This window comes from Pipra filicauda, unplaced genomic scaffold (assembly GCF_003945595.2).
Source record: "Pipra filicauda isolate LSUMZ 115617 unplaced genomic scaffold, ASM394559v2 scaffold9_size5747161_pilon, whole genome shotgun sequence".
Taxonomy (NCBI): Eukaryota; Metazoa; Chordata; class Aves; order Passeriformes; family Pipridae; genus Pipra; species Pipra filicauda.
The window spans coordinates 1,554,625-1,692,175 of NW_024105198.1; the positions used below are offsets into that span (position 1 = coordinate 1,554,625).

At 52.2% G+C, this 137,551-nt stretch overlaps 6 protein-coding genes and 4 long non-coding RNA genes across 13 annotated transcripts; 8 read left to right on the forward strand and 2 right to left on the reverse strand.

Moving 5' to 3' along the window:
• Positions 1–610: 610 nt before the first annotated feature.
• Positions 611–5,287, reverse strand: CLDN2 (claudin 2). The gene is made up of 2 exons (XM_027725407.2): positions 4,571–5,287; positions 611–1,927 (listed from the first exon to the last, which is right to left on the reverse strand). Exon 2 carries the CDS (start codon positions 1,758–1,760, stop codon positions 1,071–1,073), a length of 690 nt encoding a protein of 229 aa, XP_027581208.1. The 5' UTR covers positions 1,761–1,927; positions 4,571–5,287; the 3' UTR covers positions 611–1,070.
• Positions 4,559–5,968, forward strand: RIPPLY1 (ripply transcriptional repressor 1). The gene is made up of 4 exons (XM_027725467.2): positions 4,559–4,704; positions 4,967–5,042; positions 5,564–5,634; positions 5,707–5,968. The coding sequence occupies exons 1-4, from the start codon at positions 4,559–4,561 to the stop codon at positions 5,927–5,929; spliced, it is 516 nt and encodes a 171-aa protein (XP_027581268.1). The 3' UTR covers positions 5,930–5,968.
• Positions 5,969–6,134: 166 nt separating this feature from the next.
• On the forward strand, positions 6,135–16,130 carry PRRG3 (proline rich and Gla domain 3). Of its 3 annotated transcripts, XM_039378124.1 has the most exons (5): positions 6,148–6,313; positions 9,318–9,359; positions 9,954–10,127; positions 13,191–13,351; positions 13,869–16,130. In XM_039378124.1, exons 2-5 carry the CDS (start codon positions 9,353–9,355, stop codon positions 14,406–14,408), a joined length of 882 nt encoding a protein of 293 aa, XP_039234058.1. In that variant the 5' UTR covers positions 6,148–6,313; positions 9,318–9,352; the 3' UTR covers positions 14,409–16,130. The 3 variants fall into 3 exon arrangements, 2 of the variants coding, with proteins under 2 accessions (XP_039234058.1, XP_027581182.1); XR_003541543.2 differs by lacking the exons at positions 13,191–13,351; positions 13,869–16,130 and adding an exon at positions 11,041–11,526 and having other exon boundaries at positions 6,135–6,313; XM_027725381.2 differs by lacking the exon at positions 9,954–10,127 and having other exon boundaries at positions 6,151–6,313.
• Positions 16,131–17,414: 1,284 nt separating this feature from the next.
• On the forward strand, positions 17,415–27,903 carry FATE1 (fetal and adult testis expressed 1). 2 transcript variants are annotated; one of them, XM_027725362.2, is made up of 7 exons: positions 17,415–17,460; positions 20,121–20,348; positions 20,876–21,042; positions 21,795–21,883; positions 22,750–22,911; positions 25,235–25,313; positions 25,749–27,903. In XM_027725362.2, exons 2-7 carry the CDS (start codon positions 20,153–20,155, stop codon positions 25,878–25,880), a joined length of 825 nt encoding a protein of 274 aa, XP_027581163.1. In that variant the 5' UTR covers positions 17,415–17,460; positions 20,121–20,152; the 3' UTR covers positions 25,881–27,903. The 2 variants fall into 2 exon arrangements, with proteins under 2 accessions (XP_027581163.1, XP_027581171.1); XM_027725370.2 differs by lacking the exon at positions 22,750–22,911.
• Positions 27,904–29,965: 2,062 nt separating this feature from the next.
• On the forward strand, positions 29,966–37,911 carry CNGA2 (cyclic nucleotide gated channel subunit alpha 2). The gene is made up of 6 exons (XM_027724826.2): positions 29,966–30,170; positions 30,371–30,481; positions 31,010–31,180; positions 33,485–33,592; positions 34,019–34,125; positions 34,824–37,911. Exons 1-6 carry the CDS (start codon positions 29,968–29,970, stop codon positions 36,245–36,247), a joined length of 2,124 nt encoding a protein of 707 aa, XP_027580627.2. The 5' UTR covers positions 29,966–29,967; the 3' UTR covers positions 36,248–37,911.
• Positions 37,912–39,692: 1,781 nt separating this feature from the next.
• LOC120322531 lies at positions 39,693–73,153 on the forward strand. Its single transcript, XR_005562297.1, has 8 exons — positions 39,693–40,417; positions 60,514–60,678; positions 62,831–63,046; positions 68,167–68,353; positions 69,271–69,408; positions 69,887–70,031; positions 70,449–70,619; positions 72,384–73,153. It is a non-coding gene; the product is annotated as an uncharacterized LOC120322531 (long non-coding RNA).
• A 5-nt stretch (positions 73,154–73,158) lies between these two features.
• LOC120322535 lies at positions 73,159–78,210 on the forward strand. The gene is made up of 2 exons (XR_005562301.1): positions 73,159–75,244; positions 77,518–78,210. It is a non-coding gene; the product is annotated as an uncharacterized LOC120322535 (long non-coding RNA).
• A 1,639-nt stretch (positions 78,211–79,849) lies between these two features.
• LOC120322533 lies at positions 79,850–88,520 on the forward strand. The gene is made up of 3 exons (XR_005562299.1): positions 79,850–79,879; positions 80,080–80,317; positions 85,429–88,520. It is a non-coding gene; the product is annotated as an uncharacterized LOC120322533 (long non-coding RNA).
• A 9,229-nt stretch (positions 88,521–97,749) lies between these two features.
• GABRE (gamma-aminobutyric acid type A receptor subunit epsilon) lies at positions 97,750–133,689 on the reverse strand. The gene is made up of 9 exons (XM_027725180.2): positions 133,608–133,689; positions 128,138–128,286; positions 127,869–127,936; positions 109,458–109,678; positions 108,787–108,869; positions 107,049–107,186; positions 105,442–105,594; positions 102,166–102,368; positions 97,750–101,031 (listed from the first exon to the last, which is right to left on the reverse strand). Exons 1-9 carry the CDS (start codon positions 133,661–133,663, stop codon positions 100,738–100,740), a joined length of 1,365 nt encoding a protein of 454 aa, XP_027580981.1. The 5' UTR covers positions 133,664–133,689; the 3' UTR covers positions 97,750–100,737.
• LOC120322532 lies at positions 132,996–137,127 on the forward strand. Its single transcript, XR_005562298.1, has 2 exons — positions 132,996–133,382; positions 134,509–137,127. It is a non-coding gene; the product is annotated as an uncharacterized LOC120322532 (long non-coding RNA).
• Positions 137,128–137,551: the final 424 nt, after the last annotated feature.

Genomic DNA, 137,551 nt, shown 5'->3' on the forward strand with positions numbered 1-137,551 from the left:
TTTCCCTCCAAAAACAGCCCCTGGAAGGACCTCAGGGCTCAGGACCTGCCTGTGAGACCCCTCTGCAGCTATGTTGGGGCGCTCAGCCTCCACTATGGCCAGCAGCTGCTTCTGGTGCTTGGGACCATGACTACCTGGGTGCCAGTTCTCATCTCCATCCTGGGATGGAGATGTGGGAATGCCAGGGGTCTCTCCACCTCCTGTGGACTTCGATGTGCCACATGTTTCCAGGGGCAGGGAATCCCACTCTGGGCACCCCAGTCCCAGTGACACCTGGGAGCAGAGGAGTGGGGGGAAGGTGTTGCCTGCCATTAGCCCTTAGGAAGCTCTGCTTGCCCCTGCTGTCACCCTCACAGCAGTGGCACATGGCAAACTGTCAGCACAGTGCCCAGGGACAAACTGTGCAGGGGAGTGACCCTCCTCTCTCCCAACAGTGCTCCCACTTGCCTGGGTTCCTGGGGAGCAAATCCATGAGGTGTGGGGCGGGGGGAGGCAGGCCAGAGCAAGGGCCAGAAGCTCCAGGCAGGCAAGCATAGCCCCCACAGTCCACCCTGCTGGGGGAGCTGCCAGGGCCCCTCCATGCCAGAGGAAAGCTCAGATACAGTCTGGCTAGAAAGACAAATTTATTGCGACATCTGTTTGCAACCAGCACTCAACCCCCCCAGCAGCGACTCCGTGATGCCCTTGACCCTGCTGTGATGTCTCCGTGGCCAGGGGGCTGGTCCCTGGGGCCACAAGCCCACCCCTCCCATACAGATAGGTTCATTGGGGCTGCAGGCTGGGGTCCTGCTGTGCCAGGGGCTGCCTGCGGGCTGGCAGCATGGAGCAGGAAACAGAAGCCGGATTCAGGGTCCTTCAAAAACATAAGCCACCAGCTGGGATCTCCAAGCAGTCACAAGGCTCTCAGGATCCCCAGGGAGAGAGCAGGGTTGACCCCCCCACCCAGCACGTGAGAGGGCTGAGCACAGGTGATGCCGCCGTGTCCTCTCCTCTTACCGCTCTCCCTTGGTGCCAGCCCAGGCGCTCTGGGGAGCCGGGAGAGGTGCCAGCCTGGTTCCCACCTGCGGCCACTACACATATCCCGTCAGGTTGTAGGAGTTGACCTCACTCTTGGGCTTCTGCACCTGGCTGACAGAGGGCTGGGGGCTCTTGCTCACCAGCAGCTGGGGCTGGTAGGTGTAGGTGGCTGCTGGGTCCCGGGCAGGGCAGGAGGTGCAGAGGATGAAGCCACCGACGAGGGAGAGGAGGGAGGAGATGATGCCCAGGTAAAGAGCCTCCCCGAGCTCGAACTTCATGCTGTCGGGGAGCACGGGGTTGCGGAAATCCCGCAGCACCACGTGGATGTTCCACACCAGCGGGATGAAGCAGAGCAGCCCCCCGAGGATGAAGACTGCGCCGCCCGCCACTGCCACCCGGTCCTTGCCCGGCGAGCCCTGGTTGAAGACAGTGCACCTCATGCCCACGATGGCGAGGAGGCAGGCGAGGGAGGACACGGCACAGGAGCTCACCATCAGGGCTTGAGCCGCCTGGATGTCGGCAGGCAGGTTGAGCAGGGAGCTGTAGATGTCACACTGGGTGATGCCCGTGCTGTACGTGGCGCACTCCATCCACAGCCCCTTGGTGAAGCTCACGGCTGTCACGATGCTGGAGCCGATGTAGGAGCTGGTCTTCCAGCTGGGCAGCAGCGTGGCCGTCAGCGTGCCGATGTAGCCCAGGAAGGCCACGGTGTAGCCCAGCAGCTGCAGCCCCATGGACACCATGGTGGGGGCCGGCTGTCACCTACCCAGGGCTCGCGGCTTCTCGCCCAGTTCCCTCCTGTGTGCTCACGTTCCCATGGCCCTGCGAGGAGCTCCGCTCGCAGCGCTGCAGCTCCACCCCGCTCCCGGGGCTGCTGGTTTTGTGCAGGGTGGGAGCTGCGGGGAGTTACCTGCAGGAGTGGAAAGCAATCCCTCACAGATTAACGATTGACCCAAGCCCGTGGAGGAGCGCCAAGCGCCCTTTCACCTCCGCTATCTCCCCAGCCAGGCTTCAGAGGCAGAGCAGTGCTGCCCAGGAAGGACGCCAAAGCCCTCCCCTGCACTGACGCCACGGGCAGGGATGGAGAGCCAGCTGCTGGTGGGGGGAAAGTGCCCACGCTCTTCCTGGAGGTCCTTTGTCTCCTGTGATGTCCCAAGACGAGGAAGCCAAACACTGTTATTTGGGACCTCAGGTGGTGACCCTGAGGCTTTCCCAGCAGAGGAAGAGGGATGACACCTCCTCCCCATCTGCAGGGGCTTACCCAAGGCATCTGCAGTCACCCACAACCCACCCCAAGCTGCTGAGGCTCCACTGGGACAATGGGATGTGCCCATCTGAGGTTGAACCATGGATATCAGCCCTTCCACGCTGCTGGGGACAACGATGGAGAGGGATGCATATGACAGTGACACCTGCATCCCCGGGACAGCCTGGAGGTCCACGGAAGGCAGAATCACATCATGGCAAAGAAGGCTTTGGGGATGCTTCTAGGAAGCACCCCAGCTGAGCAGGGTGACCTGTCCCATGGAGGGGTGAGCACAATGGGGTGCAGCTCACGCTGGTTTTTTTCTGCCTGTGCCACCTCCTGACCACAGCCCTGCACGTGGGTGTGGGGGTTGGTGGAGGTGGTGGAGCGAGTTGGTTTGTTTTCCCTCTGCTTTGTTTCAAAATTCCTCCTCCTTCGGTGCCTTGCGAAACCAGACTGAGCCCACACTGCCCTGGCACCACCGCGGCCAGTGGCCTCCGTGTCACCCCGGGAACGCTCCTGGCTGAGCGTGCTGCCACCCCCCAGGGCCTCCGCTCTGCTCCCCGTCCCCCCGCTGCCACCCCAAATGCTTGGCACCAAAGTCTCCCAACTTTCTGCCTCCTCTCCTGTGCACTAACCAAGCCCTCCTGTGCCGTCCCAGGGGTGTTGCTGCAAAAGAAATGCCTGGGGTGCCCAGGGTGATGGCAAAAAGGCCCGGGAGGGCTGTGCCGGGGCTCTGCGGTACTTACGGAGGAGCTGGAGGAGCAGTGCGGGACCGAGGGCGGCTGCAGCCGGGGGTCACCCAGGACTGGAGGCGGCTGGTCGGGGCAGGGTGAGCAGCCAGGGGGATCAGGGGCTGCGAGTTGTTTAGCTACAGCTTTGCAAAATCCACCTGCAAATCTCCGCCTGGATCAGAGGCTTATTGCAGATCGGAATTAAACCCCTTTGGCGTCGGGAAGGATTGGGGAGCTGGGATGCCTTGTTTTGCTTGTTGTTTATGAATTATCAGGGTAGGTTTTGAGTAACTGGCTCGGGACTGACGCTTGCTGTCACGCTTCTGGCCAGCCTTAGTGGCTGGCAGGTGACTGTGTGCCACCATCTGTGTGCCCGCTCTGGGCAGGGCTGCCTGTGTGGGGTTGGAGGGGCAGTGAAACACAGCAGGTTCAACTCCACATGCCTCAGAGTAAACCTGGGCTGTTGGTTCACTCTGCCTGGCCCTGCTTGTCCTCCGCGGGGTTTGTTGTTGTAAGACTACTGGCCCAAATGAGGAGCAAATGGAGAAGGTAATGAGGGCTGTGCTGGCCCCGTGCCCCCTCCTGCTCACCGGCTGCCACAGATGGAGAGGGGCAGGGAGGGCCCCTGGTGACAAATTGTGCTCAGAGCCGAGCAGGGTCCGGCCGGCGTTTGGACAGGGGTGTTTGGATGCTGATAGCAGAGCTACAGTGGGGACCATTTGCTATTTTCTTTCCTTGTCCCAAACTGAAACATTCCCGGGAGCAGGAGGTGACCTGTCTGTCAGTGGCACTTTGCCTCGAGCGCTTGGGCAGGAGCAGTGGGCAGGGAGGGGATGGGGGGCAGTGCTGAGGGGCATCAGCCTTGCACCCTCGTATCAAGAAGTTTTTCTGTACCTCCCAGTGTGGTCTCAAAATGCCAAAGGAGAGGGCAGGAAGAACAGGCTAGTGTGTGCTTTCCCCAGCGTGGGGAAATGGGACCTGGCAGCTCCTTGGGACAATGGGCCATGGATGCCTGAGCAAGATCACTGCCCTGCCTCTGCCTGGGGTCCAGCCCTGCCACCTGTCTTCCCTCCCTGTCCTCCCTTGATTATCCCATCACTCGCCTCCTGGCTGCTCTGTGCTTGCCTCCAATGCAGCCCATCCCACTGTCCTCATCTTGCCTGTTTTACTGTCCCCATCACAAGCCCCCCACATTGTCCCCATGGCATGCCCACCGTGCAGTCCCATCTCATGCCCATCATGCTGCCCCAACGCTCTCCATCCCTTCCCCCTCCCTTATGTAAAGGGCTACAAAGAACTCTTAATCATCCTTGTTAATTGTCTCTGCTCTCCCTTGTTCCCCCCCTGGGGATTTTCTCACGAATGGTGTCTAACTTTTCCCTTGTGTGTTTTGCTTTTCCACCAGAGATCGCAGCCCCTCCGCCCCCAGCCCCCCCCTCCGCCCTCTGTTTACACAACTGGGACAAATTTCACACCGCAGGGACTGCTGTCCCCACACCCCCAAGTCCTTTGCTCCCCTGCCCCAAAGAATTTGTGAGTCACCGCCGACGCAGGGCTATAAATGTGTCCTCACCGAGGGTCTGTAGCGTCAGAAGGGACAGTGTCTCCTGCCACCATGCAAGCTGCTGCCTGTTGCCTCCCTCCCCACGGGCTCCGGGTGCCTGTGGCCACTGCTTGCCCAGCTCTGGGGCTGGAGCAAGGGGGAAGGTACTGCGCTGCCCGAGGGGAGGGGGGAGGCCGGGTGTGCATGGAGGGTGGGATGGGGAAGGCTCCAGCTGGATTTGGGTGAAGGCTGCGCTGGTGGGGACCCCTCTGATCTCAGCGGCCACGGGTGGGACAGAGGGTGCTGGCACCCGGGCAGGGGCTGTTCGGGTGGGTGAGAGACTCTGGGGTCGTGGTGGGAGGGGCAAGGCAAAGGGGAGCGGGCCAGGGTGGGCGGCTGTCGCGCTGAACCTGCTGTCTCACCCAGACCCCTTCCTCTCTGGAGACCGTGGCTGCCCCGAGCCCAGGAGGGACCCGGGAGGCGGCGGGAGCAGACGGACCCTGTGAGTTTGTCACTTCCCTACTGTGTCTGTCCCCGTGTCCCACAGGTTGGGGTCCCTGTTAGGCAGAAAACCAGCCTCTCTCCCCGGAGTCTTTTCCCCCAGAGTCCCTCGCCGCCGGCACTGTTGCACTGTGGTGGTACCGTGCCCACCTCCCCTGGTGCATCACCCCGGTGCCCCACGCCGGGGCAGGGACAGGCTGATCCCCCGGGGGGCCACGGCCAGCACAACCCCCCCAGCAGCCTGAAAGGGCCGGCTGTTTGCAGCCCGGGCGGGCATTCCTCAGGGGGTTAGCGGGATGCCTGGGCACGAGCTCCTGAGCACGGGGGGGAGATTACCCTGGCACAAAGCCTGCCTCGGGGCGGGGGGAGGGAGATGCCAGCTTCCTTTGCGGGGATGTGAGCGCCCCAACTCAGGGGGGATCTGCCGGGTCTGCGGGGGGGGAGAGCGCAGCCCCTGGTGCCAGCTGGGTAAGGGGGGAGCAGGAGCCACTGGACAGGGACCACCCGGCTGTGTCTCCTCAGGCTCAGACTCGGGACGCAGTGAGGGATGGCGGCCCCGACAAAGCGCTGTCTTTCTTCCGGCACCCGGTCAGGTAGGAGCCCCGGCACGGTGCCCCGGGGGACGTGGGGCCGGCGGCGGGCTCACCCCGGCTCTTCCCGCACAGGCTCCTCTGGCCCAAGTCCAAGGCCTTTGACCACCTGTACGGCGTCGGGGAGAAGCTGCTGGAGAACTTCCCGGTGCAGGCCACCCTCTGCTTTTATGAGGACTCGGGCAGCGAGGAGGAGGAGGAGGAGGAAGAAGAAGAGGAGGAGGAGGAGGAGGCAGGGGATGTGACAGCGGGTCTCTTGCCGCAGGCTGGTAGCGCCGGCCCCGGCAAGCCGCTGTGAGACGGCAGACAGGGGCAGGCGGACCCTGCTGCGAGCGGAGCGGGCACAGACCCCGCCCGGGGCTCTCCGCCCGCCCCCGGGGCCGCGCCCCGGGCTGTGCGGGGACGGCGCCACCGCGCGGGACTACAACTCCCAGCGGCCACCGCGACACCGCCCGGCAGCCGCAGCGCGCCCTCATTGGCTGTCGGTACGAGCCGGGCCGGGGCAGGAGCGCGTAGCCCCGCCCACTGCCCGCCTCGCACTCCTATTGCAGGAGGGAGGCGGGGCGCGCGCGCCGCGGAGCGGCGCGATTGGCTGAGGGGCGTGTCGGGGGCGGGGCCTCATCTCCCCTCCGTGCCCGCCGGCGGGAGGGAGCGGCTGCGGCGCGCGCGGGGCCGCCATGAGGTACCGGCGGGGTTGGGGGCGGCGGGCACCGGGCGGGACCACCGGGGATGGGGCTGGCGAGGGGTCTCTGGGCTCTCAGGGAAGAGCAGAGTGGCAGAGCCGCGGGGAGACGTGTCGGTGGGGCGGGGGGGGGAGTGTGGTGTGGCAGGGGCTCGCCCGGGGCTGGGAAGCCCCCGGGCAGGTGAGCTGGGGGTCCCTGTTGTGGGGTGACAGGTGAGCTGGGGGTACCCGCCGTGGGGCGGCTCTGGGAGCCGAGGGCGGTGGGAGTAATTTGGAGCTGGGTTTGGGCACGGAGGGGCCGGGGCGGAGGCTGCCGGGGCAGCCGGCGCGGGGAGCGCGGTGGGGTCTGGAGGCTGTTTTGGGAGGACGAGGCTTCCCGTGGGGATCCCACGGTCCCTGTCCGGTGTAGCCTCTTCTCACGGTGGATCCTGGCACGGAAAACCCCCAGTGCTGGATCCAGCTGAGCCGCTGGTACCGCGGCTACGTGATGCCGGCAGAGTCAGCATCCTCCCTGCGCGGCGCGGCGCGGCATGGGGGGCTGTGGGTCCCCCTGCCCTGGACCTGTGCCCCCCCAGCCTGTCGAGGAGATGCCATCCCCCAGTGTGGACCCCCCAGGCCCCCTCGGGGGTCGGCACCACGCGTTGCACCGTGTTTTCCCGGCACGATTTCCTCCTCTGGCGTCGGTGACGGGAGCGGGGGCGGAGATGGGGGAGCCTGGGGGAGACACAAATGTGCGACTGCAGCATCCTCACTCCCATGGCTGCATCCCTCGCGCCTCCTCACGGTTGCCTTGGCAACCTCCTATCGATGGGGTATTTATAGAGGATGGGAAGCCGGAGGGGGGGACCGGGAATGGGTGGGCGTCTGCTGGGTCAGCCTCCAGCTTCAGGCTTCTCTCAGCCTGCGTGGCTGTGTGGGGGCGGGAGGGATGCTGCTCCCCTTGGCGTCAGCGTGTGTGGTGCTCCAGCTTTTCCTGCTCGCAGGAACCGGGGGAGGTGGTTGAGGAATTTGCACGTGGAAATAAAAATAAGTGTCTGGGATGTGTGCCCTTCTCACCGGCATCGCTCGTGCTTCTGGGCTTGTGTGGACCTGCCTTATTGTTTGCACTTGGAATAAACCACCCCTGAGCTCTGACGCTGGGAGCGTTGACACAGATGCTTGGAAAAAAATGAAAGACTGTAAATTAAATGAAACGACGTTGAATTTGTTGCCTGATGAATGATGTGGGTTATGGAGCTGGGGATCCCGACAGATCCGGTCTTGAATATCCTCATTTCTGTGTCTCTGTCCTCCTGTCCATCAAAGAGGGGGAATGCCCATGACAGCGAGTGCTTGTGTGGGAACTGTGGCATGTTCTCTGCGCTGTCCCTTCTTTTATCCTGGGGGTTTGGGTCTCTTTTTAAAAAGTGATGACAATAAAAGCGGGTCAGGTGGTCCCTGCTTAGAGCTGACGCATCCTGCCGGGGAATGCATGAATCCAGGGGTCTGTGGGGGAATCCATGGATCTGGAGAGCAGTGGGAGAATACATGAATCTGGAGGCCTCTCACATCCTCCAGGAGGGCTCACAGTAGCAGGGCTGGGCTGGGGGGCATAGGAGGCAGCAGACCCCTCCTGTGCAGTCCTGATGCTCTCCTGCTTTCTCTCATTCTTGCTTCAACTCCAGACTGAGGTTTGCAATCTGAGCTTTGCAAACTGTTGGGAGGAAGCTGCTTTCTCCCTCTGGAGACAGGTCCAGGCTTGCTTGCCCTCTTGCCACTTATGGTGTAGGAACCTTGGAAACCACGGGAAACCTGATGTTGGCAGAGAGAGGTGCTCCATTTACTGGAAGGTGGCTGTTGTGACGTGTGGTGCTGCCTGCTGTGATGGTGTGTGGCACCAGCCCTTCTGTGTGTCTGGGTGCCTGACTTTTATGTGGGAGGAGAGCTGTGTTTCCAGCCCTGCTGACCCCGTGGATGGCTCTGTGCTGTCCCTGGCCTCGCTCCTGCTGAGCGGACCCAAGGGCTTTTGGAATAACTGAGTATCTGAAGTCCTGGACCTGAGACCAGCATGTGGTTTAGTTCCTGCTGTTTCTAACTGTGTTTGCTCCTTCATCCACAATAGATCACTGTAGGAGCTGTCTCCTGACAGAGTGGTGGCTTTGCCACAGCAAGATGTCACATGAAGTGAGGCTTAGCCCAGGGTTGTCTGATCCATGGGGAATTGAGCACAGGGAGAAGGCAAAGCATGAAAAACAAGTAGATGACACTCCTCCTGCAGGCAGAGAGGAGTATCCTCTCCTTCTGCAGGGCTTTGCTTCACTCTTGTGGGGTTTTGTTTACTATAGTTTTGCTCTTTAAGCAAAAAAGGTGCTTTTCCAGCTGGAGAGCTGCTGTCCTGGGCATGCAGGGAGCTCTGTCACTCTTTCTGTTGCCCTTACAGAGGCCAAACAGCCTTTAGGAGATGCATGTCCTTTTCTTTCCTGCTGTGTAGTCAGCTTGATGGCAGTGGAGCAAACTGTGTGGCCCTATTTATTGCAGATTGTGGGTAGGAGTTGCAGGAGTGAGAACTGGCACGGCTGTGACATTGCTCTAAAACAGGATGACTGCTTTACCTGTATCCATCAATCTCTTGTAGAAGGGAAGAGCACCAGGCTGTTCCCAACAGCTTCTGACACGGCAGGTCATCGTGTCTGCTGATGAGAAATGTGGTCTCTCCTTCATCCAGTTCTTCCCTTCCTACTTTGCACTGAGCTGCTTGGGCAGGGCCAGTGGGCTGGGCCCTGGTCCTCCCTGGGCTCCCAGCACTCCAGGAGCTGAGGGTCCCTGAGCCCCTCCAGCCATGCAATGAGTGGGGAAGCAGCTGGAGTCCTTGGCTCTCTGCAGGGGCACTGCTTAGCTGGGATCTGTCCTGGGTCCACCAGTCAGCACCCTGCTTTCTGCATGAATCTGACTCTGGGTGATGGAGGTCTTGGGCTTTAGGGGGTGATTTAATCTGTCAGTGACTGTCCCGTTTTCTTCCCTGCAGGTAGGCAGGAGCCCCCCGTGGCCGAGTGAGGCAGCATGGCAAGTAAGTGCTCCCCAGGCAAGATGGAGAGGTGGCAGTGGTGCTGGAGAGGAGAAGGGGGATGTTTGGCAGCCATCTCTCAGGGAAGGGGGTGCCTGTGCTTTTTGGGGGGTGTTATCCTCTATGGGGAGCTGATGCCATCAGCTGTTACCCCTGGATGAGGTCTGAGGTCTGGCCTGACTTGTGCTTCTCTCTCTCCTCTGCAAGGTGGGAGTCAAGAGGAGGTGCTGAAGGTCTGACCTCTCTGGGACTACCCAGAGGCCACAGCATTTCTTTCTGTGTGTGGTGCTTGCTGTGCAGGACGGGCCTCCCCGAGGCTCTGTGGGCTGACCGGCCCCTCCGCAGGGGCTGCCGGCCTGCTCTGGCACCTCCCAACTCCCTGCTCTGCTCTGCCACCCCTCCAGTGCCCACCCAGGGGGCCACACTGCCCTGGGGCCTGTGTGCTGGTGGCACTGGGGCTCTGTGTTCCTGTGGACGTGGCACCCCCAGAGGAGTGCCTGGACAGCGGGTCTGAGGCTGGCGAGGGTGCAGGGTGGAGGATGGCGTGTGGGCTGTTCAGAGCCGGGCTCAACCCTCCCTCCTCGCTCTCCTGGGCAGCCTGTGCAGAGGCTGCGTGCAGCGTGTGCTGGGAGCTCAAGGAGCATGGCAGTAGTGAGTGGAGAGACACAGAGATCTGTCTGGGATCTCAGGATTTGCTCGGAGTGTCGCCGGAGCCAGCGGTGAAGGTGGAGGCAGTGTCCGTGCTGAGGAGGAGGACCCCAGGGATGACAGGTATGCTTTCTTTCATTATGTGTGCTGTGCTGGGTGGGGGAGGGAGCAGAGATCTTCAGGCAGTGTTTTTAAAAGGCTGCTTTAATCTCCAGTTAATGAGGAGGGTGCCCAGCTGGGTCCCTGCCTTCCTGCACTGCTGCCTTTTCTCCCTCCCAGAGCTCAGGGGCTGGCTCACCAGCATTTCTTGGTTGTGGAAGGTGTCCCCTGTGGTGGCAGTGTCCCCTGCCAAGTCAGCCCTTCACGGTGACCCTGACGTGCAGGAGGGGGATGTGGTGATGAGCCTGTTCCCCATCACATGCTGTGCAGCAGCGAGCAGCCCCGTCTGTCCCTCTGCAGGCACAGCTGCGTGTCCTTCTCCAGAGAAACAGCCCTGGGGGTTCCCCCAAGCTGGGCAGCCGAGACGTGGGCTGGTGTCCACCAGGGGCCATCAGCAGCCCAGGAAAACCAGCAGGGATGAGGTGAACCCAGCCCTCAGTCCTGCTTCCCCCGCCTAAAACTCTGATCTTTCCTGAGCACCGGTTCTCCAGCTGGTGTGGGGAGACTTGGAGAGGCACAGGGGGTCAGTGCTGAGGGTGCTGGGCCTTGGGAAGTCCCCTCAGCCCTGGGGCTTAGGGACAGGACCTGCTCTGCTGTCTGCTCTTCATGTCAGTTGGGGATCCAGGTTGGGGATGAGAGGCTCTTGTTTCCTGAAGGCCTGTGTGATTTTCCTGCTCTGGTCCCCAGGCACGTGGGAGCTCTTTGCACTTTCCATGTAGCAGAGGAGAGGGAGCAGTGACTTAGTTTCTGCTCTCCTGCCATTTGTAGGAAATCGCATGTGGGGAGAGACACACCCCTCTGTCACAGCATGCTTAGAGTTGGGACACTGCTCGTGATACCTGCCTGCCTGTGTGTCTGTTTTTATTTCCCACCATAGTGGCCAGTTCAGCACAGCAAAGCAGGGAAGGGGTCAAGTGACCGGTGTCTGCAGGGATGGAAAGCCCTGACAGTGAGATCTGCAGCCAAGCTTGTTGCTCCAACGTGTGCTGAGGAAGTTGGAAAGAGTCTCAGGCTCAAGTGCTGAGGAGGGGAGAGTTCACACCGCAGCCTGATCAAGGTGGGAGGCAAAGGAGGTGAGGCCAGACTTCTCCAGCAAAGGATGGGACATTTGCAGAATGGGTGCTGTTTCTGTAAAATTTCATCTTCTTCTGGAAAGGCTCAAGAGGAGGTCGGCCTGACAGCCTGCTCTCTCTCCAGCCAGGATAACCCTCCTCAACTGTGAAAGCCAAGGCAAGCTGATCCCTGCCTGCCCTTCTGTGAGATGCCTTCTGTGCCTCTTGAAAATGCTTTTTCGGTTATCCTTGTAAAAAAACAAAAAAAAACCAAAAAAAAGGTTTGCATAATAAAGTCGATTCTGAGGGAAGATCTGTGACTCACATCATTCATGCTGCTCTTCATTCACACCTCAGTGGTTCAGCCTTCTGCAAACTCTCTCACTGAAGCAAGGCATTAATAAATCACGAGGGGAAAATGCACCTACACGGCACAAAAGGAGCACAGTGCCTCCAAGCCCAGGATGGTGTAGCACAGCAGTAGTTGCCTCTCACACCATGATCTCATCCCTGTTGATATTTACAAATACTCTCACAAACACCTTGCTGTATTGTTTTAGGAGCAGGATATGTGGAAGGTAAAGCAGAAGGAAAACTGCCTTTCTCCCTGGCAAAAGGCTCCTAAGGAAAGAAGTTGGTAGCTTTCCACTGACTGTTGTGTTTGATCTTCACTGAGATCCTTGTTGAAGGAGTATTTCTGTGTTAGCACCAAGCTGGTCACGTGGGAGACTCCGTGTGTCCCCCTGCCTCCTTTTCCTGCATCTTTGATGCTGCTGCTCTGTGAATTGGTTCACCTTGTTGATCCAATGGAAGACTAAGCCTGAGGGTGAAGGAGGTAAATATGTTCCTGTGGATCAGCCAGCTGAACCAATTCATCTTTCTCAAGGGAAGCAGCATGATTTTGTGGCGTGGTGGGAAGAGATGGGGTCAGCCTACAGCTGAGTGTGTTGAGCTGCATTGTGGAAACACTCACTCCTGAAATGTGTGCATGGGATGTTTGGATCCTGGGAGGATCATGTTTTGTGTGAAGTTTCTGCTTTCTGGGCAACAGCTTGTTTGCCTCCTGTGCTGCTGCAGGTCCTGGTAGGTGCCTGCCTGCTGTGCCCCATGGGGGTCTCCTTCCTGCAGAATATGTGGGGAGAGGCTTTGATGTCTCTCTCGCAGGCAGGAAGGTGCTCTTCCTGCTCACTCTGGCTTCCTGACTGCATGCTCTGTGGGAACACCTGAGGAATCTCCCAGGCTTTGGGAGCAGAGGAAGGTTTGTGAGGCCTCTGCACCAAAACACAGCAGGGATGAGAATGTGATGAGAGGAGAGGTTGTTCAGGCCCCCCTCAGTACCTGAGTCATGACCCCCTGTACTGTCCCCGTATGTTGGGGATGTTTGCTCTTGTTGGCCTGGGAGAAGACACAGTGGTTTCTCTAGGACCTGAGCAGAGTCCTTGAAGCCACCTGAGCCTGCATGACCCCTCAGCAGCTGACAGCAGGGCCAGCAGCTCCCAGCAGGCTGTCGTGCAGTGAACTGTGTGCTGTGAGTCCCTCTCGTGCCAGAGCCCTGGCTCTCCATCCCAGCCCTGCAGGGTCTCCCTTGCCTGGTGGGATCTCCTTTGCAGCAAAGAGGCAGAAAGGTGAAGTTCATCACGGGCAGGAGGTTGACAACAAGTATTTTTGGAACCTTCTGTCGCTTCTTCAGTTACCCTGTGTGGCTGCAGCTGCTGCTTCCAAAGTCTCCAGCACCTCAGCCCCGATGGAAGGGCTCCTGGTGCCATACATCTCTGGGCAGACCCCAAGAGCCCTGTGCCCCTCTGGGTGTGCTGTCCCACAGTGGGCACTCTGCTGTGCCACCTCATTTGTAGCCCTGGGCTTTTGGTGTTGGGAATGCCTGTAGCACCAGGAAGCCAGGTGGGAAAGCCTGGCTGGGCAGAGGCCAGGTATGGGGTTGTCCCTGCTCAGCACATCTCTGCCTTGTGTGTTGCAGTGTTCTTGGGGGCCAGGAATGCCCACTCGGTCCTGAAACGCTTTCCCAGAGCCAATGGCTTCCTGGAGGAGATCCGTCAGGGCACCATCGAGCGGGAGTGCATCGAGGAGGTCTGCAGCTATGAGGAGGTCAAGGAGGTGTTTGAGAACAAGGAGAAGACGGTGAGTTTGTCCTGCCCTGCTCCCCAGTGGATGTGTGAGGGTTCACACTTCAGCAAGCTGGAGACAGAGAGGGAAAGCACAGGGGGAACAGCCTCTCCTGTTTCTTTTGTCCTCTTCTGTCTGCAGGCAGCATGCTGTGGCCTCACTTTCCAGCATGGCTTTCCCTTCTAGGCCACTGCCTTGGTTGTGCCAGGACACCCCGCCCACAGCTGCAGGTCAAGCTGGCACTCCCATGGCACCTGGGAAATCTGTGCTGTTGTCCCTGACTCTCCAGCCTGGGGTTGGTGTGAGCTAAATTTCTCCCTGCTTGGTGTGGGGGCTGTTGGCCACTGTTGAGGGATGTTCCCATGACCATCTTTGTTGGTTCCTACAGCACCTCAGGCGAAAGTGGTGGGGGACATCCGAAAAGCTGCCCCTTTTGTGGGCCCGGGGAAGGCAGTGATTACTGCTGGTGGTGGTCAGGGGGTGCTTCTCCCACCTGCAGCACATGATGGTTGTTTCTCTGCTCCCGCCACAGATGGAGTTTTGGAAGGGCTACACCAACTCCGTCTACTCTGTCAAGGACCCTGGGCACAGCACGGAGCGCTCTGACGCCATGTATGTGGTGGTGCCCCTGCTGGGAGTGGCCCTTCTGATAGTCATCGCCCTCTTCATCATCTGGAGGTGCCAGCTTCAAAAGGCCACCCGCCACCGCCCTTCCTACGCCCAGAACCGGTACCTGGCCAGCCGGACGGGACGCAGCCTGCCCAGGGTCATGGTGTACCGGGAGCGCTCCCAGAGCCAGGGGGAAACCCAGTACCAGCGGGAAGCCAGCAACCGGGGGGCTGGAGACGGCAGAGCTGGGGGCACCCCCCCCCAGCAAGACAACACCCTCTGCCTGCCAGAGCACTCGGTCTCCATCCTCTCCAGACTGTCCAGTGCCACCCCCCCGCCTTCCTACGAGGAGGTGACGGGCCACCCGGAGAGCAGCAGTGGGGAGGAGACCAGCGTCTCCTACAATGACCCGCCGCCCAAGTACGAAGAGATCGTGGCCACTGCCCCTGCCACGGGCAAATAGCGGGTCTGCCTCCCTCCTGCCTCTTCACACACTCACACCCACCCACCCGCCCTCCCTTCGCCGTGCCTGGGACCCCTCCCGGTGTCCGTCGGGCCCCCGCCTCACCTGTACAAGCTGGTGCCATCACACAATAGCCTTACCCTCCTAACCAAAAATAGCTGTCCCCAGGTGGGGTGAGGCCGGGCTGTGGGGGTGGCTCTGGAGCCAGCCAGCCATCTCCTGCCCCTCACTCCCCACTCACGTAAGTGCTGTAGCAGCCAGAGCCGAGCAGCAGCTTGTTCCTGGCTCAACGCGGGGGTCTCCCCATGGTGCATTTGATTCCTTCACTTCCCCCTCGAGTAGACATAACATTTCCCATGATTAGAACAGCCTCGCTGCCTCCCTGGGCTGCTGCCCAGCCTTGCCCCATGTCCCCACTGGGCCCTGTTCTGCTCAGGGCTCTGATTAGGAGTTGGGGATGCAGGATTGGTGTGGCAAACCTCTGTCCATCCTCACAGTTGGTGTCCACGCTCTCTGTTTGGGGAGATGGTTCTTCCCCTGTGTGGATTTGTTGCCAAGTGGGAGTGGGGAGCCCAGTCCATACTCTGGTGCCTGTAGCAATATTTGCTGTCTGGAGATCAGGGAGGAGCAGTAAGGAAGGTGTTCTCCTAGATCCCTTTGAAAAGGGGGAAAGGCTCACGGTGGTCTTGTACCTGAGGTAAGTGGCTTTGGAGCAGCAGAGTCTTTTCCTGATGCTCTCTGCTTTCCCCCTCTGGGTTGCTGGGCAGCTGGAGGTCTGGCTGTGGCAGAGCTGGCCAAGAGGGTCATCTCTGATCCCAAGCCAAACATGGTCCCATGGCTTTAAGTGGCGAGGATGCTCCTTTCTCCTGGAGCGTGGCCTGCCTGGTGTCTTCCCCAGAGGTGGGATTCTGGCACAGGGAGCCTGCGGACAGGCCAAACCTCCCCTCTCCCTACCCCAATCCGCCCTGTCTGACCCCTCTCTTTGGGGTTCTTTCTCCTTCAGATCAGGTAAAGGGGAATGTGAGTACCCACTCTCCTGGCTCCTCTGGTGGGCAGAGTGCTCGGTGGCCGGGGCTGTGGATGGGGGGCTTGCTGACAGGGATGGGAGCCATGAGACCATGCCTCAACCTGGCCATGCCAGGTGGGAGCAGGGCCAAGCCCTGCCTGGGTGATTGTGGAGCCAGGGCAAGGCAGAGCCGGGTGCTTTGCTGTGGGACCAGAGTATCCCTTTTTGCTGGGCAGCTGCCTTTGGGGTCCAAACAACGGGGCTGTCCTTTCCCAGTCATGTCTGATGGATTAAAATGGGGGTTGTGCTCACCAACTCCCCAGAAACTTCCAGCACTGCCACCACTCGGTGTTCACCCCAGCACCAGTCTCTCCACCAGCACCAAAAGGCTATTGTCCATCCATTGCAGGTGGCCTGCATACTGCTCGGTCCCAGTGATGCTCTCGCAGCAGGTGCCCTCAGCCCAGAGCTGAGACTTGCCCAGCATGGCTTTCCTGGGGCAGGACATGCTGGCACCTTGTCTGTCCCCTCCCCAGCCTTAGCAAATCAAGGTTATGGGGAGACCAGAGCCTGGAAAAGACCGGAGGGAGACAGCAGGGCTCTCTGCATCCTCTGTCTTTGATGCTCAGTCATTATCCCTGCAGTTTGTACTCTGTAAAACTTGGTATATTTCTGTGCAAAAAAAAAAAGGTATTTATTAAAAAACCCTCACTGTATAACGGCACAGGGTGGCTTTTTCCCACAGAGGGTGTCGTGGTTTATACCCAACTGCCAACTCAACCCCACACATCCACACAGTCCCCCCTCGGTGGGATGGGGGAGAGAATCAGAACAGTAAAAGTGAGAAAACTCGTGGGTTGGGATAAAGACGATTTCATGAGTAAAGCTCTGCATGCAAGGAAGGCAGAAGAAGGAATTCATTCACCACTTCCCATGGGCAGGCAGGTGCTCGGCCATTCCAGGACATCAGGGCTCTGTCACACATAGCAGTGACTTGGGAAGACAAAATGCCATCACTCCAAACATCCCCCCTTCCTTCTCCCCCAGCACAGGGGGAATGTCTCACTGGGCACAGCTGGATTTCCATCCTGGGGGGTGCTGGGGCTCAGCTCTGTAAGGCAGCCATGGCAGCTGTGGGACGATGGATGACACCAATACCCTCCACTACGGCACAGGACAGTCCCCAGGGAGGATGGGAGGGTCTCTGGAGAAGGAATGTGTGCTGCTGTGGGGCTGGGAATGAATCCCATGCATCCAGCCAGAGCCTTGGACTTCCCTGGGCATGTGTGCGCTTCTGAGTGAGAGCTGGAGGGTGTCCTATGAGCCCCGACCAGTGGGCAGGTTAGGTGCAGAGGGTTTTCCTAAGGTCTTTGAGGGGACTGAGGTGCACAGGTTGTCCTGCTGTTCCTTTCTGTGCTCCTAAACCCCTTAGATAATCCCCTTTAAATAGCAAGACTAGGGCAGCGGGGGATTTATTTTAAGTCCTTTCAAACCTAGATTTTACGGTCAGGTCTTGGACCCTGTCCCCATTCAGAAGTGTTTAAAACTGTCTTTAATCCCAAACGGATCATTTTATCGCCGCGGAGAGGCCGAGATTAGCTCCGGCACAGCTCGGCACAGCCCGGGCTCCGGGCCGGGGGCTGCGGGCCGGGCACGTCGCGGGGGTCGCGTGTGGGTGAGGACGGGGACGTGGTGAAGGTCCTGGGTTTGCTTCTGCCCCCGGCAAGAGCAATTCCACCCCTCCAGCACACGGCTGAGCTGTCCTGGGGACAGGGGGGCACAGGGAGGGTCCGGGGGGGGGGACACACACCAGGATGAGGCGCAGCCCGTTAATTATTGGCTGCAGCTTTAAGCGCGGAGGGGCGGGAGGGCTGTCGGGGCCGGGCTGGTTGGGGAGGGCTAATTACCGGGGGGGCCGGGCTGATTACCGGAGAGGGCTGGTCTAGTTACCGGGGGGGCCGGGTTGCCTCTGCTGGTACCGCCCCGTCCCGGCAGCGGGCGCGGCTGTTTACAGGTCCGACAAGTTGCGTTGGTCTGCGAAAAAAAGTAAGTTTCCCCCCCCGCACCGCAGTGCGCCCCTTGTCCCCCCGCAAAGCCGGTGGGTGCCGCGGCCGGGGCCGGGGCTCTGCGGGCAGCCCCGGACAGCGGGAGCCGCTGGAGCGTCCCCCGCGGCCGGGATGTCCCCCCAGGAGGACGTGGGATCCCCCCCGCGCCCGCCCCGGCCGGGTCCCCTCCCGCGTGTCCCGAGCTCCTTGCCCCGCGCGGGGGTCAGAGCCCGCGGTCCCCGGAGCCCGTGCCGGGGGGCAGCGGGCTCACCCCGAGCCGGGTGACGAACCCTTTCCTCTCCCGCTGAGCCTCTCTCTGCCCCGGTGAGCCGCTCCCCGTGCCGAAGGGCAGAGCTGAGAGCAAGCCACTGCTCCCTCCAGCGCCCCATCCCGAGAGGTGGAGGGGGGCGCTGGACCAGGCTGGTACCCCGCCTGCCTTGTTTGGGGTGTCCTGGGCTGGGGAGGGACAGAGAGAGGGAGGTTGTAGAGTTTCCTTCCCCGAGGCAGGTTTTCCTGGCTTGCAGGACTTAAACCTACTCGGGCTTAGTGAGCCGGAAATCCCTGTCACTGCAAATCCAAGGAGAAGTGCCAAAGCAGAGGCTGAGCCTGTGCCGGTGAGCGGGGGGTGTGCTTGGCAAGAGCTAGAAAAAGCCCTGAAGAAAGTTAAAGGAGGAAATCCAGCCACTTAAGCATTTTGTTCTTATGGGTTTTGACAGCTATTTTTTTTCCCCTTTTCTTAATAGCTTAGTCTCTCAGAGCCTGCTTCTCACCACCTCCCATCCCTTTGCTCCTTGGGAGCTGCAGTGGTTTCACAGGTGATTAGAAAATGAACCCATCTGCCCTCTCCAGATTTACTGTTATTAATATATGCTGGTTTCCCGGAGAACAGCCTGAGAGAGCAACACAGGGTGTTCACCAAAAATGTGAAGGAGAAGCTCACAGAAGGAAGGCTGTGTACCATGGGCTGGGTGTCTGATGCAGGTTTCCCTTGTGGGACTGACACCCCTTTGGGACCAGCCCAGGAACTGCTGTCCTGTTCTCAAGTGGGGGGTTCCTGCAAAAATCCACTTTCTTTAAGGTTTTGGGAAGAAGCAGGGTGTGTGTGTGTCACCCACCCATGGCAGTGTTGGTGCTGGGGAAGGTGTGGGACAGCCAGGGGCTGCTCGGCCCCCCACACCGTGTCTCCAGCAGTGCCTCTGGAGCAGACCCAGTGCAGGGACAGGGATGAAGTGTCAGCATGGCTGGAAGCAGGAAATCGTTGCTACTGATGCTGGGCAAATGCCTGTTTGTAGTTAAAAGGTTTTTAATGACATAGGAGGAGAGAGCATCACAAGGCAGGTGATCACTGGAAATGCTGGTTATTGCAGGTGTGGAGCTGGTTCTGCCACCCTCCTCTACCTTGCTCTCATCCAGCTTCACCCTGTTTGGCTTTGGAGAGGGAAACCTCTCCTTCCTCCAGCTATTTGGGCTGTGCTGGAGCAGGCACAGGATGGAGATTTTGACCCAGAAACAAAGGGGGACCCTTTGGGGCATGGTGAGCTCAAAGGGTGATAGCAAGGAAGTGCAGGGGTGCTGAGCATGCATGTGGCACCTCTGGAACACCAGGGCAGCACTGGGGTCAGGCTGGAGCCTGTGAGCCTCACCAACCCTTGCTTGGGGTTTTCTCCTTGGCTGCAGCTTTTTGGGAAAGAATGAAGAGAGCCTATACTGGGAGCCAGGAGGGTGTTTTTTGGGGCTCCTCTCCCAAAAGTGTACATTGATTGCCCTCACTTGCATCAGTCAGGGAAAGTGTTGGGACGTTGTGGCCCCAGAGCACTTCCCAAAGCCCTGGGACTTGGCAAAGGGGAAACTGAGGCACGGAGTATTTGTGTGTCCTGAGCAGCTGCAAAGCTGCTCTGGCCCTGCTATCAGCTGCTCCCAGGTGCAGTGAAAACTGGGGACTGTGTCCCTCCTCACTGCTGGTCCCCTTCTGGAAGGGAGCTGAGCAGGGGGACTCTGCTCCAGGCTGGGGAAGGTGATGTGTATTTTCCCTTCCCCTCTGGGAGGATGGTTCAGCATTTGGCAGCTGAGCTCAGAGTAAATTCCATCCTGTTCAGCTGGTTGGGGCACCTGAGGAGATGGGTGCTGGACTGTGGGGGGAATGGGGATGCTGCAGTGAAAGTGTGTGCAGAGAGTTTAGTGCTCAGTTTTTCCTGTGGTAACCTGGAAGCTCATCACCAAAATGTATGTTTTGCTTTTAGAAAACCTCATTTTTCCTCAAAGGTATGTGAACAGGAAAATGTGATCCAGCCCTCCAAAAAATCTTTACTTCTGGATGGAAAATATTTTTTTCACTGTTTTTGAGGGTGTGCTGAGCTGCTTTCCTCGCACACATGTGCAGAGCACTTTCCTTGCTGTCAGTTGAGAGCAGTAAGTACTAAGTTCATACTTGGCTCCCAGGACACCTGCAGTGGCCCTGCAGCCTTGTCCCCACCAGCTGGGCTTTTTTGGGACACCCCCTTCTCCCAGACAGCTCCTACAGTGCCTGTCTTCTGGGTTGTTTCTGCCTGTATTTTGGCTGTCTTATAGCACATGCGTTGTCCTTGTGCAGGTGCCAGTTTGGAAGAGCTGCCACTGTTGTCACTTTTGCTCAGCTTTCTTTCCCTCTGTGTGAAACCCCAGGGTGCTGGAGGCATCAGAGGAGATCAGCAAAGATGTGGCCACTGTGGGGACTGGACCTGAACCGAGTCCGCTGCGACCTGCACTTCACAGAAGCCATCAATCAAAGGATGCAGGTTCCCAACAGGCTGAAGGTAGCAGAGAGCTGCAGCCCTGTGGAAAAGGAGCGAGTGACAGAGGATGTCCCTCCTTCCTTTCGGATGCACATCCCTGATAGGATTTCTCTTGCAGGTAAAGTCCTGGACTGTCTGGTTTTTGGGGTGGCTGAAGGTTGGATGGGGCACTACAACATCCTAGGGAGTAGGATCCCTTTATAAAGACCCCAGTCATTTGCTTTGCAAGAGGAGAGAACAGGGGCACAAAATGCAGTCAGCTTTCTTCTGGAAGGTAGGACAGAGTGGTGGAAAGGTGCTTGGGAAGAGGTGGACAAAGATGACCAACAGAAGGCAGGAGCGGTCTTAGTTCCAAAAGGTGAGGAGCAAAATGTGGAGGCATCTCCCTGTTGGCCTCTGGTAGGCTCTCTGCTTTGGGGTGCAGGACATTTGACCCTGTCTTTGAAAACCAGCACTGAACCCTTGCTGTCCTGAAGCAGGGGATGTGCCTCCCTGGGCTGTGCTGCTGCTCAGAGCTGCAGGATGAGGTTTTTGAATGTCTGATACTACACATAGGCTTGGCTCTCCTACATGGGTGGATTTCTCTTCCCTCCTCTCCTGGGGCCATTCAGGTTCGCTTAACTCTTCTCTCTCTCCTTTCTGTAGAAATATCAGATGCCAGTTTGAGGCCGGTCCCGCTGAGCCAGCAGAGGAAGGTCCCCTCTGTTGTGGTGCACATGTCCCCGGACCCCTGTGGGCAGCCCACCCCCCTGGGGGAGCTCCCTTTCCTGCACACACCCAGCAGGTCGAGCGCCCAGAGACGCAAACGATCGGTACTGTACTGGCAGGGGCCGGGGCTGCCTCTGGTGGGGAACGGGAGCAATCCCAGCTTGGGGTTTTTCCAGAGCTCTGTTATCACCCCGAGCCAGAATTCATCTTGCCTCCTCCCAGGAGGGTGTAGGGATGGTGGGATCCCTCTCTGTCCCATAACCAGGACACACCTGCGTGCTGGGATGTTGATCCAGCCGAATCTCCTGCTGCATTTTGTGAGCAGGAGGTGGGCTGAGGTAGGTGCAGTTCCCCCACAACCTTCTTCTGCTATTCTTGAAGTCCCTTTCCAATCTCTTTTTCTCCTCAATGAAGTACAAGGTGGAGCTGGTTTATCATTGCAGTGTAAAGGGTTCTGGGGTCAGAGCTGAAAGCAGATTTTACCCTTCGGGGAAACTAATTCAGAGAGAGGTCCCTGGCATGGGCAGGCAGAAGCTTGGTTTGGCTTCTGGAGCTGTTGCTCTGCCTTCTCAAGGGCTTTCACCTCCCTGAAATTCAGGAACTGTTCCTGGATGTGTTATGTGCAGGATTTTTGGTCTGGTTGGAGTCCAGATCAGCAGGCTCCTTGCTGGTGAGCCTCTCTCTGCTCTGCAGGTGAGGTGAGCATGTCTCCTCACCTGCCCCAGCATCAGTTCAGCAGGCTGGGGCACATGTAGTGCTCCCAGCACTGAGTACCCTCCCTGTGCAGCCAGGCAGGGCACTGGGGACTGCCCTGTGCAGGTCTCTGTGCCAATGTGGTTGTGTTTGGTTCCAACAGGGCCACCACAGCAGCAGGTCCCGGCGGGACAGGATCTCGGGTGACTGTGCCCAGCTGGCCCTGCACAGCCCAGGACAGCACCATGAGTTGTGAGTATGAGCCAGAGCCATCCAGGGTGGGTGGGGATCATCATCTCCTGCCACTGTGCTGCTTTGGAGCTCTCTAGTGTTGGTGTCCTTGGGGGGGGAGGATCCAGATCAGAGCAAGGCAATGCCTGGCAAGTCCTGCTCTTACATGAGAGGAACGTGGCCTCTGGTGTCAGAGATGTGTGCCAGGCAGTGTTGGTCTCCAGGGTGATGAGCTTTCTGCTGAGATGCACATGGGACAGCATGTCCCCTCTCACAGCAGGCTGGCAGTGCTGTTGGTCCTGGCCATGGGGCCAAGAGGACCTTGCTGTCCACTCTGCCTTGTCGTGGTCTCTCTGGCTCTGCCTGTCTTCCTCTGGGTGCCTTGCAGTGTGCTCTCTTGCTCTAGCACCAGCATGGCATTGTGCTGGGGGCAGGAGACCACTGGAAATGGGGCACCAGGGCTTAACCAGGTTTCTGCAGGGGTTGATGAAACTTGCAGAGGGTGGGCTAGGAGCAAACTTGCTTGTGAGTAGTAACATAGTGATAGTGATCCTCTGCTCATGGCCTTGGGCTCCAGAATCTCTCCAGTGGAGGAGCTGTCTTTAAGTTAATCCCAGAGCAGAGCCACCTTTCCCCCTAGAAGCTCAGGGTCGTCCTGGTGGCATGAGAGCTGCCTACAGCATGGCACACAGCTGTGGCTGGCTTTGGAGGAATCAGGTGGCTGCAGGAGAGGGTTCTCCCACCTGGTGACATCGGGGTCTGGGTGCCCATGGCATTGCCAGAGGTGCCTGGAGCTGCTGAAGGGATGAAGGGCAGTACCTGATGCCAGGCTGTGCCCTGTTGCACGAGGCCAGGGAGTAACAGGAGTGATTCTGTGTGCACCCCAGGCCGGACACGGGCCCCCTGCCCGCTCGCAGTGCCCCACTCCCCCTCCTCGCAGGGGCGGGCAGGATCTACTCCATGCAGAACATCTTCCAGACCATGTACCTCCTGGGCCAGGTGCTCTTCCACCGTGTCCAGGACTCTCTGCAAGGCCCAGTGCCATCCAGGTGACTTTGGTGTGTCCTGAGCCAGCTCCCTGTCCTTCTGCAAGGCCTGGCCTCTGCCTTGCTGAGACGTGAGCCAGGCACGAGCTCCGTGAGCTGTGGGCTGCACGGGGCAGGATGGTCCCGCATGGCTGCCTTGGGCTCTGCTTCTTGCCTGTCCTGTCTGCCAGCTCTGGGTGCACCCCACTAACCCAGCCAGGCTCGTGTCTCCTGCTGAGCTTAACACCAGTCCCCCGGGTGCCCTGAGCGATCTAACACCGCCTGTGACATTGCTGGGAGTTCTCTTCACTGCTAAGCAAGTACTCATTTTTCTGTGTGCCTTGATAGCTTGATGGAGAGAAATGTGTGAAGGGAATCCAAGTCCAGAACAGCCTGACCCAGGCTCTGTCCCTGAGAGATTCTCTCCTGCAGAGTCCCAGCACCCTTGACTGTATCTTGGTCACTCTTAATTAGCCTTTCCACGAACTGGCAGCACTAAGTCACTCATCCCACAGCCAGTGCCCCTGGCCAGGGGGTGCTGTGCCTTTGTGCTCACTGAAGCAGGTGTGCAGTGACCTCAATCCATCCAGATGTGCTGGAGTAACGATCTCCACCACCCTTATCTGTGCCAGTGCAGTAAATTTAACATGTTTGAAGACGTCCTTGCAGCCTTAAGGTGTCCCCACTGCTCTAAGACTGCTGAGCACCTGGGGAAACATCTAAGTACTTCTAATTCTCCTTGAGTAAAGCCTCCAGGCAGAAAGGGAGGAGAGTGAGCATCCATCATTGCATCCATCATCAGTGGCACATCCTGCCTTCCCTCCCCAGCCGGCCTCTGCTTGCCAGTGGTACAAAGTGATGTCCTTGCTTTTAAACACAGTAGGCTGAGGCTGCCTTCAAACTGTTTAATTTCTTAATGAAGTCTGGGCACGCCAGCAGATCTGGTTAGTGGCTACATAAAGCCTTATCCCTCCTCCCATCAGCAGTGGAGGACATTTATGCCTGGGTGACTCCCAGGCCTCTCCCCAGGTCTCGGTCTCCCTTTGAAACCAGCCACCTTCAAACACCTCTTCTTGGTACTTTGCATCCCTTCAGGTGCAGGTAAGATCCCTCTGATACATCAACTTTGTACTTCTGTGCAAAAATAAAAATAAAGAAAAAAAAGACTGTGCTGACTTGTTTGTCCTCAAATTTTAGTAAAGAAAAGTCTGGTCTCAAACAGAGACTGGAATATTTGCCTGCCAGTGACCTCTTGAAGGGTATGAGTCATCAGAAGGTAATTTCTAGTTTCTATTATAAAGGTTGTTCACCTGTATCAACTGGGATTTTGAGTCAAAAGCTGCAGGATGTGTCCTTTTTCCACGGTTCTGTGCTGGGGGAAATTGTATTTGCTTTCTGTTGTGACTGGCATTTTACACTGCAGCTGCATTATATGGAGGTATTATCTCACAAATGTATTTTCAGTCAGAGATTCAAACAGGAATAAACACCCTCTCCTCCCCAGGGTCTCCAAGGAGCAGGGTTAGATGCTTGTTAAGCCCTGTGGGATCAGTGAGTGCCTGTGTTTTGCTGGTGCACGGGGGAGTTTTGGTTATAGAACAGCTGATTTTGGGCTAGCCTGTGGTGACAGGGACGACAGACTGAACATGGCAATTTTGATTTTTCTCACTGTTGGATCTACTTTGGTTTGTGGCTCGGTGTTGTAGACCCTGCAGTGAGGCTGTATCCCCAGGGAATCCCAGTACAGCAGCTAATCCCAGAGGCAGCCCCTGTGTTTTCAGGAGTGGAAGAAAGTGGTGAATGTTTGGGTTGCTTGTTTACGTTTCAAGTTGCAGGTGAAGTTTGCTATAAGAGCAAGAAGTGATAGTTCCCTCCACCTGTGGGATCCTCACCTGCTGCTGTAAATGAGATCATCCCTCCATTTTGGCCCTGTCACACATATTTACCTGTCTGGCTCTAAAGATGGCTCTAAGATCCAACCCTCAGTGAATTCCTGGGACTGTAGAGAATGGATGCTTGGTAGATAAGTTTTCTTTCTGTTGGACTTCTACAGAAATACAAGCATGTGTGTTCCCTGTTACCTGTCATGGCATGTACTGTGTGTTTTCTTGTGATCCCTTTGGGTGCATGGTGGAGGGGTATAAATATGCATGGTGGGGGTTAAGAAGAGATGAGTAGATGCTGTGCAGGTGCTGTTTCCTTTCTCCTGGTGCTGCATCCAGGCAGCACAACCTGGGCACACACACTCTGCCTGCATGACCCAGCTCCCTGTGGCAGTGCTTGTGGTGGGACAGCTGCACCCCTTGAGCAGTGCTGATCCACCTCCATCTCTGTTTTCCTTTCCCAGCTCCCAGGAGGCTGGTCCAGCCACAGAGAGCACCTTGGAGGAGGTCGGGGTGTCTGAGGTGGCAGCGATGAGAAAGCAGGTGAGACTGGGGGGGGAAGGGCTGCAGATGTTTCCTGGGAAAGCCATGGGTCTGTTGCTCAGTCCTGATGGGCTGGTCTGTCATGCTGGTCCTACCTAATGGAGAAGCAGGAGAGGACTTGCACATGTGTTGACCCATTGAGCTCCTACCCCCAGGGGCTGTAGGGCTGCAGGAGACAAACAGACCCCTCTGTCTGCAGGTAGGGAGAGGGGCTCACTTTTCTGATGGGAAGGACCTTTTCCTGAAGCATCTGCTGCAGACCTGAGGCACTGGTACCAATTCTCCCCCACAAAGATAGCTCTCTCTTTAGAAAAGGAGGACCTGAAGAAGTCAGCAGCTCCCATCCCTCCATCCTGTGCTGTCCCATGCCTCTGGGGTGCAGCCAGTGTGCTGTGCTTTGCTGCAGGGCTGACTGGCCCCACTGCTTCCTTGCAGCTGGCGAGGATCTCGGGGAGGCTCCGTGTGCTGGAGGAGCAGTGCCATGCCTGGCAACAGAAGGAGGCCCTGGTCTACTCTGTGATGATCTCTGCCTGCCTCATCAACACGTGGCTCTGGCTGAGAAGATGACTGCCCATGCCTGACCTCCCTGCTCCCCCGGGCAGGGAGAGGATCCTTTCTTGTGTACTTGCCAGCAGTAAAACTACGTGTTTGTCCTTAACTTGACCTGCTTTTTGCACTGTGGGCCCTTGAGGATCTGTGTCCTTTAGGCCTTGATGACAATGAAGGTGCCATCCCTCTCTAGCACCAGAGGTGGGTGAGGGAGATGCTGAAGCTGGACCTCGTGCTCCAGCAAGTGGAGATGGTGCTGGGGCCGTGGGGCCCAGGGATTATGGCCCAGCAGGTGCAGTCCCAGGCTCTGTGTACATTAGCAGCCACCCTGTGTGTTCAGTGGGGTCAGTGCCTGTGTAGGAAGCTGCTGTGAAAAGCTGAGGCCTTCTAAAGAAATCGGTGGATGACACAGGAGGTGTCTGTTCTGTGCAAAGCAAGGGGAGACCCTCTGGCCCTTGGGCTGTCTACCAGGGGAGTCACAAACCCAAGGTGTTGGTGTTGTGGGCATGGGGTCCTGTTACAGTTGTAGCATGTGGTTCTACAGCCCAGTCCCCTCGCCACACCACGTCTTGGATAACTCGGCTCTGACCCCATAAATGTTCTCAGCCAACTGCTGTGGTCTGCTCCTCATATTCTGTAGAGTGATCGAGTGTTTATAAACTGCTTTTGGAGTTTCTTTTCCTCACAAAACTGCTGTTTGGTGGCGGTAGCACTGCCAGGTCTCCTGTGCCACAGCCCCTGCTCTGGGAGGGATGGAGGTGGAGGAGCCAGGAGCTCACATCCCTGCAGCTGCTGCTGTGCCACCACCCCTGTCAGCTCCCATCTTGCTGGAGGCAGCTCAGCAGTGGGTTTGCAGATGTTCAAATCCAGTGTGACTATGAGAGCATTGCTGACATCTGGGCTTACCCAGGAGCTTGGCTCTTTCCCAAAGAGATTTACATGGGAAAATCCCCGTGATGACTCTATGGATTATAAGACCTTGTACCAGCAGTGATAGCCCCAGACAGGTCATGGAAAATCACCCATTAGCAGCAGGAGGTATTTTTTGGGTTTCCAGTGCTGAGGGGAGGACCTCTCCCGGGTCTGCTGCCAAGCTGCAGCTTCAGTGATGGTACAAGAACTCAGGTGAAGGAAATTCCTGACCCGGATGCTCTTTAGCTACAAACGAGCCCAGTTCAACAGCTTTGCTGTTTCTTTCCTTCTGTGGAGTTCAGTAACACTTGGATCTGAGGTGACTTTGAGACGCTTCTGGTTGCTCATCCAGCACATCTGCTGGAGTTGTGCCCGCAGGCTCTGGGGACAGGTTTTAGCAAGGCTTAACAGGACCTGTCTGTGCCACCTATAAGTAATTACAGCTGGATCCACAGGTCATCCAGATGTCCCAATAGCTTATTTACAGACATGGATGCTTGGCTGTTTTCTGCTTGAAACTGCATCAAGCATCTGTGACTGTAAATCTGGCAGCTGGACACTGACTAATAAATAACTGTCCCACGAGTAATTGCAGGTCTGAACCTGTGGCTGATTGCTGAGCAGAGTGCTGGGATTTATTGCAGAGGAGAGCCAGGATGGTGTGGTGGGCTTGGCATGTGGGGGTATGTAAGGGACAGGAGCACTGGTGGCTCAGGGATGTGGTCAGGGTCACCAGAGGACCTTACACAACAGGTATATTATTTAAGGGGCTACTTCTGTGTGAATCATGGCAGGAAATATGGTAATTTTTTGGTCTGGTTTCTCTTCTTTGAGAGGTGCAAACGTGTTTGGAAGAAGCTTGAGTTTGTTTTTTTTTTTTTTAAGCTGTATTTTGGGGTGAGAAGGACTGACCCTTTGTGAAGGCACACCTTCAAAGGATGGCTTGAAGGTGTTTGGAGGAGAGGTGGTCAAACTATATGTGTTCTCAAGGGCTAATTATTGACAGGGTGTGGAGAGATACAATATGACTTTTATGTAAGGCATAAATTCTGCTGTAAATCTGGAAACACTGATCACAAAATGCATGTTTTAATAAACTGTGTGTTCTGGATGTGTTTCTTTTACCAGCCATGGAGTCTGATTCTGGTATTCCCTTGGCAGCAGGACTGTGACCTGGTGCTGGATTTCTCAGCCCCAGCTGCCCTGACTAAGGGGAGGGATCTGGAGAAGAGCCTCTGGTTAGTGCTGTCCCTGTTGGGATGTGAGGCTTTTGTTTCCTTTCTTTCTTCCTTGCCTTCTCCTCCTGGCTGTGTCCCAGGGCAGCTCACGTGGCAGGGCTGGGTGTCTCCAAGGGTCAGAGCCACAACGATGTGCACAGCAAATAAAGTGCAAGATGATGCTCGAGGGAGCTGCGAGGGAGCAGCTCCTGGAAGTTCCCATGTTCCTTTCGAAGGCAGCTGCAGGCAGGGAGCAAAAGGAGAGTTGGAGGGTGGGCACGTGTTGCTGCCAATGCTCTTGGTGAGCACTGTCTCCAGTGCTGGGGTCTGTGATGTGGGGACAAGAGCAGGGGGGCATGGCCCTTGCTGCTGGGTGCTCACCCAGGAACCTCCCAGTGCTGCCAGCAGCCCCAGCCAAGGCTGAGAAGTTGTTTCTGCCTTTGGACTCCCTACTGTCTGGGTGTTCAGCGAGATCAGAACCAGTGGAATTTAAGGCTTTGAAAGGAAAAGGTAAAGCTCTGATAGCAAAGGGAGAAGTGACTCCCAGTGCTGGTGCTTTCAGGTCAGCCCTGCACAAGGTGCAGGACTCCCATGTGCAGGTCAGGGATGGATCCAGCCTTGGCCACTGCAAGTGATTAGATCCTGGAGGAATGGGGTAAAAATTAGCCCCTTCCTTTTTGCCTTGGGGATGCAAAGTTTTTGCTAACTGGTTATTAGAATGGCTTTTTGAGCAAAATAATGGGGCAGAAATTGGTGAAAGATGTGTTTCGTGATCACCTTCAAACTCTGCAGCTCCCTTTGACAGGACTCCAGAGCAGCACTTTTGGTCTCCTGCTCCCTGAGCACGAGAAGAGGTAAGTGCATGTGAGGGTGTTAAAATGTGGCTGCTTCTGCCCATTTTCCATCAAAGCAGTAGCTGTGGCACAGCCTCCAAAGCAGGGAAATCGCCACCGTCTTTGTTTTTCCCTGGGGCAGAGGGCTGGGAGGGGAGCAGGAGCAGACAGGCTGCCCGGGAAGCATCCCAGGTGCCATCCCCTCCTGTGGCAGGACCTGAGCCCGTCTGGGCTCTGCCGGCTGTGCCTGTCCCGGGGTGGGCAGTGACCCTTCACCAAGGTTTGCTGGGGACTCGGGGGTCACTGGGCTGCTCAGGATGGCTGCGACCTCCAGCCGGGCTCTGCCCTGGGAGTTGTCTGGAGTCCCTCCGGCCACCGAGGAGGTGACGGGTGCGGGGAGAGGGGAACACGCGGGTAGGCGAACGGAGCATCTCCAAGCAGCACATTCCTCTCCTCCCCCTTCGTCCCCAGACACAAAGCTGCTGTTAACTCCCCTGAAGCGCTCAGGGGACGGGTGTGCTGGAGCGATGGGAGCCGCGCGTGTGCGCACCTTCCCCGTGCACAGCCGGGGCCGCGCTGCCACCGCCGGGGTGCTGCCCAGCCACCTCTCCTGCCTCTCTGCCTGGGCAGGAGCGCGGGCAGCTCCGCCTACCCTGGCTTGGCTTTGCAGCCCAACGCGTGTTTTAAAAGCCTGATCGCTGCCGAGGCAGCCCGGGACGCTCCCGGGGAGGGATGCTCCCCTGCCACCCCTGCTAGCCCGGCGGAGGCAGCAGCGCAGTGTTGAAGGCTTCTGGGGACGCCAGGACAGTAAGTGGAGAGTGGTGGCCTCGCGGCAGTGGCACTGCTGCCCCAGGGAGGCGAGGAACGGGAGGGGTAGGGAAGGAGAGGCAAAGAAAGGGAGGGGGAGTCAAGGAAGGGAAGGGAACGAAAGGCACAGGAGTGGTGGGGTAGGCGAAAAAGGGAGGGGAAGGCAGGGCAAGGCAAGGGAAGGGAGGAGGAGGCAGGGAAAACAAGGCAAGGAAAGGGATGGATAGGCAAGTCAAGGGAAGAGGTAATAAAGGCAAGGCAAGTAAAGGAAAGGCATGGGGAGGGGTAGGCAAGGCAAGGGAGAGGAGGGAATGCAAGGCAAGGGCAGACTAGGGAATGCAAGGGCTCAAACCACATGATGTGTCCTGCATGTCTCGTGTCTGTTTTCTGCTTTTTGCAGGTCTCCGTGGTATCTCCACAGTGGTGATGACAGCGAAGAGCAATGGCCTGCAGAGCTCAGCAGCCAACCCCCACCCTGGCCCACCCACCCAAACCCGAGCGGAGGGGGACATGGAGGGGACAGGGCCCAGCACCAGGAGGTCAGGCTGGTCCCTGCTGTGGTGGAGGGAGGCAGTGGTGGGACAGGGGACGGGGAGGCCAGCTTGGCATGTCTGCTGAGACCTGGCACGGGCAGGGCTGCGATGCCCGACCCCTGCTGCCAACTCCCTCCATTTCCCCTGGCTGTGGCAGGTGCCATGATGGCACAGTGTGGTTGTGACACTCCTTTTCCCCACTGCAGGACCTGCTCAACCCAGGATGACACCTCCTCAGAGCTGTGGAGAGGAGCTCCCCTGGATGGGGAGGAGCAGACAGCTGCCTCTGCTTTCCGAGGCCAGGGAGCCTTGGCCAGGTACCTGTGTGTGCCACTGGCCTGGGGTGAGCCTGAGCCTCTCGTGCCTGGCTTTCCCACTGGGGCCTTGCAGGGCATTGGGATTCCCTCCTGCTGCATGGCATTCATGGGATGCAGGGACCAGCATCTGTGAATGCTGCTCCTTGTGCCCCACTGGCCATGGAGAGGGTTGTGGCATGGGATGGCTTCACCCCCACTGGGGCCCTGGGAGGGCTCAGGGGCTCCTTTCCCTTGCAGGCAGCCCCCCTCTGCCCCAGTGACCCACAGATTCCTCAAATTCTTGTGGAAATGGCATCAGGATTGGGGGAGAAGCTGTGGAACTCTACAGGGGTGGTCCCTCTTGCTTGTATATTTATGGTCCCACATCATCAATACTAGAGGGAAAAAGAAGTTTCTGGACTTGAGAGAGAGCTGTGAGAGTTTTGTTCTCAGCTGTAGCCCCCCCTGATGGGGGGCCTTGATGGCTCTCAAGCTTTTGCTTTCTCCTTGCTCTGTAGACAACTGACTCTGCCTCTCTCCCCTGCCCAGGATAACCCGGCTGGTGCTGGTGCTGAGGGACTGGGCCAACAGGAGCTTGCACGAGGAGCAGCAGAGGCCAGACCCCTTCCTGGAGCGCTTCCAAGGCCCCGAGCTCCCGACAGTGGCTGCGGGCACTGGTGATGAACCAGAGGATGAGGAGACTGAGAAGTTAAACTACAAGTAGGGTCCCTTTCCTGTGGTCCCAGCCCTCCTCGGCTGGAGCAGCTGTCCGTGGTGCTCAGGGGCTCCCAGTGGTGGTGGCTGATGGAGGTGGATGGGGATGGGAAAGGGGGAGGTGGGAGGCAGGGGTGGAAAGGATCCTTCCTGCCGTTTCCAGCCCCTGTCTTGGCAACCAGCCTGGCTTTGCTGGGTTCTTTTGCTGGTACACAGGACCTGGTGGTCTGTCCCTGTGGGAAAGACTTGGCGTGTGGGGTCTTCTGTCCTCTGGTCCATGCCCTGGTAGGAAACACACCTGGCATGGCTTGTGACAGGTAGCAGACCTCCCCAGTTGCAGAGCAGTTCCACACTAGGGTTATGTTGGGACACTTGTGCCCATGAGGAGCTGGACACCAGCCCAGGGGTGCGGGGTCTCCACCCTGCAACCACAGCAATCCCACCCAGGAGCCACAGACACGTGGGATTTGCCGGTCTCATCCATCATCTGCAGGATGAAAGGAGATGAAGGGAATGTGTTTGCTGCCCAGGCCTTCCCCCACAAAGAACAGCTTTGTGAAAAGGCTCTTTCAAATCCAGCCCTTTCATCTCCTCAGCTCATACTCCTGGTGAAAAGCAATAACCTGGCTTTTCTTCTGCTGACTAATTAGAGGGCAAAGCTCACGGACTACTCTGGACCCTACCATTATACATGGTAATTAAACCACCAAGAAATAATTGTTTTCTGCAGGAGAAAAATATCTGAGCCTTGTATCTGGGTCTTTACTAGTAATGGGAGAAAAAAACATTCTGCCCTGTGAGGTTGAGGGGAGTTTGTTAATAACCAGGAGGAGCTGAAGTGTGAAAGGGCTGCTCAGTGCCAGTGAGCCCTGGGGATGAGATGGGAACTTCTGCAGTTTTCTAGGTCTTCAGCTCCAGAAGTAAGAAAAGCCCCAGATGTGGTAACCCCAAGATGTGAGCTGCTGTTCATGGCTGTAGCAGGCTCCATGGCTGCAGGCCTGAGTGCAAACCCTTTGGGAAGAGGCATATGATTATTCCCTCTTCCTGGGCTAACCCTGAGCCCTGATTTTCCAGCCCTGGCTCCACTGTCAGCATAATGTCAGTGACTTTGACCACCTCTCATGGGCAGCACTGGTGATTTAAAGCTGAGATTGCATCAGCACTGTTATTGAGGTTATTAGTGCTTGTGGGTGCTACAACTGGCCAGGCTGCAGGTGAGTCTGTGCTTCCCCTGTGGCAGTGCTGTATGTCCTAGGGAGCAGAGTCCCTTTCTCAATACCCCAAATATTTAAGTCACACTTTCTTGGCAAAAAAAAAAAAAAAAGCACTTTTAATGGGGAGGCTGGACCACCTGCTTGACTGTGGCTGTATGGAGGCTGAATGTGAAGGATCACTGCTGGTCCCCACGCTCCAGGCACTGTGGGTGCTGCTGCCTGTGCTGCTGGGGAAGGAGACTTCAAGGCAGAGGTTTTGCCTTTGAAGCTGTCAGAAGCCATGGGGTGGGCACGGGGAATCTGTTGGCAAGTGGGCTGTTTCTTTTCTATCACTGGAGGGAGTTTTGCGTGTTCAAAAGCTGGAAGGGAGGGAAGGAGGGAGGGGGACAGGGTGTTCTGCCCTGCCAGGCTGCAGCAGCTAAGCCTATCAGCCCAGCCACAGAGTTTCTCTTCCCTGGCTTCTCCAGTGAGATCTGGCAACTGGAGCACACACATCTTATCTCCAAGTCTCAAGATGAGCAGGATCAAACACTTGGGAGCAGTTCAAAGGCTGGAGCCAGGGCTGTGCAGACTGCAGGCACGGTGGTGGCAGCCTCACCATGCCAAGGCCCAGGGCTGCTGCTCTGGGCCTTGGGCATCCCCTCCTGGTGCTGCCACTGATCTGCAGCACACTTTCCTTCCTGCTGTAATTAATCTTCTTTTAAGATCTGTCTGGCACCAGTTCATACCTCATCTGGGAGAGGCAATGTCATGTCACAAGAAGTTTTCTGATCACCCTCTCCCGTACATCTGTTCCTGGCTCTGCCACTGGGGTGCTGTGTCATGTAGGATGCCTGTTTTGCCTTACAGTTTCCTCTTCTGGTACATTATTGAGTCCAGATTTAGGGATAAAGGAGCTTAAACAGTGCTGGACATTTTTGTTCAGCACTGCTGGGATTGGTTTTAGCTCATAGACTGGCATTCAAGCTGCAGCAATATTTGAGCCAGTGCAGTGCAAAGAATGAAGGATGTGGCTCAGATGGTTCCTTCCAATGCTGTTTTCTATCTTTAGCCTTTTATTCATACATTGCCAGCTCTGGCCTCTCTCTGCTTCCAGGAGGAAATGGCAGTTCTTTGTGGTGGACCCTGCTGGGGACTGGTATTACCGTTGGCTGGCTGTGATTGCAGTTCCTGTCCTCTATAACTGGTGCTTGCTCATAGCCAGGTGAGCTGGGGGTCCCTGCCTTCCCTAAGCCTCCTGTTCCACCTGGTTGTAGTGGCTCAACCAGGATCAGACAACTGACACTGGTGGTGCTGGGGCTGGTGGGAACCTGAAGGAAAGGGACCCTCCCCTATCACTGTGAGTTGTGCGGTGCAAAGGCAGAGCCTCCATCCTCTGGCCCTGGTTGGAAAGGACCACGATTTCAGGGTAAAGCTACAACTTGCATTTGGGAGGTGGTTTCAAGACATTGCTTTACCTACATCATGGGAGGGCAGTTTTTTCAGAGAAGGGAGTTTTAATTTCTAGAAGAGGAGTGGCCAGTGGCCAAGCTCTGTTGTGGAGTTAGAACCAGCCTATATTCAGCTGTAATAATTAGAGATAATATGGAGATTTTTTGGTCTGGCACCCTGTTTTATGACCTTCTTCCAGGGCTTGCTTCACTGACCTGCAAGAAACCTATGTTGTCCTCTGGCTGGTGTTAGATTACATCTCAGATGCTCTCTACATTGGGGACACAGTGATCCGCCTGCGCACAGGTAAGCACAGGTAACTCACAGCATCCTGGATTGTGAGTGCTTTGCTTTAATCCCATACAAGTGGAGATGGGCTGCAAGGGAGAGGCCTAACCTACAGTTCTGTTAGAGGGAGGGTTTTGTCTACCTTGGCACTCACTAGTACGAAGCAGTCTCCAGAGAAAGAATCTAATTAAAAGATCTGAGAAATGGAGTAAGTTTCAGAATGAAGGATTAATCATCCCAGCTTTCAGCTTCACCTTTGAATAATTGTACAAAATTACCTGCATTACTATTAGTATTCAGGCATAGTTGGAAGGTCTGTATCTCTGATTTTGCATCAGTTCAGCTAATGAATTATCTACGTGGAAAAATGGTAGAATTTAATGTTCTCGGAATGTGGCTGTTGGCTGTACGTTTTCTGTCGGAACTGCAATAATTCATGATCTGGAGGATGGAAATCTTTGTGTCCCCATTTCTTCATGGCAACAGACTGAATCCCTGAGTGATATCTTTAGGTGGCTTTTGACAGATGAAGGGCTTTGGTGATAACAAAAGCTTGTAAACTGAGTAGAGCAGGTGGAACTGGTAATATTTGGATGACCCTGTGTATTCATGCACACAAGTGCATGACATACCATAAACTGTTGCTCAAGTGCTTACAAAACAGGCAGAAGAGTCAAACATAAGCCAAGATCATCATATCATTTGCTTCTCTTTAGGGTTTTTGGAACAGGGCCTCCTGATTAAGGACCTGAAGAAGCTACGGGATAACTACATCCACACCCTACAGTTCAAGCTGGATGTTGTCTCTGTCCTGCCCACAGACCTGGCATACTTTGCAGTGGGATTGCACTGCCCTGAATTACGTTTCAACAGGTTGCTGCACTTCTCCCGTATGTTTGAGTTCTTTGATAGGACTGAGACCAGAACCAGCCACCCCAACATCTTCCGCATCAGCAACTTGGTTCTTTACGTCCTGGTCATCATCCACTGGAATGCATGCATTTATTATGCCATCTCCAAGGCCATAGGCTTTGGAGAGGACACCTGGGTCTATCCCAATGTCACAGACCCCGAATATGGGCATCTGACCCGGGGGTATGTCTACTGTCTTTACTGGTCTACGTTGACTTTGACCACCATTGGAGAGACCCCTCCCCCTGTGCGGGATGAAGAATATCTCTTTGTGATCTTCGACTTCCTCATCGGGGTCCTCATCTTTGCCACCATTGTGGGGAATGTGGGATCCATGATATCCAACATGAATGCCACCAGGGCAGAGTTCCAGGCAAAAATTGACTCCATCAAGCACTACATGCAGTTCCGCAAGGTGAGCAAAGATTTGGAAACCAAAGTCATCAAGTGGTTTGACTACCTGTGGACCAACCAGAAGGCAGTGGACGAACGGGAGGTCCTCAAGAACCTCCCTGATAAGTTAAGGGCAGAGATTGCCATCAACGTTCACCTGGAGACACTGAAGAAGGTGAGGATTTTCCAGGACTGTGAGGCAGGACTGCTGGTGGAGCTGGTGCTGAAGCTTCACCCTCAGGTGTTTAGCCCAGGGGATTACGTTTGCCGGAAAGGGGACATTGGGAAAGAGATGTACATCATCAAGGAGGGGAAACTGGCTGTGGTGGCGGATGATGGAACCACACAGTATGCTCTGCTCACTGCAGGAGGCTGCTTTGGTGAGATCAGCATCCTCAACATCAAAGGGAGCAAAATGGGCAACAGGCGCACGGCCAACATCCGTAGCCTGGGCTACTCTGATCTCTTCTGCCTGTCAAAGGAAGATCTTATGGAAGCAGTCACAGAGTATCCTGATGCCAGAAAGATTTTGGAGGAGCGTGGCCGGGAGATACTGATCAAGGAAGGGCTGCTGGATGAGTCAGCTGCAGAGGAAAGCACAGAAGGGAAGAGCATGGAGGAGAAGCTGGACAGGGTGGCCGCGAACCTGGACACACTGCACACCCGCTTTGGCCGGCTCCTGGCAGAGTACAGTGATGCCCAGATGAAGCTCAAGCAGCGCATCACTGCTCTGGAGTCCAAGATGAGGCAGCAGGAACTGGAGGACTTCTTCTCCGACAGCTCAGACAGTCTGCTTGAGGACGAGGAGAAAGCTTCACCTGGTGGGATGCACTGAGGGGGAGCAGAGGTGAACTGGATGATGACTGCCTTGCACTGAGACAGTTTTTGCTGTTTCACAAGGCAGATCCTGTGGCTGCCTTGCCAAGGACTTCTCTCAAGTCCTTAGTGTTGCTGCTGCCACTGCCTTAATGGCACCTGACATGGCTCCAAGTCAAGGGATTGTTGTTGCTCCTCCTCCATCCTGTCCCTTTTCTCGTTGCCTTGATCTGAGACCTTGGACTTGGGTCACTAAAAAGAGGAGAATGGTTAATGCCACAGATGACACTTCCTTCCAACTCCTCCAAAAGGTCTGTGCCCACCAACCCTCCTTCCTTCTGTTTGCCTTAAGAGAAAGTGGGACATGAACCTGGCATGGAGAGACCAAAACAAAGCCAGATATTTACAAATGCTTTTTGTGTTCAGCCTTTATAACTCACTTTTGTTAATTAGTCCCCACAGAGTGTCTGTGAATGCTCAGTCTGCACCGAGAGACTCCTTATCTTCAAGATACCAAAACTCAGCTGAGACAGGCCAAACTGTACCTCCTATGTCTGCAAAAGGAGAGGATTTCTGGGTCACTGTCACTGCCCAGATCATCAGCACCCATGCTGAGGCTGGAAACTGAGCTGGCAGGGCCTGCAACTGCTGCCTCCTGATGCCTCTCTTTTCCCTTCTTCTCTATTTGGTGCAGGTGGTTTGGTACCCAGAGCACTGCACCTTCCTGAGGATGCTGTTGCCAAGCCCTCCCACTGCAGAGCCAGTGGGATTCCCATTTGGGCTGTGGATGTCTTGGATGACAAGTGCAATACCGAGGTACAGGGCTGGTTGTGCTACGTGCAGGAGGAAGACACAGACTGTCTTTCTCCTCTATCTGATGACAGCCAGATGTGCCAGAAAGAGTTTGACTGAAATGACATGTTTTTAAGGAACAGAGCCATGGTGGGAGCCAACTGTGCCCATATTTGCTTTGCTGTGGGTAGCTCAGAGAGAGCGCAGAACACATTTATTTTCTTAGGCAGGAGGTTTTCTTGTACTCAGTGGGAGTTTTGGGGCTTTGCACGCCAGTTGCCTCCTGGAGGAGAAATGAGTGGCAGAGCCACGGGGACACGTGTGAGGGTGGAAACGTGGCACCACTGTGTGTGCCAGCAAAGCCCTGCTGCAGCCCTGTGGGCTCCACGGTGTGAGCAGCTTGAGGGGTGCAGTGCAGGAACAGCCCCAAAAATCTGCAAGCAGCAGCAACTTCAGCACAAGCAGCAGTGCCATCCGTGCCTCAGGGTACCGGGCAGGTGCTGGAACTGGAGGATGCAACCTCTTTTCTTGCTTCTGACCCATGTGTTGGCATGTAGGGCACCCATGTGGCATCTGTGGGGTGGGCTAGGGCTGGTTTCCAACAGAACGTTTGGTGGAGAAGGAAATTCATGTGCTGGGTCAAATCGAGCTGAGAGTTTGGCTAAAATAACGGGATGACGCATAGGGAAGCATCAACTCAGAAAGGTTGATAGTGGAAAACAGGTTATTTCCTTTGTCCTTTCTTTTGCCTCTAATGTGAGACTGCCTCTCTTCATTTCATATGAACATTTTCCTTTTAAAAACAATGGCCTTGCTTTTTTGGGATTGGTGGGGTAGGAACGGTTACATTATCAAAATTAGAATGTGGGCTACGATAAGAAGGTATTTTTTATCATCTCTAAATTAAATTGTAGATTTTCTGTGGTTTTTTTTTTTTCTTTACATTTATTACCAAGATGCTTTTCATTGAACTCGAGGTGGTTTCAGTCCTGCTTTTCCGTACAACGGCACGAGCTCTGGCTCCCCGCTTCCCCCTTTCCTGTGAGTTGTCGCCCCTGAGTTTGCCGCTGGCTCTTTGCGGAGCCCCCCAGGACCCCCCGCTCCCCCCGCACCCCCGGCCCAGCGCTGCGGGGCGCAGGGGCGGCAGCGGCCGGCAGAGAGCGCTGCGGGCCGCGGAACCGCCGCGTTCGTGCGGGACCCTCGGGATGTGCGGGATCCTCCGGGTGGAATCCCCTGTGCGGGGTCCTCCGGGTGTGCGGGGTCCTCCGGGTGTGCGGGGTCCTCCGGGTGTGCGGGGTCCTCCGGGTGTGCGGGACCCTCCGACTGGGACCCTCTGGGTGGGATCTCCTGTGCGGGACCTTCGGTGTGTGCGGGACCTTCGGTGTGTGCGGGACCTTCGGTGTGTGCGGGACCTTCGGTGTGTGCGGGGTCCTCCGGGTGTGTGGGACCCTCCGGGTGCGGGATCATCCGAGTGGAATGCCCTGTGCGGGATCCTCGGGGTGTGCGGGACCCTCCAGGTCTGCAAGACCCTCCGGGTGGGATCCCCTGTGCGGGACCCTCGGGGTATGCGGGACCCTCCGGGTGTGGGGGCTCCCTCCGGACAAGACCCCCTGTGCGGAATCCTCCCTGCGAGTGGGGGGGACCCTCTGGCTGTGCGGGAGCCCCTGTGCGGGATTCTCTGGCCGTGCGGGAGCCGGCGTGCGAGGGATCCTCTCTCTGTGCAGGACCTTCCGGGCAGGCGAAGGACCCTCTGTGCAGGACTTTCTCTGCTGGACCCTCCGGGTGGGCAGCGGGATCCTCTGGGCGGGCAGAGGGACTCTCCGGGCGGGACCCTCCGTGCAGGACCCTCTGTGAGGACGGGGGGACCTTTCAGAGTGCGGGCGGCAGAGTCGCAGCCTTCGGCGACACGACCCCAAGTATTTCCCGAAGCTTCTTCCACCCGGACCCGCGCCCCGCTCCGTGGGCTTTGCCTCATTTGCGGGGCGGAGCGGGGCTGGCCGGGGGTCAGCAGATCCTCTGCTCCTTCCTCGGGGTCGGGAGCTGCCGGCAGCTTAGGACTGTCTGGCTTATTCCTGCAGACGGGGAGAAAAAGGAAGCAAACGCCCTCCCTCCCCCTCGGTTTTAATCCGAGATAATAATGCACTCGGGAAATTTTAAGCCTTCAGACAAATGACCCCAGGGGATGGCTTTGTGAATTCAGAGCAGATCCCGCTTGTTTCCTCAAGGCGGCAAGCCAGGAAATCATGGATTGATGAACCGCTTGACGGGCCTGCTAATGAAATTAGCAGCAGCTCCATGATTTTTTCAGTGAGCGGGACAGGCAGATGTTGAAGGGAAGCACACAGTGGCACAGCTGCACTTGCAGGCTGCCTGAATTCCTGGCAGAGCGGACATGGGGCTCAGCAGACACAGCTTTGGCTGCTGCCCGTTTCACAGGTGGTTTTACCTTTCCCTGCATTGCTAAGGCTCTTCTGGAGGTGGGGAGCAGAGGGTTGCCGAAGGCTGCTCCTTAGGGCTGGCATCCAGAAGGAAAACCCAAGGGTACCCACTGTAAGGGTCTGCTCAGTGCCCTGCAGTGACTTGCCCATGCACCACAATGCACCGAGCTATTTGGCCATATATTATTAATTGTTTCTTTCTTTTAGATCTCTCCCATTGCCAAAAATAATCCCCTGGACAACAGAAGCTTTCTCAGCTGTGGGTTGTGGATGGGAGAGGTCAAATATGGAGCAAATATATTGAAATTCGGAGAGGTCATACCAGGGGGAAATGTGTGTGCTTCACCAGGCAGCCCCCCATGCAGTGCCATTGAAGCAGGGAAGCCCCCTGACTTTTGCAGAGATGTTTTCTGCTACCAGAGGGTGCGTCTTCAGGCCTCACCTGCTTCTACCAGAGCTGCGGGAAAAGAGCTGGGATGCTCAGGCGAATCAACCATAAATGTGTTGTGTGATGCTGGGCTTCTCTCCCCTCTGAGCGTCATTTCTAGGAATGAAATAGTCATCCCTGGATGATACCCAGAAAAAGCTCTCTCATCGACCTCTGGGAAGTGCAAGTACCCATTTCACAGCTGGGGAAAATGGAGACAACTCAGCAGGACACAACAGTGATGACTCCTGCCTCCCAGAAGCCTGCTTTTTGTTTCTCTTAAGATGTTCATGAACAGGCCATTTGGAGCAAGCCCCAAAATAACCTCTTCTTAGGCTGTGGACAGCAGGGCTGGACACTGCAGCACAGGAGACCACCTGGCTTTGCCCATTCTCCAGAGGGAAGTTAGGTCAGCAGGCTGCAAGCAAGGTTTGTGTGAGTTTGGACCAGAGGATTTTGGGGTTTCAGAGCAGCTTTGAGCCCATGGTCTGGCGTGAAGCCTGAAGTCCTGCAGCACAGCAGGCTCAGCCAGGTGAGATCTGCTGTGGGGTGTGCAGTGCTGGGGGAAAGGTGTGAAGCACAGGGGCTATGGGGATGGTTGGCTCATGGCTCACCAGGAGCCCAGGTGCCTGTGGTTCTGGCGTGTGCCGTGGCAGGATCAGCAGCACAGCTGCTCTTGGTGCTGCTGCTCTTCCCCACAGCGCTGTGCCTCTGTGACAGTTGCACTGCACTGCTGAGGTGGGGTCTGGCTGTCCAGTCCTGCTCTGTCTTGTGTCTCTCCTATGCACTAGCTGGACCAGAGTCTCTTGAAAATCAGGGAAGTTTGGAAGCAGCTCCAAGCTCTCTAGCATGGGCCTCTGAGAACTCCCTAGATGGCTTTTCCTCCCCCATCTCCTGCCTCCTCTGCACCCAGGGGAGCCAAGGACTGCGAGTGGTGCTGGTGCTGCCATCCCAGGAGTGAGGCACTGCATGCAGAGGGCTGCTGCAAGCGAGATTCCACCCGTTCTCCAGGGGCTGGGATGTGGAGGTGGTGTAGAAGGTCACCAGCCTCCCATGCAGCTGTTTCCTGGAGGGGGAATGGCTTGCTCATGCTCATTTGGATTCAATAGCTCTGAAATCAAAGCACTGCCTGCTTCTCCTGCAGGTATGAGTGGGGTTCCAAAGCAAAGGTTCTGTGCTCAGCTTGTCCTCCTGGTCCACGGGTGATGCTGGATGTGCCGTGTCCTGGGGCTGCTCCTGGGAAGTGGCTGGAGAGGGCAGCCCCTACCCACCCACACAGGAGCTGCTGCCAAAGGGGGTGTGGTGGTGCTGGGCAATGTGTGTTTTCTTTGCAGCCCCTGACGACCATCTGAGGACCTTTCTGAGGTGTGGTCTGCCCTTTGGAGGGGAAGGTTGGTGCTGAGCACCCAGCACACCACACAGGCCGGTGGGTGTTGAGTCCCAGTTTTTTCTTGTGGAGCCAAAGTCCTCTATCTCCCTGTCTTCATGTGGACTCTCGGTGTGGTGTGGGGGCCGTATCACCATCCCCATGAGCATGTTTCCCAGCCATGAGGAGCAGAACCTAAGTGGATGAATGGACCCCTCTTGTAGGTGGCAGGAGGCTGCAGACCTGCACATCATGCAGGTCCAGGCCAGCCTGTCTGTGAGCTCCCATGGTGTTTGACTCGCTCTCCTTCTTTTCTGGTGCTGCCTTCTCTTTGGTTAAACAGGCAGAAGTACCCAATCCGAAGTACTTGGATTCCTGAATCCAAGTGTATGTTGCCATGACAGCAGCTCAGGGTGATGGTGAGCAGGAGGTGAAGCCATCTCAACCATCTTCCTTGGAGGGCTGGATGGAAGATCCTGGGTGCCTTCCCAACACCCTTTCTCCCCCTGACCCACTGCTTTGGGGCTTCTGAGGGTGAAGGTTTCCTTGTCCCATCGTGGGGCTCTCCCTGGTGCCTTCCTCAGCCCAGAACTGCAGGTGGTCTCCCAAGAGAAATTCCCCAGGCTGGTGGTCTATGGGGGAAAGGCTCAAGCTGAGATGGTGTTCAGTAACTCAGCTGGAGCAAGGTGGGGTTTGGGAGAGCCCAGCAGACTCTTCCCATTGCTGGGAGAGCACAGTTCAGACAAGCTGTGCCTGGGCAGTGCAGGGGGTGGGAGCCAGGCAGCTTTGGCAGGGTTGCAGGTCTTGGAGCAAGGATCCAGGCTTGGGGTAGGTGACAGGACTGGTTGCCTGTGAGCTTGCCACCTCTTATGGGGGCACCCACCTTGGCTGGTTCCTCCCTGCAGTCGGTTTAGGATGAGAACTTGCAGAGCCAGGGGCTGCAAGGAGGGATGTTTGTAGACTGCAGGTCTTTTTCCCTCTCCTTCTTCTGTGACTTCAGTCATCCTTGCACCCTCCCTGCCCCAAGTGACACATTTCTGCTGGAACTGTTCCTAAAATTGCCTTTTAGTCTCGGCCACATGTCACATTATATCTTCTGGACTAGAGAGTGGAGGGGAAATACAGTAGAGGATTTAGGTTTATCCCTCTCGGAGCCAGATAAAGTCTGTTACAGAGAGTGAATCCCTCTGCCTGCCTGCCTGGATGGATTACCTGCAGTTGCAGCAGGACCTTTGATCCCCTCCAGTGCTGTGATCCCCGTGTGTGATGTGGGATGGTGGCAGGGGGGTGCTGGTGAAGTGGCCACTGGCCCTCTCCATGCCTGGCTGTGCTTTAGGAAGAACTGCCCGCTTGGCAAGGCAGTATGGCCTGAAGAGCTTGGGCAGAACAGGCTTCTCGCTGGGGACAACAGGATAGGCTGGCAGAAGTGAGAAAAAGGAGCCCAAGTGTGTGCCTGAATTCCCCCTTGGAGCTCAGGGGAAGCCAGGATAACACACCAGGCAATGGGGGAAGATCTCCCCATGAGGTGGGTGCAAACCTTGCTGAGGAATCTAACAGGGCAGTTTTGAAGGGAGGAAATTTTGAAGGTACTCTGGCACTTCTCTGTGAAGGTTTTGGAGCATATTCAGAGGAAAAGGAATTTCCTGCAGGTTCTTCCTTGCTTCTGAGTCCTGAGAAGGGGATGCTGCACTTGGGTACCCCGTTTCGTTTGTACTCTGGGTCGTGGTGTCGTTTGCTTGGTGTGTGAGGTCAGAGGGATGGGGAACAAGCCTTCAGGCACAGTTTCTGGCCCTTTTCTGATCCCTTGAGGACAGCTGTTGGTAGCTATACAAGACAGAGGGCTGGGGAGATGGTGGCATGGGGAGTGCAGAGCAAGAGAGTGGCAGTTTCTCCCCTCATGGGTGGCTGTGGGTGCTCCTGAGCCTATTCACAGCTCTGTCTCTGACAGAGCACTCTCTACATGCTCTTCACTTGGCTTGTCTCTTGAGACAAAGTTTTTTTTACCCTTGTTGAGAAGTGAGGATACAGCTGCCACCTTCCCCTCCAGACAGACCCACACTGGCCAGGCAGAGGCAACTCCAGCTCCTTTCTTGTCATGAGCATCTTCCTCACCTATATAGAATCACAGAATGGCCTGGGTTGGAAGGGACCTTAAAGATTATTTAGTTCTACCCCCCTGCCATGTACAGGGATGTCTTTCACTAGACCAGGTTGCTCAGAGCTCCATCCTGCCTGGCTTTGAACTCTTCCAGGGATGGGGCATCCACAACTCTTCTGGTGCCAGGGCCTCACCACCCTTGCAGGAAGAATATCTTCCTAATATCAAACCTAAACCTAGTCTTTCAGTTTGAGTACATTCCCATGAACTGTGGGTTTCTGCTGAGAGAAACCTGGCCATGGCAGAGCCCTGAGGCCCTGCTGGTGTCCTCCATCTCCCCCGCTCCCATCCCCACGGACAGGCAGCGACAGGCGCCGGCTTTGGTTTTAAAACCCGTCTCGTAGCAGGGAGGCTCCAGTGGTGTGTGCAGAGTGGATGAGCTGGAAGTTGTCTGGATTTGCTGGCCCCGGGCACCCTCTGAGTCCTGTGTGTACCTGAGTCACAAAGACAACATCTTCTGTGTGTTTGCGTGTGGCTTCGCAGACGTGAAGGTCAGAGGGCTCTGCGAGCGGTGACCTTTGAGTGTGCTGTGCCATCGCTGCACAAACACATCCCCAATGTGCTTTTCCCCCTTTTCAGGATTTTTGTCTGCCTACTACCAGCTAGGCTTAGAAATAAAAGGGCCATGTCAAACGAGGGTTCACATGGAGCTGATGTGATGGGAATCTTGGAGATTTTTCTGGTAAAGAAAAGAACTGGTGTCTTGTGGACAGTGTGTAGTACAAGCAGGGTTGTCAGAGCAGCTGTTATTTGCTGCAGACACCTGTCTGCAGCACTGCAGTCTTACTGTCCCCTGTTCTTCTTCCAGGCTCCTCATCCCTCTTTCCCCCTGTGACTCAGTCCGGACAGTCTTGAATGCCACAGGAATCAATACTTTTAATTAGCTGCCATTTCTCATTTCTGCTTTATTGCTTGGGTAAGCAAATTAAAAGCGAGCCTGTTGTGGGGAAATGTTACCCTGGGTGGGCTGTAAGGACAGGCTGTTTCTTGCCCCTGGGAGGACTGAGATGCTGCCAGGCACAGGGATGGAGCCGGAGAGGAGTTGCAGGGGGAGCATGCAAAGGAGATGGAGAACAGCTTGGTTTATTTGGGGTGCTGGGGGAAGCTGAGCAAAGAGGGGGATGAGGGATCTGGGGCTAGCCAGCTCTCTGCCACGTGGCCAAACTTCTCTGTATCCCTCCACTTGGTTTTCATGGTGGGCAAAGCCTCTGGACTGAGAAGGTGCAGCGTGCACAGGCACACGGAGGGGTTTTGCCAGGGCTGAGCAGCCCCACTGGGGCAGAATTTGGGGGGCTGTCAGGCCCAGGCAAGTCTTAAGAATGGTGCCTGTTATATCTGCCCCCAGAAGCATCCTGGGGAAGGCTGCAGGAGGTGAAGCAGAGAGGGACAGACCCTCTGGCTTGAGGTTGGTGTGGGGCTGAGCTCTTGCTTGCGGGCAGATATCCTGGGCACTTTCTCAGCCCCACAACATCCTTCCAGCCTTGATCAGATCCAGCTTAGTGCTGTGGGCAGATGCAGGTGGGAAGCCCCAGCAGCCACAAGGGGATGTCCTTTGCCCTGAGAAGGGATCCTGTTGATCCCCACGCACAGGAGCAAAGGGCTTCCTGCTGCTACAGGGGCTCAGCACGCTGTAATACCCTCAGGTCTTATATGAACTGGTAACGTGCTGCTGTCTGCATGGGCATGGATGTGCTTTCCCACGGGCAGACTGGTCCTTCACAGAGGTTCAAAGCCTCTCTTTGCTGCCTTTGACCTGGGCTGCTCTTGGGGATGTGGCTCAGCTACCTGATGAGAGGCAGTCCCTGCTGTCCCCTCAGCTGCCTCTGCAGTGGTATCAGCAGCAGACTGAGAGCAGAGCTCTGTGCTTTTCCACTCTGCCTTGGCGTGCCAAGGCCTTGGATGCAAGGCAGAGATGGGCTGCTGAAGGGGCTTTCAGAGCTCACACAGCCACAGTGGGTGGCTGTGCAGGGTGGAGGAAGTGAGTTGGTCTGTGCCCTGACCCATGAATGTTGCTTGGCAGGGAAAAGAGCTGAGAGGTGCTACCTCTGACCAGGTCTCTGTGAAAGGGATGATGTTGACCTATCAAGGCATGGCAGTTCCCTGTATCCCATCCACTCTAGGAGGCAGGGCAGGACAGAGATGTGTTAGCTGAGCTGGAGGGTGTTATCTGCCAAAAGCCAAATACACCTTTCTTATGCCAAGCCTCAAAATGTACTGTTTGCCTAGTTTAAAATTTTAACAATATAACCAAAAATGCAATGAACAGTTGTTTTTATTACCAGTCCAGTTAAAATGCTGCTAACACTGACAGCCTATCGATTGTGCAATCAATACCTAACAAATGCCATCAGCACTGCTGCAGTTAAAGCTGCTCTGCAAGTCAGAGCCTGTATTCCCCCTGGTGTTGGGCTCCCCTGGCTCCCTTGGGGTACAGGCAGTGTGGGCAAGGAGCCATCACCCTCCTCAGCTCTTTGCCAGGAGCACTGAGCCCCTCACCATGGGGGATTCCTCCTCTTGGAGTCCACTTTGGGCTGTTTTCACGTGTTTTCCAACAGGCTCTTTCTTCACTCGTCTGTGAGGTCACATTGCATCTGACTTGACTAAACCTGTTAACCTTGCACATCCACGTGACAGCTCCTTGTCTGATGCTTCTGTTACCCCTGAGGGGGGTTTTGCTCAGCTCCCAAGTTTGCATTGCCATCCATGAGATGTGTGTGTGTGTGGGGGTCCCACATCACCTGTGCCCACAGCTTCAGAGCTCGGGCTCATAGTGCTGCCCCTGCAGCTTATTTTGAGGCCTCTGGTGGTTCACCCTACTTCAGCTTTTACATCATTTATCTGTACCACAGCTACGAACAACTACGTGGTGCTGTACTGCACAGTGAGCCTTCTCTGCTCCCTGGCACTCCCTTCTCCCTCCTACCTGGTCTTTAATCCATAGGTGGGATTCCCAGGTGGTGTCCTGAGCAGGTCTCCCTGGGCCACCCCTTGCATCCTTAATGAACTCATAACTCTGGCAGACATGGCTCGTGCCTGCCTTCCAGCTCCCTCCATGGAAGGGAAGTGTAAATTATTATTTTTAATATCATGTGCTGATACAAGCTCTTCTTACAAGACTCTTCCAGGGAGTCTTATTCCCATTCAACCCCCTGTGATCCCTGCATATCTCACCATTATCTGGACACTCCTGAATTTGGGGCTGTATCCTGCTACCTGGATAATGTCTGCTTTGAGATTTCCTGCACCTCCCTGGCAGTAACATGGATTGGTGAGACCTCTCCTATGCCAAGTTCTACCCTGTACTGGTGCTCCCTGGTTTCTGATGGTGTGCTGGCCTCGGAGGGAAAACTCTGTTAGGAAAGTAGAAAATGTTGAACGTAAAACCTTGAGGCAAAATGTGGTCTGACAGGTCCCTTGGCTTGTCAGAGCCTCTGACTGATGGGCGCCAGTGGGCTGCTGTCTTTAAGAATGACCTTTAGTGAAAGACAAACTGAGAGAAAATGTCTCATAAAAAAAAAACAACAACCAAACCAGCAGTTTATGGAAATCTTTCTACTGCAGAGCAATGGCAAAGGTTCCCTGTAAGTTGGCCTTGGCTTGATTGCTTTCTGTCAGACATGATGGGTGTAGCTTGTGCTTTCTGGGAGAACTCAGACTGATGGACCTGTTTGCAGGGAGCAGTTGGCTGTTATGCCTTTTCCATTCTCCAGCCTCAGTTGCAGCTGGAATGCAGGGCAGGGGGGTGTAGTGTCAGCTGGAGGGCCCTGAGCTAATCTTAGCATCTCTGAAGGTCCTGATGGAGCAAATCTCAATGCCTGAGGCCTCCCATCCCCACAGTACTTCACTGCCTGCTTAAACCCATGCCCTTCCTTCCCAGCTTGTTCTCTCTTTTTTGGAGTGGCTCTGCTTCATGCTGCAGATCTTCAAAGAGCCAATGAATTGTATTGATGTTGCTAATGTTCTCTGTAAATTCAGAGAAATTAACAGATGAATATTTGATGAGCCTAATTAAGGCTGATTAGCTTCTCTCCCTAACCCTCCCCTCCCCTCTCCTCCCTTCCCTTCCCCTCCTCTTCCTTCTGCAATGTGGATGAGCATTTGGGTCCCTAAAAACATCCTGTCCCCAAAGGATGTCCCCATGTCTTCTGGTGGTCATGAACCAGCCATGGCCCAGGTTGGAACATCTTTTCAACCAAACAAGCCAGCCTGAGAAGTCCATGAAACCAGGCAGAGAAATGGAGAATTTCTGTCCCTGAGCTGCTGTGGGCCATGAGGTTTAGCCTCAAGATTTCTACTGCACAAGTCCTTTGTGACTCAGGACACATCTGCAGTACTTTGTCCTCCTGGATACCATCCTACAGGACAGTGTTCAGTGGAAACCCCTAAATTTTCCTGGAGATAATTGCCATGGCATTTGTCTGCCCCCACTCCACAGAGGGGTGTCAGGTTCAGCAGTTCCCTTGGCCATATTTTCATGGAGCTGCATGTTCCCCCTTCAGCCTTTATCTGTGCTCCTGGGAGCAGTCATGTTGCACTCCTTGGTGGATTCAGGATTTGGGGATTCCCTGGGATTTTCTGAGGTCTCAGTTTCACTCAGAACAAGTGCTGGACTTTCTTCTGGCTTTCCAGGTGAGTCAACACTCTGCAAATGTACCTGCTTAGCTTTGCCTGGAGGGCAGGCTGCTTTACAGTTATGAACCATCCTTAGGAAAGCTGTTATAGACACAAGGGGCACTTGCTGAGGATCCAGACCTACCTTCTGCCCAGGGTCTGGGTTTCCACCCTCACCTTGCTCACCACATGAAGCTGTGGTGACTGCTGATGAGTCTGAGCCTGTGTTAATGCTCCCAGCCCCATTCCTCAGCAGAGGGTAAGAGATTCCAGCTGCCAACCTTCGTGACAGATGGATGTCCCAGTGGTTTTGTGTGTCACTCTCGATATGCTCTGTGCACAGTAGACGTGGGCTTGGTGATGTCCAGAGAAGGGGCCTCCAGCGTTCTTGGTCCCACAGAAGATCAGGAGAATCTGGGCCAGGTGCTCTGTGAGGGTTTCAGCTCTGCCCAGCCCTGGGGAGGAGTGTTGGGGAGGCAATCTGGGCATCCGTCAGCTCAAACCCTGTGAGAGTGGCTGTCTGCTGCGTAGGGAGGGGCTTTATTTCCCTGCTCTGAGACAGAAAATCCTTCTCCTTCACCTTGTTCTGCCTGCCACAGCATGGCACACATTAAGGATAATGAGTTAACGAGCCGGAGTAAGTGACAGGGCTTTGTTCTTGGCCTCTCCTTTTCCCAGTTCACCTTTAGAGACATGAAAGGTGAAAACGAAACAAGAGCAGCTCTGAGGGCACACCTTCATCCTCCCTCTTTTCTCGATCTTTTTTTTTTTTCCTCTCCCTTCATCTGCCTTTCCCTGTTCCTTGCTCTGCCCTGATCCAGCAGCCGGCGTGGCGAGCTGACGCCGCTGACACAGATGCCCTTATCTCCAAGGGTACGGCTGGTGTTTGGGATTCAGAGGCAGCATTAGGATCGAGGTTCTGACTAATCTCCTCCGATAAGGTGTGTCACAGCAGGAGTTGCGGGGCAGAAGGTCCGGCATCACAGCTCCGGTGGCTGCTGCCCGATTTTTATTTAACTCCCTCCCAGGCGCGGTCGAGGGGATGCTCCAGCCCTGCCAAAGGGGGTTTCTTCCTGGCAGAAAGCAGCTCTGCCTGCCAGGCTTCTCATCTCCCAGCCCCTGCCCAGCAGCTGTGCAGTGCCCTGCCTGGTGTCCCTCCTCACCAGGGGAGGGGAAATGTGGGAAAAGGGGCTGACATGAGCTGCACATTGTGAAACAGGACAGGTGTACTGCAGTAAATGGAGTGGCGGGCAGAAATAAGCACAAAAGAGTTAGATGGATAGATAGGAATGAGGGATCAATAAACCAAGACTAAAGATAGCAAGGGAGATGCACTGAGGGCTGTTGACAGAGAAATAGATGTTGCAGCCAGAAAGATCCTCGAATAAGAGAAACGTCAAATGAGAGAGATGAAGCTTAGGGAAGGGTCATTTTAAGTGCACTTCACTGCTGGGCCAGGATTAGCCCAGACAATACCTGTTTAATGCTTCTTTTTCACTCTCCTTTTTTTAAACCCTCTGAGTGGTGGGATGGGAGCACCTCCACGAGCCCCAGTCACAACTACTGGGTTCAGACCTCCATGTTAGAGTCAGATCATTGCATGTTTCGAAATAATCCTTTGTCAGGCACCAGCTTAGCCAGGGAAAGGCTGCTTGGAGAAATGTCACGGAGCCAGGCTGCACGACTGCTGCTCTCCAGGCCTCCTGATCAAATCTGTGTGCTCTATACCCATGGTCCACATTTAAATCAAACTTAGCTGTTATTGAGACCAGATTTTCTCTCTTTATTTTTTGGTATCTGCCAAACAGAAGGAGTGGCAGTTTTGGAAAAGGAAGAAGGTGTAGAACGAGCAGCATTGGGGTGCTGAGGTACAGGGTGTCCTGGAGGACACAGCCTGACAGAGGGATGTTAATGGGAGGGAATTTTGGGTAAGGAGTAACAGCTTCCAGGTGTCGATCCCTGGCATGTTGATTTGTTGCACTGAGCCTGGATTTGGCTGTTTTGTTTTGTTTTTTCACCTGTTTAATGACCAGTGAGCTTGTTACAGAGTTCCTGAGGCATTCTGTAATACCTTTCCTTAAGGAATTCTGTTCCTCAGGTTCCCAGCACAGCTCTCTGCCTAAAAGTCTTCTGAGTCTGAGAAAGCCTCATACTCTGAAATTGCTTTACTTCTTAGGGGCTGGTCTGAGAAAGTAGCATAAGAGTTCAGCAGCTTCATAGCAGCTGTTAATTTCCTCTTGTTTTATTAATTAGGCAGGCTACTCCCCCTCTCCCTCCTTCTCTCTGGGCATTTAATTAAACCCTGTAAAACTACTGAAGGCAATGGAAGTCTACCCCTTCTCTTTATGGTCCTGGGAGGCCCAGGAAGTGTGGGTATCCCCCTCCAGGGGCTGGGTTGGGGGCATCTTCTCTGGCTCTGCAGGCTCCTTTCTCAGTCATCTTCTCCACAACAGAAGACTCGGAGTCTCCAGTCCTGGAGCCTCCCTGCTGGACAAGTGACTGGACATGGGTGGGGACAAGTGACAGTGTGCTGTGCTCTGCACGGGTAGGATTCACTCCATCTCCCTATAGGAGGCTGGGAGGGTGAGAAATGAAGTGACTAGCACTCGTGCTGCTCCAGGAGCACCCGAGTTCCCTGTGACAAGGGATGGGGGAATGGGATACCAAAATCCTCTACCACGTCACAGGAGTGTTTACAGAGATGCCTGGGGGAGATAAAGGGAGGTGGCTGTGTGTCCTTCACTGCCAGGGCTTGGAAAGTCTGGGGAAGCCTGCGGTTCCTGCTGCCCACTGCAGGCTTGGGCACCTTCCCAGAACATGCCAGTGTCTCATGGTCACTGTTGCTGGAGTCCTGCACCCCAGCTGGTACCTCTGCAAACCCGACAGGGCTGAAAAGCAAGGAGGGTTTGGGGATGTTCATCCGCTCCAAACCTGACCTGAAAACAGAGAGGGCCAGACATGAACCCAGAGCCTGAGGGGACTGATTTATCCGGGGATGGCTCACATACCACCTCCAGGAATGTGTCTCTGTCCGGTGGGAAGAGCAGGGGCTGTGAGAGAGGAGTGAGCCTGTGCTGATGGGAGCTGCCTCCCTCCCCAGCCATCTCCAGTTTACCTCGGCACAGCCCTTCCCGAGGGAAGTGTCCGTGCTCCGAGCGCTTTGTTCAACAGCCTGGCGGTGATCAGTGTGATGGAGCCATTTATCAGCCCCAATGCATATTTAATGCCGAGGTGGTGAGCAGAGGTGGGGTGGTGTTTGCAGACAGCCGAGCTGGGGAGCTCTGCCATGGCCGTTAACGGTCCTGCATTAATTATGACAGAATAAATAATTCACAGGGCTAATAACAAAGGCTTGTTTTTAACTGTTATGGAAATCTCAGCTTGCTCCTGGGAGAGGGGAGCTGGGAAAGCAATGTCTGGCTCTGCTTCTGAGCCAAGAGGACAGCAGAGCACAGGGGATGTGCTGAGGATGCTGTGCTGGCTGGTGGCATTTGGGGGGATCTGTACCCCTTGCTGTCCCATCCACAACCCAGGGACACCATGGCTTTTCCCAGCAGCTGTCAGTGTGTAGGGAAAGCCTCGGGGAGGTGAGGGCAAGGAGGCATCAGCTTCTCCTGTGGGCCCAGGCACTTGTTTTCCTGCTGCTCCTGTGGGGGAGCAGGATGGCAGCTTCTTCCCCAGCACTCCCTGCACACCCCGCTCAGACCCTGCACTGCACGTCTCTGCCTCTCAGAGATGCTCCTCCACAACCCTGCTCCTGCCCTCCCATCCAGCCCCTTCTCCCACTTGGTGCCAAAAATTGTCTAATTCTGCCTCTCTGTTTTAACCTCGACAGGCAGGAAGCGTGTGGACGGACCATGAAATCTGCAAGGGCATCACTCCTACATGAATATTCCTCTGGGAGAGGCAGTTCCTGCTTAGCACCTACCTGGCAGCTTTGGAGTTTGTCCCACCTAGATCTCTTCTGTCTTTCCTTCAGGCCGTTCATTCCTCCCTTCCTTCTCCCTGTAACTTGCTCTTTTACTTCCTCAGACATTAATATGGATGTTTTCTTGTGCTGCTACTGTCCTTCAGCTTAAATAGCTTTTTCCCCCCTCCCTGGTGTTTGGCCTCCAGATGTATTTATAGAGAAAAAAAATCACATCACTGCCAGTTTGCTTTATCAAGGCTGAGCAAGCTCTGCTCCTCTACACTGCTTTTATACCATGTGTCCTCCATTCACCAGCTCACTCAGGTGTCCTTCTCTACTCTTTTTAACCTTCTTGAGTGTGGATAGCCTTCTGATGAATGACTCTGGGCAAATAATTTCACTTTTCCTGCCTTGGCTTCCCTAACTATAGAGAGGAGACGATGACCCCATCCTGTGGCATGGGGTGAGTTAGGTGGTATAGGAGCTTTCCCCTTCCCAACCTGGGTCCTTTAGGGGGGCTCATTTCAATACCCTGTGAATTTACATCTCAACAGAAACAGAAGAGATATGGGACGTCAGTCCTGTCCCAGACCACTGCAGGCAGCTCAGAATAGCTGAGTAATCCAAATGAGCATCCAGAGTGGGCTGAATGGTGATAACTCACCCACACATCACCAAACATATCCTGACAGGAACCTAAAACCAAGGGGCAAAGTCATGACAGAAATGTTTTCCAGGGAAACTTGTGTGATGCCACCATCTGTTGATGCTGAAGAATTTTCTTGAGGGTCTAACCAGTGCCCTCTTGACTGCTGGGAATGGGATTGTAACATCTTCCCTTTGCCTTTCTCTTTCAAGGCAGTTGTCACATTAACCTCAGAGGTTAAACACACAATGTATTTTACCCCTTATTCCTTTGTGCCTGTGCTGTTGATCCTCCTTTCTTTCTACTCCTGCTTTGCAGTCTCTTCTGCTGGGGTGGCACAATGAAGAGAGTGCAACTATAAAAAGATAAATAAACAAACTCCCTTGGACTGTCCCATCCAAGACAGGAGACATTTCAGTGGAGTCCAGGACAACCTCAAGCACTGACTGTTGACACAGGAGAATGCAGCAGATTTCACCTACAAAGTGGCTGTTTCAAGAGAGGAGGGCAGCACAGCTCAGAAGTGCTTATGTCTGGAGAGTGGCTGTTTACACAGGGGAATAGCGTGCTCACCTTGCTGTTAGAGCACAAAACAAATGTTTGCCCAGGTAAGTGCAGATCCCAAGCTCAGGTTTTGCCTTGGGTGTGTAGCTTTGGGGCACACACACAGGGAGGCACTGTCTGAGCGAGCCTGGCAGGTTAAAATTGTCCTGCTCTGGATGTCTGGAGGCAAACCAGCAGCTCCTCGAGCCGCTCCCGGTCTCTCCCTGCTGACAGAGTGGGGTGAAGGACTGGGTCTGGTCAGCTGCAGTCACAACCAAAGCAGGGCTGAGGCTGACAGGACTCAAATCTCATTTCTCAAGATTAAAAACCATAAAGTGTACCCTGGCGAATAATTTCTTTTAACACCTTTATTAGACAAATTCTCTTTCCTTCTCTTATACTCGTTCCAAGAGGACACGGGTAAGAAAGTCGCTGACTGATTTTCTCTCCTCTCCATTTTAATCAAATGAATACATTTTCACACCACCAGATTCCTACCTCATTTTCCCAAGTCCTTGGAGGAAGTTTTGGGGCTGGCACCCGGGGTAAATCACAGTGCTCACCTTGCACCTGCGGGAGGTGGCAGCTCAGTCCTCTTTGTACTCAACAATGGTAAGACAAGGCCACAGGTGCTCTGATTGTTAAAGAAGATACACCCCCTTCTTCCCTCTGTGCTCATACATCACCGTGCAGATCCTGCACTGGCCATGGCAGAGAACAGCTCAGATGGGCTGAGGAAAAGAGGAGGAGACTGGAAAATGGGGAGGCTTGTGGCTCGTGGTGGGCTGGCAGATGTGTGGGGCAAGGACAGGACCCACAATAGTGTGGATGCATCCCAGGGAGATGCTCTACTGATGATGAAAGGGCTCATGTTGGGAGTGCTGTGACAGGGTGGACAGATTCCCCATTGCATTGCAGCCTTTGTTCGAATTTCAGAGCGAGCATTAGTTTTTAGAGAATAGATGTTAGGAAAAAATACTTTACTGTGATGGTGATGAGGCACTAGAACAGGTTGCCCAGTGAAATTGTGGATGCCCTATCCCTGGAAGTGTTCAAGGCCAGGTTGGATGAGGTTTGGTGCAACCTGATCCATGGAAGGTGTCCCTGCCCATGGCAGGGGGGTTGGAACGAAATGATCTTTAAGGTCCTTTCCAACCCAAGCCATTGTGTGATTCATTCTACGATTTTAGGCTGTTAACAGGAAAGGAATCAGACTCAGCTCTTTTCTATCACGGGAGATAACAGGAACAAAAGGCACCAAACAGCTCCATGAGAGCTGGGTGGTGCTGCAAGGCAACCTGGCATCAAATTGGTCCTAAACGTGGTAATCGCTTTCAGCAGCTGAGAGCCCCTCTTCACTCTGTCAGAAGCCTCTCTCCTTCAAGGCACTGCCTGGGAGGCATGTGGGTGTTTGCAGGGAGAGGAGCAGTGCAGAGCTGGGGGGTTCTGCCCCAGCCACCAGGTCAGTGTGTGTGGGCTTTTGTTGTGGCACACCTCGGTTCCCGTGGGGATCAGCCAGACGGCTGTGAGGAGGGCTGCTGTTGTGGTTTCCGTGCTGGAGCTTGTGGGCTGGAGAAGAGGAGGCAAACCAAAATATTTATACCATAAAATGTGCACTTTTTTTCGAGCTGAAGCTTGGGCAGCATCCCAGCCCCTCCATATGGACTTGTAGACATTGCTCACCTGATTTCTTTCGCTCTCGGGGAGAGCATGTTACGGCTGCTCGGTTGCAGAGGGGGAGGCAGGCAGCTCCCATGGCATCCATCTGCAGATCTGGAGGCTGCAGTGACTGTGGCTGCTCCTCCCCTGTCCCCTGGTGCCCCAGTGTCCCTGCCTGGAGCCAGGGGCTTCCTTCCTTGCTGTTGGTGCTGTTGGGCAGTGAGCCACCTCCCCAGGCTCGGGGAGAGGCTCCTGGGTTTGCTGTTTCTGGCTGAGTTCATGCTCCCCAAGTCCTTGCCATGAAAGCCCTACCCACTGGGCATGTCTGCTGGTCCACCAGCAGTGCAAGGACCTGAGGGCTGGTGGGATGGAGGGGAGGACACGTGCAGGGTGCAGGTAAAGCAGTGTGTGTGTGCACCCCTGCTCAGCAGGACCTGTGTCATGCAGACAGATGAGTAGCTCAGAGAGTTGGCAGGGGTTCTGTACACCTTGTGCTGGGCGAGGAAAGGACCTTCTCAGGATCTGACCCTCTCCAGCCCCGGGATGTTGCCGTGGGACTCTGTCCTCTTTTCCGTGGCTGGGACAAGGGGCAGTGCAGCAGCTGGGCTGGAAATGCAGTGTCCTTTATCAAAGCTGTGGGAGCAAGGATGTGTGGGTCTGCTGGTGTGTTCCACTGGACAGGACCAGCGTGATGCCCTTGGTGTCTGAGCCTTTCGGTGCATCCTGCATTTGGGCTGCAGCAGGCTGGTGGCATCCTGACCCTCCGTGGGCTTTGGGAGAGATGCTGAGCCCCTCTGAAGTGCCTCCTGTGTTATTTAACCTCCCTCCCTCTGCAACTGGCTCAGAGCTACCCTCTGTGGTGGCAATGGCTCAGCCCTGACCAGCCCTGGGAGCCCGGGCAGGAGGCAGTCCCTGTCCCAGGGAGCAGCAACCAGCGTGGGGGGGCTCATTTTGTGATTATGCTGTGGAACGGTGGCGTTACATCTTCCAGCCTGTCCCCTGGAGATGGTTCTTCTCATCCTCTCTCTGACAAAATTTAAGATGGTCACGGATAACTGGCTTTCATTATCGCTGGGCTCATAAATCCTCCTGTTATCCTCTTTTGGGCAGGTTCCTGCCCTCACCCACACGGTAGCCCCTCTCTGGCTCCAGCATGGGGTAACCTCCCCCTGCCCCCCTTGTTCTGTGGTCCCTGCACATTCCTGCTTCCCCCCATTTCCAAGTGCCATTAACTGTTGTGCACTTGCTATCTCGTCCCTCCCACCCATTTCTCCCACAACAGGGTCAAACTCTCCAGGGCTGGCTGGGTAATTTTCCCTGTTGTTGCTCATATGGTTTTCCATTGCTCTTCCACCCTTCTGTCTAACATCCAACACCAAAGAATTCCCTGGTCTCACAGTTCCCATCCTTCTGGGGCTGTTTAGCCAGGCAGGGCATGATTCAGCCCTTCATCACGCCTTGAGGTTTTCGATGACATCTGTTACTTCATTTTAATTCCCAACTCACTTTTGACATGTTTTTGGCTCTGGCTGCCCAGTGGTATTGATTAGACTTTTTATGGAGGGAGTGCTCTTTCTGTCTTTAGTTCTCATGCAAGACACCTTTCTGTGGTGCAAGGGCTGTACAATTAAAACAAAGAGAGAAAGAAAGAAGGAAGGAAGGAAAGAAAGGAAGGAAGAAAGAAAGAAAGAATGAAAGAAAGAAAAAAAAAAAGAAAGAAAGAAAGAAAGAGAAGTCTCTCCACATAGACCAGACCTTATGTCCTGCTCCTCTAATTGCCTGTGAGCAGAGATAGCAAATAAAAATTCTTCAAGGCTTCTTATTTCATTTTTAAGAGCATTGCTTTTTGCAGACCTCTGGCCCCAAACACAGGCTGATAAAGGTTTCTTTTGGGTATATAGGGAAGACCATAATGGTTTCATCATCCCTTGAGAGCATGGTAACCCCAGTCCTTTCTTTTCTCTAGGAAGGGGAGTAGTACAGATTAGTGATGGGAGTTTTACTGCCACAGGGACTGGCTGTGTGCAAAGAATGTTACAGATTTGTGCAGGGGAAGACTCCAATTTCAGCTTCTAGACCTTGGGATTTAAAGGTGACAGTAAAACCCCTGCAGCCCTTCCAACAGCCAGCTTTGGCAAAGCAGCTCTGATCATGGGGCTGATGCACCTCAGCTACTGCTTGGCCTTGTGAGGAGGATGGGAGGGTGCTGGGGGGGGCTTCCCTCTTGGGACACTCTGGAGAACATGTAGGGTGGTGGGACCCCTCACCTCTGATGTTTGTGGAGCTTCTCCCCAGCAGAGCCCCTGGGTCACCAGTTTGCAGCCAGTTTTACTGGTTAGCTCTGGTGGTGGGATGGGGACGTGCAGGGCTGCCTGGCCGTGGCTGACCCTGTGGGTGCTCCTCCAGCCAAGGATCTGCCAGATTTAAAAGAGGGAGTGAAGGAGACACTGAAGGGGTCAAATTGAAAGACAGCACAGTAGAAAAAGCCAGAAAATACCCACAGCTTCATGGTGGCATCCAGGACTCTATTGGCACTGGCTGGTAGCTACAGATCATAGCAAGGCCCCAGAGCTCGGGGGTCACCGGGGTGAAACAGCCCTAAATCAAGGAGAGACCAGTGGGGGAAATGCAGAGAGCTATGTCCAATACTTTGGGATACTGCCCTGGGAGCAAGACCAGCCCTGGCAGAAAATGTGGGGCCACTGGTGTCCAAAATGCAGCTGACGATGGGAGCCAAAGAAGGGAAGAGCTGCTGAGCATCAGATTCGGTGCAACCAGCTGAGGAAATCCCAGGAGGTGTTGTGGGGCATCCCCCTACCTGGCCTTGATGGGAAACACAGAGTCTCATCCACTTGGCCCACGGCCACTCCTGCCAAAATATTTGCGTTTGGGGATGGACACCCGCCAGCCAAATTCGAGTTGGCCTGAAAAGCTCTCTGTAGTGGCCAAACAGCCCCAGGAGATGGAGCTGAGCCTGCTCACCATCTGTCTGAGGTGGTGGCAGGGCTGTGACGCCGGAGCCGAGGGGAGCTGAGCGCTGTGCCTGCGCTGGGGCGGCCGGGGCTGAGTCCCCCGGGGCTGTGTCCCACCCCAGCCGGCTGTGCCAGCCCTCGGGGCAGCAGGAGGGAGGGCCCATCCCACCGCCTGCAGCACAGGCAGAGGCACCATCTGGCACTGCTGCTGCCCTCGGCCACCGCCAGCCAAGCAGGGGGTTGGTTGGGATGCCAGGCTGAAAACGAAGAGGAGTCCTGCACTCCGTGGGTGCCAGTTTGGAAGAAAAGCACTGATCCTGGGCCAGTTTTCTGGTCCATTTGGTTTCTCTGTGGCTTGATGGGGACATTAAATGGCAGGCATCACATGCCAAGCTTGGGTATCTCATCCCTGTGTGGAGAGGCCAGTGACGAGCGGTTCTCAGGCACGAACACCATTAGCAGAGCTGGCTGTAGTTGTAGAGAGGAGTCTCCCTGCAGTGAAAACCAGTGTTCCCCACAGGAGCTCACTGTCCAGTCCTTCACCAGTCCTGGCCTGGGTTGTTTGGGCTTGAGACAGAAGATTTGATTTGTGGACTGCAGCAGTTGCTTCTGCAGACAGATTCTGCCTTGCCAAGCTCCAGCTGGGCAATCCCCTCCGGCTGCACACCCTCAGGGTGATGGTGAGTATCCCAGGGACAGCAGAGAAAGGACTGCAAGTCTCTGGTCTGCCCAAGTCCAGCCCCAGGATCTCTCTGCTCCCAGCAAATGAACTTTAAACAAGGTATGTTTTCCTACTTGCCTATTCATTGTCTGGATTTCAAGTAAGATCACTTCAGGTTTTAAGCAGAGTTTCCTAAGTTAGTCTCACAAACAAAATCGTCACAGAAAGCCTTGTTTCTGCGAGGCTGTACCTAACATCTGTTAGAAGGTGAGTGGCAGCAGCTGTCACTGAATAATCGTTCTCATTAACTCATCTTTGTACCTTTCTTTTGCCTGATGAAACCCTCTCTCCAAAACACAGCCTTGAGGGCTGCTCAAAAACAAAGCAGTCAAACAAAGAGAGACAGAACCAGGGAGGCTGGAAACTCATCCACCTCCTCATCCCATAGAGACAATTTAGAGGGAGAACATGCCTCAGTTCCTGATCCTTGCTGGGTCCAAGAGGACAGACTGTGCCAGCTGCACAAGCTCCTGGGGCAGGGCTGAGGTCACCGTTTTTCCCATCCCTTCATCCTTCCACCTCCTGCTGGTGAGTCCAGCAGAGATCTCATTACCACTGCCCCTGTGCTGGCCTGCTTCCAGCACCTGCTGAAAAACTGCCCATGTCACCAGGGGCTGCTTTTTAAAGACAACTCTTGTAAATCAGTTCATTTATGCTGTTTTTTGATGTTTTTTGCAACCCCATAACCCAAAGGCACTGGAAGGGCACTCCTAGACTCTGATCCCAGCTGTGGGTCAGCAGGTCAGGGTTGTAGCCTGTTCTATGATATTGGTGTCAGTGACCTAAATGATGTGGGATCCCAAGGCCCACTGACTCCTTCTGCAGACTACAGAGACCAGTTGCTTGGCCATACTTAGAGATGCCACCAAGTGAGTAACCATGAAAAAATAACTTCAAGTCAAGGGTTTCAAGCTCAAACCTCAAAGCTAGCTCCTGAATCCAGGTTTTGGTATACCCAGTGTGGCACTGGGGTCTCTCAGGCATCTGGAACTCACACAGACCGGCTGGGACCTCTCCCTGCCCCTGTGTTTCGGCTTCTTAACAGCCTTTCTTTGCCTCCTGCCATCCCAAAACCCTGCCCTGAGCTGCTCCAGCATTCTAAGGAGGGAATTGCACGTAGTCTGCTTCCATCTCTGTTTGCAAACAGAAAAATACCCCAAGAATCAGATGCGGGGGAGACCAGGGCAGGAAGGAGCATCCCTTCCTCTGAGGAAGGCTCCAGGGGCTGTGAGCAGGAGGTAACAGAGAGGCACCGGGGTGGGCAGGGAAGGTGAGGCACTGGGTATTTCTGGCTGTGAGCCAGTGATGCAAAGCTCAGGGTTGAAGGAGATAAGATCATATGAGAGTGATGGAGTGAGCAAAGGGATGTATGTGGGCGTCACAGGGATCCCCGTGAGATCTGTGACAGCAGCTGTGAGGTGTCCCTGGCTGTGCCCCTCTGCCAGTCCTCAGCCTTTCAGAGGAGCAGGACCCCTGGGAGCCCCTCATGCGATGAGGAGCTCTCTGCCTCCTCCTGCTCTTCCCACATCATATCTCTGGGATACTGACCAGTTGTGACTTTTATTTGACCAATGGCCTCCTGCTGACAAGGAGCATACGGCCGGGGAGGGAGCAGAGGGAGAAGCCATAGATTATTCTTAATTGACTAGAACAGACGAGGCTGACCTTCAGAGAACAAAGCCATGAATCTTCACACAATGGAGTGAGTGCCACGTGGATTTACTGTCCTCTGGCTTTAAAGCTCCACCAACCCTCTCCTGCTCATGCAAGACAAGCAGAAGGGCCAGGAGGATCTACTGGGCAAAGCCCTGATTTGCAGGGTTCTCCCAGCCACAAGTCATGAGCTTACATGACCTTTCAGGTGTGTTTTCCCTTGCAAGCTGTTCACAGCTACTGGACAAGAGGGGGAGCAGACAGATAGACATGGAGCAGCAACAGATGGAGGGACACAGCCTTCACCAGTGTTTTCTGTAACCTTCTCTGGAGAGAGGAAATCTCTGTAAGACCAGGAGCATCATTAAAGAGCTCTGTTATTTTTCTAGGTATTTGTGCCTTTATAATTCAGCTTCAGCGAAGACAATATACCTTCCAAAAATGCATGACAAGCTGAACGGGAAGATCTGTGAAGCCTTGAGTTGTTTAGGGGAAAGCACCCTACAAACCTTGCAGTGCCATCGCTGAGGCTGCAGGGACCAGCTGAGCTGAAGGTAAGTGCCACCTCCAGAGTGACCTGAAGGATCCTAAATCTCTTGCTGGCTTTGAAACGGGGTACTGTCCCTTCCAGGACAGAGGGAAGTGGCAAAACTTCTGCCTTTCCCTTTGCTCAATCAAACCTCACCTTCAATGTGGCTGAGAGTGAAGGGCAAAGCTGTTTGTTGCTGTGGCTCCAGGGCTTGAACTGTAATGAAGAGGGATGAGAACTCAGATGTGCTGGTAGGGTCTTTCTGTGTGGTTTCTACTTCTGCAGTGCCAGTAGTCACCAAGCATGCACTGCTGATTTGGGAGGATTCCTACCAGATGCTTGGTCACTCTGAATCAGCAGGGCTGTGTTGATGTGTACCAACTGCAGCCTGGCCCCTCCTGCAGAATCTTGAATGTGCCCAGTACCAGCTAAGAACCAAGAGAAGAAGATACAAGTAAAAAAACAGAAGGAAAAAAACCCCAACAAACAAAAAAGCTTTCCTGTCTGAGAGCAGCTCTGTGAATATCAGCCAGTTTCTTTGTGGGCAAAGCCAGAAGCACAGTCAGGGTTTGTTTGACTAGCTCAGCATTTCCAGGGAAGAGTCACGGTGTTTGCACCTCTTAGGACCTGGGAAAGGCATGTCTGGGCCCTGGACATCTCACAGGGCTGACAGGGCCTGGACAGAAAGTGGAAAGGGGGGACAGTGTGTTGACAAGGGACAAACAAGTATCCTGGCTGCAGTTTGAGCATGATAGTCTCTCCAGGAGCTGTGTGTGCATGTGGCTTCCTCACTCCTGTACTGCTGTGTCTTGATGTTCATCTTTCCTCTCTGCTGCTCCTCGGAGGAGGGACAGATTCCATGGAATCAGAGAGAGAACCTCTGGCTGTGCTGCTTGGTTTGTCAGTGCCCTGACAAAACGCATCTCCTGAGGAGGGAAGGCAAAGTTTCCAGAGCACTGCTGGCTTTGCTCGTAGGCAGGGCAAGCTTCTGCCTGGCAGCTCCATCATTTGCCATTTGCAGAGGATTGGGGAGGGAGAGAAGATGGGGAGTGACAGGTTGCCCCTCTGGGTGGTGAGTATCTGCACGGAGAAGGCACCAGGAGAGAGCCAAGGAAACCTTGGGGCCATCTGCGATGATGGAGAGTCTTCTTATGGCAGGAGGTCCCTCCCAGCTCTCTCAGCCCGACCTTGGGCTGCTCCACAAGTTGCCTCAAGACATGTGTGGAAATGTTCGGGGGTGATTTTAGTGGCCACTGAAGCTGTGCTTCAGCTGATGTGCCCTGATGTCCCCTGTGGACTGCCTGCTCACTCCCACATTTCCAACGAGCCCATTTCCACCGCAGCTCAGCGGTGCCCAAAGCTACCCCATTCACAAGCTGCACAGCCCTTTTCCATCATCTTTACTACAGCAGGCTCCTCTCTGGGCTGCCTTCCCACCCTTACAAGGCCCTTCCTGAGCAGATCCTTCTCCCTCACTCAGCATCCATCACGGACCTTCCCACCCTGACCTGGGCTGATGTGATTCCGTGGGACTGTGGCTCCAACCTCCAGTACCCCAACACCTCTCCCTCCCTGAGCAAAGGGGCTCATCCAGATGATGGGTGTCTCTGAAGCATCTGATCATGTGAACAGAGGAATGTCGAGTGCCATTCCCCTCAGTGGGGCAGGGTGGGCTTTGATCCTGACTAATTTGGCTACACAATCCCACTGAGTGTGTGCAGGTTTAATCTCTTGCACTACATTAGGATGGAGTAAAGGGGGAGAAAAGTGCAGCTGTTATGGTGTTACACAGCCTCTCCCTGGCTAGATGACACGGTCCCTGCATTATCAGGCATCCGGTGTAACAGCTGGCAGAGGACACTGTCCAAGTTGTCTGGAACAGCAGAGATCAGAGAAAGTGATTTTGCAGGAAGGTGAGTGAAAGGATCAGCCCTTCTAGGGATGAACTCTGGATCCCAGGGTTCCAGCTCCATATGGATATAGGCACTTGAATTGCTGGGACTGCCCATATGGGTACCTTTATATCATACTTTTGTAATCTTTTCATTCTGATCCTGCAACAGCTGGTGCTCAGAGGGACTGCTGGCCCCAGGCAGGCAGGGATGCAGAGGCTTCTGGCATCTGGGTGCAGGATTCAGGCTCAGGAACTAACTGGCTCTTTTCTCCTGCTGTCACAGGTCCTGCTTATGCTGCCAGGCACAGCTCTGCTTTTGCAAACTGATTTAATGCCACTGTACCTGGAGCTCATGCAAAGCACGGCTCTGGAGGAAAAAAAAAGGCACCTGCAGATCACCTCAGTGGTGTTGGATTCCCAGGATGGGCAGCTCCAGGGATCACAGCAGAGGTGGGAGCGGGCTTGGAGCCGTCTGGTGGAGCTGCTCTGCGTCAGACAGGTAGAGAGCAGCTCTGTGGTGTTTGCTTTTTATGTGTGTCTTGGGGATCTGACACCACCCACACACGCTCAGCTACAGCCTGCAAGGGGGACGAGCGAAAGACACCTTCTCCAAAGGCACTGGAGCAGTGGTGGGAGCAGTGCTTGGGAGCATCGTGAGGATGGGTGGGAACCAAGAGTGGCAGCTGCTGGGAGCTCTCCCAGGGAGTGGAGTGATGGGATCCATCTGAGAAACGTGAACCCTGCTGCTCTGTTTGGACATCATTCCGGATCTTGCCGATCCTCAAATCCTGGGCTTAATCTTCCATGGCAGCACACTCCTGAAATCCAACTCTGTGTCACCAGGCCCCCTGTCCCATCATTCCTGCTGTGCTGCACATTGAATTGTGCACAGAGGATGATCAGAAGCCCCTTAATGAGAAGGGAGAGTGTCATATTAAAAAGGCGTGTCCGAGAGAAACAAGTCTTGGATCCTTCTGCGAATTATTCCCCTTCCAGGGGTTTCAGCAGCAACTGCTGCTTACAGATTTTTTTCCCAGGCTTTCCACAGGTTTATACAAACTTCATATTAAAAATATGAATTGGGGACTCCTGGGTTAAATCCTTCAAGTGGTTGTTATTTTACTTCTTCCACTTGGGATTTTTAGAAGAATGCAGTACTTAGCACACATTTAAATTACAGCAAAATGCAGGAAACATTACAATCTTTTCTACCTCTACTTCATTAACCTCTTTGCTCTCTGAAGGACTGGCAGCCTCACAAGAGAGCAGATTTTCCCAGTACAGGGTATTGTTGTCATGCCTGTCAGGAAGTCCCACCAAAATTCAGAGACTGCCTGTCTCTACTTTTAATGTCCTAAACATTTATACACTATTATTATTATTGTTATTATTAGTGGGCCTGGCCACCTTTTCATTCATTTCTTCCACTTTTAGTTGATACTTTGCACTTAAGACAACCAACCACAGCTGCTGTTCCCTGATGAATTTGGGAGGATCAAGCTTTGTAGCAGAGTTAAAAGGGAAATACTTGATAAACCAAGCTATTCTGGGAGCAGCAGAATGCGTGCAGCCCACTGACTCCCACGCCCCTCGTGCCATGGGGCTTCTCCAGGGTATACAAGGGGTTTATACCCAGGCTCTGAGGTTGCTCTGAGGTGGAAAAGTGCAGAGTTTGGTCTCTCCTACTTCTGCCCACTGCTCTGTGTTCATCACACACATGTGGGATGGCTCTGCTGCCACCTCTCCCAGGGGTTCACCCACACACAGCTTGGCATGTACTCTCCGAGACAGAGGAGAGGATGGAGGAGCAGAGGGAGGTGAGAGGAGGGGAGGTTGAGAAGTTTTCCCATTTGGAAAATGATTTTAAAGCTAAAAAATGGAAAACTAAAATCCCTGCACTGGGAAACCCCTTGGAGGATATCAGAAAATGAGGCTGAGTGGTTTCTTTGGATCCTGTGGAATTTAACACAGATTTGTCATCTAGCTGTCAAACCCACTAGAAATGTCTCACTCTCTATTAATAGTTTCATAGATTTTAGACATTTTTCAGCTCAAAAGACCATTCTGTTCGTCTCTTCTTGCATAAAGTGGTTTATTCCTGTATTAAGCCCATCCAGCCTGGCCAAACAGAAGGTTATCTTTCCAAAGGATCTCCACTGAGATTTAAACACTTCCAGACAGAGAGAATCCATCATGTACTTGGTGAATTCTTGCAGAGGCTAATTGCTCTCACAATTAACTGTGTCTTTCTGAGCACACCAAGCCTTCCAGCCGCTGCCTGTGATCCTGCAAGCAGGGATTCAGTCAGGTTAAAGAGATCTTAATCAAGAGGTTCCCCATCTAGGGACTTGTTCACTTTGGCAGCTTTTAGTCTGTGGTCTGCTGACCCGTGGGACTCTTCTCAAAGGGTAACAACAAGGAACCTGGGAACAGCTGGCACGTCAGGAAGCTTCAATCAATTGTACACGGGTCACCACCAGCAAAATAGCAAAGGTCCTCTGAAGAGAAAGAGCAGAAACTGTTGATTTGTGGGTCTTTGGAGAATTAGAATCGGGATGCAGTTGTTGCAGTGTCTGCACAACATGTGTGGCAAGGTGTGGGAGCAGTGGAGAGCTGCTGGTGGAGGGGGCACGGTGCTGGAGTGTTCCTCCTTGCTGTTTTCCAGAGACTCAGATGCAGAGCGTTGTGCCAAAGCTCATAACTAAGGAGGGGGCACGGTGCTGGAGTGTTCCTCCTTGCTGTTTTCCAGAGACTCAGATGCAGAGCGTTGTGCCAAAGCTCATAACTAAGAGCCAATAAACCCTTCCCCTTGCTGCCATGGCTTCTCTGTGGGGCTTGTTACAGCTGCATCCCAAGAAGCTGATTTAGAAGCGTTATTGGGACTGGGACGTTTTTATGAGGTGCTGCTTTCATGCTCCACTGCTTGGAAAGCCCAAGCTGCCTTAATTAAAGACCTGGAGGGATACAGCTACAGCTCCTGGGCTAACCAGGGATACTCTGCAGCACCCGTGACCTGGCTCCCAAAGGGAGATGAATGCTGGTCCAGGACCCACTGTGTGCCCAGCCCTGCCCTGAGGGGCCCAAGGACTTGCAGAGGGGAAGAAGAACACATTTGTAGTGCAGGAATATTTTTCAGGCCTCATCTTCTCAAAGCCCCTGGAGCATTGTGCTGGTTCTCCCTGGGGATAATCTGTCATGAGACAAATCTCCCTCCTGCACTGGCCTGTACTGCACAGCAATTGTCCTTGGAGACTAAGTAGTTTGGAAGTATAACTCCAACAGAAGTGAGACCCAGCAGTAAATGAATGCAGCTATGGGCTGGAGTGGAACTGCTCAGCCTTTTGATTTGATGTAGCAGCTATATTTTCTCCAAATTAAAACATATTCCACTGTCTGCTGTACCTCTATCTGTTCTGCCAGTGGAACGCTCTGATTCATAAAAATCTGGGCATGGTCTGTGCTTAACACATAATAACTAAATCTGTTAATTTAGTTAAATTTCTTGAGACAAGCAGTCTGGGCAGACATGTTCAATGAACAGCTGATGACAGAAATTTGTATTTTTCAAAAAGAGCAGCAAACTTAATCTGTCCTTTCTGATGGAGAACTTCACAAATTGCACAATCTCCAAATGCTCTTTAATTATTAACCCTAATTACTGGAGCTAGTTACATACAAATTTGCATTTGCAACTGGGAGAGCAGGAAATCCAGATATTTAAATAAGTATATAGATCTGTCAATTTTATTAGCCCTTCTCCCTGCCAAAAAGAATCTGTGTGATCTGAAAGGCAGGAACTCTAAGAGGCCTCACATATGTGATGTACCCTGGTTTCTAACTACCAAGCAGGCATGAGCTGCAGAGCTTGAACTCAGTAATGAAGCATCTTCTTTTAGTTTATTAAGAGCAGGTTAGAGGTGATGTGATAATGGTCTGGAAGTTCCTACGTCCAGGAGCAGCTTCTGAGAGGCTCTTTAATCTCTCAGACAAGAGCATTGCGAGACTGAGGAGTCAGCCAGGAAAAAGGTTACAGGTATGGCATGCAATATGAGTTTAATTATCCAGAGGAACAGTTCCCCAAGGGTGATGTGTGCTGCTTTCAACCAGGATTATTTTGGAAAAGTGACGCAGAACCAGCGTTGGGATCCTGCAGGATCCTGCCCCGGGAAGCAGCTCCCTCTGCTTGCCCCCAGAGAGCCATCAGGGCAGAGCAGCACCATTTATCTGGGAGCTCATCTCAATTCCCAGGCTTCCAGGTGGGATTGGCACGTTGCATATTTGCCCCAGGGTTTTGGACAATGGCTTTATTTTCAGCTCGGCCGGCTTGATGTGTGGTTCACAACAGTTCCTGGGAATTTATGATAGCCTGGGAAGAGCTGGTGAGTCAGGAGGCAGCCAGTCATTAATTCCCAGTAATGCCTCAGACTGAGTTCATTACCGTTATCAGAAGATGAAATGATGTGAAAAGTAGATTTATTTATTTTTCTGAGGCTGATGCAGTTTGCTCTTGGAAGACACTGTGCTCTGGGGAGAAGCAGTGCCAGTGCATTGGCAAGCGAGGAGCCCGAATCCTCTTGCAGCAGTTTGTTCAACGCAGAAATGTTTGCTGTGTGTTTGAAACAAGAGGTTGTATCAAGGTCACTCCACCGAGATTCAGCTTTGCAATCTCTGTGAAAGGAGAGCTCTTGCTCTCTCTGTCCTCGGAGATCTTTTTTTTACTCCCCTCCACACGAAAAGGGCAGGTCTCACAAGCTCTTGCAGGAAGAATAAAAGGTTTTCAGAATGGGCGCTCTTTACAAAGTGTCCTGCTAAAAAAGACTGCTCTCAATCAGAAACTGTATCTGTCCCAGAAACTACCTCTGTCTTTCTCACACCCTCCCTCTGGGTCCAGCCCTCTGCTTCTCTGCCAGCAGGGCAGTTTGGTGGTTGCAGGTCTGTGTCTGTTCTTCCTACACCAGACCCTCAGGGGGGGCTGAGGAGGAAATGGAGAACTACCCATTTGAAAAGCATTTAACAGCTAACATTAAACTTAATCTGGCAGTTGCCAGGAACCTCCAGGAGCTGTCCTCACTGAGTGCTTCCCTTCTCTTTTTTAAGTCACATGGATGGGGAGACCAGCATCATGTCCCAGTGTCCTCCCAACCCATGCAGGACTGGCAACACCATTTAATTCCTCTGCTGTATGTGCTGTCCCACTGGGCTCAGGAGGTCAATCTTGGGTTGAATTTCATTCCATTCCAGAAACCTAATGCAGGCAGAGTGTGTCATGGCCACCCTCCTGTTCCCAGTTAGTGCTCTGTTGATGCCACAAACAGGGAAGCAGCCCAGGATGGACTGAGCCCTGGAGGGCAGTGGTGTCTTTCTCACAGGGATGGGGAACCTGGATTAATTCAAACCCTGCCAGCACTGAAGGAGACACAAAAGCACCCATCCAGGCTGGAGGCTGAGCAAATAGAGACACTGATTGCTGGAAAGTTTTATGAGGATAATAAACAACATCATAATAAATGGCCATGAATATTTCATGGCGGGTGTAGTGCTGATATGATGTACCATAGAGGAGTGCTGGGGTTTTTCAACATTCGGATGCAAATGGGGAATGTGTTCTATATTTTGCAGGTTTCTCCCCAGACGCGCTATGTTTTCCAAAAATCAGATTGACTGGGAGCGTTTGATATGAGAAACAACTTGAGGGCTGTGTTTAGAGCCAAAGAAAAGCACAGGCAGTATCAGAGGATTGTCGGAGCTGAAGAGGAAAAAATCCCACGCAGATCAAGCAGCCCATTTCCCTAAATGCTGGGGGAAGGTAGGTGGGAGTTACCAAAGGGAAATCATGCACTGTGCTATCCTTGGAGCTGGGATAACAGCAGCCCCTCAGCCCTAAGGACAGCACAGTCACTGGTACTCAGGAGAGGAGATCAAAGTTAGGGGCCAAGTCCTCCTTCCTCACTTACTGCTTGGGGGCAGATGTTTGAGCTTGCCTGGGGCAGCCAGCAAAGGAATACGCTTTCTGGAGGGGACCAGAGTTTTTGAGTTTCACCCAAGCTTGCTTAGTAGGTTTTCTTTGGCAGAGCCCTTTGTTCAAAGGCATCATCTGGCAAGACACCTGATGCCTTCATTCAAACAGGTTCTTCTGCAGGGACTCTTGGGCCCTCTCCTCCTTGCTGGTGCCAAGGGTGCTGGGCAAGACCTGCTGTGTGCCAGGAGCTGCACATGCAGGAGTTGGTCCTGCACATTTTCATACAGCCAGAGGAAACTGGGTTTCTTGGGCTTTGTTTGCTGCTCTCTACTGGCACATGCTTCTGCATGAGCATGGCTCAGGGCACAAGTTGGCTGATACACAGTCCCTTCTTAGGTGAGCATCTGTATGCTCACACACAGGAACACACACAGGTGAGCTCAGGCAAGTGCTTACAGCTGCCAAGTATCAGTCTGTGCCTGGGTGTACCAGTCTGTGCCTGGGTATACCAGTGGGAGGGCTGAGAGCCTCCCATTTTCTTCCTGCAGCTCTCTCTAGCCTTTGCTCATACCCACTGAGAAACACTGGCCTGCTGCTCTTCACAAACACCTTTTGCCTACTCGTCCTGTCTCCCTCTCTTTTAATTAATCCTGCCAGGTCCCCAGACAGCTCTCTAAATGCAATACACATTGCATATTCACAGGCTGGGATGTTGGAGGGACAGTTTCTAACAAGCCACCTGCCTGCTGTCCTGTTTGGCACAGGTGGCAAAGCCAGGGTTTGAAAGGGGAGGCAGGACAAGAGCAGAGCAGCCTTTGCAGGCACCTGGCTGGGCAGAGGAAGAAGGTCTGGAGCCCAAGGACACAGACTGCAGGTGTAGGCTCTGCTTCATCAGTCATGGGGTAAGCTTGGCTGTTTTTAACCCATTGCTACTTCTCTCTCTGCTTCTCTTTTCCCATTTCTAAGGCAGGGCGAGGAGCACACTCATTCCCTGAGCATTGTGAGGAGAACCTGCAGATATGAACCTTGAGACAGTAGGATACAACAAATTACTAGCTACTGCCAGTTCCAAAGCTGCTTTGTCAGCCAGCACAGGCTGAGAAGCATCCCTCCTGCCTCCTCTGCCTGTGGGGAGCCCCTCATTCTTCTGGGGATTCAGTGCAGACACCCCACCAGGGACTATTTCTCCTCTGCTTTGCAAGCTGTCGGTGAACCCACAGCATTTTCTTTGGATTTCTCACTTAGTTCCTCCTCGTGGTGCTGCTGAACTGGTGGCACCAGTGATGCTTACCCTGGATCCTTGTTCCCAAAATGGTTGCTCCAAGTTTTTGCTGTACTGTATTGCTGGGCTTGGATGACCCAGGACCTTGTTACTTACAGCCGTTCCAGGGGCTTGCTCCAGCTTCCCAAGCCCTGCAACCAAGATCACTCCCAACCACCCCGGTCAGGACCCAGCAGCCACACACAGATGTGGAAGCTGATCATGAGAGAACTTCTGCAGAGCCCTGTTTTCACCAGCACACGGGTGAGTAAACAGGTCCCAGCCCCCCTATGCAGAGCAAACCTTTGCTGACGTGTTTGGCCAGCTGGCATCTCAGTTGAGCTGGGCCCATCAAATGGAAAGTGCCTTTTCAGAAATGAAAAAAAAAAAAAAAAGGAAAAAATAGGAAAAAAAAATAGAAAAAAATGCACTTGCTTTTAAAGTCTGCACCCGAGTGATGCTGTGAGCTAGTTTTCCCCAAAATGGGTGTTGTCAGTTGATGAAAACTTTTCCATTAAGATGTTAAGCTCACTTACTGGATCAGAAGTATTTCTTCTTGGAGAGTGCTGATAAGATTGTGCCCTGATCAGCCAAAATGGGGCTGATTTGAATGTGCTTTACTACAAAGCAGTCATTACATTTCTCTTTAGGATTCCAACGAACATTTCCTCCATATTTCAGCTGCGCTGAACTGGCTTTGCAAGGACCCCTCCAGGCATTTGCTTAGGAACTGGTGAAATTACCCTGCCTAATGGCCTCCAGAAGCTGAGTTACCCAGGCGTAAACTGTGCCGCGGAGATCCCAGGAGCTGGGGGAAGCAAACGGCACGTTGGTTTCTGTGCCGGTCTCAAGGTAGCAGCTGAAGCATAAACCGGGGGTGGAAAAGGGCTTGATACGCTCACACGCTCTCTGTTGTTTTGTTTCGGGCTCTTTTTGTCCCTTAATTTGTCGCTGCTTACCCTGGAGAAAGTGTGGATGGGAGAAACAGCATTTGCCCGTTTGTTCCATCTGCTCTGCTGACCCCTCGGGTCAGGAGGGCTGGGGCTGCCACCAGCAAGTCCCATCCTGAGTGACCAAGGGCAGTGGCTGGGGACCAGCAGCGTGTGCAAGTGTGGAAAACCCTGCTGCCAGCTCTTTGAGTGCAGCGCCCTGCAGCAGAAGAGCCTCAGGCTTCTTGCTTGCTACAGACAGGAGCGAACAGGCATTGCAGGCAGGAAGGATGAACCCCAGTTAAGTGCTCTGTGCGGTGTCTCCTTGTGTGAAAACTGGTGGGATTGAATCCACAAATGCCTGTCAGCAGGACAGACAGTTTTTGGCTGTGGCTCTCCTCCTCCAAGCCCCTGCAGCAGGGTGAGCTTTCTTTGGGGTGAGTACATGCTCAAGTTTCCTATGCCGAGGTTGAGTTCAGCTGCCATGAAGTGTAATGATGATGACAGCTCCAGAATAGCTGGCGGAGCTCCACATAGTATTATCTACAAAATTTGAATCGAATCAGACAAAGGATTTCTCAATTAAATTCCCCCAAGTACTGAGTGATAGTTAGGAGGCTCATGGGAGTACTCACATGTTCTGGTTTGCCACTTGGAAACACAATGGGGAAGAGAAACAGGTAACCAACAGTCAGCAACTGGCTGCAAAGCAGCTACAGAGAAATCACCACTGTAAATGTCGAGGTCCAGCACTGATGCCACTCCCTCCACCTTCATGGGGCTTCTCTCATTGCCTCCTGAGCACCCAGCCTAGGGGCTCTTGGCTCTGCAGGGGCTTTTTGGACCCATTGAGAGCTCCAGGACATTAAATGTGAATTAAGGATATTACGAATATCCACAGCTTCACGTCTGAGGGCTTCTTGATGTAAGGTGTCTGCACTGGAAGGTCTGGGGTCCCCTCCTGTTTGACCTGGTGCTCCTGCTGGGGCACAGCAGGGATCCTCTGGGGAACCTGCAGTGATTTAATCCCTCCCACGATGATGTAACGTGGGCTCAGAGGGTGACACCTCTCCCACACAGGTTGGGGACAAGGTGCAGAAGAGGCAGGTTATGGGTGGAGGAAGAGGGACGGTTTTCAGGGAGTGCTTTGCCCCTCCCTGGGGGGAATGTGGGTGCCACAATTCCTCTTGGCTGGTGGCTCTGCAGCCCCTCCCCTGCAGGGTGTTGGGCAATGTCAGTGCTCTTGGGGAGGAGGTGTGTAGTCTCACTGCTGAGGGCTTTTTTATTTTTCAATCTGTCAGGTACCTGAGTAGATTTGGCAAGTGCTATCACACTTGGGAGAGGAGGAAGCGTGATAAAGTGTCATTAGAACAAGGTCTGGCTGATTGGGAACTCCATCACCCAACATATGTATCTTGCCGCTGCATTGGTTTACTCAAATAACCCTGAGTTATTGCAGACCTCTGAGATTTACTCTCCTTATGTTCACTGTGACTATCTGTGAAAGCAGGCATTTTTTTACTTGTCCTGTTGTTAAGCTCTAATGAAGTGCTTCTCTTCTAAAAAGCATTTTAAGATAAAATAACAAGCAGAAAAACAACCACCAGTTTGGAGCCTTATGAAGCTGTTTACACTTCTGGGCCCTTCTTCCTTCTCTCTCATCCCATTTCTTCTGCTTCCCTTGCAGGTTCTGGCCCTGAGCTGGTAAATCACATTCGAGCCTGTGCCTCACTCTGCACATAATCAGTGGTGTGATCCTGTGGAATAAATGTGTGTATGATGGGAATGCCTTTAGCAAAGCACACTCCTGTTCCCCCCCACCCCACCATGTAACCTCCCAGCCTCACAAGCACTCAGCTCATAGGTTTATTATTTATCCTGGTGAACTGTATTGAAGCCTGAGCACCTGGCTTCCTGCATGGCCCTGAATTACTGCACCAAATCCCTGCGTAAGGACCTGAGTTTCAGCACTGACTGATATGAATAGGTCTGCCTGCAGCTAAAAATAGAAAGCACGGGGCAGGCTTCCAGGCAGAGCTGTAGTAACTTCTAATATAAGGTGGCTCAGCAGCAGTTCCTATGGCAAAGCCTCCTCCCATGCAGTGGGGAAGGCTGTAGGATGTGCTCAAGCCAGTATTGGACAACAGAGTTTCCCTGTGGGAACCAACCTGTGAGGTGCAAAGGCAGTTTTAAAGTTTTCTTCTTCCTAGTGTGGGGCTGTCTCCTGCTCTGTAGGAACCACTCCTTGGCTCCGTGCCTCAGTTTCCCCTCTGAAAGGAGTTCTGGTTGCTGTGGGGGATGCATTTGATCTGCACAGTTTTCTTGCCCTCTCTGCAACAGGAGAGGCTGCAGCACTGGGGAGGACCTGCAGTCCCCAGCCTGCTCCCCTGTGAGCCTGTTCTGCTCTCCCTCTTCCCCCTGAGCTCTTAGACAGAATGTTTGCTCCTTCTCTCACTGCCCAGCAGAAAGAGGCACTTTCCCAGCACCCCTGATATGCTGCCCAGGTAGTGCTCTCTGGCCTTGCTGGCAGAGAGGTGTTTCCTCCCTCGCAGGACCAGATGTGTCTGTTGGAACTCTGTAAACCTCCCTCATCACGGGGAAGTTATTTCTCCCTTCATTAGGGTTTATCTGCTGTGAAAACCTGCTCCCCCTCCCGGACTCCCCCAGAGTCCTGATGCCATCAGTCATGACAATGGCTCATCCCAGCCGTGCTCATCGCAGCGAGAGGCTCATTGTCCCCGTGCTGGGCCATATGGCCTCCTGCCTTAATGCTGCCCCACACACAGGCTTCTGCTCGAGGAGCAGCTGTGGAAAGGCTTAGTGGATCTCCCCAGGGTCAGCCAAGTGTAACATCCATGAGGAAAAGCACTAGACCACTGTGTGGCAAGAGGAGGCAGCAGGAGTGCGGGGCTGGCTCTCTGGAGCATCCTCCGGCGCTGTCACCGTCCTCCTCCTCACCCAGGAGCAACAGTGCAGAAATGCAGCTGCCCCCGGGGTGGAGGGCAGCAGCAGGACAGCATCACAGGGCTCAGGGAGAGCTTAGGGAGGTCTTGGCTCCTGCTGGGCTCAGCTGTGTGTCTGGGACAAAATTAACGTGCTGTGATCTTTTCATCCTCGGCAGAACTCTGCTCCTGCATCCACCCGAGTGACCTCGGGCTGTGGGGATTGGCTCCCTGGGAGCTGAAGGCAGCTGTCAGGTGGAAGATTTCTTGGGCTTGTTGCACTGACCACAGGGCTGGGACCTTCACCTGCGAGGGTTCTTAGCTCCTGTATCGGCATGAGGATGAGTGTGAGTGCTGTGGATGGAGGAAGGAGCAGACTCTGCTCCCTGGGGTGTGTGACTTTGGAGAGGAAGGAAGGCAAATGTGTGCCCCTGGTTGGTTTATTCCGACTTCCTCAGCTGGGAATTGGGCTGCTGGTGCAATGTGCACACTGGTGTCTCCCCAGGCACCCCTTTGGCATCCTGTTGGGCCCCCCTTGGCTTGGTGGTGCTGCAGGAGGCTGCCCTGGTCTCTCTGAGAGTCATCCTGCCACCTCCCTGGGAAAGAGGCAGGAAAATAGGGTGAGGTTAACCTTTATTACAAGGCAGAGCTCAGCAGGAACAAACAGTGCAGCTTTTGGGCAAATAGGTTGCACAGGACTGTCTGTCATCACTTTCTTGTTCTGCTCTCTCCCTCCTCAATTGAACTTTGTCTGCTTGTAGCAAGGAGCTTGTCTCTAGGGCTTTTCAGGTGGTGAAGTTGCTGGGTCAGGGGTGGTTGTAGCTCTTGCATCAGCCTGTGTTGTGGAAGTGAGCAGCCCCTGAGTGCTGTGGGTGCTGGGGGGCATGTGGGAGGAGGAAAGGGCTACCAGAGGGTGCAGAGACTAGAGATTAGAGGTGTGCTGTGGGTAAAGACAGCTCTTTACTTGGGATGGGGGCCCTCCATACCTTTGCACTCCTCTTCCCCTGGTATCTGTTTTCTCCTCAGCGACCTTATGGGGAGACCCAGGATTGTTGCTTTCCCAGTGCAAACAGAGGCCTGGCTGGGTAAGTACAAAATCGTCCTGTAGGAAGGAGGATGGTGTGCTCGTGGTCCATCAGTTGATGCTGTCTCTGTCACAAGGCAGGATGGAGATGTGCTTGTGGCTGCCCATGAGCCCTGGACACTCCCAGCTCCATCCCCAGAGCCCCTCCCGGGGGGAATGTCTGACAGGTAAGAGCAGAGCCCAGCCCTGGCAGGATGGACCTGCCCAAATCACTGCCTGGAAGGTTTGGCAGTGTCCATAGGGTGTGTCTGGATGCTGCTGGAGATCGGGAATGCTGTAGAATGAACCGTCCTTGGTTTGCTGTGATAATGGCTGCAGGACTGTGGTATGTTGGATGCACTCCTTGAGTTAACTGAACTTTGGGCCAAGCAGGTGCTCAGCAACTCACCCTGATCAACATTAATCCTGCTGTGCGTGGCTACCAGTGAGAACTGAGCACCAACCCCAGAAAAGCACAGTTTGGCTGGAGTCTGGGCTGACAAGAGGCTGAGAGATCCCTTACCTGGCACCAGACATCCATGGGTTGCTAGCTGACATTTTTTGCATACATGTAACATTTAAGATATGTCTAATAACCTTTGCATCCCCTACTAACTTTAAGTGAGTAAATGGTAGGGTACTGACAGCCAATTCATCTGTACATATTAAATATTAAATATTTTACATACCTAAATCTGCTGACTAGAACTCAGTAAACTAAATACCAACTGAGATCCACCTGAGTGATCTTTCTGACTTTTCTCCTGCGACAAAATAGGTACAGTCAGTAGGATGGCAGATTCAATTACTTACTAGTTATGGAGGCATGGAATTAGACCTTCTCCAAGACTTCCTGAGGATTGAATGTTCAAAAATTTGTGTAATCGGAGTAAGATAGAGGAACACTTAAGCTTTGAGAGAGGGAAACTGAAATATGGCAAAGAAAAGGGAATAATATGCAAGATGTTGTAAATGTGTTTGGAAGCAGCGTGTCATTGTAAGGAATACAAAGAAAAGGAAATGAGATTGTTACAAGATGAGGTTGAACAAAGAAAGCAACAAGAAATGCTGTTATTTCTGTGAACAGATCAATTGCAGAAACAACTGTTGGGGGGGTGGAAGAAAAAGTGAAAAAGAGTAGAGAACAAGCTAGAACTTATGATAACTTGGGTCCCCAATCCCCCCCACTCCACAAAGATCCATTAACTGCATCCCCAGAAGATTGGGATGGAGATATATGGGGGGACCCTGACCAAGAATTTGGGGATGAGAGCAGTGAAGAGGGTGAGTTAGATGAACTGTAGTTTAAGGTGGCCCTTACTACTAAAACTGAAGTGTCCATTGGGCCCCAAGGGGGTAACCAAAGAAAGCTAAACTTTGTGTTAATGTTGTTTTAATGCTCTAGTCACTCACTAGAAGGGGTAACCAGTTTGGAGTCTCCCTGCTAAGACTTATTTCACTTTCCAGGAACCAAACTGGGGATACCAAAACACAAAAAACAAACAGCATCAAAACACCTCCCCTGGAGACGAGGTCAAAAAACCTCTGGATGAATACTTATTTTTCTTGCAGAAATATTCATCTCCAACATGAACCAGATCTAGTTTATACATCAACAAGCCTGATGCATGGGGTGGAGACCTGCAGGTCTTTTATTTGTACAAATCAATATGGTAATGGTTGTAATCACGTTTAAGCCTGAGTGCATTACAATCACTAACAAAGCAAGCTATAATAGTACAAATTTGGGAATCCACCCATTAACACGAATTTGGCAGAGGGAAATGCAGTCATAATATGTGAAAGACAATCCCCAAACAATACAGGGGAAATTTACTTACTTAGTTTTCAATATAGTTCCTTTGAAAAGGGGTCTAGATCTAACTGGGCTGATAGCTGTTCAATGAGTGTTACATTAGAAGAACATACGGATAGAGAAATAGGAGGCACTTGGAGATATAATTTATCTATTTATCCTGGAGATAAATAATTGAATTGAAACTAGGATGGTTTATATTTTACAGCAAAAACTACCATAACCTCCACAATGCATCTCAGACCCCCAGTAAGGCTGTTGAAACGTTATCCCCCCCAGATTTCTGAAGCTGGGCCCTATGCTATTAAATATACAGGCCAGCAACAAACACTACTTAATCCATGACTGCAGGTTAATATCTCTGCATTCAAACCTACCTGCTTACCCTTCCCAAACACATCTCTACAGGGCTGTTCACAAGGTTGCCTGGGTGAACCCTCACATCCCCGAAACGAGTGAGGAGAGATGTGACTGGCATCCTGGGAACAGGATTAGGAGTATTAAACAGCATGGATGCTGAAGTTTTGGCAAATAAATTCTGCTTGGCAACAAGGGATTTGTATAAACAAGAACACCCGTTAACAATCTTCTTTGTTGGCATTAGGAACCAGTTAGTGGCTCTTAGATGATATATTATCTAAATGGCAAAGAATCAGTGAAAAGGGCCCCCACCTAATTGCAGAAGCGCTTGGCATCGCCCAGAATAATGTTTCCATAGCTTTTAGCTGTATCCAAGCTCAGTTATGGGTGCAACCCACTACAGCAATAGTTACAAGGGAAGGTGGTGAGGGCACCTTACCTGCTGAGATTCAAAAGGGAATTTGGGAAACTGTGACTTAATTAAAAAAATATTTCCAATCTTGGTGGTATCCAGTAAACCTCACTTATGACCCCACCGGCAGCAAAGCCACAGCTTTTGTTTTAGCCATATGCAATGCTTAACAGCTGGACTTGATGATCTCAGAGATCTTTCCCAACCTAAATGATTCTGTTTACTCAGGCACTGAGCTGGGATCGAATCACCGTGGAACTGTACTCCATCCTTTAGAACACCGAGTATGGGCCCAGCAAAATGGGAACAAATGGCAAACTGTCACTGCTGACACATGTGCTGCGTGGAAACAACAAGGATTTATTTGTGAATGTAATACTGTTGAGACCCAAGACATTTGTCTTGACACCGAACAAAATGTTTGTCATTTTGAAATACATCCCAGTGAGACCTCTGAGACTGTACTTGTGTGTGTTGGGACTGGATGTGTTTGCATGAGAGTCCTTTGTGATTCTCTATTTATAGACATCACCACTGTATATATACACAACCCCTCAAACATAAGTATTTGTTATTTCACTAAAATTATGAGATGCAACTTTAACTACTGAGCTCCTTTCATAACCCACTGTGTCCCAGACAGAGTGAAAAAAGATGAAAAATATCACTGTGAGAAAATCTGCTTGGATAGTCACCAACAGCATCTGGAGCTTTGAATTTGATGTTACACCTAATTGTAGCCTTGTTAATCATTGTAGTTTTGTGTTCATTGTTCTACCTTTGTTTATATGTCACATTACAGTGCTTATATCAGTGTATAATAGCTATGAGTGAACATGTGGGTACTAAAGGATCAGCAGATCTGACATTATCTTATTTACCAGCCTATTACCTACTCAATAAATTAACTTCTAGCTCAGATCTGCCTGAGTGATCTCTGACTCTTTTCCAGCAACACTGTGGTTGACAAGCAATGAGTTGAAGGTGCACTGTGAGATTTTAAATCATCTTTTCTCCTGTTCTGCTCCATTTTTTTTTCCTTGCTGAGATCCTGTATCCTCTGTTGGTTCATCTCACATTCCAGCTTGCCCATGAGTGGGATGGGGTGGATTTGTGTTCCGGGTCAGTGTTAGTTCCCCAGCCCCATCCATCTGTGAGGGGACACTAAGAGGTTTCCAGCACTAAACCAGTGCAGGATCTGGCATTACACTCATTCTGCCTGGTGTCTTCAAGGGCTGGAATGGGTGGAATAGGAGGAATGGGCTGTGAGAGGGAAAGATACTTCCAGATGTGATGGAGGTGGTTGCTGTGGTTACTCTGGCTTGCAGCTGGGTTAGGATTTTGTGCTGGTGATGCAGAGGACAAAAAACAGCCCAAATCCACCTGGGTGTCCCATCCCCACCCGGAGGTGGCCCAGGCAGACTGGGCATGCTGCAGGAGGTGCTGCATCTATGTGTCTATATCCAAACTTCCAGGAACTCTTTACAGAAGAACAAACCTGATCCCAGTAAAATTAACAGATTTTGAGTCCCCCAGTCCTTTCTGGTGTCTTTGCAGACTTCTGCCTGTATGGTCAGTTCAAAGAAGAGCTGCTATACTGGGGCTTAAAGGTGGCATCTAAGAGATGGTCATGAAGTGCCTGGGGAGGAAACCAGGCTTTAAACAGCTGCAAAGATGACCAAGGGCTGGGAGCCGAGCCCTGCTCCCTGTGTGTGTAGATCAGCACTGAATTAGACAGGGCATTGGCTTGTTTGCCTCTCTGAGCTGACGATACCAGATGGCTCCTTGGCCCACTGCATCATCTGGAGGAAAACAGCTGAACAAATGGAGATGTGCAGGTGATCGGCAGTTCAGGGACTTGTTTTCTGTCTTGTGGTTTTTGGCAGTTTTTTTTATTTTGTTTTTCGCTGCTGAGCTCTGAGGAGATTTGGATGTTTGACTCTCCCCAGGCTGCTGGCCTTGGCGAGGAGGCTTTAGCTTCTCAGCACTCAATAAGGGAACTGTGAGAGTGCGAGTGTTTCAGGCTGCCTGGATGCAGAGCTGATTTATTGCTCAATAGAGGCCATTGAGGAGCTGGAAATTGGATGTGATTTGTACTCAGGGCCAGTGCTGGCTTGCTGGGATGGATTCTGTTCAAGGCATCACCAGTGAGTGCAGCCTTCTCCCCCCTTCCCTTCCAGAGTGAGGGGTTTTACACAGCGATCTCCTCCTCCGCCTCCCCTCTCCTCCCCCTCCCCATGCCCGTCCAGCAGTGGGATCCCCACTGCAGATCCCCACATTTTCTTTCCCCTGCCCACACAGGATTAGCCAGCCCAGATATAATCTCTTCATCCCTTCTGAACTGCTGAGAAATCCTGTGCCAGCTGTTTTTCAGAAAAAAAAAAAAAAAAAAAAAGGCAGCTCTTTGCTAATTCACAAAAGTTGGAGGGGGGTGAGGGGAATGTGGGGTGTGGAGAAACTAGGGAGAATAATTGGGCACTTCCCGACATCCTCGATGGCAGCTCTTAAGCAATTACGGGGACTCAGCAACACCCTTATCACAGCACGTTCTGGGAGATTAACCGGCTGCTCAGCTGGCAATTAGAGCCGGGTAAATGAGAAGCTGCCACTTAGCTTTGACTTTGTAGCGGCTGTTTTCCCTTCTCCAAGTCAGGCTCCAGGCACTGAAAGGAGGGGTGCGAGTATCTGTGGGGAGGATTAATCGTGAGCTGCCTTTCCCGTGCTGGGAGAGAGGCTCGTGGACAGGGTGGCTGGAAGGGGATAAAAGCTGTGCTCTGTGTTCTTTTTCAGTGCCTCCCTGCTTTTTCTGTCAACCTGGAAAGCAAGGGCTGGCGGCTCCTGGTCCCGTGTTTCGTTCTGCTCTAACTTTCCCTCCATCTTTGGAAAACTTTGCTTGCTGATGGCATCTGTGAAAGCACCAGTGCTGTGTGCTTGTGTGCCGGCTTCATTTGCACAGAAAAAACGCTCAGCTGAGACACAGGTTTGACTTTCTGTCTGGGCCACGGACCTCCTGTGAGATTCTGCTCAGGTCAGTAGGGTGCACTTTGTGGTTTCTTTGCTCCTGAGGAGGCTTATGATATTCCTGCATCTCGTGCTGTGGTGCATCAGGGGACCTGAATGATGAAAAAATGATAAAAAGTCCTTTAGCCTCAGTTGCTTTGATGACTGCTGGTGTATTGCTTTCAGTGTAGACATGCTGGTAGAGGGTGGCAAGCCCTCATCTCTGGCCTCCACAGAGCTCTGTGGGGTTTAGCACTGCACTAAAGCAGTACAGAGACTCTCGCCCTGCTCCTTTGGTGGGGTTGAGAGTCTCAAATAATGTCCATGTAGGGAAAATGCTGGAGTAAAGAGGCAAAGACAAGTTCCTGCTGGTCTGCTTCAGCCCTGGTTGCATCCCACAAGGATGCAGAGGCGTGGCACGGCCCGGGTTGATGAGCCTGTGCTGCCAGCACAGTGCCTTGCAGATGGAACAGCTGCCCTGGTCCCACGAAATGGGTCCCCTGCTCATGGAGAAAACAACGTGTCCAGCTGCTTTTCCTTGGCTCCAAACCACCCCATGTAAAGGGCTCTGGCAGCTGCCAGCCATGGCTGGGTGCTGGCCCCCTGAACGCCCAGGACTCACAGTGGGTGCTACGAGGTGCCTCTATCCCGTGGGCTCAGCGGGAACTGCACACTTGGGAATTAGTTCTGGTTTTTTTTTTTTTCCTTGCTGATTTATCTTTTGAGTTTTCTAGGCCAGCTGTCCTCCTTTATTATCCTCACACTACCTATTTATCTCATCTGCCCCCTCTTCCTCCCGCTCCCCTCCCCCTGGTTGCCTGTCCATTGCTGAGCTCTTGCCCGCCAGCAAAAACAATCCACAGTGGTGGAGCGTGACAGATCCTGCTGGAGACACATCAGGCCCGACAGCCGGGGCCGAGTCAGCAAAGCTGGTCCCTCTTGCTGTCCCCCAGCATCCATCCCACGTGTGGGAGGGAACGTCCAAGGTGCCCCGTGACCGTGAGCACCTCGATCCCTTCTGCCCGAGCTGCTCCTGCTCTGCCAGGACAAACCCTGCCTGGAAGCTGCAGGGAGGAGGGCAGCTGCCATCTCCTCTACCTGTGTGGTGGGCTCAGCCCAGCTCCTTCCCTACCCCTCCTCTCAAGACGTGGCCTTGGTGGTGACGGTACAACCTGTTTGCACAAAACTTTAATAATAGAAAACTGCAGAATAATAATATTCTGCAGTTTTATCTTCTGTTCTGGGCATCATGTTTTCAGAGACACCAGCTGGAGGGGTGAGATTGAGGAGATGAAATTGTTTGTCTGACCCAGAGCGGCTGTGGATCCAAGGCAGAGTCCAGCAGCTGATCATCTGGCTAACCAACCAACCAACCAACCAAAAAAAGAAAAAAAAAAATCAATCCCCTGTAGCTGCAGATGCTATAAACACAACCTTTGCAGCACTCTGCTTTAACTTACCCCTGGCTTCTACTTTTGCTGATCTCCAGCCACTGTGCCCAGCCATGAACTGAACAGCAGGGACCCCTGAGTCAGAGAAGGACAGTGGAAGTGGGTGTAGGGAACCCTGCACCAAAATATCCTGTGTTTAGTTCTGCTCTTATCCCACACACCAGCTCTATCCCACAGCAGAGCTCTCATCTGAAGTCAGAGATGCTGAACAGAAATAGTCTGGTGCTTCAGAGATGTGCTTTCAGAGCCTGGAGAGGAGACTAACCCTTCGTTGCCCACAGCTGTAGGACACAGATGTGGCTCAGCCTGGCCCTTTCCAGACACATGTTGTGCCTGTGTTAGAGCTTTTGGGAAGCTTCAGGCTGGCACGTGTATTGTCTGCCAAGAGAAAACTCAGCACATGGAGGATCTGATCCCAGGGAAGGGCCAGAGGGCTGACTCAGGTAAACCTTGTGCTTTACCAGCTGATTTACAAGCTCCAGCCCTCTGGGGCGAACCTCCAGATGTTCAGAACATCATCAACCCCTCTGGCAAGAGCAGCAGGAACGACATTGAGACTGAACTGAACTTTCCCAGTCACACTGACTCCTTCTTCGTCGTTCTGGCGCTGTCAAACTTTGTCAGGAACCTCCTGACAAGCTTTTGGGGGTAAAAGCAAGAAAAAGCAAGTAGTTAAATTTCTTGTAACTTCTGGAAGCAACAGGAAGGTGGCAGAGCCCTTGATGTCTTGTTCAGCTCAGCAGACAGAGCTGTTCCAAATGGCTCTGACTCAGCACAGCTGGAGCTCTGTATGAGCCACATCTGTGGTATTCAGTGGCCCCTTGATGGAGAGCATAAAGGGCTGTGTGCAGTGTCCCACCTGCCTGGAGTCTTAGAGGAGTAGATGAGGCTTAATCAGCATGAATCCCATTGGAAAAAAAAATAATCAACAAAGCTGTTTGGCAAAGACCTTGCCTGGTGGTGTGAAAATGCAGGTGCCTGCCTTGGATGGGCAGGGAGGGTGGGGGAACTCTTGAAGCATTTGGAGATATGAATTGTCCATCAGTAAAAGGACAGACAAAGCCAAAAAGATCTGAAGGGGAAGTTGACCTCATTCTGCTGTACTTAAATTTGCAGGGCTGCTGGAATTAGAGATTTGCTAACTGTGCTCCTACCTCCCAAACTAGAATTGAATTTGGGGTCTGGAGGTTCCCCTGGGAAAGAGAGCTGGAGAGGGATTTTTGACAAAGAATGACCTTGAGGTGGAGTATAGATGTAGATTAGATATTAGGAAGGAATTCTTTACTGTCAGGGTGGGGAGGCCCTGGCACAGGTTGCCCAGAGAAGCTGTGGCTGCTCCATCCCTGGAAGTGTTCAAGGCCAGGCTGGATGGGCCTTGGAGCAACCTGGATTAATGAAAGGTGTCCCTGCCCATGGCAGGGGGGTTGGAGGTAGAGGAGCTTTATGGTCCCTTCCAACCCAAACAATTCAGTGGTTCTGTAAATCCTTAAGTTAAATGGTTCATTGTAACTGCAGTGAACCATTCCACTGGGCAAACTATCCAGTGCTCCTGTGGAATCTGCTTTTGTCTGGGATGCTACACAGGAAAGGCAAAAGCTCAGGGGGAAAAAAGCCAATGAAAAGTGTCTCATGCAATACAGAAGGCAGGAGCTGGATCTTTGTGTTGATGGAGGAAGGTGCCTCCATCTGTGTTCTCAGGGCCTAGTTCCATCTCCAGAAAGGCTGAGTGCACCAAGGCAGACATCATTTTGCAGGCCCCTTGCACATGATGGGCTGGGGCAACTACTGTTTTTAGGACAGCCAAACTTTTGCAGAGAGAGATGGCAGACTTTATTTTAGCAAGGCACTGCAGAGGCTGTGGGTGACTGCACTGCTTGGTGCTATTGTGCTGGGCTCAGGGTTGGAAGGGGCTGGTAACCTTTTAGAAGGATTAGAGAGAACATGGAAAGGAAAACCCTGAGTTTGGATTAAAGATGTTTTAGAGTCTCTTGTATCAGCAAGCTCTTTTCTCTGGGAGAGATTAGGAGTGCAGCTTCTCTCGACTGTTCTGTTAATCTGGTCTCCATGGAAACAGGATGATGTTAGTGGTGACACACTCCCCTAAATGGCTTCTCAGCAGCCGTGTTAAGGGGAGAGACTGGCTTTAGTTTGTCACCCAAATGTGGTTAGCTCGTCCCCAGTCAGTCCCTGACAGCTGCTGCCGGGGGATTTTTGGCTGCTCGTTCCGTGCTGGTGGAACCTGCCCCAGTGCCCCTGTGCTGCAGGAATTTTTGCTGAAGAGTTCACAGACTCCAGCCTTCACACCTCGCTCGACCAGCCCAGAAAAAGCCCCGTACTTTCACACAATCCTGGTTTTAACTGGTGCTCCCAAACAGGACAGGCTATGGCTGTTCTGCAAACGCCTCCCACCCTCCTGCACCCCCCAGGGTGACCGAGGTACTTCCTGATCATGAGACCAATATTCAGGAGGTCTCTGGGGTCTGTTGCAGTGACCACTCTTGGACTGATAGTGCCTGTGGGCAAGGCACTGAGCAAGAAGTCAGGAAACTTGCCTTGTCTTAAAGCAAATCCAGCCTTGCAACACCCAGCCAACAGTAAACACCGGGGCAGACCCCACACAGCTTTGCTCTGTGCCTGTCTGTACTGGGGACAGAAGAAATGCCTGTCCCAGGGATTTGCCTTGAAATGTCAACTGGAGGTGCTAATGTGGCCATCCAGGCTGAGGGTGAAGCAGTGGGTGGCTTGTAAACGTTCCCTGCATCTTTCTAAATCCCTTTTCATCCTGAGTCACACACAGAAGAGCGTGGGTGAGCGCGAGTAGGCAGAGGGAGAGGGGTGGTAGGGCTGCATGAATTTGGATATGCACATCAGCTATCAAACACAGTGCAAAATTGCTGTGAAAGCAATGAAAAAAAGATAAATTTCATGTCACAGTCTTCAGATGATGAGCTACTGCTGTTACTGCTTTCTGTGTTAGAAGAGTTAAAGTGGGACTTGGTTGTTGAGATTAGCAAGGAGTCTTCTGCACCTCTTATCTCCTCTTCCTAACTCTTCTCTCTTTTTCTCCCCACTGCTCCACAGTTGCATTTCCCAGTGGATCTCAGCCAGTTGTGTGGGACTGCTGCTGCCTCTAGTCCTTTCAGATTAGTCATAGGTTGGCTAAAAAAAGTTGAGCTCAACCCCAAGTCAGACCTCAGAGATTTTCATCCCAGAAGCTCCAGAGAGATCCAAGCTTCCCTTGCAGAGCAGCTCACTGACTTCCTGGGTCCATCTGGAATTGCACTGGAACAAGTGCTGGAGTGTTCCCAGTAAATCTCACTGCTTTTTCAGCCTCTGTGAAAGTTTTCACAGAAAGCATGTCTAGTCCAAACAGCCACTTCAGATTTAATGTGTGAGCAAAGACTTCAATAAATAACCAGCCACAGCAGCGCAGTGTCACTGACACCAAGTAGCCTGTGAAAGAGGGGCCCAGCCCTGGTCTGGCTGTGAGTGAGAGACAGGGCTCTGCACACCTGCCCAGGTGGACCTTTCCCAGCTAGAGAGAGCCCTGTGAAAGGGTCCTGCAGCCTTATGTATCATTTAAAGAGTCATTCTGTTCTGGAAAGCAGGCAGCAGTTCCTGTGTGGACTATACCAGTGGTTGTAAATTGTGCCAGTTTATAAATAAGATGCTTTGCCTTGCCTGCCAGGTCCCAGTGACATCTACAAGGCAAACTGTGATCTCCTTGGCCTGTGAATCATCGCTGATAATGGAGATCCTGCAGGCTGACCCCTGCTTTTGTCAGCTGTACAGCACCAGTTTGTGGATGCACCCAGAGAGAGCTCGCTGGCACTGTGGCAAGAGAAATGATCTCTTCCTTCTGCAGCACAGCCCGGGTGGAATCACCTGGGAGGGATGCTCTTATGGACAGAACAAGGCGGTACAGTTCACCTTTGCTGTCCCTGAAAGGTACTCCTACCTTTTCCAGCCTTTTCCTTCCTCTTCCTTCAGGTTCATGCCTTCTCCTAGCACAACAGCCAGGCGAAGTCTGAGCTTCCTCCCTCGGAACTGGTCGCTGTCTGACCCCTGTGCGATGGTCTTGACCAATAAGGGGAAAATTTTGGCTGATTTTTCGGTCTCAACATCTACTTCTGCTTCTCCCTCTGGAGTATCAGCATTGTGGCCTCCATCTCCTGCTCGATTCAGAACCCAGGTGAGCCTTGGCTTAATCTGAGCATCAGTGTCCTCTCTACTGTGGTAATAAGAGCATCGCCCTTTATCAAAGAGAAGATGGTATCAAAAACTGTGGGGTGCAGTAGTGGACATGGGTAATGAACGTTGGAGGGTGAGAGCATTTGTTGGGAAGAGCACTCAGGTGATCCTGGAGCCGGTGAAGTGTCTTGGGTCCTCTGCCTGCCTCAGTTACATCCGTCTGGAGCAGCTGAGGGTGTGTTATTTCCTCGCTCTGCATCTCCCTTCCAGCCAGGATAACAACACCTTGTGGGGGTGAGAGTGGATGTTCATTGGCATTTGTCATCGGCTCGACTGAAAGCACCCTGGGGAGCCCTATAAATAAGTGAGGGGATGTGATTCAGCAGCCACTGGAGGAGAAGCAGCTGCCACTATGTCCATTTCATGATCACTTCAAAAGCCTGAACTCTTTACTTGGTTTGTGTTCTTGCATTAAATTTGCAAGAGGCCCCTCCACAAGTGGAGCAGGGGAAGGCAGCCTGCTGTGCCTCTGGGAAGGATGGTGTGGAAGGAACCACTGTGGAAACGATGCAGCCCCTGAGACTGATTGCAGGATCCACCACTGCACCCTCGTTCCTTATTGATGTGCACCTGCAACACCTTGTGTTTCTTTCTTCTGTTTGCTGTGGTGGGTTTTCCTGACGTCTGTTATTGCTGGGCAGAGAGAGGCAGTAAAAGAAAATGTTTAGGTCAGGCTTGTGGAGAAGCAGCCAGGTGTCTGGATGTGTTATCAAGGTAGCAGATGCTTTTGCATCCACAAACTCAGTGATGAGACTAATGTGAGACTGAGTGATCCGAGCAAAAAGCACAACTGTGTACACCTCGAGGCTCTGAGCAGCAAAACTGCAGCTTGGATTTAGGTTTAGATTGCCAAGTTCAGCTTTGCTCATTTAATTCACCCGGTGCTTTGGGACATTATTGACAGTCGTGCTTTTGTAAGGCTGTGTGGGCTTGCATCTGCTGAGACCTGCTGAAGTGAAGGTCCTTTTCTGTGTGCACATTGAGGGAAAAAGTGTCTGTGTGTGTAGGAACTTCTGTCTGTTCTCTGTAACATTTGTGTGGTCTGTCCTCTGCTAAAATAACCTTAGTGAAGGCCTTGGCTTTGTCTCTGTTTGGGAGGAGGGATGTCTGTCTGTCCCTTGTGAAGGGTGTAAATGCCCCCACAGTTGGATGGGGTAAAGGGTGCTGAGCAGTTCACCATCTCCCCATTGATGAAGGTGGGAAGATGTTTTGTGGGAAGGGGAATCAGCCCTTCTGCTTTCGAGTCAACAAATCACAAAAAAAAACAGGTAAAAAGAGGAGGAGAAAAAGACAGAATGATGTATTTTTGTGCACTCTCCCTTTCCTTCTTCATTCCTTTGAGCCATTTTTAACCCAAGCTAATTCAGCTGGAAATATTAATAACCCTATAAGGACGCCACCTCCTTGTAATGAAGTGTAAAGGTCACTTCTGCTCAAATCACACAACTCTTTCATTTTGTTCTCTGCTAGGAACAGCTCCTCTCTTTAATTATTCAGTTTGCTTTTATATTGCAGTTGCTGGTCTCTTGTCTCTGATCTCTGACACTTCCCCCATTACACAAGACCCCAGGAGGCTGGGCAGTGTGGCCTGATGGGTCACAGAGGGGACCTGGATGTTGTGAGCAGCAGTCAGGATTTGCCTAGGGGATGAAGGAGAGGCTGGATGTGGAGAAGAAGAGTTGATTCTTGGGTTTCAGAGTTATTTCTTTGATGATGTGAGTCTGCTGGTGTTTCTGCAGGGTGTGGGCATTGGAAAATATGTTAATTTTTTTGTTAAATCCCTATGCATGAGGTGCCACTTGATGTGATGGAAAGAAGTGGGGCTGGAGGGGACCTTTCCTCTGGGATCAGCTGATGGGCGCTGTGGCATGGGAAGTGAACTCTGTCGAGAGACCCTCAGATGAAGCAAAACCTCTCACATCAGATCAAGGTCCTCAGTCCTCAGGTGTCTCTTGGCCCATGGTGTCCACAGCCAGGGAGAACAGAGGGAGAAATCCCAGCTGCATGCTGTGAATGTGAGCACTCCTGGGACAGGCTGTGGGACTCACCAGCACAAAAAAGGGGGATGAATTTAGGGAAAGCCATTCTCTAGGGATCAGTCTGGAGTCACATGCAAGTTCTCCCTGGAGAGATGCCCAAGAGAGGGCTGGGGAACAGGGCTAGCAGGAGCACCCATTGCCCCCAGAGAGGCTTTGGTTTAGCAGGTCCCTTCCCACTCCGTGCTGGCACCCAGAGTGTCTTCCCGGGAAAACTGCAGCATCCAAACCACCTGCTCCCTGCTACTGTCCCATGTGAGAGCAGCCCCCATTGCCCTCCACCCCGGGCCCTTGTTCATGTGTCTGGAGGGTGGGGGGCCCTGGCTGGGGTGGTCATTTCTCCCTACTGGGACCACCAGCCTTTGCTTTCCCAAGGGTGCAGTGGGGACTCCCAGAGCATGGGCAGGGAGTCAAGGGACTGCACAGGAGTCTGTGAGGTCCTGTCGGATCTCCAGGGAAGGGAAGGGGATATTTTCTGTTGGAGCAAACACAGAGAAGGCTGTGAAGATGATGAGAGGGCTGGAGCACCTGTCCTGAGGCTGAGAGAGTTGGGATTGTTCAGCCTGGAGAAGAAAATGCTGCAGGGAGATCTTAGAGCCCCTTCCAGTGCCTAAAGAGCTGGAGAGGGGCTTTGGACAAGGACATTTACAAATGGGACAAGGGGTAATGGCTTTGAACTGACAGAAAGCAGGTTTAGATCAGACCTTAGGAAGAAATTCTCCCCTGGAATGGGGGAGGCCCTGGCACAGGTTGCCCAGAGAAGCTGTGGCTGCTCCATCCCTGGAAGTGTTCAAGGCCAGGCTGGATGGGACTTTGAGCAACCTGGGATAGTGGAAGGTGTCCCTGCCCATAGCAGTGGGGTTGGACTAGATGATCTGTAAGGTCCCTTCCAACCCAAATCATTCTGTGATTCTATGATTTCAGTGGCTGAGATGATTATTGCACTAATTATTACTGTAGCATCCTAAACAATTAATAACCATAATTAATTGTATGGACCCAAGAGAGCAGAAACAACTTTTGTGGTGGCTGTAACCCCTCCCTCCCTCCCTCGAGCACTGCTCACTCCAGAACCTCTCTGCAGTGTTTTATCTCCCTGAATGTTTAAATGACTTGAGCAATTTGGGGTTTCCTCTGTTTCCCCATGGGACTCCTCATTCTCTGTTCTAATTATAACACCACAGCAGCTGTTAATGCCCACAAACAAACACGGGTCCTCTGTAGCTGGAATGAGTTAAGGTTTATATAATCATGTGAAGATTTGAGAGCTGGAAAGCCTTTCACTGTGCACTGCATTAATCATTTAAAAGAAGCCTGACTGATGATTTTTGCATGTGTGTGTGGTTGTTTTCTTTTTCCCCCACTCCCTGTGGAGTCCAGCTGTTGCTGGCTATACTTGGTGCACTCAGCACCAGCCAAGCCATTGCCAAAGCCAAAATGATTTCCCAAAAGTCATATTCATATTCATCTGGTGGTGCACTCAGGCACATCATGGGCTGTGCTGGTGGCAAAGAAACATAACCAGGACCTCTGATGAGGATGTGTGGAAGTTTTACTTGTTAAAGGTAAGACATTTTTTGTGGCAAAAAAAAAAAAGTGTCTCCTGCAGCTCCTGGGAGGTGTTGTTGGGGTATAAGAAGTCTTACACTGAAAGGACAGAACTGACAGGGTAATTTCCAAATTATAGGTGAGGCAGCTGGGGCACAGGGACACAAAGCAACGCTGGCACAGACATGGGGAAGTCTAATCACAAGCATAGCACTGACCAGCTCTTTGGCCAAGAATGGAGATGTCCTCTTCTAAGCTATGCTAGTGCCAGAGTTTTGCCCTCTCATTGCCCCTTTTGGATGTGCTGGGGGAGCAGTGGCATCATAGTTAAGTCAAGCTCCCAACTTGAGTTTTGAATCTATTTTTTCTGGGCTTCAACAGCAGCCATCCTTCATACAACCAGCAGCAGAAGAAAGCTGTTGTCCGTAGCATGAGTTGTGTACCAGCATCATCCCTCACTCCTTTCCCTTCTCTGGCTGCTCCAGCAGACCATTAACAGCACTGCAATATGCAGGAGCACAGACCAGACTGGGGCACAGTTTGCTCTGTGTGCAGCTACAAATGTAGCTCTGTTCCAGCTGACAGGCTTATACGACCTCATATCTATAAAACCTGATCTTAAACGTGCACCAGTCATTAGTTTTAAAACCCCGCATGGACATAAAACCCAGAGTTCAAAAGCTGCAACTTTTCAGAGACAGGGGAGGGGAAAAAATAGCTGTGAGTTTTTAGGTTAAAATCCAGAAACGCTGGACTGTGGTTTTGCAGATGCGATTTCCATGCTGCCACCATCAGTGGCAGGTGGAGTTCGACACCTCTGCTGCCACCATCCTCCTTCCAAGCCTCTAAGCATGGCTCAGGGTAATGAGATTTAAGGATATGAAACGTCCTGGAAGAGCTAAGGAAAGATAATCAGGGCTAGTGTGCTGACAAGGGGGGAAGAGGCTGAAAGGGGGGAGGCTGTGGACTGGGTGGCTGCAATTCCACTTCCCTGAGCCAACATTAAGGCAAATCCGGTCTTCTGGCTGCAGATGTGGACTGTTTCAATAATGAAAACATTTGAATTAGAAAGAGAAGCTGAGAAGACAAGGGGACTTGCTCAGGCCTATAGATACCAATGCTCTGGATAATTCATGTCCTAGACCTGTTTGTTTGAAAGCATCTCTGAAAGATATTGGCAGGTATTCCAAAGGTAGCTGCGTGTGCAGGTGCCTTCTGTCCCCAGCCAAAGGCATTGCAATTAAGGAAACAAATGTCAGCTTTTCTCCTGGCCTTTCTTAATCCCCCAGCTGTCTGGTGCAGTGCTGTCCTCTTTGGTGGATATCTGTGCTGCAGGGGGACAGCCCTCACCTGGGGGAAGCACTAAGCTCTGGCATGCAGGGGCTGGCTTAGCTGTCTGTAACCCGGGGGAACAGATGGCACTGCCTGACAAACGCAGACTGTCCCCCCACCCCCCTTCCCTGCTCCTTTCTTCTGCAAATTGAGGGCCTTAAAAAGGATTGATGGGGCCAACAACAACCTCATCTGGGCAGACTTTTGGGGGGATTAACGCCTGGTTGCTGGGGAAAGGTTTAATGGTCCAAAGAGATCAACAGCCTCAAGCCAGTTTATTAATCAGCTGGGGCTAAGGCCATTATCGCTTAAAGGCTCAGCCTGGGGGGGCACAGGAGGCAAGGGGTGACAGTGATCCATCTCTGCAGAGAACCAAACCAAAGCAAGTGAGGAGATCCCTGGAATCCAGCACACAAACTCACTGATCTCTCAGGGACTAAGATTTAGCAAGGAAATGCAAAGGGAAAAGGGAGCGATGGGCTTGTTTCATCTGCATCTGATACATCACAACCCCTCTCACTCCCTCCCGGCTGCAGCAGGTCCCAAACAAGCCCAGGGGCTTCCAGCCAGCTTTGTGCCTAGCAGTGGCTACTAGACATCACCAAACCCTGTGCTGTGGCCTGGACAGTTGGGGACTACTCTTGGGAGAGGAGATTTATTTCTAACACCTTGTTCAGAGATCAGGTTTCTGCCCTGGAGCATGAAAACGGAGGTTCTTATTATTTTTATCACAGCAAGTCAAAGCACAGAAGCTATTCTTATTCATATAAGTGTCTAATCCTCCTCTGATTCCTTCTGAGCTGTTGCATTTGCTTTCATTACTTTTCCCAGTTTTGGCTAAAATAAATTTTGCAGTATAATAATCTGCCCTTACAACGAGCAGTCCCTGAGAGGAGGAGAGGAGGCACAGAGCAGGTCCTGCTATGGACCCTCTCCCACCTCAGGGCCCAGGAAAAGCTTGGCTGTGTCCTGGCTGCCCTGGAGAAGTTGGAGGCTGTTTGTATGGACGAAGGGGTTGATGCTGTTTTTGGACTACCTAACACGGGGTCTCAGTGACTCAGTTTAGTCATTTCCTCTCCAATCCAGACCCTTCAGGGGCCATCTATAGCAGGATGTCTGAATGCAGCAGAGGTACAAGGTCATCTCCTGGGGCCCTGTGTGGGTGAGCAGTAGGACTGCAGGGAAGGAGACCTGCTCCCAGGTACAGGAGGTCTCTGGAGAAAGTTTCAACTGCATCCATTGCAGTTGAAAATTGTTGGGTGGGAGCCACTGACTTATTCTGGCCAGGCTTGGGTCTGGGAAATATTACAGCGAGCTGGTAGGGGTGGCTTGGGGTCAGGAGGCTTTTTAATTGCTTGAAAGCAAGGTCCCTGTGCTTTATCCTCATAGTCTGTTTTAAGTTGCCAACAAAGACTCTGATCTTCTGAGGAGAGTTCTGGCTTTGCTCTAGAATCTGATCACAGAGAGAAATTGTTTCTGTTCCAACACAGTTCTAGGTGGCCGAAAACCTATTTTATTTTTGGATTTTTTTTCCCCCCATCCAAAGTCACGAACTTTGATGTGAGAGCAGGTGACTTACCTGCGTTCACCTGCCTCTTTGAGCAAAACTTCTAAACTCATACTCTGCTTTTCTTCTTTCTTCCTGTAAGTGCATGCCTCAGCCAAATGCATTTCTGCTCCCTTGGGACCCTAGTTCCTGGGCAGCCTGGACCTCTGGCTGGCCTGAAATGGTAAAAGCCAGCAGGCCCCATACACTCCGACAAACAAACCTCTCTGCTCCTCACTTGGTGTTTTCAAGAGTCCCAGAGACAATCTCTCCCCTGGAGAGGAGCTGGGACAATCAGCAGGTGAAAGCTGTTGCTGCAGGAGGCAGTTGGTGTTAAAAAAAGTGTGTTTGTGTTTGTGTGTGCGTGGCTTAGGGAACAAACAGGGTGAGCAACCTCCTGTGTCTTTGGATGGTTTCTGCACATCACTTAACATAGATTTCCTGTTTGCAAGGGCAGTAGCCTTGATTTAATAAATCAGAGAGCAGAAAGAAGGCAGCAGACAGCAGGGACAGGCTGAGTTCACGGAGTTCTCTTTCTGGAGTTCCATGCCTGGACCTCACTGCTTCTTATCCATCTTTTCACGGGTGGGATGGCCTGTGTAGACTCAGTATTCTGTACTTTTGGATCCCAATGGTTCCAAACTATATGTTTCTATTGCTTTAGCAAATGCAGGATGGGGATCAATGTGTAGCATGCTGTGAGCTGTGATTCTGTAAGATCAATTAAAACTTGGTTATGCATCTTTGTAGCACGTAGGAGAACTTTATGCCACTGGTTCAGCTGCAGAGGTGACAGTTCTTGGTGGTCTTGCTTTTTATGGCTATAGAGACTCATGCTACTGAGTCCAATAATGATGTTGGCAAGCCCACACATGGACCTACCACTGGAATTAATCAACATAAAATGTGCTGAAGGCCAAGGACTGTAATAACTGGGGGAGCTGTGGGAGCCAACAAGTAACTCCTTTACATGAGCCTGAAGTTTCTGTGCAGCAAATGGAAGTGAAAGAGTTTCCTCAGATTAGGTATGCTGGTCCTACTTGGATCTCCCCTTAAACTAAATTCAGAGGTTTCCTGGGAGATGAAGAACACAGTGAGAAAACCACATTAAAAATATGCTGAACTATGTTTCAACTTGCCAAGTTTTCCCCTAATATATACATATATACTGGTACTGAATTTAAATTCAGGTCCTAAACACTGTAGAAATGTTGGCTACCTATAGTCCACATGGAATGCTGACCCTATAACCCCTAAACCCAGCAACATTTATTAATGGCTTAACTGGAGTCTCTGTAGCAAACATTTCAGTCTCTTCAGCCAGGGAGAAGTGGGTTACTTTGTGAATATCAATGCAGATCAAATAAAACTTATCTCAAGGACAAATGTATTTGTTCTGAAAATTTGGCCAAAGAAATCAGAAATGGTTCTTTAAAATGTATCAGCCTACAGCAAGTTTTAATCTTTTTTTTTTTCTTTTGAGCAGCAAAAGTTGGTGATCAAGCCGTAATTTGAAATATGTGGTAGGATACAGCGAAATCAATGCCATTGAAAATGCCTTGTAGCTGGGACAGGTGGATCTGAAGGTTTGACAAAAACATGCTCTCTGTTCTACAGACATGAGACAATTTTTCTTTCATTTGATTTCTTATATATGTAGCCACCCTGGATTATTTTTCAACAACCAACTGCTCTTGTGTTCTCTTTGACAAATCCCCTTGTTTGGTTTATTTTGTTTGGTTGTTGGTTTGGTGTTCTTTTTTTTGGGAGGGCGGGGCAGGAGGATCTTATTGGGAATGATGGTGGGTCTTTTGGGAAAGGACAGCTGTTTTATTTCATGCATTTGGCATATCTGGGCCATCAATCTCAGAAGAGCATGTACCAGGTGCTCAAAGTAGAGAGATACAAAGATGCCATTGCTGTTTTCTTCTGGCCATGTTTAAAAATCCTCTTTTCTCCCCTGGAATGAAGTGATTTGTGCCTGCAGCAGGAATAGGTACCTTCTGGTTCCAGGCCTCCTGGAACAGTCCTGGGGCTATCAGCAATGCTGCAAAGGGAGAGGGGAAGGAGGGAAGAGGATGACTCACAAGAAGTTTCCCTGTCTGTTATGATTTTGCTTTGTAGCTTTGTGTTCTCTGGATGATTTAGGGAGAGACGCTTTTCCCTAACCTCTAATTTGCTGCCAGATGAATATATTGAGTAGCAGAATATTGAGAAATCTTGGGAAACTAATGAGAAATGCCTGAATGAGCTCAGAGTGTTTCTCCACTCAGCTGTTAGGCTTTAATATCCCGGTGGTGTTGGGCAGAGATGGTTCCACAGGAGTTGTGTGGTTCCTTTTGCTTTTTGTGCCAAAATAAAGGTTTTTAATTAAAGGATGGTAGATTCAGGTAGAAGCCCTATCCCTGGAAACCTCCAAGGTCAGTTTGGACTGGCCTTTGAGCAACCTGATTTAGTTGAAGATGTCCCTGTTCATTGCAGGAGGACTGGAGTAGATGGGCTTTAAAGGTCCCCTTCAACCCAAACTATTCTTCAATTCTATGATTCCACCTGCTTGGCCAAAGCACCAACATATGCACTTACAGAGATTCAGTCACCTAGCATTGTACATGTTATTTTGAGGTGTGATATTTCTAGCTTACTGAATTCTTACTGCAGCTTTTTCTTCTCACACGTTGTCTTGACTTATTTCCCTGAGCTCTGGGTCTCTGTTGGATGCTGTGAGGGGCTGACTGGAGCTCTGTGATAGAAGGTTTGGTTGGTGAAGGACATTTCCTGGAGAGGAGCAATAGAATATTCTCATGGCAAGGACCACAGCAGGTCCTTACCACCTTCAAGGTGCTGACTGTAAACTCTTGGGTAGGGATTTCTGTTTTTCTGCCCTGGTGAGTTTCTGCTACTGTATATATATATATTCTTTGAGGCTACTGGGAGTTTCTGGGGCTAAAATGGGAGAAGAGTATAGGCCCATCTGTATTTCAGATCTGCCTGCACCTGGTCCAGCTGTCTATATGGCAAAAGACTTTTTCCTTTGTGATGGGCACAGCTGAGAGCGTGGCTGCCAGCAGTCCTGAACTGCGTGATCTTGAAAACCAGGTTGCAATATGTCTTTGATCAGACCTAATGTGCTTCTCCAGGAAAAGTGATGTACAGAAGGAAACTAGTACTCCAGTCCCAGATGGGAAGCTGTGCCTTCAGCTCAGCTCTGATTCAGGTAGTGTTTTACCCTGCGGAGATGAAAACACCAAGAGAAGCAGAATAATGTGAGGGAGACATCTGTGTTTCACCATATATTTGGAAAGGGGAGGTGTCAGTTTGCCTTAGGAGGTTTGTCAGAGTCAGTAACACTTGAGAGATGCAGATCAGCCCAATGGCAGCCTGGCAATGACTCAACCTTTCCCTACAGCCTGTTTTACCTATGGGTGTGATAAAAAGCTGCTGCAAAGATGGGTTTCACTGTTATGGACTTTCCTTGGACCTTTCATGCAGCAAACTGATGAAGGGCAGGAAGCTTATGGCAATAGAATAAAAGTCATATCCTAGAAGCTGGGAAAGTCCCTGCCTTGTTTTTCCGTGGAGTCTGTGTCTGACACCCGTGGCTGCCCTCTCCTGTCCACAGTGGTTTCTTCCTCTTGGAGCTCTACAGGCGTGTTATGGCACATATATCATCCAAAAACCTCACCTGGGGGCACCCAGCATAGTCCCTGTGGATTTCAGACCACGTGGAACTTGTATTGATAAGATGGGTCAGTGCCTCCACTGCTGCTCCTGTACAGCTGGCTGGTGCATCTTGGACCTGCCAACCACGTGAGTCCAGCAAAGGGTGGTCTGGCCACAGGAGAAGTCCTGCAGTGCCATTCAGCAGATGACCAGGTGGCTCTGCCATCTGATTTCAAAGTTGTCTGCCTTGACATGTGGTGTCCTGTGCCTTGTTTCAGGAAGTAGTCAAGAGGCCTGAACTCTCTCAGATAAATGGCTCAGCTTAGAGCACTGTGGCTTCATGTTCCTGAAGCTGCTAATCCTAATTAACAGCTTTTCTGAGTCCCTTTTACACCACTCTAGCAGCCCAAGTGGGCTGTAAAGTGAATAGAAATGACCCCATGGAGAGCTCTCTCTGGAGATGTTGCTATGCCGACCTGTTTACAGCAGCTATTAAGGCTCGGGTCGATCTCTTCCATCCTGTGTTGTTGTTTTTGTCATATGGCCTCAGGTGGTGCCAGAGGTGTAGTTGGAACAGATAGGGCCTGGACTCCGTTATTTACTTTTCTGGAAGATGTGGGGAGAAGGGTTAAAAACAAGGATAGAGGGGTAAAATCATGCCAGGCAGCAACGTGGAGGATCAACAACAGCAACAATAAAAAAACCCCAACCACCTGAGACTCCCCTTACAGAAAACTGAGTCAATGTGCTTTTGCCCCTTTCTTAAAAAAAAATCCAGAAAATAAAAAATCCATTTTTTTCCCCCAAACACACTTTTTTTTGGAAGGTCTGCAGGCAATAGGGCGTTTCCCTCGGGTACCTGGGTTTCCTCACCCAGTCTGGTGGGAACACTGGGAAGGAGTGTTTATGTCCCCCACAGCTTGCCCTGGAGTGCACAGCTTGCACACGTTTTTGGCCACACTCATCCTCCTTAAATTCAATCTCCCCAAGGCCTATAAATCTGAGGCATTAAGGGGAAGAAAAATTATAATGAACGTATTTTAGGAATATAAAAAGTAACGACTTAATATAACTTTCTCTTCTCTCCCTCCCTCACCTCCCCATCCTTTACCACCTCATGTTTTTAACATTTTGGGATCTGTCAAAGCTTGGGGGGATACATGGTGTGCCAGAGAGAGGCAAGAGGTGCTTCCTTTGTGGGCTGGTGTGATCTGTGCTTGCCGGGCACCTCTCCTCTAACCAGGGGTCTCTATCCCAGGGCACTCAGGCCCATGTTTTTGGGCAGTGTCCCCTGGAGTGAACTAGTGAAAAGGAAAGAGCTGTCCTGGGCTGAAAGACACTGTGGGTACCATAACCCACTTCAGCAGGATGGCAGAAAGTACAGCATGCAGGGAAAGGCAGGTGGTTTATGCCAGTCTAGGAGGGGCCAGTGGGGTCAATTCCCACTGCCATGCTGAGCAGGGCAGCACATGGCTACTGGATGTCTCTGTGTGCTGGATTCCCTTCTGATAGCAGGGAAACCTTTTTTTCAGGAAACTGGAGCTTTGCACAGTAATTCCAAAAAATGGCAGATTTTTCTTTTTGGCCTTTCGTAGCTTTCCTTTTTTTGAGATACTATAGAAACTTCAAAACATGATTGGATTTGTTCATGCCTTTATTTATTGCGCTATTTATGATGGGCACAGATTTCCCTAAGCCAAGAAGCCCCCTCCCTCCTCCTTCCCCAGCCTTAGTAATCAGCTCCCTTGTGCTGCAGCCCACGCTAGGCTATTTTCCTCTGTCAGATCCTCCATCATTGGTTAAATTACCTAGGTGTGTGTTGGCTTTATCTTTTTTTGGTGAAATCTTACAATCTTTCAAGTCTTCTTTGTCCAAGTCCCTCTCATCCTCTTAGGTTTCTTGCACACCCTGTTTCTCTCCTGGCTGATTCTGTTAAAGGTCTAATTTCAACAAGTTGCTGCTCTCAGGGTTGAAGCCTGTACTCCAGTGATAATCACCTGTGTCCATCAAGGCTCCCCAGAGCTTTCAAGTTACAGCAAAATGTTTGGACTCCTTTGCACTTGGCTGTTAAATTTTCCCTTCCACCCTCCCTTTCTCAGATGCTTCCGCGTTTCGCTGCCTGTGCTCACTGCAGCCCACATTGCCAGCACAACTTTCGAGCCACCATCCTGTTAATGAGCATATTTGGCCCGGGCCCTGGTTTGCCACGGGGTGTCCCCTCCCACGCACACCCCAACAGCTGCCTTCCACAGCGCGGGGACAGGCTTCGCTCAGAGGCTGCGCTCGGAGCCCGTCGTGTGAGCCAGTTTTAATCTAGGATGCTCTTTCCTTTTGGCTCCTGACAGAGATCACAGGACCCTGTTTAATCCAGCTCCCCGTTGGTGTAGGGCTGAGTCATAGGAGGTTTTTCTGTTGCTACATCTAATAACGCTTTGCTATCGGGAGCAGAACATCAACCCGCCTGGCTGGGAGTCAGCACTGTCACCCGGCAGCTCCCCTTGTCTGGAAGTTGTTTTGATTCTTTTCTTAGACTTCTCCCTCTCTGTGTCTGTCTCTCTAAAACATTAATTTCCTCTAATTAGAGCCTCCTTAACAATTCTTCCTCCCCCCCCCCCAGTTAATTTCCTCTAATTAGAACCTCCTTAATAATTCTTTTGCTAAATCAATTTCCTCAGTTAGAACCGCCCGCCATAATTTCTTTCCATCCTTTCAAAAGCTGTCGGAGCAGCTAAGCAAATTATGCTTCTGGGTAACCTTTATCTCTTACTTGGTATTTTAAAAGAAGAACTGTAACAGGTTAGACAGGCACAATTTCCCCTTTCAGAGCTCTGCTGGTCTGACCCCATTAGGTTATACTTAGCTGACTGTTGTACTATTGTATACTTAATAAGATGCTCTAGCTGCTCCTCTGGAACCAAGGTAAGGCTGTATTTATGAATGAATTAAACATGACACTTCATTATTCAGATCAGATTTAACAGTGTCAAAATCCGTCTTTAAACCAGATCAAATTGCTCTCCAAGAATATGTAAAACCTCCTGCCTCTGTTAGCTGTCCTGTGAGCCAGCCTTTCCTAACTTTTTCTCTGCAGCCATGCTGGCTTTCTTCTCATGACAAGTCTTTTAAGTACTAGTTTTTTTCTAAAACATGCTGTTTTTAAAAAAAGTCTTCTTTGTTTCTAACTGACACAGTAAGTAACTATTAATGGCCCATTGTTTTTCACAGTCATGGTGGGGGCTACATCAGCAGTTGGTATAAATGGGGAGGCAGCCAGTTTATACATTATGGACCTTGGGCCTGAGTTTCCTCTTCTACACTACGCAGTTTCTTCCCAGTTGAAACTGCATTATGGATTTCTCTATCCCTTTGAGATGGATCAGAAGGAACCATCTCAATATGTCTGACCTTGAAATCTATCAGGGACAACTCACTCCCTTTCTTGATTTGGGGAGGAAAAGGGCCAAGTATCGATGGTAACTGGGAGGAGTCATACAGGCTTAGTGAAGGCTGTCATTTTATGTAATTATGAAAAAAAATAAAATAATTAAAGGAACGCATCTGAGCTGCAGGAATACTCTCTTCCCACCACCGGTGGGTGCAGCAGACCTGATAGTTTCAACAAGTGTTGCTGTGCAGGAAAGCACTGCCCTTCTGTGCTGCACGGCACAGGAGGGCCCAGCTCACGTGAGACAAACCTCATATCAGGCTCAGGAGACTTCTGGCCTTTGTAGCAGGAGGACTTTCACCCTCTTTTGGTGATGCCCAACGTGAGCTGCAGAGCCCGCTCCAAATCCCAATCACAAAGCAAAGAATGTCACTGTGGGCCCTGAAGAGTCTGCTCCAGGGAGGCAGACGGGCCCTGCAAACTTGTGAAGTGCTTTTTGCCACCATCTGACGAGAATCAGCAACGCCTCCGTGGGTGGATGTCTCGGGTGCCACTTGGCACAACAAGCGGAGCGATCCATGAGGAATGCTTCCTAGATGTTCTGCGGGGAGCTGGTGGAGGCTTGCAGCTGCTTCATCCTTGTCGGTGCCACTGTCAGATGTCTGGGCAGGTTCAAAACATTTTAGCCAAGCCCAGCTACTGTGGGAAGCTGTACTGCTGCCCTTTTCCACACCCTTTTCCTTCTGACCTTTCCAAGCTTCTAGCACTCCACAAAGCCTGTTCTGGTGGAAGTGGTGCAGAAGCTGTAAGATCTCCTTTATTTCCTTTGCAGTCTTAACAACTATGCAGAAAACTCCATTTGCCCTCATTTCCCGTGGAATTTTGGAGTAGGATTGGATGGAAAAGTGAAATGCATTAAGGTTTTTGTTTTTGACAAAATCCCTAATGCTTGAGATGGGAATAGGATGTTTTTGGGCAATCTTACAAGGAGTACAGTGCTGGTGGTGTTGGAGATGAGGCTGTTTGGGAAGGGTAGATTCTCTAAAAAGATATGTTAGAAGGCTAAAAAAAAGCTGTTTGGTTCTTCTCAGAAGAGATGAGAGAGCAGGAAGAGGGAATCACCAGGTTGGATTGTTCCGACTGACAGCTGACTACAACAGAAGAGATGCTGTTCTCTATGCTCCTTGAGAAGCCCACCTTGCTGGTCTCCAGTCCATTCCAGCAGAGGACAAAGAAGGGCTAGAGATAGAGATAGGCAATCCAGTAGACAATGTTGAAGAGCAGGAAGGCAGTGGGGAAGAAGACACGAGAGTAGGAGTCCAGGCGGGAGATGTGGATGCGGACCCTCCCCTCCCGCCACATCCCTGTCTGACAGTCCTCAATGCAGCAGAAGAACCTCTCACACTCCTTTCCTTCCAAGCACGGCGAGCCAGGGTCATCATCGTCATCCTCCTCTATCTCTGGGGGCCAGTGCATGATGTGGTTGATGTTGATGGTGGTGAAGGTTGGCATCACCTGTGCACCGGCAGGTGGCTGTAATGGGGAGAGGGAGGCAGATTAAAGGGAAGGAAAAGGCAAGAAAATGTGATCTAAACACCAAACCCCACCCAACTGGCAATAGATGAGTGCATAGCATAGGTGAAGTTCAGTGGAGAGGGATGACTGATCATCCTCCATCTCTGCACCTGGTTGTAAACCACCACACTGGCACGGTGTGGGAATTGGCAGCTCCCTGCATGGCTGTGTGTCCTCCCTGGCACCCCAGAGCCAAAGTCAGCAAAGATCTAATTGCTCTGATTCCCAGTCTCTGCCACTAATTGTCAGTGCAGAAACAGGGCCTGTCTGATTTCAGCTGTGCAGCCTCTTCCCTCATTCCCCTGAGCTCAGCTATTTCTGAAGGCACAGCACACAGTCCAAATGTGTCTTCTGGTTGCTGGCAGGTACTGGAGGAAAGCTGAGGAAAGGCTATGTGTGACTCATAACTTCTTGGCCCAGGAGGAGGCATATCATCAGCCTCATGGAAGAGCTCTATCCACCCTGGGATATGAGGGATATGCTGGGAAATGAGCCTGGCACAGAAGAGATCTGTCTTTTTTGCTTTCATTTCTCTCCCAGTTCAGAGGCCTGTTTCAGCTGATGTGTCAGAAGTACCTGACATGAGCTTGGGCAGATCTCGTGATGGATGATGAGAATGATGACCACCCTGTGTTCCCTCTCCCCACATTCAGCAGGTCTTTTGATGGACAGACCACAAAAGAAGGTAGGTTTCTGCATCTCTGTGACCTAAGATACCTCCGTGATCCACAGAGGTCAAACTGATACAGGTGGAAGAACGGGTCTTAAAGTGAACATTTACATTTGGTCATGTGAGTGTAAACTACATTAAACTACAAACTGTACTGATAAGCTCTCCATCAGTTTTGAAGAGAGCACAGGGTGCCTGGGTCTGACAGAGGCTTCTTTTTTTTTATTTCAGCTGCTTTTTCTGGTTGTGTCCCACCTTCCAGGTGCTCAGACCCAGCACACAGAGTGGTCAGAAGCCTTTATGAATGAATATGGGTCAGGCACTAAATCCCATCAGCAATTTCCAATGCAGGCTCAGGAGGGATATTTCTAAATAGCTTGGGTTTCCAGCAGCATCCACCTCTGCTGGCCCCTTTGACCTACCAGCCTGGCTTTCCTGTTGTTGTGCTCCAGTGGTTTCTTGTTCCCCACCAGGTAGTTGAGTGTGGCATACTCCATGAGAGCCGCGAACACGAAGATGAAGCACACGGAGACGAAGAGGTCCATGGCTGTGATGTAGGAAACACGGGGCAGGTGCTTGCGGGAGATGGTGCTCAGGGTGGTCATCGTGAGCACAGTCGTGATTCCTGAGAGCGAAAAGAGTGGTTTAAGTAACGAAGAGGAGCACTTCTGCCTTCCAAATGCATCCAGCCCCCAGAACACCCCCATTTCCTCTCTGCTCTGGAACAGAAATTCCTCTGGCTGTGTGGTCCCATTTTTGCTCTGCTCAGCCAGACTCTGGTCTGGAGATGTCCTCTGACAACGCCCTCTGAAAGAGAAATGTCACACAGGCCATCAGTGAGGACTGGTAAAGGAGTGGGGAACTTAGATCCTACTTAAGCTTAAATCTACTTAAGATTTGTCCTTGGCGAAGCTGTGCTGGCTCTGTTGAATCACCTCCTGTCCTCCATGTGCCTTAGCAGAGCTTCTAGAAGGATCTGTTCCATGATCCTCGCAGGCACAGAGGGGAGGCTGACAGGTCTGTAGTTCCCAGGGTCCTCCTTTCTACCCTTTGAAAAAATGGGTGCAATGTTTCCCTTTTTCCGTCACTGCCATGACTTTTCAAGCATCGTGGAGGGTGGCTTGGCAACTACATCAGTCAGTTCCCTCAGGACTCTGGGATGCACCTTGTCAGGTCCCATACACTTATGTATGTTCAGGTTCCTCAGGTGGTATGAAACCTGATCTTCTCTTGCAGTGAGAGGGACTTTGCTGGCCCAGTCCCTGTCCTGCAGTCCCTCCACTCAAGAGATGTGGAGAGAGAGGTTGTCAGTGAAGACTGAGGCAAAAAAAGTACCTCAGCAGGCTTCTTGTCTGTTGTTACCAGTTTTCCAGTCATATCCATTGGGGAGGGCACTTTCTTTGACCTTCCTTTTCTGGCTGACACACCTGTAGAAGCCCTTGTTAGTATTCTTTGCACCCACCCACACCCTGGCCTTCCTGACCCCACCCCCCCACAAACTGAGCAGTGTCCCTGTACTCCTCCCAGGATACCTGTCCCACCTCCACTGCCTGTGCAGTGCCTTCTTGCTCTTTAGTTTGACCAGAAGGTCTTGACTCATCCATGCTGGTCTCTTTCTTTCCTGATTTCTTACACCTGGGGATTGAGAGCTTTCTATGGAAAGTGTCCTTAAAATCTGCCAGTGCTGTTCTCTCTTGTCTCTGAGGGCAGTCCCCCGAGGGGTCCTATTGACTAACTCCTTGAAAACTTGGAGGTTTGCTTTTCTTTTTTTGCTCACTTGCTGTGGTGATCATCAGGTCCACTTCCACATATCCCTCTGGTCAGGCTGTCCATTCCCTGGCTTAGGAATTTATGCCCAGTGCACTCCAGGAGTCTCCCGGATGGCCCACAGCTTGCCTTGGTGCTTCCCCAGCAGATTCTGGGGCAGTTGAAGTCCCCCACCAGGAAAAGAGCCTGTGAGCACGACTCCTCCCTTAGCTAGAGCAGGAAGGTTTTGTCAATAGCCTCTCCTCGATTAGGCAGCCTGAAGTAGACACCAGTCACAGGGTTCCCTTTGTTTCCTAGGTCTCTGATTCTTACCCATAAGCTTTCAATCTGCTCGTGGCTGTTCTTCAGAGACAGCTCTTCACAATCTATCCATTTCTTGACGCAGAGGGCAAGTGGGTAGGAGGTGATAAGGAATTTCTTTTGACTTGAATGGGGCTTGGAATTGTTTTTGCAGCAGCAGTAATGCTCACAGACCTGTGATAAAGTGTCAGGAGCCAACAAAGGATTAGCTGCAGGAGTTGGTATTGTGATCTCATCCCCTGCTTTTTAGGATGTGGGGAAGAAGCAAGAACTCCACATGTTCCTCCTTCTCTAGCACTCCTCTAAATCCCCCTGCCACCCTTTCCTGGGGTCACCCCAGTGGCTCTGGGTACAAACATTTTCATGTTTTCCTGCTATATTTGCATCAGCAGATGTGATGTGACTTCCCATACATTTGAAGTGCCAGTGGAACTGGTCCAGTTTACATTTCCCTAATGTAGCCTGGCGGGCTTGAAATGTACTGGGGATCATTTGTATTAAGTACAAACAGGGGCTGTGGAGAGAATACATTTTTCTTCATGTGCTGAGCTCCCTTCCCACAGAGAGGGGCCCCTCTCCTGGGGAACCTTGCCTTGTTTTTTGAGGCAGCCACCACGGCTGTGTCAACTGTGCAGAACATTTTGCCTCTTGCTGTTCATTTTTTACCAGCCAAGGACTGTGGCATTCCCTCACCTCCATTGGAAACGACACCCTCCTCCTTCTCCTCTCTCCATGGGCACAAAAGAAATCAATTTTGCTGGGGGGGGTTGGGGAGACATGGTCAGCATCGATGGGCTCTGAATAGCTGATGGCCCCTCCTCTCCATCCCCACAGAGAACCTGCAGGCAGGGCTGGGAACGCTACCTCCAATTAAAGGGAGAGTCAGCAGGGCTGATGGGGAGGACAGCCCTGGGAATCAGAGCTTGCTGCAAAATGCAGATACAGCCAAAGTGTACTAAAGGTTTGCAAAGGCCTCTCCAGCACCTATCAGAGCAGCACTCAATCAACAGAAGCTTTTTTCTGCCTCAAAGAGCCACTGCAGTTTGCTGAGAAAATCTAAACAATGGGCAGAACTGTTGCCACGTCCTCTGTCCTGGGTCCTGTGGGGTGACTGACAGGAAAAGGTTGTACCTGCAGGGCTTCCACCTCCTGCCAGAGCCTGGGGCTTTGTGGATACAGCTGAGCAACTTTGCCCATTAACCCTACAACCTTCCTGTCACTGGTCCTACACTGAGGCCTTGAGAAGTCACGAGGAAATGTGGAATACACATGACAAGAGCCCTTTGGGCAGCAGTGCAATGACACAGCTCACCCCTTCCTTCTCCCATTCAGTGCATGAAAATATCGCTTTGTCAACTTGGAAAAGGCTGTGTTCAGGTCTCAGATCAAGACATGAGAGTGTTGTGCTATCCTAAGATAATCCAGTAGTCCAAGCCAGCACAGCTGGAGATTTGGTTGAGCTTGAGAATAGTGTTACCAACAGGAAGCTGGAGGAGTGGACTATTCTCCAGTAAATTAAAAAATGCCAGAAAATGGCAAAGCTCTTTAGGAAATTTTGTACTCCAACACTGCCAGTCTGCCAGCCTGGCAGAGTTTGACAAGCATCAGACATGCATCATCCTGTCTCTTACCCAGAGATGTCCTGGCTGGTGTAGAGTCTCTCTTGATCCAGAAGGAGACCCAGGAAAGCACAACAGTCAGGATGCAGGGAATGTAGGTCTGAATGGCAAAATAACCCATACGTCTACTTAGGTCAAAAGAAACTGTCATCACCATGTACTCCCCTAGGAAAAAGCAACAGAGACAGTGGAATCAGAACACGGGGCTTCCTCAGACACAAAAATCAGCAAAGTTACTGAATTCAGGGTATTTCTGATGAGGTTTTCTTGTTGTTTTAAGTGCCTGGCCCTCTGGTTTTGTAGCTGCCCAGATTGGTATCTTCATGTGGCTGGCTGAGGAGGTTTGGTGACTCTCTGGTTTGGTGGCTAGTGGACTCTGTGGTTACCTGGCTGGCTCTGTCTGACTTAATGTCTGTGTGACTAAGAGCTGACTTTCTGGTTGCCCAGCTGGGTTTTTGCCTGGCTGTCTATGTGGCCACCAGGCTGCATTTATACCTGCCTGGCTGTGCCTCTAAGGACACTGAAAAGCACATAGTTTGGAAAAGTTTCAGGGAAGAAACTGTAGCGAGCATTCATCTTCAGCTGATTGCTGCCAGGGTTTCTTTTCTATAGAAGCTATTGGGCTATAACAGGCTACATGGCCTGGCTTGCTAACGAACTACCTGAGCCCTGACAAAAGAGGTGTCCTTCAATCACTTCCATTGAGACTCTGGTTCTGCCCCTGGAAAAGGCATGTGGTGCTGTACAGCCTAATTGCTCGTTTGGCAACTTACAGCAGAGGTTCTTTCTCTTTTCAGGGGCTCCCGGGGAGTATTGGAAGAAAGCCACCTGACAGCTCTAGGGTTAAGATGTAAGATGAAGCTTGCAAGCAATTACCAAAAAAGAGAATTACAAACATCAAAAGGCCACCGGGTGCATTCAAGACACTTTCACTTCTTGTCCCCATTTGTGCTGCCTTTCTACCCCAGTTAGAGGCTGGCTGCCACTGTGGACAGCAGCAGCTTTGTGCAGAGTGGGAGAAGTACTACTCCTTGCTGTTCCAGAGGGCTTTAAAGTACCTCAGCCCACCTTCAGGAATCCAGAGGCTTTCCGCAGTTTTCTGCGGGAAGGAAAGGGGATGTGAGCTATTATGAGGAGGAGAGGGAGTTGAAGGGCTTCCATCACTTAGTTTCTTTACACATGCAGCCTTACCCCTGTCTCTTAAAGCACAATTCAGGTGTTCGTCAGCCTGACACAAGTTTACAGAAGGAAAGATTGAGACCTGCAAGTTCTGACTTCCCCACCCCTGCTCCAATCCTAAGCGTCACCCGGAGATCACATAATATGCACCTACTGCAGCAAGAGGGGATCTGAGCTCTCCCTCTTAACCCTTCAGTTAGGGATTGCCTCATCCACATCAGCATTGTCACCCTACAGCTCACAGATGTCAGTGGTTCTGGCCTAATCCCGCTTTCATCTTCCCCTCACCCTTCATCTCCATCACTTCTGCTCCCTCTAGCCAAGGTCCATTGTTGTGACCTTCCTTCCCCCCCCACTCTGGAGCTGTCTGACCACTCCCTTGCCTCCCCCCAGCTCTTCAGCACACTGGTGTTTCCGTGGGCTGTCTCCCTTCACCTCACCTGCCCCAGTCCTGAGAACTTCCGAGGTGTTCCTCAGCCCCGTGAAGTCAAACTGGTAGAGCCTCCAGGTGCGCTGGTCAGAGACCTCGATGGAGTAGCGCCTCCAGCGATAGACAATCTCCTCCCGAGGGTATCCATCTGGGAAAAGGGGCACGGGCATCAGTGGAAGAGTGTGGCACGTGCCTCTACCTCAGTCACCACCCTGACCACAGGAGCATCTCCCCTGACCTGTTTGGCAAACATGAGGCTTTCAGGCAGGTATTTCCGATGCCTCTTGTTTAGATTCCCTCAGGCATTCCCACATGCAGTGGGAGTAGGGACTGCATCTCCCTCATGGGCTGCTTCAGATCCTAGGGATGGGAAAAGCAATGCCAGGAGCAGAGCCTTTCTAAGGACTGCACTGGTGGGAATGAGACATGAATTGCTATAAGAGGACTCTCTTGGTTTGAGGAAGAACTTCTCTGAGGGTGGCAGAGTGCTGGAATAAGCTGCCCAGGGCGGTTGTGGAGTCTCCCTCCCAGTGATTCTGGAGTCAAAACTCTGGATTCCAAACCCACCTGGATGCATTCCTGTGTAGCCTGCTCTTGTCAGGGGGGTTGTACTAGATGATCTCCAGAGGTCCCTTCTAACCCCAGCTATTCTCTGATCGTGTGACTCCACCAGCCTGAAATGTTTAAGGGTTTTAGCTCCCTGGAGCAGCATGGTGCCTCATGACTACCTTCCATTCACATGAGTACACTGTAATACAAAGCTGCCAACATGGGAGGTAGGACAGCTCTGGCTGCTCTGTGTGCTCCCTGTACCTCTTGGTCTGGAAAAGAAGGAATGCATTCTCCATGGAGAAGAAGACCTGGTCCTGCAGGCTGCAGCTTCTGCTGCCTCTGGCTTTCTTGACAAAGAAACAAGCCTACTGTGAAGCAGGGACCTACAAGAGTTCCTCAGAGGAGGATGGAGTGAGAGCTTGGCAGCTAACTAACAGTGTGTTTCTAATTATCAAATGCGTACGGCGTGTACTGTTAATTAGCAGGGAATGAGGGATGGTGGGAGACGAGGGGATGATATCTCCTCAGCATGCTGCCTCCTCTGAAGCACCTCAGAGCTCTGTGAGCTGTATCTCTTCAGTGGCAGGGGAAGCAGGAGAGGCGAACCCGAGCTCGGATGATTAAGTCAGATTTCCCACCCACGCAGGAGGACAGGGATCTCTTGGTGCAGAAAGGCTCCCTGCAGAATTACCAGTGGAGATGTGCTAACATCAGCAGCCCTCTCTGCTGAAGAGTCTGGACAAGTGGTGACTGAGAGGGGAGGTCTGAGTAACCCTCCTTCCTCCTTTGCAATGGCCTTGGATGCAGGATGTTTCCAGACCTCACTCTGGGCTGTCTGGAAAGCCAGGCTGCCTCCTCAGAGAGTGGGAGAAGAGGGAAAATACAAGGAAGGACAGCTGCTGTTTGTCTACCAGAATATATCCATGTTCTGTCTAGAGTGACCAGAAGGTCAGTGAAATAATCTCCTCCAACAACTCATCCAAATTAAGGAGAAACTCAGAGGTGCTGTGAATCTGTCCCTTATGACCTCTGCTAACCCAGGAGAGGGAGGATGCTTCAGGGCTCATGAAGAAAGTCACAGAGATTAGGTGAAAAAACATAGCTAAAAGGGAGGATGGTCTCCCCAGGAGAGTATTACTCCACTGAAGTTTCTCTACTTGCCTTCTAAAACATATTTTAAAAATATGTGTACTCACAACTGGAAAAAACCAAAGGGCAGGAGTGAGTGTCCATTGGGAAATTCTGCAGCTGGAGCAGACATTCAGCCTCAATTGTCAGCCTGAGACAGGAAGAGAGAGAGAAGGAGATTTTGTGTTGGTGAAGGTGGTTTGATTCCAACACCACAATGTGACAGAGGGATTCTCGCTTCCTTGACAACTAATTTGTTGAAGATCAGTCTGTTTGCAGGAACATTCCAAACCAGCAGAAAACCAAAATATATGTTTGGACATTTTCAAAGTGAAGAAAACCATCTAATTTTCACATTCAAAAAGCCTTTTTGTTTAGTCAACTTTTCAGATTCATTTATGGAAGTGAGAATTTGTGGGAACAAAAGCCAAATGTTTATTAGCAGAATGAAATAGCTGGACTGAACAACATAACATTAATCCTTTAAAAAGGATTTTGGTTTAGGAAACCATTTGTAGTTTTGACTTTTTTTTTTGAGGGTAAAATGGTTTGATTTTTTTTGGAAGCTTTTGTCCTAGGAAGAGGAAGCCCATTCTGCAAGCAATACTGCGTGTGTGCTTCCATCAGCACTGGGAGGCATCTCCACTTCCCTGTCCCAGGGCACCTGGAACCTCCCCTGCCTTGACCATCTCCTTGTTCCCTCACCTCAGCAGCCAGCTACGGTGCCTGCTGGATGTACCTGAGCGTGTAGAGCACTTTTCCGTCGTTCCAGATGCGGAGGAGCTGGTTGGGAGTGGTTATCCAGTGGGAATCAGCCCGCTTGGAGTTCCTGAAGAAGGTGTCTGGGATCCAGATGCGGCTCACCATGTTGGTGTTCAGGGTGAGGGCCTTCAAGGTGCTGTTGAACCGCAGGCGCCGGTCGTACCACGTCTGAGCAAAGAAGATATCAATGGTGTATTCCTGTGGAACAGAAGGAAGAACAGGTCTTCCTGAGAGGGAATTCAGGCAAAGCAGAGCCCTGTCCCCTCGTCTGTAGGCCCCTGTTTTGGAGTCATAGTTGTAACATTTATTTCTTAAGTCCAAGAGCGGGTGTTGGTGAGCACTGACACCTTTCCAGGATCACCTTTAGCCCACGGTCAGGACATCCATGGCACGCTTAGGAAGAGCCAAAGACTTTGTGTTTGCTGCTGGACTGAGCTGTACCATGTTTGGCCTGACCTATGCCTGGAAAACCAGGACCATACAAACAAGGGCTTGGGCTTTCTCTTGACAGACACCTCAACACTCCTGTTAAGCACGGGCATGATGTGGATGTTGGCTGAATCCAGTCCTAAGTTTAGCTACACCTTTTAAAAACAGGCAGGGAAAGCTGCTCACCAGCTTATCAGAGAAGGCAAGCAGACAGCTCTTTCTGTTATTTATTAGGATACAGCCCACCTGTGCTCCACACTCCTAATTTGTACATACAGCAATAATAGTGTTGTGCATAAATCTAGTGAGAATCCATCCCTTGCTGCAGGACTCACCCTGTAAATGGTTTATATGAAAACTCAGGGCACTCTGGGTCCCTGGGCAGACACCCCTTGCTGCAGATTAGAAAAGGAAGCTGGAGCAGGGGCTGTTATGCTCCAAGTTCTTGGTGCAACCAGTTAAAATCTTGAGTCTTTTGCAGACAGAAAAGAGAGTTTCCACCATAGTAAGGGCCTTCAGTTTTGGTGAGAGTGTGTCCTAGCTCACTGATAACTGGAACTTCTGGGAGGCAGCTCCTCTCTGGGTTGGACTGGCAGTAGTCCACACCATTAGCCCACCGTTCTGCTGCTGGCTGCTGCAAGCCAATTTGCTCCTTAACCTCTTTTTCAGCCTGCCTGAGAAGGTGCTAATTAGTGCCATGCAGGAACATGTCTGGCACTCAGTAACTGTCTGAACCAGACCCCAAATCCAGTTCCAGCAGTCCATACTGTAGACGGTCACCTGCTCCTGATAACTTGACCCTTGCTCCCTTTCACTCCTGTTGAACCCCCATGACCACTGGGGCATTGTCTCCCTCTCTCTTGTGGGCAGGGACGAACAATGCCTGACTTTGCCATCTCTCCCTCTCCTTCTCCTCCTCCCTCTATTGATTTATCTCGGTGGAATTTTTATGACTGCAGCACATCCTCCCTCCGCTGCCCTCGCTGCTGGTTCCGGGCTGGCTCCTCGAACCACGCTGTTAAAATAGAATGCAGCTCTCCCTGGGACGGCGTGTCCTGCCGGGGGCGGGCAGAGCAGGGCAGAGCACGGCTCCCCACTTCATCTTCCTCGCCCTCGCTCCGCTGTCAGCCAGCTGGGGATGAGTGATTGGCCCCAAAAACGTCCCTCGCATAGGAATGAGATCATGAGAAAGGAGCGTTTGCCGTCAGATGGGACCCGGACGGGCGAGTCACTCTCCGGGCTGATGCCTCACCCCGGTGACACACAGGGATGAGCAAAGGTGACAGGGACAAGGTCCTAATGGGTGTCTAAATGGGGAAACAGGGGCAGATGCAGCACGTTCAAAGTGATGGTGTTGCCTCTACAGTTCACTCAAAACAGATGTGTGGAGGCACAGAGCAAGGACAGCAGCAGCCCTCCAAGCCAAGTACACAGGCACGGCCACTGCCCCAGACCAGGAGGCTGGGAGAGCCCTTTCCAGCACCTGAGTGCTCTGGATCACACTGGGTACTGAGTGGAAATGGGGTATGTGGTGATGAAAACATGGATCAGGCTGTGACACAGTGAAATAGAGCCCACAGGTGGGCAAAGAAGCATTGGCACAGCAGGGGCAAGATGGGCAGCCCAAGAAAACAACAACATATATGGGCAGAGCTGACTTTATTCTGCTTGGGGCCGTTTTCTTTTTCTTGTCAGCCACCAGGGCCAAAATAGCACAACATTTGACATATTCTCCTCCACCCCTGTACACCTTGTTTGAGTTAGTTAGTATGAGTTTACATTTCTCCTCCTGAGCAGTATCTCTGATGTAGGAGAAAGCAAACAAAAATGCAGTGATAAATCCACGTTAGATGCTACTATCAGTTTCTGACTCCTAACTGGAGTCACTGGTGAGATCTCGCTTCTGGGCTGGCTGCTCAGTTAGATGTCCTGCTGTAAAGTTCAGCATTCAGGTCTGCTATAACCAATGCTAACACTTTTGGAAGAGTGGAAGGTCAGCTATCCTGGGGGTTTAGTATTTGTTGTCAAGCCCAGATTTTCAGGAGGAATCAGCATTAAAGAGCTCCTCCTGTGCCATTCATAGCCAGCCTTTGCAAAAGGTGTAGTGCACAAGTCATTCAGTCCTGAAAAATCTGAGCTGTTATTGTCACTGTCCTGTAGTTTGATCTAATTTCAGTGGCTATTATTAGCACAGCTATTCACGAGGAAGAACTTGGTAGCTGAGCTGATTCTACATAGGGAGCCCATTGGGAAATTTTGGCATTTACAAATGTATTTTCTTTCAGAATTATCCGAGGCAACATTTATACAAAAACACTGTGGACATTGGGAGGACTTTTACCCTTCCAATTTTCTCCCTCCTCCTGCTGCGAGGAAGAGAGTGAGCAGCTGTGTGTGGCTGAGTTGCAGGCTGGGGCTAAACCACAGCAGTTCCTTCAGCACCTGTTTCTGATCAGCAGTAGGACACTGCTTAGACCCTTCCCTGGGCATTGATGAGATCCCACTTAGCTGTAGGCATCTGACCAAGGTGATTAAGACAGGAGGTGTGTGACCACGGGTTTCCTACAGTCACTGGAGAGGGGTAGGCAGTTCTGCAGGGAGATCTCAGTACGAAGCAATCCAGGTTGTCTTCTGAAAATACCTCACACTCTTACTGACCTTGGAAGAGTCCAGGCTGATCAAGGCTGAACAGCTGAAGTTTGGCTAAAGCTGAAGATGAGCTCAGCCCCTAAAACTTTGGGCACTGTTTCTTGATCTCCTGCACCCCTGTAGTTTCTCTCTGCCCCTGACTCATTCTCAACCATCAGAAAGAGACTTCTCAATGCTTCCATTTCCCCATGTGGAAAAAAGGTTATTGTAAAATACGCCTCCACCCTTACTGTACCATCTGCTGTGCAGCACATGGAGGTTGTTAACTTCTCTGTGAAAGCATAGGCATTTTTAGTGTTTTCAGCAGAAGGAGCTAACAAAATAAGAGGAATTGCTCTAACAGTTAGGCCATGCCATTTGGATCACACGTGGGGTGGCACACACATGTTGGCACGCATGCAATATCACATCAAATTTCAGTCATAAAATAATAAATCAAACTGCTCATAAGGCAAACCCTGAGGGCTGCCTGCCCTAAACACTATCACATGAGTTTATCCAATGCTAAGGGATGCCCTGCAGCATTGCTGCTGCTAGCTGGGTGTACTCCTGTCCAACCCAGCCTTTCAGCATGTCCCTGCTGGCCCTCGGTCACTGTCATCACCTGGCACTGCTGCACATCACTGATCAGTCCTCGTTTTCCTCATGTGGGCAGCACAGATGCTGGTGGAAACACAGTTCCAGAGAATGGTATAATCCCAAAACATTTAATGGAAAAAATCGTGTTCTGTAAGAAGAACATTTGTGGGAAATAAGAGGATGGGGAGTTGACAGGAATGTTTCATATTGGAAGAAAAAAAATATGGAATAAGAACAAAAAGATTCTATTGCACTCCCAAACCCTTTCATTTTAAAAAGTATCACTTAAGTCAAAAGCTAGGGGATTTCTGTGTGAAAAGTAATTTCAAAGAAAGCCCCAAAATTTTCAATTCAAAAGAAAATAGAGAGGTTCAGAAATCAGCCTGTGCCCAGCACAAGACAGTTGGGAGATGGCCACTGTTCTCCTTGTTTGCTACCCTGTCATCCCAGCCTCTGCTGCTCTGCCCTCACAGGTGGGGAAGCAGCCCATATTTCCAGTCAGGTTTGGCTCCAGGAACTCTACTCTAGACTAAGTTCCACCCTGAGTTCAGAGCAGATATGAGTTGGAGCTGCTTGATTTCAGAGTAACAGCTTAAACTCACAGTGTTGGCATGACACACCTCGAAATCAAAAGGGTGTGTTTTCAGGTTACCTTATACACCAAATAAACACAGTTGGGCCCTCTCAAAACATCCTTTTCAAATGGCTCCAAGCAAGTTTGTGTGTTCAGTTCAGCTGATCCCTTTCAAGGGTGCATTTAGTGGGATACAGAGGAGCTGGTGCCCTGTGGTTCCTCTGTTCCACCTATGAGCTTCTCTGTGTTCTTAAGGATCTCAGCTTTCTGCCAAGTGCCAAAGAGAGGAGCAAAGCCATGAGATGAATATGTCTTAGATGGTTTCCTTAATTAGGATCAAATGAAGGATTTAAACGTGCAACTTCACTTGTATTCCACAGCAACAAGAAAACCTCCAAACAAAGGTCAGGGACCTGTAAACACGTTCTTCTGTTTTCCTGTGCTGGAGAGATAGGTTAGAAAAATCCTAAATAACAGTGAGGCTGAGAGATCAATATCCTAGACAGTCACATTCTAGCTTTTATTGTTCTGATATTTGTTTTTACTCATAGAGCTCCCTTCCCTCTGCACCTCCAAGCAAATCCCTCACTGCAGTCCAGTAAAGCAGGCTGCTTTCCTGGGAAGCATGGACACCATTTCAGGTGGTCTGATGTGAATATCGTGGGTCCATGCTGTCAGTCAGAGAGCCAAGCAAGGGAAATATTGCAGGCAAACTCTTAGGGGTGCTGCAATTCAGGAAAATCTCAGAAGTTGTTGGAGGAGACCCAGGCTTTGGGTGTATTTCTTTTAAGGGCTGGTAGGTCACTGTGCAGCTCGAGGTGAGCCAGGAAGCCTTTCCTTCATCTCCCTCTTCTGCAAAACAGGCTAGCACAAACATTCTCCCTTCAGACACAACTGTGTTCAGCATGTCCACACCCCCCCAGCCTTGCACAGATGAGCATTTTCCTCTCCATGACACTCCACTCACGCTCCAACCTGCAAAGATCTCTGACAAACCCTGGGTTGCACCCAGAAGCTGGCACCATGTCCCAGGGAACATCACAATGTAAAAGGTCTGGAGACACTCTCAAGGCTAAGTAAATAAACTAAATAAAAAAATAACAGGATTTTAGAATAATCTTGACATCTGAATGCACAATGTCTTGCCCCCACAGCTTGTGGGCTGGAATGTGCTTCTAAGATGACATATGCAAGCACTCTCCAAAGGCAGCAAGCAGAGATGTACCAGCTAGTGCCTGGCACTGACCACTTCAGCAGCTGGCTGGGCAGCACCAGGCTTCTCCCAGCTCTCCCACTCGTAGTGTGAGACATCTCGTTCGTGGCTGCCTCTGTGTCCCTACTCTGGGCAAGTTTTGTCTCTCCAACACAAAAGAGCAAAAGAATGAGAATATAAGTTTCATTCTGTTTCCAAGGTCCCCCTCTCTCCAAATCAGACCCCAGAGAGCTTTCTGGGCGTGATGCTGGCGTGGCTAGGGGAGCTCACAAGGACAAGGGGAACAGAGCTCTGATGATCTGTGGTTTCAAGGTGACACACTGAACTTCCCATCTGTCTCACTTCTGCAGCGACACCGGCAGCACTGTCCTTGTCGGAATGTCTTTCGCCTCTGCCCAGGGAATCTCAGTTGAAACAGCTTTCTTTTTATAATACAAACTTGCTATTAAAAACCATCTCCATGTCCTGTGCTCGTGCCAGGAGCTGTCAAACAAGACATGCTATTCCTGCTGCTCTGTCCATTGCAAACTCCCCAATCCCAGCCCGCTCGCCCTTGGACTCTGCAGATGGGAACTGGGCAGGGCTTTTGAAACTCTGATGGTGTCTGAGATCTCTACCTGCCCCTTCCCACACACCCCTGCTCGTGCCTGATCCTGTGAGGGTGCAAGTGGGGACATCTAAAAGGCAGGTTTTTATACTTATGACAGCCAACCATCTCAGACTTTCTTTCCCCTCAAACCCTCTCTTCTGAGATGTTCCCTTGTGCCACCATGTCCTGTATTTCAGAGATGTTATCTCCTCCCACACAACCCCAAGGTGGCTGTTGATTGCTGTGGTGCCCATTTCATGGGAACATGGGCTGGCACATGGAGTCTGTCACCGTGAGCCCGAGGGGCACACGACCCAGATGTGTGTGTTCTAGCATCTGTTAACAGTCAGTACCCCAAGGATCAAGGAAAGTCCTTGAGTCGAGACATGACATCAGCCAGGCTCTGGTTTATAGAGGCACAGTCTGTCTGCACTGTCCTTGATGAGGCTATTACTGAAAAGGCAGAGATGTGGACACGGGATGCTATATGATGATGGGGCAGAATTAATTAAAGGGGAAGGTACCGAAAACTTAATGAAGTATTATGAAAGGCACCACGGGGAAGGAGCCTCCATTTAACCTGGTTTTTTTGTCCACTCTCAGGAGAGGACATGGGTGCAAGGCCACGTGTAAGCACCTTCTAATGCAAGCAAAGATGCAGCCCAGTTACCACGAGCTCCAGAAGATGCCTGGGGTGCTTGCAGAGCAAAGCCACACTTGTCCAAGTCTTGTTTGCATGTCACACCTCACTGCTAAATGCTTAAATGTTCCCCATGACGTTGGGACTGAAGGAAGAAGGAAGGAGGTGGGGGAAGAGAAGATGTGAGGACAGAAGCACATAGGAACTGGAAGAGAATGCTTAGCACTTTGGACAGGTGCTCTTGTCTGTTTGTCCTTTAGGCTCATGGGGTGTTTGACGAGACAAGGAAAAATTTCCTTTGAAAGGGCTGGAAGACAAACCTTCTCACTGCATACAATTAACTCCCCAAGATCGCTCCTCCAGGATGGCTTGACAAGATGCAGATGAGAAGCTGGAATTCCTTTAATTGCACTTACCATTCCCATGCCACCCACTGTGATTAAAATGAAACACTGGGATGGGCAATATTAGACTGGGAAAGCAGCTGCTGCTGCTCCCCTGGACCAGGCAAAGGAAGGTAGGAGGTCCCATGGATTTCCCAAGGTGTCCAGTCCCAAACACTCCTGGGCTGTCTGGGATGGTCAGCTTGTCTCCACAGAGCCTACTTTTGCCTGGAAATATCTTCTGTTCCTCCAGCTTGGACGTGCTCCTTGCCCTGTCTCTCTGTCCTTACAAACTCACTGTCCCAGGTTGCTCTATTCCCACAAGGCTGCCTGCAGGATCCTACTTAATTCTGGAGCTGGACACTGCAGCCTCACTGCCTCTTCCCTAGGGTGGAGGTGGTACCTAAGAGAGAGGCTCTCCTCCCAAACCCTGATGCTACTCTGTCCTCCTCTCACAAAAACAGGTCTGAGAAAGTGCAGTGCAGGCAAGTCCCTGGGATGTCATCCATTGTATGGAAATGCCTGTGCTGGCCAGAAGGAAAAACACCGTATGCCTGTACAAATCCCTTTCTAATCCTCATCCTCAAGATAAGAGAAAGTTCTGCTTTCACAAAAGGGGAGGGGTTTGTCCCCTCTGCAGAGATTCTCATTCCTGACCCTGTTCTCCCTTGGCCCCAGATGAAGGAGGAGATGGGAACAGTGTACTCTGCTCCACCGACTCTTTCAAGGAAACCTGTTTCATGTTGTCTCTCATGCCCCTTTGCTGTTCTTGCCAGCTCTCTCTTCCTGCCCTGCCACTTCCTTGATGTAGCTCCTTCTCCCAGCTTCATTTTGTTTTTCCTTTCGGAGTTCTTCTTTTCAAGCCACCACAAAATCAAAGCCCAGCCCCGACGAGATTTCAAGGGAGCACCGGGCTAAGGAAAGGAAAGCAGCTGGGAGAAGACTAACCAGTTTACAGGGAAAGAACAATTTCTTTCTGCCTCCCCTGCTGGGTATTCAAAGGGCAAAACAAGCTGGAGTGCAGTTACAGAAGAGTTACCAGGCCAGCTGATTCTCCTGTCCAGGCAGACATCCACACTTCAGGCCAAGTGTGGAGGTCATTTGCTTGTCCAGCCACTGGACAAGCAGGACCTGCCAAACTCTGCTCCTGTGGGCTGCTCACTTCCCATGGCACCTGCTGGCTGCAAAAGACTCTCCTCAGAAATGAGAGTCTAGTATTCCCAGCCTTTTTTTTCCAGCTCCCAACTGTTTTGTAGAGACTCTGCCTGCTGCAGATGCCTCCTTTAAAACACAACCACTCTACCTTCCTCAGCTGCCCTGGATGACTTTAGGACATCCCTGGGGAGTGGTGAAAGAGATGAAGGCTCAGTTTTCTACACAGTGGTATAAGGAATACACTGACAGAGCTTGTGTCTCCCAGAATCAAACATAGAAAGAAACCAAACACTTTTGGCTCTTAAGCTTAGCCCAGAGTTCCCAGGATCTGGGCAGCACATCCTCTGCCGTTCCTTACCAAATCCCAGCACTTGGACTTGCTTTCGGCTTTTTGTCATTGCAGCAACACTGAGGTATTTTCATCCCCCCTCTTGCTGATCCAGTGAGAGAGGAGCAGTATCTAAGCAGTCCTTGGCCTCACTGCTGCAGAACCGGACTGAAGTTTGCAGCCAGATCCACAGGAAGCTGCACCCAGAGCCACGAGCACCGGGAAGGGAGCTTGGCTCCACACAAAGGCTCACTCCCCCTTGAAATGCAAACTGACATCCCCATTCCCAGAGCTCCTTCCATCCCCCTCCTTCTCTGCAGAGACCCTTCCTTCCCACACCTCCTGGTGAGATTTACTCTGCCAATCCCTCTGGCAATCTGCTCCAAGCCATGTCACCACTGTGGCTCTTTTTTGTGTTGGGGAGAACTGGAGTTCATTGCCCCTTCTCACAAGGTGCAGATTCCTCTGACAAACTAAGGCTGCAAGCTCTGGGCAGGTCTGTCAGTCTGACACTGCCAGATCATGAAAGGAAATGGTTGTCTTGAATATATCACAGGTTTCTCTGCCTTCAGCTTTTCTTTTCAAGGACAAAACGAAGAGAAGATCAGCCAGTTATTATCCTAACTTCACCCTCCTTCCCCCCTGTGGATGTAGGAACAACCAACCTAACTCCCACAAGTTTTTCCCACTTCTCTACCCTGCTGCTTCACATCCTCTCCTTGTCCTCTTTCCACTGCTAAGGTGGCTTTGGGTGTCTGTGTAAGGAGAATGACAAAGGGCCACAGGTGAGGTGTGGGAGGTGTCACAGGTACACTGGCAAGGCTGGAGGGAGAGAGAAGCAGATCCAGGGGAACTGTCAGAAACAAGGTTTCCAACATTTGCAGAGTCCCTGCTCTAACCTCCCGAGTTCCCCTGCCACAAGGAGACAAGGTGTTCCATCACCCACACTCCAGATGTGTTTTGGTTCACACATCCCCTGTGCCTCTGCCTCGGAGGAGCCATTGTCATCGCTGGCAATTCTCCTGTTGAGCAGAGGGTTAGAGCCATTCCTGGCAGGTCAGAGACCAAAACCACAAATTCCCCCACCTCCAGTGCCCCCTACAGTCAGCGTGATTCCTCTGGGGCTTTGAGGAGCTGCTGCTTTGGGAGTTGGCGGGAAATGGCTGCAGAATCCACCTGCCCACTCAGTGCTGACTGTAAGATAAGACCATATCTCCTACAAAAGACACCAGGCTGGAGACACAGAGGCGCCAAGGAACTGCCTGGAGGCACACAGGAGATGTGAGGGGTTGCAGGGAGGAGAAGCAAAGCCACAGGAAGGCTCAGGCTGGCAGTATCACTGCTCCACTGCTGCTCACTTGCAACTTGTATCATGGGCAATTAAATCCTTCCTGTGCACAGAGATGGGATGCAACAGTCTGAATATTCAGCCTTTAGCACTGAGGCATGAAGAGGTCCGTGAAACATATTGACTGGGGTCACCCACAGCCACTGAATTCTGAGAAATGGTCTCCATTTTGTAACACATTTATAGCATGCAGATTCCACATCAGCCTTTTAGGGGAAATGGTAGGACAGCTTCATCTAGGGATGGAGGAAATAAGCAGAACTGATTTCTACCGGAAAAAATGAAGTTTTGTTGAAAATAAATGAAACTAGTCAACACCTAAAATGAATTACCTCTACCTTACAATTTCATTCAGAAACTTCTTTTTCTTTAGTAAGCTAACAAAGTATTTTGTTTTGCCCTTATCTGTTTGATGTACTTCACTTTGACGTTTATTTTCAAATACTCATTTTCATGCTTTACTTACAGGACAGAATTTATCACCATATGAAAAGCAAATCAAAACAATCTGGTGATATTAAATATAAATGTTTTGATCGTCCCTAAACCCATTTTTCCTCAGAAACGCTGAAGAATTTTGGCTCTTTTTCCCAAGAGGGAGGGGAGAATGAGGCCTCCTCCCCTTCAGTGCTGGCTGTTCACCCTAGACCAGAAACCATGGCCTCTGACCAGCTCTGTGACTTGGTTCTCACACACCTGAAATATCCCATCCTCTCCTGCAGAGACATCCAAAGCCTTCAGTTCACATAAATCAGCTCTGCCTTAAAAATAATTCAGCCCACTGAGTGACAACTATTGGTACAGCTCAGAGTCTATATCTTTCAAATTTGACACAACGGCGCTTTCCCTTTGACTTGGAAGAATCAATTTAATGAGGTTCAGAGCACAGACCAGTAACTGCATCACACACGTGTTTCCTGGCCTGTCCATGAGCACACATGGAGAAGCAGGACTGTTGGGGATCTGCAGAGCAGCTCCAATAGCAGAGGGGGTGGTGGGGGCAAAGGTTCAGTGCCCCTGTGCCCAGTTCATCACCCTCCAGAATTTTGGGTGAAACCCAAGCAGAACTGGCCAAGCTCATTCTGCTTACCCACCATAACTCCCCTCCAACAAGTTAAGTTTAGGTTGGACACAGGGAAGAAGTTCTTTACAGAGAGAGTGATGAGACATTGGAATGGGCTGCCCAGGGAGGGGGTGAAGTCGCCATCCCTGGAGGTGTTTAAGCAGAGCCTGGATGTGGCATCAGTGCCATGCTCTGGGTGACAAGGTGGGGTTGGGGCAAAGATTGGACTCGATGATCTCAGAGGTTGTTTCCGACCCGGTTCATTCTGTGAGTTCTGTGGTTGTGGTGGAACCAGCTGCAGCCACGCTTCACTTTGTGAAATGCAGCTCCAGCAGCTCCAAGCCCACATCTCCCAGGCACGTCCCCACCAGTGCCATGGGCAAGGCTGCATTCCCACCATCCAGCAACTGCAGCCTGTGGATCACGGCAAAGCCCCCTGTAGTGCCCTGTCAACCTGTGAGCAAGTTGGTAGCTGCCAGGGTGCCCTGGGACATCCCTCCAGCCTGGTCAGGGCCCCAGTAAGGAGAGTTCTCTGGTTACTGGAAAACGATCATCATGGCCTATTAACACACAAGAAGCCCAACTGCTGGCAGACACCTCTGGAAAGGGAGACCAGATGCACCTGCTGCAGTCCCAGACTGTGTTAGGAAGGTTTTCTGGGGATAAGGGTGGGGAATTACAGGTTGCAATGCTCTCAGGTCAGGTACGGTGAGCACATCTGCTCCTTGGGAAGTACCTACAGTAAGCAGCCTTTCCAGGCTGCCTGCAGGAGTTCAGGGCAAACAAAACACCCTCTGCATTCAGCCCAGCTGAAGAAATCTGAGTTTTTTCCAAAGGCTGGCACAAAATGAATGGGGGATTGAGCCATTCCTGCCAGCAGAAGGCCGGAAATCAGATCTGTGAAGGAATTTACAAGAGCTGCTTACTTCTTTACGAATGTTGATTTATCCCACTTTGCCCGAGGGCCAGAGGCTGCCCGAGCTGTGGCTGTGGGAAGCACCTGAGTGCCAGGAGTGAAGCTGCAGTTAAAAAACCCTTCAGTGCAGCCACGTTCTGCCTCCTCCGAGCAGGGATGTTAATTAACTTTGGGGCTTTGCTCTCCAGAGATGTCTCTGAGGAAAAAGCACATTCTCTGCCCCCAGGAGGCCACTGTCCAGATTTTCATATTTTATTTAGCTCCAAGTTTTCGAGGCAAACCCCCAGCTTTTCCCTGATATCTGACTCCTCGTGTTTTCTGCACAGCCTGCGAATAAAATACCGACGTGGATGTCACACAGAAAATATCTGGAGGGGATTACTCTATGTTCTGGATAGTAAAAGGAGCTGGTTGAATTATTCATAGTGAATAAATCAGCCCTTTCCCATTTTGGAAGCAAACTTTGACCCTTCTGGAAGCTCTTGGGTTCAGGATGGGAGTAACTTATTTATTTCATTAGACTTTTTGTTGCAGTCCATGATTTGTCCCACAAGTCACACGTGGTTGGTGTGATTCCTCAGTGGCCTCATGGGGTTTTTTTCGTAAGGCACTGACAAATACTGGCTACAGGACAGCCTCTGCCCTTCCCCGTGTTCCTGACCTCACTGCTGTGCAAACACGATTATCTACGTGATGAACAGTCCCTCTCCCAGCACTTGGACGCACAGGAATGGGCTCAGGTGACCATTCCTGAACGTCAAGGAATCAAGAGCTGTGAGAACTCTCCAAGCACATGAGTATTTGTGAAGACGTTATAAATGCGCCACCAGCTCCTGCGGCACCGAGCCATCACTCAGGCACGGAAAATAACAGCCTGAAAAAGCACTGGGGCCCTCAGTGAGCAATACCCATTTCCCAGCACTTTAAATTTCTATGATACACATCTTTATCGGGGACCAAAACCCGACTTAGCTCATTACATGAGCGTGTCCTGTGAAACCTCACCAGATTTATGCTGATGCCCAACTCTCACTGCACACAGGGCAGGCCAAGGAGAGCACACGATCCTTGGCAGAGCATTGCAACTTGCTTCAGGCACTGCAATCTACCCTAGAAGTGGGTGCATCTGGGCTATTGCCTCCTAGACAGATGATTTGTGAAGCATTTTTAAGTCCTTTCAGTTGAGAAGTGCTGTGCAACCGCTGGAGTCTATTATTATCAGGGAAGAAGGGGGGAGGTAGCAAATTTGCTTTACCTATAGGCTTATCTTGTGCTCCAGAGGAACATAGTCAAGCATTTTAAGCAGTGTGCCATATTCAATTCATTTCCTTCCTACTTATTCCAGAGCAGCCAAAGCTAAGTATAATCAAGACTTAAGTGTTCCTCAGAGCCAGACAATTATTACCGGTCTTGGTTTCCCCGTCTATTAAGGAGAAACCAAGATATTAACCCAAGCCTTGCAGTGGGGCACCAGGGCTGTAACCCTGCAGTTCTCACACTGACTGCCTTCCAACAAAGCACAGCCTCCACTCCTCGGCATGTGGCTTCGCTTCCGATGCCTCCAGCTGGCTCAGGGCTCTCTGCAAGGGTGGCTTAGCCCTGCTTGCCCAGCTCCTCTCTTGGGGACCTCTGCCCCTGCTGCTGGGGTAGCTCAGCTGTTCACAAGCAGCTGCTGCCTCACTGCACACCCTGATAATGTGGCATCGATGGGGGTTTCACTCCAAGAGCCACCGCTCGGCAGCTCGGCCACCCGCGGCTCTGAGCGGGGAGAAGCAACCCTGGGAAGAGGCCTGTGCAGACAGCCACGGCCTCTCTGCCCCACTGAGGCTCCCCATGAGCAAAGACAAAGTGCCCCAGGTCCCCAGGGTGGCTTTGCCACATCAGCCCCCTTCCTAACCACTGCTCCTTGCCAGCTTTAACTTTGACAGCCAAACCTCCCTCCCTGCCTCCTCGGGATTTACATGAAAGCAGTCAGTGGGGAGTTCTCTTCATTCATGCTGGGGCTTATACTTCTAAATTATAAAGTGTGTCAAATGAGGATTTAATTTATATTTAACAAGACAATGTTTGTAAATTAATTATTCATCAGCTGATAACGAATAAACATTTCCCTCTTCCCTCCCTCCCCCTTTTTCACAGTGTGTTCACAAATGCACCATACATGCAAATCTATTAAATCACTTCTGCAGTACTCCAGATGTGGGAAAATATGTTCTTTGTCCTCAATTTCATTAGTGTGTTGCATGGTAACTAATGTAGCCAGGCACAGCACTAGGAATTCAATAATGTGAAGCATCTCCTTCCTAAAGAGGTAAGGGGGAAATAGTCAACACTTGTGTTTGGACACATCACCCTCTTCAGGTTCCAGCCCCCCACTCATAGGCAGAGATAAGAAAATAATTTGCTGTAATAATTGAGACGGGAGCTCAGCCCTACCCCTGTAAATCACAGGCACTTCAGAGGCAGCAGAATCCCGACCCTGGTGAATAATGGAGGCCAATTTTGCTCTTTCCATCTTTATTATCATTAAGTAATGAGATTGAGGTGGTGTACAACCCCAGCAGACGAGCTGTCATCATGTTTTGCTACAGAATTTGGCACACAAGAGCATCTCCTCACATGTACCAAAGAGAGGAATCTCCAGCATCTAAACTAGCCCTTGTTGCACTGCCTCTGGTCCCAGATGCCTGAAGCAGGAAACCAAGGCAGGTCCCTGGATGAGTGGCATGTCCCCAGTCACTTTGGCCAGGAGGCTACCACAGTGTTTGGGCTGTGTTCTCAGTGTCCAGCTCCTCGAGCCTCACGCTTGGTTTTGGGCAAGAAAGGAAGAAAAGGACATTGAGCTCTGACCTCTGGGAGGAATCTGAAAAGCTCTGGGCAGGATTTGCTCCATCCCCAAGCCCAGAACAGAAGCACTTTCTCACCCATGCTGGCTCTCATAGACACTTTACGGACATCCTCAGGACTGAAAGACACTCAGCCCCAATAGTTGGCACCTGCTTTACTACTACAGCATCATTTCCTGAGAGTTAAGCATCCCTAAAGGAAGGTGATCCAGAGCTCTAGGTGCCCTTGACACCAGTTAAAGCTATAATCTATAGCAATAAAGCCATTACAAAACAAAACCAGGAGCAAATCCCTCCAGCAAACAACCAGTCAGCGAAAAATTTGAACCCAAAGTCTCCTCCTTCGGTCCATGTTGCCACAGCCCTCCCTGGCACCTCTTCCCGCAAACATGCTCGGAGAACCAAGGTGGGGCTTTGCACCAGGCTCAGTTTAGTGATAAGCCAAGGACACCTAAACACTGTCCATGTTAATGGGAATCTAATTGGGCATCCAGGCCCGTGACACAGCTTGGAAAGCTGCAGCACTGTGGGTGATAAGTCATTTGGCTGGAGGGGCTGCTGGCCGGCGCTCAGCGGCAGCCGGCAGCTCTGGAAGGGCTTGTGGCCGAGTGCATCCTTTCCCTGATGGTGTAAACACAGCTTCCCACCACCCTGAGAGCCACCACGTGTCCCTGTCCCACCCAAAGACAGGTTCACGGGGCTGGGGAGGAAATCCCAGTCCATGCATCGACTGGAATAAACAGCCGTGGGACCTGATGGTCCCACCTCTCCCCCTCAGCCCATTCTCTTTCAACCAAGCCCTGTCCCATTTCTTATCATTTAACCATCTTCTAGCTCTCTTTCTGGTTACTGCCACATTTTGGCTGGCAGAACACAGAGGGTCTTTTCCCCAGGGAGGAGAAAATGTAAAATTTGCTCAGCTACCTAAATGAGAAACAAGACTGCCGCTCTCGTCTACAAAAGATAGCAGGAAATCACTTTACATTTCTTCCCGCTCCAAACCTGCCCACCTTCTGCTGACTCCTGAATGTTAATGTTATTTATGACAAATGATTGATGAGGGAGATGCAGAATTCACACCCAGCACAGGGCATTTTCGAATCACCTATTCATTTTTAAGGACCGGAATCAGTTTTGTATCCTGACATGATTTATCATTTGGAGGTTGAGCAGCGGCGACGCAGGGCCAGCTTCCAAGCCCTGACAGAGCATCACCAGGATGAAGACAGCAGTAAGTCATTAACCCTTTGAGGTGTGAGCAGAAGATCACCGGAGACCAGTATTCAAACTATGTTGCTGAAGCTGGAGCCTTCTATTCCACCAGCGTGCCAGGCCATCCTAGAGCCTTCAGCTTCACATGCACAGACCACGCTGGTCCAAGCTAATAGCCACAGCAATGCTGTTGTATTTCTTACAAGCAGAACTAAGCTTTTGTCTTCTACACAGCCTGTCTACATGAGAGAGGAATATTTACGCAAGACACTGTCATTGCAATGCACCTAAAAGAGATCAGTGGGACATTTCCCCTCCAGTGGACCTCCCAGCCTACACAAGCCTCTGTATCTGTGGCAGAGAGAAATGTCACCATGGGCTCAACAGAGATCTAGCTCTGAGACAAATTCTGATTCCCTTCCCTTGGAAATGTGCATTTCCTCAGGTTGCTTATGGGAAAAAGCAAGATGAGGCACATGGGATGGGCCTGACAGCTGGCAGAAAGCAGAGCTTCTCAGGCTGGGAGAAGCTGTGTCAAAAGGGGCAAAGTGGGAGTGACATGTCCCCAGCAAAGACAGTCTATCATGTTTGATGCCAGCCTGAAGCTCCTGTACCTGAAGCCATATATGGTTGGTATTAGCCCAGTGGATCCAAAATACTGAAAGACTGGGATGGATGGACGTACGTTCTCACATACCTATCACCATGGCATAAGCTGTGTTTCTTAGGAAACCAGCCTAGCAGCAGTGCCTGGTATCCCTGTTTAGAAGGAAAAATGCACTCTGGATGCAGACTGGATTTTATAAACCACTCTCTACTGCTACCACCTGCGTGGCTATGCAGTGTTCCTGTGACAGCGAGGAGAGCAGAGCAGAGCTTCCAGCAGGGATGAGAAGGGGTAAAGATGAGGGGGAAAGAGAAGGAAATGAGGGGGATGTACACTATGGTTTTCCCTGGTTTTCTTGGCATATCCTTGAGCAGTGCAAAGCAGGTAGAACAGCCACCTCTAACATGACTCTCATGCTCTCCCTGCAGGCACAGCAGTGGCTGGGGAGGTGAGTACACCCTGCCCCTGCACTGCTGCTCTCGCTTCACCGCGGCTTCATGTCCACACACCCACGTGGGATGGAGGAGCTCGTGGTACCCGCTGGCAGTCAGGGATGACATCCACACGGCTCGGGGTGTGGTTCTTCTCCTGGAGACCGGGCACACTGGCACAAAGCAAGGAAATTTTCAGCCTTGAGGCCGCCCCTGCTGGGCCTCCTGATGGTGCCCTCGCCGTGTGAGCGAGCACCCAGCCAGGTGCCCATCTGGTGGCTCGTGAGCAGCTGCTTCAAAATGCTCTTTGGAGTAGAAGTGGTGCTGCAGCTACAGTGCCATTCCTCCATCCCCAGAGGGGTTTGTTCAGTGGAAATTTTGTACTTTGGAAACTAAAAATAACACACCCATCTTGGGAACTTTTTTTTTTCAGTTTAAGGGGGCTGGTTTTGTTCCTACTTTGTTTTGCATTGAGAGGGACAAGAAAAGCCTAATTGTCCTGGCTGTACCTCTCCTTTGTCCTTTCCACCCCACTGCCCGGTGGACCAAAGAAGTCTTTCAAAACCTGACAGCAGTCAGTTTTTTTCCTTGCTGAAAAAGAGAAAAAACCCAGCCTCTCAGGGAAAATAAAAATAATAATAATTATAACAACAACATTAGTAATGTAAGTTTCCTGTGAAAAATAAATAATCAACAGTTGATCTCCAGTGCATGGCCTGAAGGCTCTCCAGATCAAAGACTGTCTCTGTTAAGTGTTTCCACAGCTGCCAGTACAGCTGGGTCCTGAGCCATGAGGAGAAATTGTCACAGTTGTGGTGGCATCACTCTAAGGTGCTACATTACAAAGAGGAGACACTGGACCTGAGGCACTCTGCTTTCTCCTTCCCCCCCACCACACGCCAGGCCTGGACACCCAAGTTTCACACCACCAGACCACTGCCATGGAAACCATCTCCAGGTACCTATCTCAGTCCTCCTGGAAGCACACTGCCCCTTCTTCTGCCACCACTGCCCTAGTTCAACCAGGGTGGCACAACTTGCCCTGAGTATCCTGGTGCCCACACACTTCCCAGGGAGCAGATGGCAAAGCCAGCAGGCAGAGATGTCTGTCAACACAGTGCCAAGGGAGATCAAAGAGCATCATCATCCTTCTCCCTGAACTCATGAGCATGGTATAAGGTTGCTGAGCTCACCGAGGGCCCTCGAGGACTTTGCTCCTAACCAGTGATAGTGGTTAAGTCTTTTTGGCCGCCGGCGGGTCACAACACCTCTTCCCAAGGAAGGGGAAACCTCTTCTCATGACAACAGCACCTTCACACCACATCTGGCCAGCACAACACAACCGGCAGGGCTGGGCCAACCCCCTGCCACACTCAGCTGTGGTGACACCACGACCCTGCAGCGACGCGAGCACTCGAGCACTCACCATCTGGATGACAGACACCGGCCCGATGCTGTTCACATATATATCCACATCAATGAACGTGGGCTTGACTGCAAAGAAAAAATAGGGCTGAGTGTGAGCTGGGGCCAGGATCATTTGCAGAGGGCTGAGGACAAGGGGAGCATCTGGGACCAGCACGGCTCTATCACCCCAAAAATCACAACTACAGCAGTCACAAAAGCACAGGAAACACAAGACACAGCCGGGCCAGGCACCACCCCTGGCCACAGGGAACCTCAGGGGACACTTACTGCCAATGTCGGGCCTCAGCTTGTTGTCATAGTTCTTCAGCAGCGAGTTGAGGATCTGTGTGGCATCAGTCTCCTGTGCCTTGGGGGTGAGGACCCAGGTTTTATTGATGCTGAGGTAATCGTAATCATATTCCTCTGTGCTCTCACACCTGGAGTGGAGATACAAAGGGACAGAGATGTGGCTGTGGCAGCTCCCTGGTGCTCTGTGGGAGCAGGGGCACAGCTGTGTTTTGGAGATACTAAGGGAGAAGGATGCAGAGCAGCTAAAAGGCAGAGCATAAGGAGCTCAGGGATCTCCTCTCAGCCACACTGCTAAGACACAACTCACCTGGTACCTTTGCTCACTTCAAGGTCCCCAGACATGCAGGGGCCTTATCACCAGTGGTAAAGACTAGCAGGCATGAGGTGCTCCACATCCTCCTCAGCTTTCTTTGGAGACACACTGCTCAGCCCCGAGATGTGGGAACCAGTCCCTGCTCTTCGCTGCCTTCCTGCTCATCCCATTCCTGTCCCTTCCCTGCTGCCAGCAGCTCCTGCTCCTGGAGCTGCCTGTTAACCCTGAATACCTGAGCTGCTCTGCCTGCTGCTGACACCTGAAGCAGGCTTCCTCTGAGGAAGAAGACAGTGACAAAACAGTGTTTTTGGGGAGCAAGGCATTGACAATAAAAGCATTTCAGGGAAAAGGAGGTCCTAAAACTACCAAGCAGGCAGCATGTATATCTGGCATGCCAGGAACCCAGCCATCTGCCCTGCACAGATCCTCAGAAATTAAAGCCTTATGCAAACTCCTCTGCCTTCAGGCCAAGACCTGCCACAACCCATTGCCTGCCCTCACCAACCCTTCCTCCCCAGCCTTTGGCATGAGCTCCCATTTAAAGATGTTCCATCTTCCCCATCTTCCGATTCCAAGCCAGGCAACGAAAGCTTGTATCCTCCTTTGGACATGATCCACTTAGCAAGAGCTTCTCTCACTGCCTTTCAAATCTGCCCTCTCTAAACCTTTCTCACTCCTCCCTTTTCCTAAAGGAGTTTTCCTAACCGTCTAATTAGATTAGGTCCACATGGTCACCCGGGAAATTCTAACCACCTGCCGCTGCTCTGGGCAGCTCATTCACAAGATTGTCTCCGGAATGACACAGCCATATGTGGGAGAGGATGCCGAGCGATCCCACGCCCGGCACACCCCCCTCGACGTCTGCCATGCCAGCGTGTCACCTGCTCCAGCGCCAGAAAGGCTCTCGCAGCGGGAGCTGCCACTGTGTTGACACTTCCCAGCTGGAGCCTCGCAGCTCCGAGGTGCGATGAGGCACCGCGGATACACATCTCGGATACACATCTCCCTCCAGCGCCTGGGGAGGCACAGCCTGGCAAAGGCACTTGGAGGGGGGGGAAGCATCAAATTGACATGTTGCGGCCAATTTATCAGATGCTCCTCTTTTAAAACCCCAGACGAAACGTGCTTTCACAATCACTTTAAAAGTCTTTGCATCTCCCCAGCTTGCAGGCGCCGGGATGCGTCCCCCGACGAGGGCTGGGCTGCGCGCAGCTGGCTGCCTGCCGCCGCACATTAGGTGTTGGTACATCAGCTCCTTGTTTCCTGTCTGATTGCGCTGCACTTTCTAACGATGCTTAAGGAGTGTTAAGCAACGCTGTCAGGATGCGCCTCCCCATCCGAGCAGCGGCAGCGAGGGCTCGCCTGGCTCTCTCTCTGGAGTGCTTTCTCCAAAACGCAGCGGAGCAGAGGAGCTCCGAGTCTCCAGCAGTTGCAGGAGGAACAGGGGACCACTCTGCGATCACCCAAAAGCTGCGCGGAGCTGGAGTGTGCGGCTGGCCCTGCTCCTGCGGGAAGCAAAGAGGGAGACGAGCCCACAGCGCGGCTCAGGGCAGGGGAAAGCAATGCTGACTGCTCTCCCTTGCTGCCAGTGTTTTGGGTGATGGAGGCTGTCCCTGGCAAAGTGGGAACAGCTACACCAAAACCTTGTGTCACTGGTCCCTTGACCCTACTTGAAGTCAGCCCAGTCACCTGCTGGTACTGAACACTGCATGTCCCACTGCTCTGCCAAACATGCAGCTCCTCCAAGACATAAGGCTAAAGTAGAGTCCAAAACATCCCTTTTGAGGCTGAACAAGCCCAGGCTGCTTACTCTGCCCTCAGTCTCCTGGCTTCCCCCCATTTAGTGTCACTGATTAACATCCTAAGGCTTGGGCTAGCATTTCCAGGGAGTCATATCTCTATTACAGATGCAGTGACACTACCAAAAATATGCTTTTTGCTAATGCAGCTAATCCTGGTCGACTAAACCATACTAAGCCATCTTAGCATAAGCAAGCCAGCTTTTTCTGGAGAAAATATCCTTTTGCTGTCTGTGCACCCATAGGCACACACCAGCCCTTGCTGGTCAACAGTGTGACTCTCCTGCCACTGCCTCCTCCCCAGTCTTTCTTCCTGGTGGCCCCACTTTAAATTGAGACTGGAAGAGTCCAAGATCTGTTGCAGAGGAGAGGTATTAAGGTGGCATTTGCATCCCCCCTCCAGCTACTAATGGAAATGTCACAGTGCAGACCTGCAGTGATCCCCAGCGTGCTGTGAACACTTGCTGGCCTGGCGGCTCCATCTCCAGGCACAAAGTGACTGGCTTGGTGACAGGGGACAGCCAGTTCTCATATGTCTCTGTGCAGCCAGGAGGAAAGGCAGAGCCATCTTTCCTCACCTCTGCTTATTAAAATGTCAAACCCCCTCCTCACAGCCCTCCTGTGGGGGCCCTGGGGATGAGACACAGCCAGAGTGTGGGCAGGAGCTGGGCTGGGGGGGGTGACAGCAGGGCAGAACTGGGGACCTTGCGAGGAAATCCCTGGTCTGACAGATGCAGTTGGGGCTGTGGCAGCTCCTGCTGGTGCCCAGAGCAGGAGGCTTGCACGGCAGGGAGTTGTCCTCTCGGATGTGCTCACATAAATGGATGGGGTTGGACAACCCCCCTTGGGCAACCCGTGGCGTTACAGCAGGACAGTGCTCTGCATTGCCTCCCTGAGCCTGTTTTACTCCAGCAGACACCTGTTTTGCTGAGGTTTCCCAACACACTCTTGGTCAAAGCCACCTGAAGAGCTGGTGGCTGGCTCCCTACCCCAGTGCCTCAGCTGTCTGACAAGGTTTCCCTTGTCAGGCAGGAGGAGGGGAAGAGCAACATGTGCCATGAGCCCTTGAAGGCACTTCTGCTCCTTGCCTGGTAGGACGGCTGGTGGTGCTTGTCTAGGATGCACACCCATTACTATTTGCAAGCCCTGAGGCAGGAGCCTCCCAGGGAAGATGCAGATCCCGGGGCTGTATCCAGCCCCTCTGCAAACACAGCTGAAAGTCTCCCCTGTTCCTGAGGAACAGACAGCAGCAAAATGCAAGAACAACATTTCCCTTGGTTGAAAAGCACTGTGGTCAATTCTAATTACCACATGCTAATGTGTCCTTCTAGTCACCCATCCCAATGCCTCCTAGGGTTGTAGGCACAGGGACATTCAGGCAGACTACTCTGAATTAGAAGTGGGCAGAGGATTAAAGGACAGGGGGCTCACTAAACAGCCCCCTACCAAAATTTCACATCTTTGTACCTCTCCTTTTACAGTACATTCCATGAAGCCCCAATGGTCAAGTCTGCACAATCTCAACCACCTGCCAAGCCCAGCTTTCCTGTGGTGTGATGCTGTGCAGGGTTCAAAGTTGAGTGCCTTGATCCCAGCCCAGGCAGTGCCCTGGGAAACACTGAATTAGGCTCTGTGCTGGGGGGACTGTCTGGGGAGTGCTGAGTCACCTGGCACAAAGTATCCAGCCTGCTCTGGTGCCAGGAGATGGATCTTGCTGCTTTTACCAGGAGAAGATCTCTCACACATAGCACCTGAACTGTGCTCCTCACCCCAGCACCTACCAAAATGTGTAGGGCAGAGGAGATTCACCCTCCACAAACTGCATACAGGAAAAATGCAGTGAATGCAGAACAAGATCCTTGCTCCTTTTCTCCTTCTCTCACAGGATTCCTCTCCCACTCCACCATGCCCCCCCCCCAACATTCACAGCCACTGCTCCTGGCAAAGCAGGGTCCAGGGAAAAGGCAGACATGAAGGACTGGGCAGAAGGGAAGCTGGGCCAGATGTGGGGTGAACCTTCCCGCTCAAGGGTACGTGAATACAGGACTTAATTGCTCCTCCATGTGATCCTGCAGCTTACCACTCACCCTCTCAAAATGCAGGGCTCATGGCAATGCACTGCAGAGACTGTAGGGCACAGGAACCGGGACCACCATGGATCCATCCCCCTCTCAGCCCTCAAATGCCCCCCAGCACCACCACGCTGCCGGGAGGCTTTGTGTCCATGCACAGGAGAGCCTGGGTGTCAGGGCATGAGCTGTGGGGCAGCTCTCGCTGCCCCGACCCTGGGAAGGCCAAGCCCTGGAGGACTGTGGCAGCGATGGAATTTCTGCCTGCACCCAGGGTCGGGAAGCCTTGGCAGAGCAGACCATTAGTAGCAGGATTCACGCTCCCGGTCCCTGACTGCATCTGTAATGGGATTTGATCGGCTTTAAGGCGGCTTATTCTGCCAATTAGCTTCAGCCAGTAAAATCCCTCTTCCCCCAAGCCCTGGGGGTAACAATCTGCTGACAACATGTTCTTTCCCCATCTAGCCATTAAACTCATCAGCAGGGCTAGGAATTGTAAAAAAAAAGAAAAAAAAACAGAAAAAAAAAGGAAAAAGAAACTTGAAAACCCCTTGTGCGTGGGCCCTTTCATCGCTGTTTACAGAAAAGCGCTACGAACCGCTGGCCCAGGGAGAAAAGTGTCACCTGCCAGCCCCTGCCTCCGCTCGCCTCCTCGCCCAGCGCACGGGGGGCATCGGGGTGGCTCCCGGCCGGCACCCAGAGCTGGGACCCGCGGCCAACCTGTAGAGCAAGGCAGGAGCCCGCGCTGCCCCCTCCTCCTGCCAGGCTGCAAGCCCTGCGGGGGCTTCGGGGTGCCAGGGGATGGAGCGCAGGGAAGGGGACGCAAGCTCCTTCCCACCCTGCCCGACTGCACGTGGAAATGCCCCGGTGACGGATGGAGGTCCCAGGAGGTGCCGAGCTCCCTCTGGTCCTGCTCTGGACACCCTCAGAAGGGGCTCAGCCCCCGGCAGGATTCAGCCAGCGAGGTGATGGCGGCGTGGAAAACGGGATGCCCTCTCGATTCCGGCATGCCAAGGGGAGCCCGGAGTGCAAAGGACATGCAGGTATTAGGTGCGGTCGCGACCGGACCCGATCCTGCCTCGAGGCCGCCTGGAAGGAATCGCTGGGGGCACGGAGGTGCCCAAACCCCCACTGAAGCCGGGGTGGTGGGGTGAGGGGACACGGGGAGAGGTGCCGCGACTCAGCCCTCTCCCCTCCCGTTGCCCCGACGGGTAAACCGAGGCGGGGAGGGGGCGTCCCGGCCGGCGGGGAGGGCGTGGGGGGCTCACCTGGCGCGCAGGACCGGCCCGAGGGCCAGGCAGAGCAGCAGCACCGTCCCGGGCATCTCGGCGAGGCGAGGGGCGGCCCCGGGGGCGGCGGCGGCGGCGGTGCGCCCGCCCGGCGGGGCTCAGCGCGGGGCCGGGCCGGGGGCGGCCGCGGGGCCCCCCCGCTGCCCGATGCGCCGCGCTCCGGCCCCGCCGCCGCCCGCGCGGCCCCGCGCTCCGCGCCCCGCTCCGCGCCGCCGGGCACCGAGGGGAAAGTTGGGCATCTCTTCTCCGGTCCGCGGCGGGGAGGGGCTCGGAGCGGGTCCGACCCCCCCGCGCAGGGGCCGGCCTCCCCCGCACCCCCGGGGCTGGGCGCCGGCGGGGGGGAGCACCGAGAGGCACCCGCGCATCTGCCGGAGCCGCGCTGCCGGGGAGCGAGCACCGTCAGCTGGTGCGAGGAGCGCTCGCTCCCCCTCTGCGTAACAAGGCGTTTGATTTCTCTTAATACTCGCTTTCTTTCGTCTTTTCTTTTTTTTTTTCTTTTTTTTTTTTTTTTTTCCCGTGCACAACTGTTGGGGTGTTTGTCTAAAAAAAGAAAGAGTGGGTAATTATCGCTAAAATACGCGAGGCGTCAGGCCCCGCTGGGCTGAGCTGCCAGGGAGATGCAGCCAGGGAGAGGGTCCTTTCCCACCTGTTGGGGCTGCTGTCCCGCAAAAACAGCCGGGAGGGTGCGTGGGTAGGAGCTGGGGGGTCGTGAGTGGGCTGTGGGCTTCCAGCCTGTCGCTCTCTGCCTTTACAGTTTGCCAAGCTGCACTCGAGCATTTCTTTTCACTGCCAGCATCCGTTTGGGGTGAGAGCCGATCGGAACAAACTTTGTTAGATTTACATGAGGTACCAATAATTGTCTTTTGTCATGTGGTTATAGGCTGAGTTGCAGGAGATGGTCGCCAGAGGGGCCTGGTCCTGCATCTCCCAGAGGTCTGGCAGCACCCATGACAAATGGGAATTTGGTGCCTTGGAGTGCTCCAGGAGTACAAGTGATCAATAACAGCAGCACAGCTGGGTGGGTTTTCGAGGCTCTCTCCCCTGCTGATTCCTGTCATGATCACCTTTAGCCTTCAAGCATGAGATCTGAGCAGCCCCAAAGCCACAGGAGCCAGCTGCAGGCACCAAGGCTCTGAGATGGCATTTCCCTCTGATGGAGCAACTGCAGATTATGTTTCCTTTACTGCATGCAAAGAAGCCGGCTCTGGGATGGCAGAGTGTACAGGAAGCACATGTCAAAAGAGTAAATAATGAATATCAAAGCAACGGTGAAGGTGGAAAAAGCTCTTTAAGCTTCAAAGCAAACCACTGGATTGCTCTAGAAGTTCTTGAGGGATCCAGATGAAGCTGAAGTTGGGAAAGGCGCAAGAGTAGCTGCAGGGAGGATGTAGCTGTCAAGGATTCTGGTCACGAGCAGATCACAGAAAACCCAGGGGTTCATATATGTGCTCTCAGCTCCCCCTCAAGACGCAGGATGTGAAGTGGTGTGTGGGGAAATTCACGGGACTGATTTCTTTTGACCACCCCTACAGCTACCTGAGAACTGAGAGGTCTGGGGAAGACCGGCACTCAAGGAGATGGAGATGGTCTGAGCAGTGTTAGGGAATCACAGTGTCCCCTTATGATGCTGTTTTGAGGACACCTTCCAGGCAGGGGCATGCACTAGGACCATCCAAACAGCTGCCCTCCCTGGTCTTCTCCTTCATCTACGGTGGTTTCTTTTTGTAACTGGTACCGAGTCTTTTCCTTGGGCCAAGGGTAAGAATGAAGCGTGTTGATGGTGCTGGAGGGAAGAGAGAGCACTGCTTTTCAAGCAAGCACATTATTTATCAGCAGCACAGGCTCAGCCGGTGAGAAACCCATTTCAAATTCATGGTGACTGATTTTGACCAGGAAAAAACACCCTCAGCCCACATGCTGAGGAGGACAAAATGTCCTGCACCAGTGTTTTGGGAGGAAGCAGCCCCTTATTTTCCACTTTGAAGAGACATTTGTTTTGAGGTCTACTGTCATGGGATTCCAAACTTAAACAGGAGATGCGATGTTTTATTCAAGATGCTTTTTATCCCTTCTGGTATTTCAGTTTAACCGGCAAACTAATAAAACCTATTATTTACAGAGTCCTCATGAGCCCAGAGCCTGGGGGGCCAAGCTGCCACAGCAAATGAGGGTTTCATCGTGCAGCCCTCACTGCAGGATTTAGCTCTGGAAGACAAGGAGACAATTCCAGCCCTGGCTCAGGATCCCAAACCTTGCGAGGACGGCAGTGCTTTAAGAAGGATGAGCCTGGGCACATCCACAGCCTGTCCAAATCTCCCCGTGCTGTCCCAAAACCCCTCTGCAGGACTTGTGCTGCCTGCTCCCACAACGGGGGGGAGGTGTGTGTGTGTGACTGCAGGCTGGAGCAGCAGGGGAAGGCAGGAGGCAGTTCTCTCCCTGCCTCTTCCCCGTGAAAGGGGCTGGTCACTCCTTGCCTCAGGCAATGCCAAAGACAAGGAGTGTCTCTCTCCAAGGAGACTGTTCTTCTGGGCCACATCAGAGGGAAAACAGATGCAAGTGGAGAAAGGTGTTATCCCAAGGTGTTCAGGAGCTCATTTCTAAGAAAACGCAGGCGTTTGCAAAATCTGCCTCAGACAGATCTCTCTCCAAGTGTGGAGGAGTAGGACTGGGGGACCCCAGGCAGACACACATCCCACGGAGCTCTGCAGGGAGAGGTCAGGCTTGAGAGCACTGCTGGCAGAGCTGGGCACGCCAGGACAAGGAGCTGCCAGGGTGTTCTCAGGCAGCTACTGCCAGGACCATGCAGCAGACAGCTCTGAAGGGCTGCATGGAGGTGAACTTACCTTCCCCTCCTCCCATCGCTGCTCGTTGCAGGTCTGAGGACAGAGCACAGTTAGAGCCGCTGTCCTTGGTGCTCATTCTCCTCCTGATAATGAACTGGGGCTCCAGCTGTCACCTACCCAGTGCGTCCTCTGGGAGCAGCGCAGGTTCCAAGGCCAAGGCTTCCCATGGATATCCTCTCCATGCCCAGAGCTGTGTGCTCTGGCAGAAGGCAGAGGCTGGTAGGGCTGTGAGTCTCCTACAGCAGCATCCCTGAGGCTGAGTGTGCTGACAGACCTGGCATGAGAGTGGGGAAGGACATCTGAGGAGAAGTTGATTACAGGGTCCCTTTGGGAAACTTGGAGGATGAAAACCCCTGTATAAGCCTTGACCCTTTTCTCCAAGTTGGGGCATGTCCTGCACAGTAGAAACATTTGTTCACCCTATCAGGGCATTTGTTCAACATAACCGAGGTTTTGTCTTTTTCAGGCTCACCAGGCACAGCAGCAGATGCTGCATCTGGGCTCACATGACATCAATAACCACTTCAGCTGGGCTCTGCCTTCCCACCTTTCTGGGCAGCGATGATAGATGAAGCAGACAGGACACAGTGTGGTTTTTAGGTGCTGGAGTGAACTTGCAGTGCTGACAGATTAAAAAAATGTGTTTGGAGTCTGAACAAATGTGACGTGTATGTTTTCCAAGGAGAATGAAGGGTGTGGGAGGACAGCCCAGGCCGTAGCAGGAGCTGGTGCAAGGTGTCCCAGAGGGTGACAAGAGCATTGACAGGAGTGAGAACTTTACTTTCATCCTCTGCTGCTACGTCAGGCCTGAAGGAGCCTCTGGAGTTCCTTCCACTGTGGACAGTCCCTCTTCAAAATGAGTTGCTTAGTGGAAAGAGATCACCAAATGCTAGGTGATCTGATCCTGTGTGTCAGCATGGCTCCTGCTGTCACCCTGGGGATGGGAAAGATGCCATTTCCTGCGCTTTTATGGCTCTGCCTTTCTGAACCCCTCCCCAGCTCAGGGTTGAATGTGTTACATCCCTCCCAGGGATTGAAACGTAAAAAGAGAAAACGCACATGGGAAAGGCTGGGAAGGGG

Bases quoted from the DNA above. Each gene is read 5' to 3' on its own strand.
- CLDN2 (XM_027725407.2), bottom strand. From the start codon at position 1,760: ATGGTGTCCATGGGGCTGCAGCTGCTGGGCTACACCGTGGCCTTCCTG.
- GABRE (XM_027725180.2), bottom strand. From the start codon at position 133,663: ATGCCCGGGACGGTGCTGCTGCTCTGCCTGGCCCTCGGGCCGGTCCTG. The intron at 108,870-109,457 runs GTACATCCAGCA...TTCCTGTCTCAG, and splicing joins AAAGTGCTCTACACGCTCAG to GCTGACAATTGAGGCTGAAT. The intron at 101,032-102,165 runs GTAGGTCAAAGG...TCCCCATTACAG, and splicing joins ACAACAGGAAAGCCAGGCTG to CCACCTGCCGGTGCACAGGT.
- CNGA2 (XM_027724826.2), top strand. From the start codon at position 29,968: ATGCAAGGGCTCAAACCACATGATGTGTCCTGCATGTCTCGTGTCTGT. The intron at 30,171-30,370 runs GTCAGGCTGGTC...TCCCCACTGCAG, and splicing joins ACAGGGCCCAGCACCAGGAG to GACCTGCTCAACCCAGGATG. The intron at 31,181-33,484 runs GTAGGGTCCCTT...CTCTGCTTCCAG, and splicing joins ACTGAGAAGTTAAACTACAA to GAGGAAATGGCAGTTCTTTG.
- PRRG3 (XM_039378124.1), top strand. The intron at 10,128-13,190 runs GTATGCTTTCTT...TGTGTGTTGCAG, and splicing joins GAGGACCCCAGGGATGACAG to TGTTCTTGGGGGCCAGGAAT. The intron at 13,352-13,868 runs GTGAGTTTGTCC...CTCCCGCCACAG, and splicing joins TTGAGAACAAGGAGAAGACG to ATGGAGTTTTGGAAGGGCTA.
- FATE1 (XM_027725362.2), top strand. From the start codon at position 20,153: ATGTGGCCACTGTGGGGACTGGACCTGAACCGAGTCCGCTGCGACCTG. The intron at 20,349-20,875 runs GTAAAGTCCTGG...TCCTTTCTGTAG, and splicing joins TGATAGGATTTCTCTTGCAG to AAATATCAGATGCCAGTTTG. The intron at 25,314-25,748 runs GTGAGACTGGGG...GCTTCCTTGCAG, and splicing joins TGGCAGCGATGAGAAAGCAG to CTGGCGAGGATCTCGGGGAG.
- RIPPLY1 (XM_027725467.2), top strand. From the start codon at position 4,559: ATGTGTCCTCACCGAGGGTCTGTAGCGTCAGAAGGGACAGTGTCTCCT. The intron at 4,705-4,966 runs GTACTGCGCTGC...TGTCTCACCCAG, and splicing joins GGGCTGGAGCAAGGGGGAAG to ACCCCTTCCTCTCTGGAGAC. The intron at 5,043-5,563 runs GTGAGTTTGTCA...GTGTCTCCTCAG, and splicing joins GGCGGGAGCAGACGGACCCT to GCTCAGACTCGGGACGCAGT.